Here is a 144,179-nt window from a genome sequence, read left to right on the forward strand (position 1 = left end):
TTGGTCTATTGGCCATGGCACGCTTAAATACTATGCAATCCTTAGCTTGATGACCATACCTCCCACATGCATTGCAGTTCCCATTGAATTTTACTCTAAAAGTAGGGCATTCACTGGTACTATGCGGTCCATAGCATACTGAGCACCATTGCTGCTCCCTTCTTGGATACATATGATTGTTTTGCGGAGCACGATTGTCTGTAAGACTCTCTTGAATAGCCTTCGTGAGATCTGCTAAAGTCATCTCAGATATCTTTGGCTCCTTAGCAATAGGCTTTAGGGTCACTGGCTGATGCCCCGATGCTTGTGAGCTAATAGATTTAGACTCAACAGACACTCTTTCTCCTTGAATCATTAAATTATCCTCCAATTGGATCGCATTGGTGGTGACTGCTTCCCAAGTGGTGATACCTCTAATGACTAGGCCATTGTAGATATCCTCATGTCATAACCCCCTAATGAATCTATCAAGCAATTGGTTATTGTTGAAGCGCTCATTTGGATTACAACGAGAATTCAAATGCTTCAAGCGACTTATAAAGTCTCTCACCGACTCTCCTTCCTCTCGTTGGGCTTTCTGGAGCTGAGAGGCTACACCCCAAAGTACTCCCTCTCGTATGTATTCTTTTAAGAACAGTCTCCTAAGAGTAGGGTAAATCGTTTTTTCTTCCACCCTTAGGGTTCTATACCAATCCCCAGCCTTTCCACTTAAGGTTAGGCTTAAAGCATTGCTTTTATGTAGGTCATTGTGTTCTCCTAGAGAATCGCATATTTGTTCAAACACTTCGATATGCTTTCTCACATCCCCGTCTCCACGAAATTTTTGTGTGAGCTTGGCTATTTGAACTGCCCTACTTCTAGGCTCTCTATCAGGCGTGTTACGCATATTCTCAGCAATAGATCGACCAATAGCTTGAGCAAATGTTGCCAAGTCAACTAAGTGAGCAGGGACCGTGGGTGAAGACGCTCGAGAGACTAAATGTGGATTAGGTATTGGCATTGGGCTTGGCGCATAGGAAGCCCTTGGGTTCCACGTTGGGTACGATGTTGTGCCATGTGGTGGTCCAAAGTTCATATGTGTGGCCCTAGGCATAGCAGACGTCGGATGTGACATGCTAATGCTAGCCGGTATAGTCCCATGGAAATAAGAACTTGGGTGTTGTGGTTGTGGGGCATAGGTAGTTGAAACAATGGGAGGGGTAGGGACTACATGAGTACGTGGACCCATAGGTGCATACGATTGGTACGCACTTGTAGGTACTATTGCAGGCATTGAGCTACCATGTAGCGGTGCTTTACTAACAAACGAGGTCCATGGTGTGTTTCTTGGCATGCCCATCATTGGGGTAGGCATGGTAGCCGTGGTGTCATCAAGGGAAAGATGAGCTAGACTTGGAAAAGTAAAGCTATCACTTGTGGGCTCAGATTGCATTGAGACCCCTGGCGAAACAACATATGGGGGATCGATGGGACTCATTGGGGGAGTCTCCATTTGTGATAGAGTGGGTTGTTTCCCTTTGCCCGTGTCTAAAAATTGCATAGGACCCATCGAAGGTATGTTTATTCCTCGATTTTGCATCTCGGACTGGATAATCCTATGGATGACATTGCAGATCATGTGTTGTTGTTCCTCTAGACTAGTAGCACTAGATGTGGATTGTACAACTTCTAACCAACCCACATGGTATGTGTAGCCCATGTATAGGTCGGTCAAAGTCTCCGTGTGTAGGTCATACTCCCAATTTTCATTGAGAAATACCCCGTCCAAACTTGGTGTACTAGAGGGTTGCCGTGAGGTGGATGCAATGTTGCTTCCCGTGTTTTGACTTTTAGTCACCGCTACCTTAGAGGCGACTTTGGAAGGTGGTAGCTCGGTAGGGCCCTCATTAAATGAGGTAGGTAGAATGTCCACGTGGACACTCTGAGGGAGTGTGGGGTCTACAGGAGATGTGAATGGTGATTCTACTTCCCCACCCCCTTCGTTTACTTCACTAGCCGTAGGTTCAGAGCGCGTAGCTCTACTAAAAGTTTCCATCAAACGGCTAAAAACACTAGTTCCAGGTTGCTGTGCCCAGCTAGGTACGGTTTCATTTGTTCCCCCGGGGCTTTGTGTAAGATGCTCTTCCATAATATCGTAGTCAGAGGAAGAGTCGCTAGCTACTATATTTGGGTCTTGGGTTGCACTACCTTGGGTCCCCGTCGAGGGCGTAGACCCTAGCGTCGAAGGATAGTGAGTACCCTCGTAAATCGAAGCACTAGCTAGTTGTTCGGACTCTAGCACACGACCCGAGCGTAGATACATGTGCTTTGGGTGCCCTACAAGTGTCTGCAAGTACCTTCAAAGGTTACTTGCTTTGTTTTGTGGGTGTTTTGCACCCCGTTTTCTACTTGATTTTTTCTTGTTTTTGATGTTTTTTTAATGTTTGATTTTTTTTTTTTGAAGTGTGTGATAGCTCAAAACGAGCGTATCACTTAAAGGGTCGCTGTGTGCTTTACAGCACAATTTTCGGGCATCTGACGTTTCGTTGGTCCTCAAAAATCAATTTTTAGCTACGTGTGAAGCTAAAATTCGTTTTTTTTTAAAAAAGGCGACTGAAGCCTAGGCCTGAGCGTGAGCTTGGGCTTGGGTCTGGGAGATATTCCCGATCCCGGTCCTACCTTTAAATTTTTTAAAAAAATTTTTTCTTTTAATTTTTTAATTTTTTAAAATTTTTTTAAAGGATAAGGCCGCCGCGGCCTGCGCGAGAGCACACACACACTCTCTCTACCTACTTCTAACTAATACACCTACTCTTACACACTAACACACTCTATTAACTCTCACTAATCTACTTCCTACTTACTGTACACAGAAAACTAACTACCTTAATACACAGAGAATAAACACAGAACCTTTGAAATCTCTATTAACAAAGAAAACTAACTACCTTAATACACAGAGAAATAACACAGAACCTTTGAAAACTCCATTAATAAAAAAAAAAACACAGTATAACACCAAATCCCTCTTCTCAACACACACACACTCCTTCCTTACCTTTCCTACAATAGAAATTGCACCATGGAGAAGCACAGAGTGCTACTCGAGCTTGGTGTATGGCATTCCCCGACAGCGGCGCCAAAAATGCGCGTGTATGTCGCACGTGTCAATGCAAGGAACTTGCCGATACACCGTGTGTGAGCCACAAATGGATCCAAGCACACAACAAGCCTAAACTAGTAAGCTCAAAGAAGGCGATGGTGTGTCACTCACCGCTCTACACTTGCTTCGTGGAGGATTCCTCGCCGCGAAGAAGAAGGAGACGCCGCTACGCCGTGCTCAACCGCTTCATCGCCGTCGTGCCTTCGTAATGCTCGATCGTACACACACTCCCTCTTTCTCCCTCTCTCACTCTCTCTCTCACACACACACACACAAGGAGATGAAGAAGAAGAAGATGGAGATGGAGCAAGAGCACTCTTCAATTGCACAAATGAGAGAATGAGTGAATTTTAGGTTTAGTTGACTTTTATATGAGCTCGCCCCATTCACACTTGGGCGCCCATGCTTAGCCAACTAATTCCTTGAATGTTCCAGTTAGAGTGCGCCTCTCATCGGCGATCACTCTTACCCTTTTCCTATTGGACCGACAAGCCCGGTACCTGACTCTACCAAATAAATAATACAATGTCCGCCGTAGGTTACAACGTCCGTCTCGTAGGTGATAGGGTGTCCGTGAGCCGTGAGGGTTAACACACACACACACACACACACACACACACACACACACACACACACACACACAGCTAGTACTCAAGATGGGTAATCCGAGTACCGGTTTGAAATGCATTGAATGAGGCAAGTAAGTCTCGAGCAAAGCTTTTGACCAATTGTCATTGAAGAGGCACAATCTGCTCTTGCACAAGCTATCTATTTTACAGGCGGTTCTATGTTGATGGTCACACAAGAGCCACGGAAGCATGCATGGAAAAAGATCGGTGAGTATGGTGTTGGTTTTAACCCTCCATAATATCATCAGATGCACACAACGTTCTTGGATAAGTGGTTTGTAGACACCCAAAAGGAAGTTAATAGATTGATCAATAAAATCAATTGATCAAATAGGATGCACTATAGTCAGTGATGGATGGGCAAATGTCCAACGTAGGCCGCTAATCAATGTGATGGTATTTAGTTCTTGAGGGGAGTGCTTCATTAAAGGAGTGGACTCGGTGAGATTAAGTTAAGGATCTATATAATTGATATAATAATCAAGATAATTCATCAAATAGGCATTTCAATATAGTACAAGTGATCATGGACAATGCAAAAAAGTACAAAGAATCCGATCATCTCTTGGAGGAGCGCTTTTCGGGCTTGCACACATTTGGTTGCAATGTACATAGCTTGAATCTTGTGTTGTAGGTGGTATAAAAAAGATGACATTGATTGGTTCAAAATCATTATAGACAAACCAAGAAGGTGGTGAAGTTTATTTTGAAGAGACAACGTGTTCTCGACATGTATCAGCAACGCATGTCCACAATGTTGAATCTACCATGTGAAACAAGATTTTGCATTAACATTTACACTTTGGACAGTCTGTTGCAAATTAGAATTGCTGTTTTAGAGACATTTGTTTGTGTTGGTTTCTATTAGTGGAAAGCTAAGCAACCAAAAAGAGTAAAAACAAAGATGAGGTCCTTGAAAGTGCTTATTGTGATGATAGACACTTTTGGTCTGACATTGATGACACATACTTGGTGATGAGGCCTGTGTGATGATATCTTTGCGACAGTTTGATCTTAAGTTACCCAATATAGGGAAGGTGTACATGCGCTCGTATAATTTTTAGGAGAATTTGAACTCTCCTTTAGATTCGGTGAGTTGTTTGATAAAAATTGCGAGTTGTTTGATAAACAACTCTTTAAATGCAAGTTGTTTGATTAATCCTTGGAAGGCACCCTTTAATAAATCTAAAAGGAATATCTTAACTAAGTATGTACATGCTCGGTGGGTCTATACACATAGTCCACTCCATCGTGTTGCTTTTTTGCTTGATTCAAAGTATTGGAACATGGAATGTGATGAATTGGATGAGGAGGTGATTGAAGACTTCTATGATGTGATCAATAATTTCTATAACAATTCAGATGATGAAGCCCAAGTTGTCTCTGACCTGACAAAGTATAGGTTAAAGGATGGCCTTTTTAGTTTTGAGTTTGTTCAAACCTTGCATTGAAACAGCCAACATGGAGATGGTGGCTCATGAACAGTGCTTCATTGCCTACATTACACAGATTGGTTGTTAGGGTGCTTGCACAATGTATTGCCAACTCAAGATCCGAGCGAAATTGGAGTACCTACAGCTATGTCCACTAGACCTTTCATAATCGGCTTTTGAGAAGCGATTGAGTAAAAATTTGGTATATTTATATTGCAATCATAGGCTCCTCAACAATATTCAATCAAAAAATTATGAAGAAGACAAACCATGGTGGATTGTGGATAACAATGAAAATGACCAAGAGCAAGGGGAAGAGGTGACAACCAAAGAACTAGAATTTTGGAAGCTTGGTGGATGCAGTTTGTTTGAATTGGATGTGAATCTTGAGGTGGATGATTGTCCTCCTACTCGACAAAGAAGGCTACTTCGGAGCAATGATTTAGAATAGATAGCATTGTCGGTTGATAACATATTGTGCGTATAGCATCTTTGCAAAGCATAGGGGAAAATCTGTGTGGTTTAGTGTACTCCTTGTGATACAAGGTATATAGCATCCGTGTGCATGCAAATTTTTGGTGCAATGCATTTGTCCAACTTTAATCTCCCCTTGCGGATAGAGAACTCAGACACAGCCAGTCATGCTTCCTTGACCATCTCTGTGGTGACATCTCTATTGATGTCTTTCCATTGCTTTCCATTGGCCGGTGCCCACTCACTAGTTTGCGCAGCAACTTTGGATTGGTTGTTTGGGCAAGTTGTATTTTCAAGTGCGCATAGGCGGTTGTATGCTTTTTTGGACTTCTCGCATTTATCCATACATGGCAGACACACATTTACAATTTCTTCAATGAGCAATAAAACCTTAAGTTTCAACAACAAAAACTGCAGTTCCATTTGCAAACCTCATATCTATAAATCAAATAAATTTTTACGACACTCCACATATTGTGTTGAATCACTTTGCATCATGGGCCATCACTATACAAAAAAGTTCCATTTGAGATTCTGGTATAGAAATTGATTTAAATTTTTGCAACAATAGACCACATATTGTGTTGAATCCCTTTGCACCATTCTATTTTGATATAAATTTGTACAACAAACCTAGGTATGTTGTTGGGTCTTAACACACACACACACACACACACACACACACACATAGAGGATGAAATTTAGAAGAATTGTACATAACAAAAGGAGTCGAGTGGCCTTTTATTCTAAACAAGCAAGGCTCTAGATTGTAACAGATCCACGACCTTCTTGCACTTCTCACATGCAACGCGTACTCCCAGAGGGAGCCATTATGCCCTCCACCACACAAATGGTGGTAGAGATGGTGTCTAATCTTATACAAAGACAAACTTCCATAGAAACAAGAGACAAAACCTTCTTTTCGATATTTTTTTTGTTAGTCCATTGGAGCAAGGTGGTATCGGGATACTGAGCCCAGTTATTCATGCTGAGGCCCTGTATGCCAAATTTGTGGTCAGGTTTGTGAAACAAGACCAAGCATTGGCTATTATGACTAAGGATATGATGGATGAGGTAAAGTTTTTCTCTAGAGACTCATGATAACTTCTAGCCCCTCGATGGTCCACTCCAAGGCTTGGTGGCATAATGGGTGAGCTAGTTTGTAATGTAACACAACAGATATTTCAAAAACTTTAGAACAAATTGGTCCCTTTGTCTCTCAAAATCTAGTGGCATATCATTAAACCCTTTTTGGAGAGATTTTGCCAAAAAGGTAAATAACAAAGGACTCCAACAACTGACCCATTTCTGAAACAATAGCAGTAAGAGATGAAAAGAGTTAGACCTTCTGGTTATCTAGTATCACCTCAATAACACTGAGAGACTATTGGTCAGTAGAGTTGTAAAAGGGATGGAAAACCTCTTGATGCATCTCTACGAATCCAAGTTTGAGTGAAAAGACTGTTGTTGGCCCAAGAGCAGCCATTTCTATAAACCGCAAACCAAGGGCATCTACCACACACTTAGGGTTGATTAGTTTTCTCTCATGGCTCTATACATAGCCAATTATTCCATCCTTTCCATGCTTATATAGCCATCCCTTTATTAGCACAAGTGATCATGTTTGCTCAATGACTAATGGTTGCCTTTCAATCTGCAATGAACCAAGGGTGAGCATTGGTATTACATGTTCGCTCCACCGTGGTAACATTTCAACATTGAACCTGTATGAGTTAGGTAGGTCATCGTCACTCCGTGAGGTGCTTCTTTGTGAGTCAATTGAGACAAATGTTTCACCATTTAATACATAGATCCCTTTTTGACTACTATGATGAAATCAAACTCAAGCAATATAATAAACCATCAAAAAATTCATTCTATATTGCATGGTTTATTCACTAAGTACAATAGTGCTTGATGATCCACAAAGAATACAAATTTGTTTTCCAAGAAGGTAATGTCTAAACTTTTTCACTGCATAGACCATTCCCAACCTTCTCTTTCCGTGGTTGTGTAATTTCTCTTCGCACTATTGAGTTGTCTGTTGGAGTAACAGATAGGAAAATCCGTATTGTTCTCTCCACGCTTGGGTAGGATGCATCGGATCGTATATGCCAATGCATCAACGTGGAAGTGAAATATATTTTTCCAATCAAGAGCTTTCAAAATTGGGGCTGAATTCAATCTCTACTTCAATTGTTGAAACGTTCTTTTGCATTCTTCAGTCCACTTGAACTTTGTAATGAGAGCATAGAGAGGTTTTGTAATGACTGCATACATATAGATAAACCTTCTACAGTAACCAAAATGGCCCATAAAGGCTTGTACCTCTCTAACTTTTGTGGGTATTGAAAGAGAAACAATGACTTGTATCTTCTCAAGATCTGTAGAAATACCTTATTTGAACACAATGTGCCCTAGAATCTTTCATTGTCTTATCATAAAGACACATTTCTTAGGTAGAGATGGTCATAGCCCCAATCTTGCACCATTTTGAGTTGAGGCATAAATGGTCGCCCCAAAATAATTTCAAAGTTGTTGCCTTTACCAAAATCTACTATGGCAAATGTATGCTCATATTAAATCCCACAATAGGATACAATTTTTTGTTCAAGCATACCCAAAGGCCTCTCTATAAACCCTCTTCTAGTTGCAATTTCATTTGTGTCTTTTTGAGAGTTAGTCTTCCCACTTCTCCTAGATTTCCTTTGTATCTATGTCTATTCTAGCCTCGCTATTGAGTACGGCCATTGTTTTCACTCCCTTATGCTCTAGTGGTAAGGTGGTGTTCCCCTCTTCACCTTCACAATAATCACCCACCTTGTTTACTGGCACAGGTTTTGCTTTTGGTTTCCCTAATTGAGTTGTATTCGTGTTTTCATTTATAGGAATATCTTGGGGAGGGATTTTCAGGCCCATCCTTTTCATTTTTTTGCCCTTTTGACCCCATAAATGCAGTCTAATCTTCAGAAGTTCTGAGAGAGTAATGGTGCATCTTATAGGAGAAGACATCAATTCATGGAGTCTTTTTGTGTCCATCACCATCTCAATGGAACTAGATTCCATTGAGATGGCATTACCTTAATCTCTGATTTCATCTTGTGTTCCCCTACAAAAGAAGGTAAAGTCTTTAATATTTCTTTTTTACTCTGCAAACAGTTCCGTCCCTGCATCCATGTATAATGATTGTATATCCCCACGATAAATCTCATGGTCCATGTTGACTTCTAGGATCAGTGCTGACTGTAAAGTAGCATTATCATCTTTATGGTTTCCGATTGTTTTCCACAGGTATTGTGGCCAGGGCTCCTCCAGTTCGGGAATGCATTGCATCTTTTTGTTTTCTTTATGTGCGCTCTCATCCTCCTTTTTAGGTATTGGCACACTTGTTTAGGAATATTCAATAGTTTTGGCTGCATTAGAGCTTGGGCTTCATCTATGAGCCATTTGCACATTTCCAATCTCTTTGTCTCGACTTTTGAATGCGGATACGTCAACCATCTTGCTCTAAGGTCTGGTTAAATTTCAATCTCACCTTGTAAGCTTGTAACATGGTGTCCAATGGCTCCTTTACCTTATCTACCAAGACTGAACTACCTAATGAAGTTTTTGACACATCCAATCCCTCAACTCTCCCTTTGTTCCCTTGTTTGCTTTAGCTCTCTCTCGAAGGTTGTCTTTTCCCTGAGCCTTTTTGCTTTCATCTTGTCTCTTTTTGCTTTCCATGATTTTCTTTGAGTCCTTATCGTTAAGCTCTCAAATTTGGAAGTTTTGGCTCGTTTTCTATTGGCATGTTTTTTGCTACTTCCTGAGCTCAAGCTCTAGTCACCATATTGACAGGAACTGTTGGCTCAGATTCAGATCCACTCGAACAAGGCAAAACTCTAATGACGTTCACAATTGCTTTTCCCTTGTTTTTTGGGTTCTTTAGATAGTGTTGGATTAAGTGATCTTTTCCACACCCCTCATAAAACCCAAATATCTTCATTCTCTCACCCTTGTGTGGACAGACTTGTGCCCAATGGTTACCTCCACATTCATAGCAAGGACCTTTTGATTAAGAGGATGGTGGTGTCCTCATTGGTTGTCATATCCTAGAAGGATATGCTCACGGTTTTTAGTTTTGGTTAGCTATGAACAAGAGCGTGTTTTCATCCATTGTGTAATGGTTTTTTGCTATTTGATCCACATATGAAGGCTCTTTAGCCTCTACACTTACCCAAACAGGAAAATCCTCATTGGTGTAGGTCACTCCTTCAGGCTCTCTCTCGTAAGTTTCACTAGCTCTTTGTAATAGGATATTGGTGGCAATATCTATTGACTTGTGCGTGGTTCTACTAGCTATGTATAATGAACAATGGCCTATTGTCTTGAGATAAAGGGGGTTGTTGGTCTAGCACGGACTGTGGCTTATCTCCCCTTTGTCTTGCATTATTGGGTCCTATTTGGTACCTTAGTGGTGGTGGCAAAGGCTGCACCCCTGGAGGTCCTTATGGCATTTCTCTCTCACGTAATTTTGGTTGTAAAAACACTCACTCATATTGTGATTGGTATATTTTTTCTCGTTGCACACCACTTCAATGCTCTTGGTGCATTTGCTGCCTGTGGTGGTTGTTGTCGTAGATTTAGATTTTGTCGGTAAACTTGATTCATTCTCTGGATCACTTCCTTGACCACTAGATCAACATCTTGTGTGATTGAAGTGGGAGCATTGCATTTTGTTGATGTCTCATTAGTAGTTGAAGAGGTACTTTTGGTTATTGTGTCTGTGTCTTCTGGTAGGTCTCACAAATGTCAACTTGATACTGTGCTTTTGTAGTGACCTGCTCAAATTTGGTGCATGCCTTCAAGTCCAATTATTTCTTGAGAGTCTCATTTTAGAAGCCCTCTATAAAAAGAACTCACAATCGTTCGTCTTCTTGTGGTAACTTTTACATGGGACATCTCTCGATATATTGCTTGAAGCAAAGTGAGGCTTCCTTCACCTTTTTGTTCTCTTTCTACTTAAAGGCATAGATTTAAGAAATTGTATTGTGCTTGATTTCTCTCTTGGAGAATTCCTCCATTGCTCGATATTTAGGAAATCTCTACTATTTAATGCCTAGAACCAAGTCAATGTTCTTCTTTCCAAGGTCAACCCAAATCCCTCATACTGTGTGTGGAAACCTGTGACTTGTTCAACTCTTAAGACTTCCTTAAAAAGTGAAACATGTGTGTATGGATCTCCTAACCCACTGTACTTTTGGGAAACACATTTTTGCACTTGAGATGGTTGCATCCTCCGTGTTTCAGCTACCATTCTCATCACTCTAGGCTATCCTAAAACAACATCTCTAGCTTCATATCCACCTTTAGGAAATCTGATGGGAGTTCTCTCTCAGTGGTTCTCTCATCGGCTCGTACATCTCTAGATTTATTTCATGTGTCTGAAACTCTTGTAGTATGGATAGTTTCTGGAGCATCATCACTATTGCGATGGTCATTGGAACCCTTAAATTCAAGGATCCCATCGGTCTAGGTATAAAAAGATGTGGTTGACTAAAAGAATCTTTTACTCTAGTTCTCACAAGACTTGCTCTTGCAGTTTTTGGCCTTGTCTCAGAGACAGTTGGTCTATAAGTGCTAGGAGTGACATAGTACTAGTGAAGAAGTTCTCCAAAGTACGTGTGTCTCTCCAGATCCTTGCAATCTATGGCAGAGTACCTTCGTCCATACTTTTCAAGCAATATCACTGGGGTATCTCTACCTTATTCATATGAGAAAACATACAAGCATTTTTGCTCTGATAACTCTCTAATGTGGGGCTCATTACACTTATAATAGATCATCTGCTCTCCATTATTGTACTTGTACAAACCCACATGTGTATTTTCAATGTTGACTCGAGTTTCCATATTCACTCGCCTAAGCTTGGAATTATGGATGTCCAGTTTTGACGGCTTGTCTTCATGATCGACATCAATCTTATCCTTGGTGCGTGTTAATCCCCATTTTTCCACAATATGAGGATTCTGCACAACTAAGTATATGGTTTCCTCATCATCAAAGTACCAATTTCCACTATAGTCCATAGGAACTATGTCCTTGAACTCACTTGGTCTCTCTACAAAATAGTGATCCATACCATCCTTGTAAGTTTTTGCAACTTGTTCGTTTTCAAATTGAAATTTCAGGTGCAATATGTAGATATAGGATCTCTTTGAAGAAGTATCAGAAATATTTTCCTCTGGAATGGGCTCTAAGGTCAGAAAAGGTCCTTGGTTGACACTCTCTTCAGTTGAAATGTGACTAAGACGATCTCTTATAGTAGGGCTTCTACTCTGATATAGTCTACCTCATCACAAATACGTCAAGAAATCACTATTGCAAAACCTTGACTTGTTACCTTATTTTATGCATCCAAATCCTCCGATTGAAATCACTTTGATTCTCACACACTAACTCTTGCAATCTGTATAAAAAGTACTCGGTGGCTATGAGTTTACAACAGCTCTGCTAGTCAAAAGCTGAAATAGATAAAATTTTATTGCATTTTTGGCTGAAATTCTTATTTTGCTTGTCAAGTCCACAAATCAACTCCAAATTCAATTTTGAAAAGACCGCTATGCTTCGTTTGACTAGTTCTAGCTGTGATACAAGTCTGAGCTCAATCTATATGACAATGGAACATGGATCACAATCCATGTACCTTTAAGTCAGAACTTGCCGAAACTTGGTACACAGCTTGCCCTTGGTCTATTCATCTTTGCTATATGATTTTTGTCTGATTTGGATCAGTTTTGGTCACCCAAAAGTCAAACCCTAGGTCTGTTTGACGCTTTCTGACCTTGAAATGCTTTTGCCCATTTTTGACCTACTTTTTGAACTTTTTTGGGTACTTTGCTTTTGGAAGTTTTGTTTGTAATGTTCTCTGCTACAAGCAGGTACTGTCTCTGTCCAAAAAATAAAAAAAGATATATGGATCGCGATCCATGTCTCTCCACCAAACAGGATGAAACTTTACAGTTTGCTTCTTATGGGTTTGGGTATCCTCTTTTGCATCAAATTTTTGAGTTTTGATCAGATTGTAAGCTTTGACCATCAAATTTCCCAATTTTCAGAGTTATGATTTCGTTTATCAAAATATGGTTTTCGAAAGTTGCCCTGAACTTCTTAACCCAATTAATGATTGCTACTACTTAGCCTACTCCTATGAGTTGAAATGAACTTAGGAACAAAAATTGACAAACAATGCAAATTTGAAGGTAAAATGGATGATAGAACAATACTTTAAAAGCATTGCGAAAAATGCTGAATGAAATGATTTTCGTATCTCACTCATGTTGGAAATAGGGTTGCAAAGAAAAGCACACAGCTTGGAGAAGACAAAGGAAGCTCAAGGAGCACAATAGAGAGTGTGTTACTTAGTGTGCAGTGGAAAGATAGATAGCCCTAGAGTGATGGGCGTATATACAATGCTCGGGGGGAAAAACCTCCTAAAGAGGGAAAAAATGCCCCGACGGTCCTAGTGTGTTCACACACATGACTACCACATGTATATGGTAACAAATCCCCCCCTGGAGTGATGCAGTGAACGAGAGCTGGCACTAAAGGGAAGTGCCATGCCCTGAGGACAGGATGAGTCCACAAAGGGGAGTAAGCCCAAAGCTTTGCGGAAAGCTTCAAGCTTCTCACGAGACAATGCCTTTGTGAAAAGATCTACAAGGTTGTCCTGTATTGGCACATAAGCCAAGCTGACCTATCCTGTTGAGAGCCTCTCCCTGACATAGTGGTAATGCAGCTCAATGTGCTTTCTGCTAGCATGAAAAACTGGGTTCCTCGCAACTGCCAATGCGCTCTCACTATCAGTGTAGATAGTGTTGGCAGTGTCCTATCCAACACCCAAATCATCCATAAGGCGTCTGAGCCATACACACTCAATCGTAGCTGTGAAGACTGCCTTGTACTCAGCCTCAGAACTCGAAGTGGCCACAATAGGTTGCTTCTTGCTCAACCATGATATCATGAACTGCCAAGAATGAAACAAAAACCACTTGTGGACACTCGCGTGTCGAAACAGCCAGCCCAATCCGAGTCCGAAAAAGCATGTAAATCTGGCGGCAATGATCCCCCCTTGGGATAAAACAAGCCAAGATGTAAAGTGCCACTAAGGTAGCGGAAAATCCTCTAGACAGCCTGCCAATGCTTAGACCCTGGGCTATGCATAAATCTGTTGACCTGTGAGACTGCAAACTGAATATCCGGCCTCGTGTTGCATACATAAATGAGGCAGCCAACAGCAGTTTGGTAAAGAGTGACATCAGCAAGATCCCCAGCATCATGTAGACTCAACTTCAAACCCGTTTCTATGGGAGTGGCAATAGGTTTGCAATCCTCAAGTCCAAATTTACATAGCAATGTCTCTATGTAACTTTTCTGACACAAGGCAATACCACCATTACACTGCTTAAACTGTATACCCAAGTAATGATGCAACAGCCCCAAATCTTTCATCTTGAAGGTAGCATTCAAATTAGCCTTAAATTCAGCAATATGTCTCTCATTTGGTCCAGTGATCAGCAAACCATCGACATAAAGAACCACTATGAGAAGTACATCATCCTCACGCTTTACATACAATGTGCTTTCTGTTGGACTGTTACGACCAAATGAGTGTTAGCTTTCTCATACCAAGCACGAGGAGATTGCTTCAACCCATACAAAACCTTCTTACATTTGCAAACTTTGTACTCTTGTCCTTTTATGACAAAACCGCGAGGCTGCGTTACATAAACTTCCTCAAATATGTCACCATTCAAGAAAGCAGTAACAATGTCTGATTGATGTACATCCCAACCAAAATGAGCTGCTAATGAACATAGAAAACGCACAGTAGTCACACGACAAGTGGGAGCAAAAGTCTCTTGATAATCTATGGCTTTTTGTTGTGCATAACCCTTTGCAACAAGTCGAGCCTTATGGCGATCGATCTCACCATCTGGCTTGCGTTTCAACTTGTAAACCCACTTCGTACCAATGGCCTTTTTGCCAGGAGGCAAATCACATAAAGTCCATGTGTGATTTTCTATAAGTGCATCATATTCTGATTGCACGACAGCCATCCAATTTTTTGAATTCCGTGCTTCATCAAAAGACAGAGGCTCCTCAACATCATGTAAGCTAGACAGAGCCAAAGCATAACAATTGGATGCATAAGATGCATAGCGAGAGCCTGAATGAGTACGACTAGACAAAGGTGCATCCAATTTACTGTCACGCAAAGTGTGCACTAGCCATTTTGGCATACCTCTAGCCTGCTCATTTTCAACCCTTTCCTCATCAAGTACACCATGTACATCTGCATCAGTAATAGGCTGATCTGTAACATTTTCAAACCCCCATAGGCTGTACATTTTCCTCATTGGAACTTACATTCGTATTTCCACCACTGAAAAGAGGCAACAAAGTGTCATAAATGTCCTGTGAGCTTACATTATTGTCTCTAGTACATGACAGCAAGGGCTGAACAGGATCTTCCACAAAGACTACATCCCGTGAAACCAGAACACGCTTTGTTTGTGGATGATATAACCTGTAACCTTTTCTTTCATCACTATAACCAACAAAAATACATTTGACAGCCTTATCCTTCAATTTTCTGCGCTGTGTTTGTGGCACCAAAGCATATGCCAAACAACCAAAAACACGTATGTGCTCAATAGAAGGCTTTTTATCATGCCATGCTTCATATGGAGTAATAGACTGTAAAGTTTTTGTAGGACTCCTGTTAAGTACATAAGTGGCACACATGATGGCCTCAAGCCAAAAAGAATGCGGCAAAGCTTGACTTTTGACCATACATCATGCCATTTCCGTCAGTGACCTGTTTTTCCTCTCAGCAACATCATTTTGCTGAGGTGTATAAGGCACTATACATTGGTGTTTTATCCCACGACTAGCTAGAAATGCATTAAATTCATGAGACATATACTCCCCCCCTCGATCGGAACAGAGGGTGCCCATAGTACATTTTGAGACATTTTCAGCCATAGCCAGAAATTGCTGAAGCACATAAAAACTTCGGACTTAGATTTAAGTGGAAATACTCATGCATTCCCGGAGTAATCATCAATAAAAGTCACGAAGTAAAGGTAATTGCCCAAGGATGGAGTTTGCATGGGTCCACAAACATCACTATGCACAAGCTGCAACATGCATGTGGCCCGAACTGAACCATCCTTTGGAAACTTCAAACGCTGCATCTTACCCAAAATATAGCCTTCACAAACATGTTTGACAGATGCTTCAAGAGGCGGCAAAGAAGCAACCATATCAGATTTCTGCAAACGCAACAAACTGACAAAATTCAGATGACCAAAACGTGCATGCCAAAGTTTTGCATCTGAAATAGCCCTTAATCTGCAACAACATTTGCAAAATTTTGTCCACACTTGTCATACAAAGCTAGCTTATACATCCCATGGCACAAAAGGCCAGATGCAACTATTTCATCACCAAAACTGAGATCATGAACTGTACATCTGTCATCCACAAATTTGACTACAAGTCCAAGTCTAGCAAGTGCGGATACAGACAAGAGATTCTTCTTGATCCCAGGTACATAAAGTGCATCAACAAGTGTGAAGGAATTTCCATTTGCAGGAGTAAGCACAATCTTTCCAACTTCCTGAACCGGATAAGAGGCATTGTTGGCACAAGTGACTGAATTCCCATGAGGGACAGACTCGAGAGAGGTAAACAATTCACGATGTGAGGTAATATGTTTTGTAGCACCACTGTCAAAATACCACACATGTGAATCTGCAGCACAACTAACAATCATGCATCATGGACAACAGGATTGTATGTGCATTTTGCGCTAAAAGCCCATTTTGCATCAACATCAACATCACAGTCTCCTTTCATAGAAGACTCAACAATGGCTGCATTTGTAGTGGAACCAGCATTTGCAGCGGAACCACCCTCTTTCTTCTTAGCGTCTTTGGCCTTCAACTTAGGACATTGTTGATCAAGTGATCATTAGCTTTATAATAATGGCAACGCATCTTCTTTTTGCCCTTATCACCAGAATTTCCAGACGAATTGCTGCCAGCCGCAGAAGCATTATGAACAGAATTTTTGCCACTCGCAGCAGAACCATAAGAAGTGGCTGCATTACTGTTACCACCCTTTCTTTGAGAAGCAATAAAAGCCTGTTCAACTACACGCTACCTAGTCCTGTTTTTTCTGGAAAGTGACTCTTGCAACAACAATGTGCATAATGTATCAAACTTGACAACTTCAGGATTTCCTTGGGTCATAAGTCTCCAAGTACTAGCAAAAGTCTGTTAGGAATCTGGTAAGGCATCAAGAACAGTCTCCACAAGGGAACTATCTGAAATGACTTCACCTGCAAAAATAAGCTGCTCATTGATATTCTTGACACTAGCAAGGAAAGTGTCCATATCATCTTCCTCATGCATAATCTTCGACTCTAGCTCTTTACGGAGCAAAGCAATTTTAGCCTCATTGCGGTTTGCATAAAGACCTGTTAGAATATCCCAAGCCTGTTTTGCAGATTTTGCTGAACGAATGTGAGGAACAATGGTGCTCTTCGTAGACAACGCAATCAATGCATGAGCCTGCGCATCCTTTACATCCCAACGATCTTGTTCTATCGTAGGCAAAACAACTATAATAGCAGCAATCCTTGCAGCAAGTCCTGCAACATCCTCAACATTGCCTGCATCCTCAGAACCAGGACATACATCAATGCCCTACCCAATATTCCAGACGCCCTTTGACACAAGAATGTGTTGCATCATATAAGCCCACATAGGGTAATTGTCCCCATCCAACCTGTCCTCAGCAGCAAACATCTTGAACACATCTGTGTTGTTGTTGTCAGCCATGGTAAATGCTATACCTGATGTGAAAACTGCCTAAAAATAGGAGAAACAGAGTGGGAACAACATGTGCTATATAGCACAAACCGTAGAAGACTATGAGGCACATGTTATGTAGAAAACGGCACTGACTGAAATTCTGCACAAAATGACGAAATAGCCTGTGCAGTACTACCTCTAGTGGAAACGGAGGCCGAAATGAGCCCGAATCAAAAATCTGAGTAGACTAAGCTCTTAGAGCTTACCCGAAATTTTTTTCGACTTGCGAACGCTTGCCAAATCTCTCTGAAATCGGAGAAAGTGAGCAGGCGTGTGCTGAGCAGCTGGCGACTAAGCCCGGGAGGATGCAACCTGCTCTGATACCAATTTTTGGAAATAGGGTTGCAGAGAAACGCACACAGCTTGGAGAAGGCGAAGGAACCTCAAGGAACACAATAGAGAGTGTGTTACTTAGTGTGCAATGGAAAGATAGATAGCCCTAGAGTGATGGGCGTATATACAATGCTGGGGGGGGGAAAAACCTCCTAAAGAGGGAAAAAATTCCCCGACGGTCCTAGTGTGTTCACACACATCACTACCACATGTATATGGTAACAACTACAACTTTCTATGCCTATTCAGAGTAGATCTAGCAAGTCTTCAACTTCTAGCCTCTACTGAGCATTAAACCCCGTGTCTAGCTGCTTGACTGCTAAGGTGTAACGGAATGAGTATCAAAATCTAAATACAAGAAGGCTACGAATACAACTAGGTCACTCACCATCTAAAGATCACTATCCCCAACAATGGCGCCAATGTTAATGGGTCATCGCAATTGGACGTCTTTAGCATAGCTATCTAGCACTAACAAAATGTCAATGCTCAGAAAAGCGACTCAGATGGGGCACATAGACTCTTTGAGGAGGTCAACCTCAAGAAGTGAACCTGCAAACTAAGCTATCATGAGCATAAGGAAATCTATCACTCTCTACGCAGTAAAATCGGCATATGTCTTGTGTCACCACTCTAGGTCATCACGCCATTTTGCCACTCGACTGAACTCGAAATGCAACGAAACTTTAAGAGGAGGTATAATAGGCTTAGGGTCATTATCCTACAAAGTCTGGTCACGATATGACAAGGTACCAAAATCATGATTCATCATTATCAAAATCCTGGAAACTGCAACATAACTATCCGGAAAGGTTTCCCTATGACCTAGGAACACTCTCCTAGGGTCAAAACATAAAAAGTAATCATTTTTGCACTCAAAATAGTAGATTAAGCTCATAGACATGTAGTCACAAACCATAGCAAAATTGAGAATGATTACGGTTAACTTAAAGAACAAGAGACAAGGAACACAATGCACTTTTTGGAATCAAAATCTGGTTACCAGAGCTTGAGAAAAATGGATTACAATGTGCTTTAGAGTAGTCGCACTTAGTTGTATGGTGCTAGCTCTTCAAAACTTTTAGATAATGATATAAGAGGTTGTATTCAAACTATGAAATTCAAACTTTATACTTGGGGCTCATTTGATTAGTGGCCGGCTTACAAGGCCACTCAGGACAAAAAGATTACAACTTACAGTTTACAATGATGCGGCTCAGTAATCATGACTCCTCTTTGTATATAAGGCTTTCTATTAAAAAAAAGTAGCGTGCTTACAAAATTTCATTGCTCTATGATAGTGTAGCCGACTAGGAGGGCATTCATTGTGGGTAAGCCTGCTAACACTATGCTTACCGTTACAATCTCTCACTATCATCTTCACTTAACAAGATTAAAATATGAGTAGTATCATTCTCATTCTAGTGATTCACAAGTCATGCCCACTTTCAAAAGGCACGTACATTTTAAGATGGAGGAAATCTTTTAGGTATGTGTATCTAGTAAGGCATTCCTATCTCTATCTTTTCCTTACCTACATAGGCGTATGCACTATGACACAAACCATCTCTTAAGATGTGACTTGTGGCTTGAATTGAATGGAATTAATATTGAAGTGGTTTGTTATTGAGCTATAAATCTAGTCACTAAAGCTAATGTGACTTGGCATAATCAACAAACAATCTTGCAAGTACTTTATTACTCAAAACTACTCAAATTTGTGTATATACCTTATGCCTTGTTAAGTCGATTGGTCACATGCAAACATATTTTCCGGTTTAGGCAATGTACAAATGCTCATCCAAGTGCAGATTCATTAGTTTAAGCAACATTTGCACATGTATGGCACCATAGGGGGCCATAGAGTCACTGTCTTCATAGATGATGGAGCTAGCCATAACTTCTTAAACTACTCATTAGTTAAGAAATTGTGATTGATCGAGATTGCGAGTGATTATGAGAATATTGTCCACTTGGCCAACGCTTATGATAAGACGGTATGGAATACCATAGTCTTGGGAGTTCCATTAGCCATGCAAGACTACGAGGCATTGCTTGACTTTCAGGTCATGCACGTGGCTAGAGCAGACGTACTCTTAAGCGGGGAATGTGAAGTTATTTTCATAACACGCTATAATTTGAGCACGATGGTAGGGTCATCACCCTACAGGGTGACCGTAGTGTCCCCTCTTACCCACTCATTTTACCCATGGAGCTTCACAGAGAAGTCTATAGAGGCCAGATAATAGAGGTATTTGCTTGTTACCCTTGTTTAATTTCTGTTGTCTTGTGAATGAAAGTAATAAAAATGTTTTTGTAGTTGAAACTGTAAGTAATGTTTGCATAGATAATCACAATTAAAAAATGGCCTCGGACGACAGGTATTGTTTGAGAACCATGTCTAGCATGCATGCAATTCTTAAACGAAAAAATAAAGGCAAAGGAGAACCTTAAGAAAAAGTACGTAGATGCTTTAAGGAATAGGATGTATTTCCTGGTGATTTATCGAATGGCTTGCCGCCATCGCCAGAGTAGACCTTGGCATCGATGTTGTGCCAAGTTCAAAACCTATACGTAAACCTGCTTTTAGATTAAGCCACTCCAAGGCATAGGAAGTGGAAAAGAAGTTAACCGAATACTTGAAAAAAGGCTTTATTATGCTTAGTTCTAGTCTGCGGTAAAGAAGAAGACGGATCTATATGGATGTGCATAGATTATAGGGCTCTTAATCAAATAATGATGAAGAAAAAGTATATGATGCTGCATATGGGTTAGTTGTTTTTTGGGTCAAATTATTTCTCAAAGATAGACTCGAGATTTAGTTATCATCAGGTCAGAATTGAACCAAAAGATGTTGCGAAGATGGTGTTTAGGACCCGTTTTGAAAATTTTGAGTTCTTGGTTATGCCATTTGGACTACCCAATGCACCAACAACATTTATGATGCTTATGGACAATATTTTACGTCCATACTTAGGAAAATTTGTAGCAGTTTTCCTAGATAATATACTAGCATAAAAAGAACACTTAAAATATTTACATGTAGTGTTCGAGTTATTGAGAAAACATTAAAAAAATTGCAAAGAAAAGAAAATGTGATTTCTTTGAGACCGAGATTCATTACTTTGGTCACATTATATTCACACGGGCAGAGTGGAGTGAGATCATCAAATAGTAAAAGTGAACAAAAGATACCTATGTTTAGACAAGCAAGAAGAATCTTACCAATGACATAATCACTTTTTCATATACCACAAGGCTATGCTAGCACTTAGTGATTGGAAAAAAATGTGTGTAATAAGATTCTCCACCTACTACTACCTTTTGACCTATCCACTTTGTAAAGTAATAAACCACTTTGGATAGTGACACCCACAAGTGTAAAGTGATACCCACTCATGTAAAGTGGCATCCACTAAGGTGTAAGCTTGCTCCTCAAGCCATTGTATCCCTTCTATGTAAGCAAGGCCTATCATCTCATGGTGGGCCTATCTCTAGTAAAGCTTTCTCCTTAGTTGCATCTTGTAACACTCTTTGTCTTCCTAAAATGATCCATTGCACACTTGTGGATTCACCTTCTTATCTGCTTATATCAATAGAAATGCATTCCTTCCGCTTGCATCTTATTTAGTGTGCGTATGTTGCTACACACACACACATATACGTATGTGTGTGTGTGTGTGTGTGTGTGTGTGTATCCCCGTCACTCACCCACTTATGTACTACCACACTTATTAGATAATCTAGTATCTTTTTAGTATGATCCCTTTTTCCTTTATATTTTCTATGGATAACTAGAGGACATGCACTCGTGCATTGATCTATGACATCGGCCAACTTAGGCCTCTAGAAGATGCCAATAAAATTTTTTGTCTTCTCTCTCTCTTACAAGAAGTACAAGTAGAGAGGGTGATACATGCACCTTCAGGGGTGGAGTAAGTTATAGCTCCACAACTTGATAGTGGTGAGAGATGAGACGACTTACATGATTACAAAAGATCTTTATGTAGTAGTGTGTGTTACTTTACACCACAATAATAGAAATATGCAAAGCTTGACGGGGGCCGACTATATCCTAAGAGGAAAAGGGGAGAGCATTGGGAGCCATGGTAACCTAGAATAATAGAATCGTTACAAGACTCATCATTGTCAATTTTGGGGTTATCTATAAAAAGGGCACTTTGCTTTTGTGATTGTCCTTTGTTTTTTTTTTTTTGGAATACAAAAGTGAGTGAATTTTTCTTTATACGTCATGCTCCATGTTTCTACACCTAAGCTCAGATCAACCCACCATAAAAAACCTTTTGTAGTATGTGTAAATCAAGGATGGTTTTACACAACAATTTCTCACACAAAAAATCCCATCTCAAGAATGTGATTGAAAAACACTTCTAGTTTGCATTTAAATCCACACGTAGAGAAAAGTGTGATCTTGCTTGCATAAGGAATTCATGGATCGATGAAAAAACATTACAAAATTTTGCAGTGGCACTAAAATGTATCATTTCATTTTGAATAGTCAACTATTAATAACTCATGACATACTCTTGAATAGTCACATCTTGAATAGTCAACTATTAATAACTCATGACATACTCAATCACAAAGAGCTTTAAGAGTAGAAAATACAATGAAATTCAATTGTATGAATGTCCTTTATGATGTGAATGTTTGCTAGTGACTTTCTTCAATGAAATTCATAACAAATTATAGCATGTGAATAATGATTCCTATTGTGAATTGATATGTTCTTTTAGATAGCATAATAGTGTGACAAGTCTATGGAAGTTGGCCAATGACATACGTTTTCGTTGAAGGTACTAAGTCATGAAGTATCAAGGGACTAAAGTTTCTTCTACACTATAAAACCAATCAACTTTGAAAAAACAATTACTCCATGACACCAAAGCATGGATCATTACAAGATTATCCCATCTCATTTGCACATGAGTCGTGCACCTCGAAGAATTTGACTGCAAGACGCAATCACATGCCCAACTTTTCTGACACTGGCTCACGTTTATGTGGAAGGGTATAGTCAATTTTGGTAGCACTATGACTAGACGCTTAGTAAGTTGTAATTAGCATATTTCCTTTGTTAAAAATGACAAATCAAGGTTGTGTGTATTGGTAGTGAACTCATTTTAGCTAATTGTGAACTTTATATTTTTTCTCACAACGTTGTGTGTAGCATAGCATGCAAGGGACCCCCCCCCCGAAATTAATAAAGGCAAAGCATAAATCTTACATCTTTAAGACTCACACAAAATCCTAAGAGCCACTTGTTGAATAGGTCAGCATCGATGTCATTATAAGTGCTCTCCTTGTAAGCTTATATAAAAGGACACTCTTAGGATTTTCTATAGAAGTTTTCTTTGCATTTGTTCTTCTATCTTTTGCCATTCTAATGTGCATATGTATATCACGAATGCAACAATCTATATCCATCATGATTTACTACAAATGGTATCAAAGCATAGCTGCTAGGTTACACTTCACCTCATCCAAACCTTTAACATTGGTACTTATCTCACTATGTTTGCATCTATTTCTCACTGATTTTCTTTAGAGTTCCTGCATTTCATCTCTAATTAAGAGTGAATAGATTCAAGAGTTGCATTCTCTAGCTTTAGTAAAAGCTCATAGCTTAAATCGCTTTAAGGATAGGATCTACAAAGTAGGTTGACTTTGTGGCCATCCTCACGTACTATAGGTAACCAATCTCATGTCAAGATTTAATTAATGAACTCATAACCATGTCTCTGTATTGCTTTGAAAATTTGGAAATTTCATTGCAAGCTATCAACTTTTATAAGATCTCCTACCTAGAAGTCTTCAACCAAAAAGAAAATCTTTGATGTAACAGAGCTTTTAACCAATTCACTCTACATTTGCCTGCTAAATTGCATGTAACAACTTACTTTGTGGTCACAGTTGTTGAGAACTTACTATTATAAAAAATTGATATCATTAATTGTGCATGATGATCAAACAAAATTTTAGTCTCTCTCCTTCTTCCATACCAATAGCAAAAAGAACATTCAATCCCTAATAGATAATAAACAAAATAATTAAAAGACAAAAACATCAAGAGCTAGATTCCATGAGGCTAACCTCCCCTTAGAATAGAATTCTATCAATCTCTTGAAACTTTTATAATCCTTAATAGTAAGAGGTCTTTAGAGAGGTGTGACAACTTATGGACGCTTGGTTCTCCATAATTTAGTATCCCTCGAGAGAAATGTAATATGATACATACATGAACATATTGTCACTAAGGTTTCTTAAAGTATTAAGGTGGTGGAAAATAAGCAATGAATCTTGTGCTATGTGGCTATTGCGGAGACAAGCATTGTGAGCATGAAATCCATCTTCTACCATGCCAAAAACAAATTGAGCTAGGGCTGTGGGTTGCAATAAACCTCAATGAGCTACTCTTTAGGCTACAAGCTCACACATTTTCCCTACTTCCTCAAAGGAGAACTAGATGGTGCTAGCTATTCTTCTTCCCTCTCAACTTGATTGGCTAATAGAAAAATTTATTTGATTGTATTAGAGTATACCCCAATGCTCATAGGTGTATACTTCTTTAAAAGGTTGGTTGCTTGATCTACTGTGTGATACTAAACGGGTTGGGTGCTTGAGGCATTGCATGATGTACTATGTTACTTTATGCATTGAGCTTGTTTTATTGTGATGAATGTTAAGAGTGGCGCTTGCACGCAAGATAGAATTCTTTCATTTGTACTCAAAGGTGCTCATTATGCCATCTCCTTTGACGCTCACTTTATTTTGCAGATCCAATGCACATAACTTGGAAGGAACAAAGAATATTCGACTTCGAAAGACCACGCAACATAAGAAAATCTTCTAGCCAAAACAAATCTCCTGCAAGTAGCTTAGGGAGGTGGCTCCAAGTAGCATTGATGAGGCTGACTAAAACCTAAAAAATCTTCAAGCCAAACCAAGGGAGGCACCTCATATTAGAGTGGTCTTACCAAGTGCATCTTACAGGGGATTTGTTCTTTGTCACTTTGGTTGCCCCTCTCTCTCTCTCTCTCTCTCTCTCACACACACACACACACACAAATAAACACACACACACACACACTCTTTGCTAGAGTGAAAGAAGCCAAATCCTAATATCTTTAATCCCTCGATATCCAAAAGAACACACCCACGCACTCGCACACACCTGCCTTGCTCCTTTCCCACTCATAAATATCCTACAATGAGGCTAGACAATAGGAAGATGTTTCTTGGATTAGTCCCACGAGCTACTATTATCACACACTCAAAAAGAATAGAAGCAAATAAATCCTCCACACACACATTCAGCCCCATACTTAAAGGAGGATGCCGTTTGTCATGAGAGAGACAAAGCAAGAAAAAAAGGAAGGGCGCCGGAGGGAGGGGGGGGGGGGGGGGGGGTGTTAATAATCCAACTATTTTAGGGCACAGGCCATTCACAATAATCGGCCTCGAAAAGAGTACAATCAAGGTTCACCCTTACATTGACAGAACCTTGGAAGTGTGCTTACCCCAAGCTATTCTGCGACTCGTGGAGCACATCGGTATTCAAAAAGGAAATTGCTGTATCTTCATTAAATAATTTAATAGAAATCTTATCGACATGCATCATGACAATATCTGAACTGCAACAACATGATTAAGTTTTCACTTCCACAAACACAAAGCATCCCAAAACTGAATCCTGTAGCATGGCATGACATTAGTGTGGATCCTTACTCTTGGTCCCATACAGCTAAGGCTGAACTCTCAGCAAGCTCTGCTGACAGACCATAATCATCCACCGGACTTCCACATAGGGTAGGCATTCCCATTTAAGTACATAAAACCAAAACAAGGTGATTTTGGGCAAGATTTTGCTATTCAATGCAAATCTGGCATCTGAAGATAACGTTGGATTCGTCTTTTAAAGGGGTTTTTCTTAAGATTGATACTAAAATTATGCGAGTCGGTATTTCAAATTTATGAAAAGTGATGTTAAAGACACACTTCTGTCCCCAAAGAAAGTCTCTAAGTTGGGATCTCAACCAATCACCTTTCCAGCTTTTGCATTTGTTACTGGAACAAGGTGTGTATAAAGATGGGCCACACTCTTGGCCATGGACAAAGACTTTGAAACTGCTGTTTCCAAAAAAGATGCAATTACAAAGGCTGGCCATCATTACAACACTGACCAACAGTACAAAGAGTCCACCTCAACTTCTGTTTCAATACAATATATAAAAAAGCATTGCCCGACTCATTAAAACATGACCAAAACATGAAGCCAAAGACCCAGACAGCAACGCCAACCAGATTTTTGAGGAGTCGTCTTCTACAAACTAATGGACCCACCATGAAAAGCAACTTGCCGTGAAGCTTCCTTTTTTCCTGCCACAGTAGCCTCTGTGCCCTTCCTATTGCGAGCATTGCATTTTGGAGGAGCACTAATATACTCACCAAGAAGAGCAACTTAGCGTGGGGCTTTCTTCTTTCCTGCCACAGTGATCTTCTTGCCCTTCCTTGTACGGGCATTGCATTTTGTATGCTGTCCTCTGCAGGGCAAGCTGGCAATGTGGCGCCTTCCTCTGTAGCACTGAATCTCCTTCAGCCGTCTGATGTCAGCAGCAACATCTCGGCGCTACAAAAAGAACAAAACAGATGCACATATAAGCTGATCTTGTGCCTTTCCTAGTCAGACTTTTGATCTTCAGATCTACATACAGGAAGAACCGCCCCCCAAAAAAGCATAAAAAAGGTGGTTCAAAATGGGTTGCAGCCACCAGTACCAATACAAGAAAGCCTAGCTAGAATTCATATAAACACTCAAGGCATGTGGCCACTTAACTACTTAGTAAATAAGAGAATAATGTGAACATTATAGCCAATTGAAGACCCTTCAAAGACTAAATGAGACAAGGATGGTCTACTTTGGGTTAATTTAGTTTTTTCATGATTAGCATCGATGATTCACAAACGTAGTTGGTACAAATGGTAGGTCAATCAGTACAAGCATGGGATGCAACGTAGATACTACACACCTTATGCAGCACTGCTGCACTGGAAATATAACCATCACAGGCCAACAAGTTGCAGATTTGAAACAAACATCGCACGGAGAGACCAGCATCCAAAACCACAGCTAACCAACAAAGTGGGAAAAAGGAGCACCAAAACGGGACACAATGGAGAACTGTAGGCGCTCTTCACACACACACACACACACACACACACACACACACACACAGAGAGAGAGAGAGAGAGAGAGAGAGAGAGAGAGAGAGAGAGAGAGAGAGAGAGAAATGAAATGAAATGAAATGTTATATTAACGTCTTCAAAAGGCCAAATTGACCTATGAGACCAGAAAGTTACAATGCGGTGTATCTGATACAAAGTCAGATTAACAAAATAAATTAATTAAATTAATCTAGGATAACAAAATATAAATACTGCGGAAACCTAAACTAAGCTGACAAGTGTGAAAGGTGAAAGGCGTGAAATGTGTGAACTAAGCAGTACAATGTGTATACAATATGGGAGGGAAGTGGAGATCCATCTTCATAGAGATCCATCTTCATCTGCACTCTGGATGACGAAAAAGTATGGCTCGAATCCTTTGTTGAAGCCTCCTTCGAAACTGTGTAGCTCCTCTTCTCCATCGGGGTCGTCTAGATCTCCCTAGCTCCAATGCTCGGTCTATGAGAATGCCAGTAGTGCGGGCAGACCTCTCCACTGTTGGCTGCTCCTCTGTTTGTTCTTCTGGGTGTACAATATCTAGTGTAAAGAAATCTGTGATCTGTCTCTGGGGTTGTCTCTCTTTAGCTCTCCTCAGTAAAGTTTCTCTATGCCTGTGTAACTCAAGTAGATATAGCCCAAGACATCTCTGGTCCTCATAACTCATGACCCTAGATAGAGGCCCAAAACCTTCTCTGAATAGACGATGAAAATGGCCTCGTACCTCATAGTACATTGTGAGAATGACATATGCAATGTACCTCTGTCTCTGGCTCTAGATGGCATAAGCGGCATATCCTGCTATCTGTTGGTGTCCCTCTGAATCTGCCAGTCTCAATCTCGAGCTGATGTGAGGACGTGAGTATCTGGCCAATGGCACAACGCAAACCATGAGAAAGATGCGTGTCCATATAGCTAGGTCGAATCACAAACCCATCCCCTGTGAGGTGGAGAAGATGTTCTCTGTAGAAAGCCATCTTTGTGCCCAACTCCTGTATCGGCTCTATCCATGTCCTCTGTCACGAGGACGTGGCAGTTATTAACCATGTCACAAGGATGTGGCTACTGCTAACCTTGGTTGTTGGTTTCTTTCCAATGGGGTTTATTTTATTTGTTTTGAGACCCTCTTTTTAAAGTAGCAAACAGTCGGACATTGTATGGCCAATGTGAACGGTAGATTCACCCGCAGACGGGAAGTGGTCGGCACTGGAATTCGTATGGTAAGAGGATAGAGCAAGATCATATAGGTCCCCCCGTCGCACTTAGCAAGTTGGTGGATACTAGGAGGTGAACTCAATTAAGGCGTAAAGTCAAGGTGGGACTACCAACAAAAAGTATCCGACAATTGGGCCACATTGCACTTTTGGATGCGGTCCCAATGAGGATAGATGGTCAGAAGACCTGTGGGAACCCAACGGAAGCATCTCCTAAAATTTAGGGAACTGCTATTTTGGGCCGGGAAATGTGTTCGTGTCATTACCTTCGGTATGACTAGGGGAACATTTTACAACTCTGCCACGAAGTCAACTGGGCAACCGGTCAGGATATTTTTAAGCAACGAACCCGAAACGGGCAAATGCTTGTAAATGCGCCAAGTGTCGAATTTTCATGCACTTTCCTCTTGCAGAAGAAGTGGCGCTGAATTTTATGCTGGGAGAGGCCTCATTTCAGTTTTTGTCACAGGTTAAGAGCTATGGAGTGCTTCCTTTCCCTCTTATGTACACTGCGGTGCCAGGAGTGATGCCCTGCACGCTACGCATTGCCCTTTCTCTCCCCTACGAGCAATATGTTATGCCCCACTAGTGGGCTTTTCATTTGACCAATGTACAGTTATGAGGGTTCATGCGCGATTGCCGAGGCAAGAGCCTCTTGCACAGGTACTGGATTAGCTAGCGGCTAATCCCCCGCAGGTACAGGTGAATTCGGAGAGGTTTCACGCCAGAAATCTCGTCCGATTCAAAGGGCAAGCAGCCCTACAGGTGCGGGAGCTCGAGGTCTTGCTACGGATGCGACCGGCACGCGAAACGGAGCCCAAAACAGGGAATTACAGCCTGCTGTGTATTTTTGCAGGTTTAGGGTTTCGGCCCTAAACGGACCCTAATACCCCCAGGAGGTTCGAGGACGCAAGGGGACAGCTGTGGAGGTGAACTGGCGCATTTTCGGGGCAGAAAACAGAGAAATCAGCGTGCTGCAGATTCTCGCCAGGTTTTGCAAAGTGTCCGTACGCGTCGGGAGAGTCACCTATTGCGTGGGAATATTGACTGTGAAGCGTCCTAGTATAGTTATGTTGTCGAAATCGGGCCAGAACAAGTGTTTCTTAGCCTAGATTGTGCGGGGCAGCTTGTGGGAGATCATAGGTTTTATTCCCTTTGATAAAGAATAAAGAAATACCGGAAGGGGCGCCAATTTTTGGGGCCTACAGGTTGTTGGTGTCTGCTCAAGGCATTCTAGCTTCTGAGCCGTGAGTTTATTCAAGTGTTAATTCCCGTCGCAGGGTCTCCTTTGCAAAGTGCTCTGTGTGTGTGCTTAAAGTAAAGAATTTTCGGGTGAAAGCCAGCGCCTACCGCCCTACGGGCCGGTTGCATGGTTCCATCGCCGGGATATCAATCACTTTTTCCTCAAAGAGTGAGCCTGGATTGTTTTGGGATAAAGACACAGAGTGCAGGAACACGGGGATTACACTATGGCCGACAAGGGGAAGGGAATTATGGAAGAGGGTTCCTCTTCAAAGGACAGGCAGGAGATCCCTATGGTTTTTGAGATTGGCGAGAGCTCACGGCCACGTCAGTCTGTACCTCCTGTCAACGTGAATGTCCCTCCAGTAGTACAGGGCTTTATGACAGGGCAACTTGAGGATGATGCGTTCAAGACTCAGTTAGTTGCCGCGGTGAATGTCTTTTTGCAGCTGGTGCAGAATCCGAGGTTTATGGAATTCTTGCAAGCGCCACCAGTGCAACAGCAAAATAGGCAACCTACGCCGCGTACAGAGCTTGTTGATGCTCAAGCCCAGGTACTTCATGTGACGCAAGAGGAAAGGGAACACTCGCATGTTGCGGAGTCGGGGGCTCCAAAGCAGGTTCCTCCCGTGCTTGAACAGGGGGCTAGAACGCCTATTCCACAGGTTATGCCAGTTCAGCCCACCACCTTTCAGAGCCAGCATGCTGTCTTGAATGGACAGGGAGCTGGATACCAGGCTATGCACTCACTTTTTCCACCACCCACGGTACATCCTGGGTATTTCGGGGGTGGATCAGTGTTCCAAAGTATGGCTGGTTATGCGTCTGGAAGTCAGCCGTACATGACAGGAACAGTGTTCGGGGGTATGCAAGGCATCATGCCAAACCCCATGTATGGTAATATCGGCATGCAGCAGGGTTTTCAGAGCAACCACGGCCTGTTTGGGGTGCCACAGGGTCATTTTGGCATGGCTGGTTTTTCTGGACAGCAGCCAGATATCGCACCTCTGACGCAAAATGTTAATGGCCAAGGCGTGCCGATCATGCCTACTACAGTGCCCATGTTGCTGACCATTCCGTATGACAACTTGGGGGCACTAGAGAAGCCGAAGGCTTACAAAGAAGGTGGTGCAACGGTAAAGTTCAGTACCTTCAGTGGTTTCGAGGACAAGACAAAGGCACTCACTTTCCTCCAGCAGTTTGATACAGCTTATGCGGGAGGGAATTTTACAGAGGCCTCGAAGGTCAGGAAAGCTGCCACTTTCTTAAAGGACAATGCGCTTACATGGTGGACAACATTGTTAATGCAAGGACAGGCACCCGCCACTTGGGTTTACTTCAAGCAAATGTTTGCATCTGCTTGGCTATCAAATGAATTTGAAGCCGATGTCCTGACAGATTGGCACCAGCTTACTGCAGCTTCGTGCAAGAGCTTGCTGGAGTACAATAGGAGGTTTTGTAAAGCGTTACTCTCAGTGACCTCCTACAGATTTGTGCCATTGACAGAGCAGATAGAGAAGTACTGTTGTGGGCTGCCTAAAGGGCTTTGCGATTATTGTACAAAGAACAGAGTGGCTACCCTTACTCAGCTTATGGAAGTTGCGAACACTGGTCTTGCCTTGTTGATAGGAGAGGACAATGGATTTCCGAGCAGTGACAAAGGAGGGCAGCAAAAGAAAACTTCAGCGAAGAAGCCCTTTGTGAAAACGGCTCCTGATGCGTCACAGGGGTCAGAAAAGGCCACCAAAGACAAGGATTCAGCCGAGACTTCTGAAGCGCAGACAAAGAAACAGAAAAGGAAGCCTTTTGTGCGCAAGTCGCTCGAGGAAAAGAAGGTCCTAATGGTTGAGAACAAATGCTTTATATGCGAGCAACCTGGTCACTTTTCTATCAATTGTCCACAAAGGAAAAGGCCAGCTGACTCAGAGGATAAAGAAGACCAAAAAGGCAAGAAGCTAAAACCCACGGCAGGTTTAGTGCCAGACATGGTGGGTGACAGGCCCAACACAGATGCCAGTGAGTTATGCAGGGCATGGGGTAAAGTTAGGGATCAGATGGCACTCATCTTCTTTGATCCAGGTGCCAAAGCCAACTTTATCTCACCAGAGTTAGCTATGAAGCTGGGCATCAGAGCTGAAGAGATGGGGTACACAGCACAGGCAGGGTTGGCATGTCCTGGCCACTCAGAGTGTGTTACTCCCATCTTTGGAAAATTGCGTCTGCATATTCAGTCGTATGTGGACACTGAAGAGTTTTACATCATGCCGCTGGAAGGTTGTGACTCCTTGTTGGGGATCCCGTGGATGTTCCGAGTGCATGGAGTCTTGGATGCCTACAACAAAAAGATCACTGTACAGCATAGGGGCAAAACTCACATCTTGGATGTAAAGCTTAAAGGAGAGTCAGTCCCTATTGTATCTGCTTCTGCTATCACTTCTGTAATAAAGAATCATCTTTCTGTGTACTTGATTTTTGCACGTGATGTCTCAAATAGTGATCAGTCAAATTTATTTGTGTTAGATAAAGAAAGGTCAGCATTTTTGCAAAAGTTTAGTGACTGTTTTTCTGATTCATTACCGTCGCAATTGCCCCCAGAGAGACCTGAGTACCATCGGATAGATGTGGTGCCAGGGTGTAGCCCACCAAATAGACCTCCCTACAAGGCTAGTGCGGCGCAACAGAAAGAGATTATGGGCCAGGTTGAGGAGTTATTAGAGAAGGGGCTGATTCAGCCTAGTTCTTCACCCTTTTGCTCCCCAGTGCTCCTAGTGCAGAAGAAGGATGGCTCATGGCGCATGTGTATTGATTACCGTGCGTTGAATAAGAATACCATCAAGAATAGGTTCCCTATTCCTAGAATTGATGATATTCTCGATCGTCTAGAGGGTGCTGCAATTTTCAGCAAGATAGACCTTAAGAGTGGGTACCATCAAATTCGTATAAGGCCAGAGGATGTGCACAAGACTGCGTTTAGAACAACATTTGGTCTTTATGAGTTTCTAGTGATGCCGTTTGGGCTAACAAATGCTCCTGCCACGTTCAACAGAATGATGGACCGGATTTTCCGCTCGCATCAACAGTTTGTTGGAACGTTCTTCGATAACATGATAGTGTATTCGAAGAATGAAGAGGAGCATAGGCGTCACTTGACCATTGTGTTCGAAGAGCTGCGCAGTCACAGGTTACTTGTCAATCCTAAGAAAAGTGAATTCTTCCTCGAAGAGATCCACTTTCTGGGTCACATAGTCTCAAAGGATGGTGTTAGAATGGATCCCGCAAAGGTCGAAGCTATCAAGACATGTCCAGACTTGAAGACTGTGCACGATGTCAAAAGCTTCTTGGGATTGTGTTCCTACTATAGAAGGTTTATCAGAAATTTTGCAGAGATAGCATCGCCTCTTCACGCATTGCAAAAGAAAGAAGTCACTTTCAGATGGACCCAAAAAGAGATTTCAGCTTTTAGTCTCTTAAAGGAAAAGTTGACTTCAAATCCAGTTATTGTTTTGCCAGATCTCAGGAAGTCATTTGTGATCCAGTGTGACGCGTGTGGCAGTAGCATCGGAGTAGTGCTAATGCAAGATGGACGGGTAGTAGCTTATGAAAGCCGAATTTTGCAAGGGCCAGAGAGGACTATGCAAGTCTATGAGAAAGAGCTCTTGGCCGTGATTCATGCGCTTTCTAGCTGGAAGCACTACCTCTTAGGTGCTGATTTTGTTGTCCAAACAGATCACCAGACCTTGCGATACTTCTTGACACAGTCAAAGTTATCCGAAAAGCATATGCGATGGGCAAACATTCTTTCCATGTTCCACTTCCAGATTATGCATGTGGAAGGCAAGAAGAATGTCGTGGCTGATGCGTTATCAAGAAAGCCACAAATTTCAGCTGTGTCAATTCCTTATCATCATGAGTTAGATGACATAAAGGAACACTATATTGCTGATGAAGATTTTGCAAGGATCTTTGAACAATTACAAGAGGGGCAACATCACGAGCACTACCTCCTCAGAGATGGTTTTATGATGATGCATGGCAGACTTTGTGTCACTAGGCCACTGCGACATAAGGTCATGGAAGAGAGTCATGTCCCACCGTATGCAGGGCATCGTGGCATTGATGCAACAGTTAAAGCGGTAGAGACGTTCTTCTATTGGCCTACCTTGAGGAGAGATGTGGATGCCTTTGTGTGAGCATGCATAGTTTGCCAAAAGGTCAAGTTTGACAGGCAAAAGGCACCAGGGTTGTTACAACCACTGCCGATTCCGGATAAGCCATGGGAAAGCATTGCTATGGACTTTATCTTTGATCTTCCAAGGACGCCAACAGGGAATGATGGTATATGGACCATTATCTGCAGGTTCAGCAAGCAGGCCCATTTTATCCCTGTCAGGAAGAAGATAAAATCTGATCAGATGGCACGCTTGTTCATGTACAATGTGTTTAAGTACCATGGTATGCCACAATCGATTATCAGTGATCGTGATCCTCGCATGACCAGTTTGTTCTGGAGAGGATTGTTTGAGAACGTAGGCACTACGCTCAAGTTTTCGTCTTCGTTTCATCCACAAACTGATGGACAGTCAAAAGAGGCAAATTCTACTGTCTTAGACCTGCTAAAATGTTATGTGTCAGATAATAAGGGCAAGTGGGAACAGTATCTGCCTATGCTTGAGTATGCGTACAATAATACGGTGCATTCGTCTACTGGCAAAGCACCTTTTGAGATTGTTGAAGGCGGCAAAAAGGTTCCTCCCATCTTGCATACAAAGGACAAGATCTTTGAGGCAGATCGATATGTTGAGAACATGGATGAGATGTATAAGAAGATTAAAGCTGCCTTGGAGAAGACTCAGGCAAAGCAGAAAAAGGCTGCTGATCGTCACCGTCGTGAATTGCTGTTATCACCTGGTGATTGGGTTCTTCTAAGGTTCGAAAAGGCAAGGTTAAAGAAGATGAAGGGCAAGGAACGGCTGTTTCCTAAGCTCAACATGCGTTACTATGGGCCTTTTCAAGTGCTTGACAAGATCAACGATGTGGCTTACAGGCTGACATTGCCTGATGCATGGAAGATTCATAATGCGTTTCACGTGAGTCTTCTAAGACCCTTCGTGGGTGATGTGCCGGAAGATATGCCAGTTGAGGATCAGCCAGAAGTTGAGGAACTTGATGAGATCTTGGTACCTAAGCAAGTTTTGGCACATAAAGACAAAAAAGTTTAAGGACAAGTTGCAAGACGCTATTTGGTGAAGTTCAAGAACTATCCGCCTATGGATGCAAAGTGGATGGAAGAGCATGAACTGTCAGAGTCACCAAATGTATTGCAGCTTTACCTTGAAGCCTTTGGGTTACAGCCTACTTATGCCCCAACCCAACGTGTGCAAAGGAGGGGTAATGATAGAGCTAGTACATCAAATGTACATATGAATTCGGTGCCATAGATGGAAATGGAAAAAGTATGAAGGCCTTATTAAGTCATTTGTATCTATGTATGCTACGACCTTTCTTGCGGATACATGCGATGATAAAAGAGTGTTGATAGCACAAGATCATCAATGGCGTCTATTTATGGTATGCAATCGAGGACGTTTGCGATTTCAAGAGGGGGGTATGTCACAAGGACGTGGCAGTTATTAACCATGTCACAAGGATGTGGATACTGCTAACCTTGGTTGTTGGTTTCTTTCCAATGGGGTTTATTTTATTTGTTTTGAGACCCTCTTTTTGAAGTAGCAAACGGTCGGACATTGTATGGCCAATGTGAACGGTAGATTCACCCGCAGACGGGAAGTGGTCGGCACTGGAATTCGTATGGTAAGAGGATAGAGCAAGATCATATAGGTCCCCCTGTCGCACTTAGCAAGTTGGTGGATACTAGGAGGTGAACTCAATTAAGGCGTAAAGTCAAGGTGGGACTACCAACAAAAAGTATCCGACAGTTGGGCCACATTGCACTTTTGGATGCGGTCCCAATGAGGATAGATGGTCAGAAGACCTGTGGGAGCCCAACGAAAGCATCTCCTAAAATTTAGGGAACTGCTATTTTGGGCCGTGAAATGTGTTCGCGTCATTACCTTCGGTATGACTAGGGGAACATTTTACAACTCTGCCGCGAAGTCAACTGGACAACCGGTCAGGATATTTTTAAGCGGCGAACCCGAAACGGGCAAATGCTTGTAAATGCGCCAAGTGTCGAATTTTCATGCACTTTCCTCTTGCAGAAGAAGTGGCGCTGAATTTTATGCTGGGAGAGGCCTCATTTCAGTTTTTGTCACAGGTTAAGAGCTATGGAGTGCTTCCTTTCCCTCTTATGTACAGTGCGGTGCCAGGAGTGATGCCCTGCACGCTACGCACTGCCCTTTCTCTCCCCTACGAGCAATATGTTATGCCCCACTAGTGGGCTTTTCATTTGACCAATGTACAGTTATGTGGGTTCATGCGCGATTGCCGAGGCAAGAGCCTCTTGCACAGGTACTGGATTAGCTAGCGGCTAATCCCCCGCAGGTACAGGTGAATTCGGAGAGGTTTCACGCCAGAAATCTTGTCCGATTCAAAGGGCAAGCAGCCCTACAGGTGCGGGAGCTCGAGGTCTTGCTACGGATGCGACTGGCACGCGAAACGGAGCCCAAAACAGGGAATTACAGCCTGCTGTGTATTTTTGCAGGCTTAGGGTTTTGGCCCTAAACGGACCCTAATACCCCCAGGAGGTTAGGGGACGCAAGGGGACCGCTGTACAGGTGAACTGGCACATTTTCGGGGCAGAAAACAGAGAAATCAGCGTGCTGCAGATTCTCGCCAGGTTTTGCAAAGTGTCCGTATGCGTCGGGAGAGTCACCTATTGCGTGGGAATACTGACTGTGAAGCGTCCTAGTATAGTTATGCTGCCGAAATCGGGCCAGAACAGGTGTTTCTTAGCCTAGATTGTGCGGGGCAGCTTGTGGGAGATCACAGGTTTTATTCCCTTTGATAAAGAATAAAGAAATACCAGAAGGGGCGCCAATTTTGGGGCCTACAGGTTGTTGGCTGCTCGAGGCATTCTAGCATGATGTATCCCCATTAAGAGCTAATTGTCTGGAGGACTCTAGAGCCACCCTGGCATATCTGTCTCTGGTAGTAACCCACAGACTGTGTACAAAGGAGACTGATCTAGTAAGCGCCTCAATCTCCATAGGGGGGGGCAGCTAATTCCGCTCGAATGATATCATGCGGTACGGAAGCCTTGGCTCTAATTAGCCGAGAGATCATAGATACCAGGGGCTTCTCCATACGCCTCCAACCATCCTGGCCTACAGAAGGTCCCCAAACCTGCACCCCATATAACATAGTAGAGGCAACCAAAGTATCAAAGAGCCATAACTTTGTCCTAGGTTCCTGGAACTGAACCTGCGAACACATCCTCTCCATTCCTCCCAGAGCCGCACCAGCTCTAGTTAGTCTAGTCTCTGCTGCTCTTCTCAAAGAAAATCTTGGCCCAGTAAAGACTACCCCCAGGTAAGTGTATGCACTGACCCATTGCGGCGTGGTGTTAAACACCATAACCTTGGTTTTACCTAGGTTTACACACAATCCACTATCCTCTGCAAAACTGCGTAGTGCATCCAAATGTCGTTGCATACCTTCTGGTGAGTCAGATATCAACACGATATCATCAGCATATAGCAACAATGGGATCCACGTCCCTGCCAGTTGGGCACCCCTGTCACCCTCTCTGTCAATGTAATCAGATACCTCATCAATATACATACCAAATAGAGTAGGAGACAATGGGCAGCCCTGTTTCACTTTAATAGTAGAGTGAACTAAATCAGATGCCCCTTCCGGAGTGCGTACCTGTCCCATCACTGATCTGTATAGAGCCATAATCCCCCAAATCACCTCTATGGGCACCCTCATCTGCTGTAGTCTGCGCATCAATCGAGCTCTTGGTACCATGTCAAATGCTTTGCGAAAATCCACAAAGCTACAATAGATCCGTCTCCCATGTGCTCTGCCCTCCTCAATGATGGCCCTGAGTGTCAGAATATGATCAAGAGTGGAGAAACCCCTCCTGAAGCCGGCCTGACCCTTTGCTCGTACCCCCTCGCCCTCTGCCCAATTACTCAAGTGTTGCTCCAGAATAGATGCATACAACAGTGCCAATGTGTGTCCAACCATGATAGTGCGGTAGTTCCCAGGCTCTGTAGGGTCACCCGCCTTGAAGATGGGCACAATATTAGACAACCTCCAAGTCTCAGGTAATCCCTCACACATGGCACGATTATACAACACTGCGAGAACCTCCATCAGCATATCCCTGGCATGTATAAAGTGCTCCACTACTAGACCGTCATGATCATATGCCTTCCCGGTCCTCATCCTGTCGATGGCCCTTTGTACCATCTTAGGTGTAAAGAAAGTGCTCGTAGCTGGGCAAGGCTTGGTAGGGTCTGGAAGGGGTTCCTGTCCAGGAACCGTATATAATGATGTCGCATATTGGCCCAACACATCAGGTGAAGTAACCACTGGGGGAGGGGAGTGCTCATGGAAGAGTCGCCATGCCTCTCCTGAGTCCCTACTCAAGAACATCTGATATAAGTCTCGCTCTATCTGAGCTAGGTAAGCTCGCTTCTTCCGTCGCACAAGGCATCGGAAAGCAATCCGAGACTGTCTGTAAGTGATGACTCCTAAAAGAAGATCCCTCTGAAGCTGGGCTCTTATCTCTCTGCATTCCTCATCATACCAACTATTCTGAAGCATGCTCCCAGAATGTCATCTCTTGCCCGGCTGAGTGTGTGGGTATGCCACTGATGCAACCCCATGCAGTGTCTCAGTCAGTAGAGTGGTGCACTCCTCCACTGAGAGGCCTGTACCATTTGTGCCAGTTGTGTCTTCCAATAGACGGTCCCAAATCTCCTCTATATAAACAAACTCAGTCTCTCGTGTAAATGTATAGCGGGTGTGTGACCTACCTCCTGATGTCTGGTTATACTATACTGAAATTTAACAGATAGTGTCAAGAGAGCATGATCTACTGCTATGCCCACTGGCCTAGCTCCCACTGTGAAATCCTGAATGCAGGGGACAAAGCTCGGTTGTGTCACAACATAATCCACTGTTCTGGCCCCATGTCTGTGTGGAAAGCATGTGAAACCGACTACTCCAGGAAATCGTTGTAAGCCATTAAGTATGGCTAATCCATGTGTAGTCGTCATTTCCATGAGGTATCTCCCATACTCCGTCTGCTCTCTGTCATCTGAGCATCTATCAAATTCCAACTCACCGACATCCAGCTCTCTAAGCATCTCATCTGAAGTGTCGTAGAAGACTGTCTGCGAGTTGCCCGTTCGGGCATTGAAGTCTCCTAGGAGAATGATATCACCATCCCTAGAAAACTCCCATATGTCATCATCTAGTATAGAGAAAGGCGACTGCCCTCTGGATGCAGCGTACACTAATGTACCGGGAGGAAAGCAACATATGGCAATATATAGGGATCGACTTGTGTCAGCTCTCAGTCTCACCCACATATATCTAGCATGATCATCTCTTCGTACAATATGCAATAATGGTTGTTATGCAGTAATGGTTGTAGTTCCTCTTTGAATAGCACTGCTACTCCTCCTGAACCTCTACTCCCATGTTCAGATCTCGCATTTGTCCTGTGAGTTGTCTCCCATCTGTATCCCTGTAACAGACTTGGACACTCCAAGTCAAGAATCAATCGCGACAGCACCAAATAACCACTTCAAAACAATTCACAAGTCACAATAGATCTGCATTGGCCCGGTAGAGTTCCGTGCCTAGAGATATTGGCCCCAAAGACCGGCGCCCCTTTCGGTATTTCTTTTTATATTAATCAGTTCAAAGTACAAGAGAGTGGCTAGGGTTTCACTCTCAGACTCTGCGTCCAGATGCTCTGAGAAGTGAGGCCCTCACCACTAATTTAAAGGTTATAAGGGATGCCTAAAAGTAGAGCCCCAAAAGCTTTTAAAAATAAAAAGCATCAGTTCTCTCTCTCTCTCTCTCTTAGAGAGTCTCTTTTTTTTTTTTTTAAAGCAAGTTCTCTCTCTTTCTCATGGCGTAGAGAAAAAGCAAGATTCGCATCGCTCGTCATTTATATTATATATATATTTTTTATTTTTTATTTTAAACAGACTTCACAATTTTCGGAAATTAGGGTTTTTGTCAAAAATTAGGGTTTGCAGAAATTTTAGGGTTTCTGGCAGAAATTAGGGTTTCTGTAGTCCGCCACGTCATCACTTTGTGACATACCCCCCTCTTGAAAGCATTGTAATCGACCGCGATTACGCCTGCAAAACCGACAAAAGCCATAAGCCGTCTTAGCAGACACTGTCTGTTAGTACCTACGTACTAGGAACACACATCTAGCACATGTACAAAATCGACGGTCACATCACACGATATCACAGGACATCACCAAACATCACATGACATTCAACATTCATTCGGATCTTAGACCATGATTTATCGGCAATGTAGCTAGCAATCACTTCTAGGTCCAATCCAGACCTCATCGATGTCCGATTGACTAACCCCTATTGCAACCATGTCTATTCGAGATCAATCAGACCAAAATGCTGCAGTCATTTCGGCTATCAGTTCCTGCACTCAAAAGAAGTCAAGAACAAATCAGTATCATTATCAGGAATTCCATTTCATGAATACTGTCAGCTCTCAATATCCCTGAAGCTCAAAGAGACATCAGTGACTTTAGTATCAAAATCGAGGCATCTGTTGACAAAGGAGCGGAGTAACTCCCCTCTTGTGCATCCCACTGCACCAGATCTTCGGCCAAGCTGAGTTTCTGGGTTCCATTTGGAGTAGACTATGCTAAACCAAAACATCGACGTAAAGTTTCACAATCCGAGGAGTATCTTATAGGTCCTCCTCCTCCATCCACTTCGCATCAAATGCAGGAAAGTTCTTGAACTAAACCAAGAACCGCCTTCGGACTTTACCTTTCTTCGTATCGCTATGTGCCAAAATCTGTTCAGGAACAAGGATCTCCTCGTTTTCTTCCACTTCGGGTTGCTCATCAGGCTCCCCATCATCAGGCACATCACCCTTAACAGGATTCAAGAGACTCACATGCAATGCATTATGAATCCTCCAAGTATCTGGCAGTTTCAATCAGAAGGAGACATCATTTATCTTGTCAGTGATCTGGAAAGGTCCGTAGTATCGCATACTAAGCTTTGGAAAAAGCCTCTCCTTTCCCTTTTTCTTTCGCAGGCGTGCCTTCTCAAAAGTAAGAGCACCCAATCATCCTCCTTCAATTTCAAGTCGCGACAATGGCGATCCGCTGCCTTTTTCTGTCGTTCTTGAGACTCCTGCAAAGTCTCGCGAACCTTGGCAAAAGCCGTATCCAAATCTTGCGAATATTCATTCGCTTCAAATATCTAATCTTTCATGCTCAGGAAGGATGGAACCTTCGCAACACTTTCAACAATCTCACATGGCGTCTTCCCCGTCGAAGAGTGTATCGTGTTATTGTAGGAAAATTCCACCAAAGGTAAGTTCTTTTCCCATTGAGTCTTCTGATCCGAGATACAAGACTTCAATAAATCTAAAACCATTGAATTGGCAATCTCAGATTGCCCGTCAGTGTGCAAGTGGAACGATGACGAGAACTGCAACCGCGTGCCAATGTTCTCCCAAATTGCCTTCCAAAACAAACTCATAAATCTGGGGTCTCTGTCGGAGACAATCGTCTCAGACGTGCCATGTAATCGGAAAATCATCGTGATCATTCTGTGTTCTTGGGAGATCAAAAATGAAATCCATTGCAATACTTTCCCACGGGTGGGTGAGTATGGGTAAAGGCTGTAACAAGCCCTGTTCCTTATGCCTGTCAAACTTGACCTTCTGGCATACCAAGCAACTGCGTACAAACTCTTCCACATCCTTTTTGAGTCTCGGCCCAAAGAAGTATCTCTCTACCCCCTTCATGGTGGTAGCAATGCCGCGGTGACCCGTAAAAGGTGGACAGTGGCATTCAGTCATAACCTTATCCCTCAACGGCTGTGTAACGCATAACATAGTCTTTTTCATCAAGTAGCCTTCCCGAAGGGAGTATCCAGCTACTGTCTCCCCATCCCGTATTCGTGTGAAAATATCTGCAAAATCTGTATCTGTGGCATATTGATCGACCATATCCTCGAAGCTCCTATGATGTATCACGGAAATAGCCAGAACCAACGGCTTCCGAGACAAAGCATCTGCCACCACATTCTTCTGTCCCTGCACATGGACAATCTGGAAGTGAAACTGTGACAAGATGTTCGCCCATTGCATCTGCTTTTCCGAAGTTGCTTCTGTGACAAGAAGTAGCGCAAACTCTGATGGTCTGTAAAGACAGTAAAATCCGCTCCGAGTAGGTAGTGCCGCCACTGAGCATGGATCACTGCCAAAAGCTCTTTCTCATATATCTGTGCCGTCATCTCCGGCCTAGAGAACAAACGGCTCTCGTAAGCTATGACATGGCCTTCTTGCATCAAGACCGCACCCAAACTACGACCACAAGCATCACAATATACTTCAAATGACTTCTGGAAGTCCGGCAAAGTCAAAATAGGTCCCCTAGTCAATTTCTCTTTCAATGTCCGACAGGCAATCACCTCTGTGGGTCCTCACGAAAAAGGTACTCCTTTCTGTGTCAAGGTAAGCAAAGGGGAAGCAACCTCTGCAAACTTTCTATGAACCGCTTGTAGTACGAACACAATCCCAAGAAGCTTCTAACTTCATGGACATTCCTCAAATCGGGCCAATCACGGATAGTCTCTATCTTGGCCGGGTCAATTTGCACTCCTACTGCTCTGCTGACACAATGTATCCCAAAAAGTGTATCTCTGGTAGGGAAAATTCACTTTTCTTTGCATTAATCACTAACGTGTGATCTCGTAATGCCTCAAAGACTTGAAGCAGATGATCTTTGTGTTCTGCCTCATTCTTGGAGAAAACAATGATGTCCTCAAAGAAAGTGCCAACAAATAGCTTGTACTCTCGAAAAATCCTGTCCATCATCCGGTTAAATGTCGCAGGAGCATTGGTTAAGCCAAAAGGCATCACCAAAAACTCAAATAACCCAAAAGTCGTCCGAAAAGCTGTCATGTAGACATCTCCTGGCGCTATCCTGATCTGATGATATCCACTCTTCAAGTCAATCCTGCTAAAGCACGAGGATCCCTGTAACCTGTCAAGTATATCATCGATCATAGGAATCGGAAATCTGTTCTTGATAGTGATTTTGTTGAGAGCGCTATAATCGATGCACATTCTCCAAGATCCGTCTTTCTTCAAAATCAACAACACTGGAGAGCAATACGGTGAAGTACTAGGCTGGACAAGACCCTTTTCCAAGAGGTCTTTCATTGGGTTCATAATCTTTTCATTCTGTACTCGGCTCACACGATAAGGTGGCCGATTCGGTGGCGTGCTTCCAGGTATCAGATCAATGGTTTGATCTTCAGGCCCTCTGAAAAGCAATAGGCATGAGTGTGGAGAAAAATCTTGGCGTTCTTTTGATAAGGTCAAAACATATTCAACCTTTATCCACCGTTCAGTTCTCTCCCAAAAGAATGAGTAAGAAACCGAAGTTCATCAAGTACAATCTCTAAGCCCTTCATTTATCAAAGTCGCTTTCTCGGCCCCGTAGTCAACCACGGCGTAGATCTTGTGGTACCAAGGGATCCTGAGTAGAACGTCACTCGCGTGCCTTGAACACCCCTATCATTGCAAACAAAGTTTGCCAATGCTCGGTGTAATGGCAACATCCCATCCGGGTGCCAATCGAACTACCTCTGCCTGTGGCGTCAGTCTGTCGGACGTAATTCCAAATCCAGCCGCCAATTCCAAGTGAACAGAAGTTGGCCTTGGCTCCTTCAAAAGAGCTTCCTGATCCTTCACTTTGCCCCAAAAGCGGCAAAGTTTGTACTTTCATTCATTAGATTCGGTGCAGGTCCCACGCCATGTGGTACCAGTTCTGCTTTTCTATCTGTCTTTTTTGCCACATTCCTCAGCTGCTCTCGAACTCTCAGACCTGTCGTCGTCTTTATCATTCTGTTCTTTCTGTGCCTTATTAGGGCACTTCGCGGAGATATGTCCCTGTTCCCCGCATCCAAAGCACTTCCCTTCTCTGATGAAGCGAGCTCTCTCCTCAGGAGTAAGCTTGGGTCGTGCATCATTTTTCTCTGGGTTGCTCTTTTTCTTTCTACCCAGAAGTTTGTTCGACTCGTTGTGTCATGGCCTCATCTGTGGGGTAGGTCAAACTGCCAAAGTGAATGGCAAAGCCCCGCTTCGCACGACTCATCAACTCCTGAATAGAAGCTCACTTCTGTTCCAAGCAGTGATCTCGGATCTCTGTAGGTAGACCCAAGGTAAACCGCTCAATCTGTTCTCTGAACGAGATCTTCTTGAATGAAGAGGCGGGTAGAAAAGAGCTCCAGAATCTTTCACAATAAGCATTGATTGTATCTTTCTTGGTCATCCGAAGATGGTTCCAAGCAGCTCGTACATCTCGTTCATATTCTTGCGTCAACCAAGAAGAAATAAAAAGCTTCTTAAATTTCAGCCATTTAACTGGCGCACTCTTGTTAAAAGAAGCGTGGACCACCAAGTACGAGCATTCTCCTTAAGGTAAGAGGTAGCTCTCCGAATCTTGGAGTGCTCTGAATAGCGTCCTCCCGCGAAAGCGATGTCAAACTGCTGTATAAAAGACAAAGCCTTCGAAGCATCTAAGTATCCTGAAAAGTATCAAACTTGATCGAGTGGCCACCTTCCTTAAACTCTCGGACTTTCTTGCTTTTATCTTCGAGAAAGTCATACTGGTTGGCTTTGTAAAAATTCTTCTTGTTCGCATAAAACTTTCCGTCATCGGAATCTGAGCTGTCTGTAGACAAGTCCTCAGTAGAACTGTGAGTCTCTGGGCGAGATGTAGCCTTCTTTGCCTTTTTCTTGCCCTTTCCGAAGCTTTGTTTCTTGCTTCGCTTTTTACCTTTTCTGTCTTCTTCGCTCGAATCCGAGGAGCTAGAAGAACTATCACAAGAAGAAGAAGAACTGGGTACTCCTTCAAATCGAACACGCTTCTTCTGTTTCTTTGCCTCGTCAAAAGTCGACCGACGACCCAAATAGCCTGGAAAGTCAGTGCTTTTCTTCTGCTTTTTGCCGTGCTTTTTGGCTTTCTTTTGCGCGTCAAAAAGCTGAGCAATGCGTGCATCAACAACGTTCTCCAGTTCCTTCTCCGTATATTTTCTTGGAGGCAGAAGGTTTCTTGAGAGAGGGTTTCGGGAGTGGTATTGTGGTTCTCTGCCACTCCATCTGTACCTCTTCCAAAGAGGTCTGGTTCATATATTTTGCCATCTTCGGGTCCTAGACAAAATTGAGCATCATCTTTGTTGCATCGCCGATCAACTGGCGACGCTCCATCTCTCGCCGCTCCGCCTAAGTAGGCCAAGGCGGGCCATACTCTCTGCCGGAATCTTCGTTGTGATCCCTGCCTACATCTCCAGATGCAGAGGGAGTCGACTGATCATTGCCTAAAGCCATAGGTGCCTCGGAAAACAAATTCGGGATCGGATTTCCCGTAGAAGAGAAATCGGCCATGCTCTGATACCACTGTAACAGACTTGGACAATCCAAGTCAAGAATCAATCGCGACAGCACCAAATAACCACTTCAAAACAATTCACAGATCACAATAGATTTGCATTGGCCCATCGGAGTTCCGTGCCTAGAGATATTGGCCCCAAAGACTGGCGCCCCTTTCGGTATTTCTTTTTATATTAATCACTTCAAATACAAGAGAGTGGCTAGGGTTTCACTCTCAGACTCTGCGTCCAGATGCTCTGAGAAGTTAGGCCCTCACCACTAATTTAAAGGTTACAAGGGATGCCCAAAAGCAGAGCCCCAAAAGCTTTTAAAAATAAAAAGCATCAGTTCTCTCTCTCTCTCTCTATCTTAGAGAGTCTCTTTTTTTTAAAAAAAGCAAGTTTCGCGTCGCTTGTCATTCAAAATTTTTAAAAAAATCAACCTCCGCGATTTTCGGAAATTAGGGTTTCTGGCAAAAATTAGGGTTTGCAGGAATTTTAGGGTTTCTGCTGTCCGCCACGTCATCACTTTGTGACAATCCCAACACATGTGGCATCACCTGTCCAGGGGCCTAATGAGTCTCTGAGAAGAATACAATATCCTTGTCTTTGAAACTGTCCTCAAATGCACCCACGTCCAACCTCATAGACCCGTTACAGTTCCAGGTAGCCATCTTCAATGTGGTCCCATAGGTCTCGCACCGTCATGCAGTGCGCCGCTCTAAAATCACCACCCGTCCATCTCTGTAGAAGGCTATCTTTCCCTTCTCCCTTGCCGCTGTCCGCCACGTCATCACTTTGTGACAATCCCAACACATGTGGCATCACCTGCCCAGGGGCCTAATGAGTCTCTGAGAAGAATACAATATCCTTGTCTTTGAAACTGTCCTCAAATGCACCCACGTCCAACCTCATAGATCCATTACAATTCCAGGTAGCCATCTTCAATGTGGTCCCATAGGTCTCGCACCGTCATGCAGTGCGCCGCTCTAAAATCACCACCCGTCCATCTCTGTAGAAGGCTATCTTTCCCTTCTCCCTTGCCGCTGTAATCTCTAGCATTACCTCTCTCATATGTGCGAGCTGTGAGAGAGTCAGATCATCACCGAGGAAAATACCTGTCTTTTTGAGAGTAGGTCTCTTCCTCAAGAAGTCCTTATCTTCCAACGAGGGGAAGCGTAGTATGAGAGCTCTCCCCTTTGAAGACTCTCCCGTGCCATCACTTTTCTTACCTACCCTCCATGCCTTTGTGTGCAAGGGCTTCTCCATCCCCATCATTGATGTAAGGCTTGTGACCTCTTTCTCCACATTGTTTATGTCATTGAGACCGGTCACTCTCACATGCAGTGCTCGCATCCGCCTTCTTTGTTCCTCTTCGAGGGTCATGTTGATAAGCGTCGGTGTACAAGGATTTTCTTGACCTTTCCCTTTCTTGGCGACCTCAATCCATTTTTCGGCCTCGTTCGCCTTTTTCTGTGTCCTTGTTATCATCTCCGCCCATGAAAATGTCTTTGCCACACTCAATTTCTCTTCCTCTGTGATCATCCTTGATTTCCTTGATTTCATCTATTACCGAGGGCTGAAATTCGCCCTCCTCTAACCCACTGCTTACTCTATCTGCAAGCTCTTGTTTAAGGGCTGAGACTTCATTTTTAAGTGTCTGTATCTCGCCGTTTGGGTTCTCCTGTTTGAGGGCTGAGACTTCTTCTTTGAGTGTCTGTATTTTTGCGTTAAGGCTCTCTTTCTCCTTCTTCCATTGTGCGCCTTCATTGCAGACCATCTAAAGGAGGTTGGCCTTCTCCTTCCATCATCCTTCCATCTCTGTTTTCCACTCCTTCATTTCCCTCTCCATCTGCGCCACCCGCTTGTTCGTGAGCATGAAGGTTGCCTTTGCTCGCGACTTGCAAGCAAGTAAAACATTGACGGCTTCCGTGTCCTGTGCAGGGTCCTTTGCATCTCCTGTACTTGCTGCATGGTGAAGAGCCAATCCTTCCTCGACCTCCTCTCCAGTATCTTCACCTGGAAACCTCACACTTGGTGTTGCTCGACTAATTTCATGATCAATGGTCAATCCTTCTGGAAATGGAAACCCAAGAGAATTTCCTAGCCTACTTAAGACCTTTGGATCATCCATATACCTCAATCCTGTAGTAGCAGGTCCCTCTCTTTCCATCTCCTCTACAATGGCCCTCAGACTTGGACTGCTTTGTACTTGTTCCCACTGTGCTTCTACCAGCTCTGTCTGGCCTGAAGTTCTCAGATTCTGCATGATAGTGTCGCTGAAACGAAACCGGAAGCTGCTCCCGGTAGCGATGTATCTATGATCATCGAATTTGTTTCAAATCAAAAACAAAATCAAAGTGTCGGAGTTGTGGCTCATCCACCTCATGTTGCAAGCGATTGGCTCAGAGGTCTCCTTTGCGCAGGATTTTGAAAATTCAAAATTCGGAAAATTCGGAAATCTGGAAAATACCTAGATTTTGAAATCTGCCGGGTGTATGTACCTGCGGGCTGAAGGGGGTGGGGGTGCTGTATGTACCTGCGGGCGTGCAAGTCACAGCAGCGCCTCACGCTGACTGAGTAGGTCGCGCTGCAGGGCTGAAGCACCTCACGCTGAAGCAGGTCGCCCCGCAGGTCCTCACGCTGGCAGAGCAGGTCGCGAGAGAGAGAGAGAGAGAGAGAGAGAGAGAGAGAGAGAGAGAGAGAGAGAGAGAGAGAGAGAGAGAGAGAGAGAGAGAGAGTGAACTCACGCTGGCTCCCAACGTGGGGGTAGAGCAGGTCGCGCTGCAGGGGCTGAAGCACAGAGTAGGTCCTCGTCTTCGCTGCAGGTGCTGAAGTCCTCACGCTGCAGGTGCTGAAGCTGGCACAGAGAGAGAGAGAGAGAGAGAGAGAGAGAGAGAGAGAGAGAGAGAGAGATCCCAAAAGACACCAAAAAGGTCTACATACACATACCCACAGATTGAAGCATACTCGTATGTTTCACTGTCCAGACGTATGCAAACGTTTGCTATTTTACATGCATGTTTGGGACAAACATACTTGACTTTTTTAAGAGGTCAAGGAACTCAATGACAAGGATATAGTCTGAAAAATTGTTATGTGTTGGTCTTCTGTGTGGAATTTTGAGGCTATGACTTGGTATGGGAGTTCTATGATATTCTTTGTACTTCCTTGTGAAATTTAGACCTGCACCTAAAGGGGCTCCTCTTAGGTTAGAATTAGGGCCACACATAATTTGGATTCTCTTTTTGAAACATACTTGTAACATACTTCCATACCCGTATGCGTATGTGTATGCTTCCCGTATGTTTCAATCTATGCATATACCTTGAAAGGCCTACGTTGAGCAGCACAAAAAGATACCCATAAACCCATCCCAGACATAAAAATACAGAAAAAAGCTGCCAAACAAAAACAATGGACAAGACTCGGGCCAAGGAGGTGTCCAGTCAGGCAGAGGGGACGGGTCACCTCGCATGTGGGCACAATCGTCCACGGACCTAACCCACACTCGAAGACCATGCTTGCTTTAAATGAGAACAGAAAAGCAAAAGCGGAAACATCAAAAAGGCCCAACTGGTTGATGTGACCCCAAAACGCAAACCAGATGGATGCTCATACAGCAGGTGAACGGCTACGACAATACTGATGTCCACAATAGTACAAGAAAACTTTCGTTGCCCATATGTGGCAAAATGGCTAGAGCAATCTGACAGAGATGATGAAGAATGGCTGACTGCGGCTACTCGTCCGTGGAAAGGCTCCTCCGGATGGGACCTGCAAAAATTGAGAAACAGGCCACCAAGGAACTATGGGAATAGTCAGTAGTTAAGTAGAACGCTTTGAGGGTGCCCTACCTTCATTATCTCTATGGCAATTGCAGCCCCAAGCAACCATTCTCTGGCCTTGCAGTTTAGCCCACAGAGGCAGCAGATTGCAGCCAGAGGGCGACCCACAACCCATTAGCATCTAGCATCAGTACCTAGCACCATTTTCACCGCATGGAACCAATTTCCCAACTGCGCGTGAACCACCTCTTAACAAGTGACTCTTCAAATTCCCAAATCATGGGGTTTATTGGCAGCTTGCTTGTACCAGCAGTACCAAGCGCATGGTGTACCAGCAATACCAGCGTTTTTGCATCAGCTCATTAGCGTTTTCAGCGTTTCAGCCTCCTCGTCGCTGTCAGCACCCCAACCCGCAACAGATCCTCAGCGGCCAGTTGACAGCCATCAGAAACCTCAGCGTTTTCAGTTTCCAGCCCTCGAAACAGCCAGCGTTTTTCAGTTTTCAGCCATCATCAGTATCGGGGATTGCAGATCAGCCCTTAGTGTCACAAATTGCTGACGTGTCAAGCCACTGAAAAACGGAGCAAACCTACAGATCTCGGCCGAGGGGCCTAAACCCTAAGAAGAAGCAACAGAAGAAGAAGAAATCCTATAACTTATGCGACCCCGTCCGATGGGGCTCAAGTGACATAAAGGCATCAAAATAAAGTTGGACCCTCACACACACAAAAGATAGCGTAACCAGCTGATGAGATGGCAAGGGAGTACAAAGTTCCGCAATTTGTGCAGGACTGCTGACATGGCAAACAATACGGAGTTCCGCAATTTGCGATGACATGACAGCGTGCACGGATTTCTGTAAAACGCGCTGGCAGCTTTTTAGGTGCGGCGCTTTTGGACCAGATGCTTTTGAATTTACTACTTTTCATGTAACTGCTTTTGAGGCCAAGGGCCTTTAAATATGTGCAGAGGGGTCATTCTCTGGCATGCTTCGGTGAGAAGGTGTAGAGCGCAAGTACCAGCATTGTACTAAGTTCAAGTAATATAAAGAAATACCAAAAAGGGCGCCAAGATTTGGGGCCAGTACTCTCTAGGGTAGAATTCCGCCACTCTGTGTCGTGTGTGCTCTCTTTCAGTTCACTTGTTATAGAAGTGCTAAAAGTCTGTTCAATCTGTTCTTTTCTATTGGCACGTGGTGCCCGTCTTGTGACAATGGTATCAGAGCATCATGCGTGTGCTTTCTGAAAGCAACCGGTCCTACAAAAGAGAAAACAGAGCAAACCGGCGCTTCCAAAGGCTACTGGAATTTTATTTGAAGAATCTTCGTGCTCCGATCTCGGACTTATTAGCAACTCCTACCCTTACTTCGTCGCACATTGGGCACGCTCCTGTCTTCACCGCTCTATCTTACAAGGCATAAGCCATAAAAGAACCCAAGACACGGCGTTCATGGATTCAACAGAATATTTGCGGTTTCTTCTCGACGAGCTTCGCGACATTCTTTCCGGCATCCTCAACGGAATCTTCCAATGCTTCAAAGTTTTCAACAATTTTTGAATTAGATGTTACCCCCTCTGATGCCCCAGGTGGTACCTCCTCCTCCAGCACCAGAAAGTACGACAGCTTTCAACCGGCAACCTTCCCAACCGTCCGTTCCGATCGGGGGAGTCTTCAGGAATATGGTGCAACCATCTGACCCTGATCCAGCGCAACCGCCTTTGCCACCGTCGTTGCCCACCACCACCACCGCGCTACAATGGTTGGAGCCCATATGCAAAGATTCCAAGGATGGCGGCACGACAGTCAAATTTTCCACTTTCTCCGGGGTGAAAGCTCAGAAGAAAGCATTGCAGTTCCTACAACAATTCGACAACATCTATGGCAAGCTTTCAAGACAGTATTTGTGCGCAGTTATATGATTCTATGTTTGAAGTTCGGATCTTGGCAGAATGGGGCAATTTCAAAATGCTTGCCACAGAGACCATGGATGACTATAACCAAAGGTTTCTCGACGTATACCTTCCGGTATCCTTCTTTAGGTTCGTTCTCTTGGAGGCCCAATGTGAGTGATACACCATTGGACTACCATCAACATTGCAGGAATATTGTCTCTCCAAGCAAGTCTGCACCATGCAAGAGCTTATGGACCATGCCGCTGTCGGCTACAAACTGATGAAGGGAAAGCTAGAGTTTACCACAGAAGAACCTCCGACCACAACTCTCGGCAACAACGAGAACAACTTCTCGGGAGTCTTGGACATAACTATTTGGTTGTCCCCAACACATTGACAGACCAACGCCGACGCCCCTGTCAATGGTCGACAAAAACCCAATACCATCTCCAGCCAAACGAGCTAAATTGGCCATTGAATTAGTACCTCGATCCTCACATCTATGGCATACGCCTTGAAAGTACAAATGAATTGTGTCGAGCATATGGCAAAGTCAACAGCTTGAAAGCACTAAATTTCTTTGACCCAAGAGCTACCGAAAACTTCATCGATCCAGAATTCTTGAAGCAGATGCACTTTGATTATGATGTAGAGGGTGGAGAAATTGAAGCTGAGCTAGCCACGGGGCAAGCTCAGAAATTGTGGTGCTCTTCCAGTGGCTATCCAAGATTATAATGCAAAAGCCGAAGTTGGGCAATTGCGACGTTCTCTTGGGCATGCCCTAGCACCACAAAAATGATGCGATTCTCCAGGTTCGGAACCGAACCATCACCATGATGCAGAAGGGCAAGCTAGTCGTCCTCAAAGTTCGATTGTCTTTTGAAAATTTGTTTGAAATTTGTTTGAAATGGATGATATCTGTTTTAAATCTATCTTGGTGCCAATTTAAATTGTTTGACTCTAGTTTTAATACTGGTTTCAATGATTGGTAATTTTTACTCCCGGGTGGAGTAGTGAGAAATAATGTTTGAGAATGCTTGTTCATACTCATGGCCCAGACCCTTGTGGTTATTTGCGGAGGGAGTATTGAATGATTAAAAAGTGTTGTTTTTACTCATGGTCCGGACCTGGATGGTTATTTACAGAGGGAGTATTAAGAAGTCTAAGCAGTGGTTTAGTCTCAGCACCTCCAAACGATGCCACTGCGGTTTGGGGGGCGTTTGGTTGTAAAAGGCCTCTATATCTCATGGCCCGGATCTTTTTAGGTGATTTGCGAGAGTGATGAGGGAGTCGTTGAACAACTCATGGCCCGGACCTAGATGATTATTTGTGTGGGGAGTGTTCATCGACAACTTTATGTTTCTATGTCTTGTAACATGCAAATGTGAGCATTTGTGTTGCATTGTGATGTGCCACCCACTGAATATTCCTTATTAGATGAGATACTTCTGGGAAGTCAACGACCCATGATATCAAGAGTTCCGATCTGGAATGAGACTCCTTATTGGATGAGATTCTTCTAGGAAGCCAACGACCCAAGAAATCAAGAGCTCAGATTTGGAATGAGAAACCGGATTGTCCCTTGGAATGACCCTTCGAAATTTTTGACCTAACTTGAGTTGTTTGCAGATATGTTGTAATCGCGGACGATTACTTTCTTTCGAGGAGGAGGGATGTCACAAAATGCTGACGTGTCAAGCCACTGAAGAACGGAGCCAACCTAGAATCCCGGCCGAGGGGCCTAAACCCTAAGAAGAAGAAGCAAAAGAAGAAGTTCTACCAACTTATGGGACCCAAGTGACATAAAGGCATTAAAATAAAGTTGGACCCTCACACACACAAAGATAGCGTAAGCAGCTGATGACGTGGCAAAGCAGTATGGATTTCCACAATCTACGCAGGATTGCTGACGTGTCAAACAGTACAGAATTCAGCAATTTGCGTTGACTGTGCAGACGTGGCAACCTGTACGAATCTCCGTAAAACGCCCTGGCAACTTTTTAGGTGCAGCGCTTTTGGACCAGATACTTTTGAGTTTATTGCTTTTCATGTACCAGTTTTTGAGGGCTCATTCTCTAGCACGCTTTTGTGAGAAGGTGCAGAGCGTGAGTACCTGCATTGTACTGAGTTCAAATAATATAAAGAAATACCGAAAGGGGTGCCGAGGTTTGGGGTCAGTACTCTCTAGAGTGAAATTCTGCCACTCCAAGTTGCGTGGCTCTCACTCTTTCAGTTCAGTTGTTATTGAAGTGCTAAAAGTTTGTTCAGTCTGTTCTTTTCTATTAGCATGTGGTGCCCGTCTTGTGACACTTAGCCTCGCCGCAGTCGCAATTCCCGGTCAGTAGCCATAGCGTTTCTAGATTTCAACCCATTAGCCTCGCAGTCTCAACATTTACCGCAAGCGTCGTCATCGTCGTCAAGCATCTCAGCATTTAGAACCATTGTACCAGACTTTGTGCAATCTAAAGGAAATACCTCTCTAGCAATAGAGAGAGGGGGGACCCTTGGAGGGAGGTTTAGGACCCCATCTCTCTCTCTCTCTCTCTCTCTCTCTCTCTCTCTCTCTCTCTCTCTCTCTCTCTCTCTCTCTCTCTCTCTCTCTCTCTCTCTCTCTCTCAGCACTCACTTAGAGTTTGCATTCTCTCTTGTTTTGCTCCATTGCACAATCTCTCATTAAGTTAAGGGGGGACTCTCTCTGTAAAAGGAACCTTCAGTACACACTGATCAGTCATCCTTAGCATACACCATCATTCACTTCTATTGCACATTACATTGATATCAGACCTCTTTGGCAATATTCGGTATCATCACTCAAGGAAAGAAGCACAAAGAACCACATAAATTTATTTTGCTTGTTGTGATCGCACATAACCCAAGACCACTTCGGCGTGTCGATCCCTAATCTATGTTTTTTAAGAGTGGCAGGTAACCCAAAAAAGAAGGGTTTGTCCTCTCACAAGACGGGCACCACGTGGCGATAGAAAAGAACAAACTGAACAAACTTTTAGCACTTCGATAACAACTGAATTGAGAGAGAGAGAGAGAGAGAGAGAGAGACGACACACGACACGGAGTGGCGGAATTCCACCTTAGAGAGTATTGGCCCCAAACCTTGGCGTCCCTTTCGGTATTTCTTTATATTGCATCAACTCAGTACAAGCCGGTACTCCAAACTCTCCACAAGAAGCATGCCAGAGAATGAGCCCTTAGCACATATTTAAAGGCCCTTGGCCTATGAAAAGCAGTTTACATAAAAAGCCTTCAAAAAGCTTCTGGTCCAAAAGCAATGCCAAAAAGCTGTCATCATAAATCACGGAATTCCGTACAACTGCCACGTCAGCAGTCAGTGCAAAACGCGGAAATCCTTACAACCTGCCACGTCATCATGCCAGCGCAATTTTCGAAAATCTTCCACGTCATCAGTTCATGCACAAGCCTTTGTGTGTAGGTCCTGCTTTGTTTTAATCCTTTATGTCACTTGGGGCCCCATCGAACGGGGTCCCCATGAGTGTGACATAAAAACGCATTTCATGCAGATGAAACCCCGAAACCCCGAAACCTATGAAACGCTTTGCCGAAACGCATGAAACGGACAGGCATTTTTTATGAAACGTTTAAAATTGGGGCTCTTTTTCCATTTTTTTGAGGTCTAGCTCCAGGTAACAGATGATTGTGGTCCCTAAAACTTATGGTTTGTGACATTGAATTAAGTTTAAACTTTGTTCAATAGAAGTACTTTGCTAAATGATTCAATGATGCATCAGTTATGATTCATGAAACTAGTGGCTGTGTTTTAACTTTCATCAATACTGAACATCTCTTTGATCGTGCTCGCTTGAAGTCGCTTCTAAGCAGTGAGCACGTCTCTCTCTCTCTCTCTCTCTCTCTCTCTCTCTCTCTCTCTCTCTCTCTCTCTCTCTCTCTCTCTCTTGTGGACATTAAAGTCTAGAGTCGTGTGTGCTACATTGTATACATATTTATCATATTTTATTAATATATAATTTAATGTCGTTTATGAAACCTGTTTCATGTTTTTGACGCTATGAAACGAAACGTTTCAAAACCTCGAAACCCCGAAACGAAGCAAAACCACAAAACGTTTCATGTCACACTGGTCCCCATTAGTTGGTAGGACTTCTTCTTCTGTTACTTGTTCTTCTTAGGATTTAGGCCCCTCGGCCGGCATCTGCAAGTTGGCTCCATTCTTCAGGGCTTTGACACGTCAGCAGTTTGTGACATCTCCCCTTCTTGAAAGAGAGTAATCGTCTGCGATTAGTACATATCTGCAAAACAACTCAAGTTAGCTCAAAAATTTCCGAGGGTCATTCCGAGGGACAATCAGTTTGCTCTTTTTGTTGGAGTTAGCTTCTCCTTTCGCTCTTTTGATCAAGGAGTTGGCTTCTCCTTTCGTCCAGATCGGAACTCTTGATATTCCGACGTAGTAAAATTAGCCATCACACCCAGACCGCACTGCTCTTTGACGGGTGTCTTGATGCACTAAAATTACATACCCAAGCAATCTCATCCAATTAGGAATATTCCGTGGTTGGCACATCACAATGCAACACAAATGCTCACATATGCATGTTACAAGACATAGAAACATAAAGCCGCCGATGAACACTCCTCCCGCATTACCTAACAAGGTCCGGGTCGGGAGATATTCAACGACTCCCTCATACTCCTCCCGCATAACCTAAAAAGGTCCGGGCCGGGAGATATAGAGGCCTTTTACAACCAAACGCCCCCCAGACCGTAGCCTGCCTCATTTGGAGGTGCTGAGAGTAACCACTGCTCAGACTTCTTAATACTCCTCCCGCTAACCATCCAGGTCCGGGCGGGGAGTCACAACAACAATATTCTCCCCGTAAATAACCACAAAGGTCCGAGCCATGAGTAAAAACAGCACTTTTCAATCATTCAATACTCCCCCCGCAAATAACCACAAGGGTCCGGGCCATGAGTATGACGAGCATTCTCAAACATCATTTCTCACTACTCCACCCGGGAGTAAAATCACCAATCATTGAAACCAGTATTACAACCAGAGTCAAACAATTCAAATCGGCACCAAGACAGGTTCAAAACAGATACCATCCATTTGAAACAAATTCCAAACAAGGTCACCAAAAAAGTTCTCAAACAGATTTCAAACTTAAAAAGCAATCTCGACGTCAATCGAGCTCAAAAAGTCAACTGACTCTCCATCCTGAAACCTGCACCAAAAAATTAGGGTTAGGTTCATTCCATAGGGTCATAGCCGAGCACAACTTGGTCCATCAGCTCTTGGACAAACAGTGTTTCTTTGGCGGCAATGGTAGTCTCAAGATAGCAATCGCACTAGACCTCCAAGGTCATCTGCTCGTGAAGAGGCATGTACTGGGAGATGTAGAGAAATTTCAAGTTATAATCTGCTAGGGTTTCCATGGCAAGCATTTTAGGATACTCCACTCTGCCAGAAGTTGCACTTCGAAGGAAGATGTCAGAAACCATATAACTTCGGGCAAAAATTTTCTTGAAAGCTTGCCAAGTCCTTGGAGTGTGCGGCTTGGTGGCTGTAGACCTCAACATCTGCATGGCACTGCCTTTGAGAAAAACAGTGACTTGAAACAAATATTGGATCCTTCTCTTGCAAGTGATCTTAATGGCTTATGCCCTGTAAGACAAGAGCGGTGAAGACGGGAGCACGCCCACCGATGCGCAATGTAGTAAGGGTGGGAGTGGCTAGTAAGTCCGGGTCGGAGCACGAAGCCAAAATTTCCAATGAACTTTGGAAGTGCGATCTTGCACTGTCTGCTCTTTGGTAGGACCGGTATGCTTTCAGAAAAGCACAGCTTAGCACACGCCTGATGCTTTGATACCATTGTCACAAGACGGGCACCACGTGCCGATAGAAAAGAACAGACTGAACAGACTTTTAGCACTTCAATAACAATTGAATTGAGAGAGAGAGACGACGCGCGACACGGAGTGGCGGAATTCCACCCCAGAGAGTATTGGCCCCAAACCTTGGCGCCCCTTTCGATATTTCTTTATATTGCATCAACTCAATACAAGCCAATACTCCAAACTCTGCACCTTCTCCACAGGAAGCATGCCAGAGAATGAGCCCTTAGCACATATTTAAATTTTAAAGGCCCTTGGCCTATAAAAGCAGTTTACATGAAAAGCCTTCAAAAAGCTTCTGATCCAAGAGCAATGCCAAAAAGCTGTCAGCATAAATCACGGAATTCCGTACAACTGCCACGTCAACAGTCAACGCAAAAAGCGGAAATCCGTACAGCCTGCCACGTCATCATGTCGCTGCAATTTTTGAAAATCTGCGACGTCATCAGTTCATGCGCAAGCCTTTGTGTGTAGGTCCTGCTTTGTTTTAATCCTTTATGTCACTTGGGGCCCCATCGGACGGGGTCCCCATAAGTTGGTAGGACTTCTTCTTCTGTTACTTGTTCTTCTTAGGGTTTAGGCCCCTCGGCCGGCATCTGCAAGTTGGCTCCATTCTTCAGGGCTTTGACACGTCAACAGTTTGTGACAGTCCAGACTCCAGCCTCCCCTCGTTCCTCTTTTCACTCATTGAGAGCAGACCTTGCACTTAGCGGCAGGCCAATTTTTGAGGCGGGAAAAAGCAACCTTGGTGTGAGCGCAAGGCCGCCAAGGGGTGCACCCGCAGGAAGGAGTTCACCTTGGGTAAGAGAAAAGCCTTCTACACAAATTGCAAGCCGTACCAAGTACCAAGAACCCCAAGTATCCAAGTATCCAAGTACCAAGAACCCCAAACACCCAAGTACCCGAAGAACCCTAGTACCCAAGTACTCAGTGCATGGTCATCACCAGAAGCGGAATGGATACTTTGCATCAAGGTGATGAGAGTGGAGTTGGAGGAGACGAAGTCTTTACACCAAGAGGATTGTTCCCCGATCCTCCCCCATCCCCATCTACGCCACGGATTGCACCAAGCCCTATGGAGACTTTGATCAAGTCGATGATGGAGATGAAGAGGCTCAGCGTGCCGCCATGGATAGGGACCATGAAGAACGAAGGGCAGCTATGGAACTTAAGCTTGGGTAAGCACGCGAAGCTCAACGCATAGCGCTGAAGAAAGAAGGGCAACTATGGAGCTCGAGCATGAGCAAGCACGCAAGGCTCTACGCATAGCGGCCGAAGAAAAGCGAGCGACTATGGGGTTGGAGCGAGAGGTGCAGTGTACTCTCCCCAAAGACCAAGCCACTCAAGGAGGCCGACGAGTTATCACGTAGCGTAGGTAGAGATGACGACTCCAACAATCCAGTCACTGAGAAGTTGACATTCAGTAAGTATGATGGTAAGATGGATGCTTCTGTGATTCATTCTTGGTTGCATCAATTTAATGCTTACTTCGCGACTAACAAGAAAACCAGCAACAGTAAAGTTTTGATTGATGCCATGTAACTAGCGGGTGATGCGATTGATTAGTATCAAGCTTGGTAGGAGTCACAGTTGGTTGTGCATCTTGAGCATGTTGCAGAGGACATACCTCTCTCTTTCAGTTGGGTCGACTTCCAAGACGAGCTCAAGGCTCGTTTTATGCCACCGCAGTACCTTGATTGGTTAAAGGAAGATTAGCGAGACCTTAAGCAAAATGGCACTCCTATTGTCTTTTTCCAACCGTATTTTGGCATTCAATTGCGTAAGTCGGATGAGGATCGCAAGGAGGCTTTCCTTTTCGGGTTGGACAAGTACATCAAGTTCGATGTGCAAGCTTCAACCCTATGGACTACAATGATACCGTCAGAATTGCTCTAGCACAAGAAGAAGCACAAAATAGGTAAGCCGAAGGAGAACAAGTCAAGTACCCCCCAGACCCAACCAAATGGTAAGAGTAATGGTAAAAACAACGGTAATTCTTCATCTTCTCAATCTTTCTCTACACCTAGAGCACAGAACTCTCATAGTGATAGTCAAGGAAAGGCTTAATGAAACAACTTGGGTACCCCAAGTCAGAAATCTGACACGACAGATGAGAGAATCACTTAAAACACTTCACAAACTTTATCACGGTTCCGTGCCCAGAGGTATTGGCCCCAAAATCTAGCGCCCCTTTCGGTATTTATTTTTATATTAATGCTTGAGTAAAGTACAAAGTTCGAGGGTCCCCTCTGCTCAGAGATCGTCAGCCAAACTCAGTGCAGGAGGCCCTCTCAACACATATTTAAAGGCCCATGGCCTCTCAAAAGCAAAACATGGAAAGCTTCAACTCAAAAGCATCTTGGCCCAGTAGTAGCGCTCCCAAAAGCTAGCAGCACATACCGCGGAAATCCGTACAACTGCCACGTCATCAATCAGTGCAAAACGCGGAGCGTCCGAACAGCAGCCACGTCAGCCCTTCAAGCATTTTCTCTTTTTTTTTTTACCACTTGTGTCCCCTAGGGCCCCATCAAATGAGACCTTATAAGTTGGAACAACTTATAACTTTAAATCTTGTTAATTTCTGGGCGGACATGCCATGTCATCATTTTGTGACATAACCCCCTCTTGAAAGAATTGTAATCGCCATTGATTACGCTTGCAAAAACAGACATAAGCAATAGACCAGTTTAGTAGACAATGACTCTAAGTACGGACGCACTAGATGACACAAATCCAACACTTGCACAAAGACGACAGTCACTGAACATCAAATCGCATGCGAATCAAATAACATAGAATCCACTAAGATCTAGGACCATGATCCCTGGCAACGTGTTTAGCAATCGCATCTGGATCCACACCGGACCTCATTGATGTCAGATTAACTAATTCTTATTGTGATCATGTCCATAGAATCTCAAGACCAAAATGTTGCAGTCATTTCGTCTTTCAATCCTGCACTCAAACACAATCACATGAGTCAGCACACAAAAATCAGATTCAATTTCTAGGAATTCCCATTTTAAAGTACTTCATTCATGAAGTCATAAAGGAGAATTGTCAGCACATTATTATCCTGAAATCCAAAGGAAAATCGGTGACTTTATTCCATCTCGATAATCTATGACAAAGGAGCGAAGTGACTCCCCTCTTGTGCAACCCTCTGAACAGCCAGCGTTTTTCAATTTTCAGCCATCGTCCGCATCGACGATTGCAGATCAGCCCTTAGCCACACCGCAATCGCAGTTCTCGGTCAACAGCCATAGAGTTTCCCAGTTTCAACCGATTAGCCTCGCAGTCTCAGCATTTACCACAAGCATCGTCATCGTCGTCGTCAAGCATCTCAACATTTAGAGCCATTGTACCAGACTTTGTGCAATCTAAAGCAAAGACCTCTCTAGCAATAGAGAGGGGGGGCCTTGGAGGGAGGTTTGGGACCCCATTTGGTCTCTCTCTCTCTCTCTCTCTCTCTCTCTCTCTCTCTCTCTCTCTCTCTCTCTCTCTCTCTCTCTCTCTCTCTCTCTCTCTCCACTTTCACTCAGAGTTTGCATTCTCTATTGTTTTGGTCCATTGCACAATCTCTCATTAAGTTAAGGGGGGTTCTCTCTTCCCTCGAGTAGAAAGAACCTTGAGTACACACTGATTACTCATCCTGAGCATACACCATCATTTACTTCAACTACACATTACATTGATATCAGAGCTCTTTGGCAATGTTCGATATCATCGCTCAAGGAAAGAAGCACAAAGAACCACAGAATTTTTTTTGCTTGTTGTGATCGCACGTAACCCAAGACCACTTGGGCATGTCGATCCCTAATTTGTTTTTAAAATTTGAAGAGTGGCAAGTAACCCATAAAAAAAGAGCTTGTCTAGCCTCCCCTCGTTTCTCTTTTCCACTCATTGAGAGCGGACCTTGCACTTAGCGGCAGGCCAATCGACGTGAGGTGAGAAAAAGCAACCTTGGTGTGAGCGCAAGGTCGCTAAGCGATGCACCCGCAGGAAGGAGTTCAACTTGGGTAAGAGAAAAGCCTACTTAAACGCAGATTGCAAGCCGTACCCAAGTATCCAAGTACCAAGAACCCCAAGTACGCAAGTATCCCAAGCACCCAAATACCCGAAGAACCCAAGTACTCAGTGTGCACGGTCATCACCAAAAGCGGAATGGATACTTTGCATGAAGGTGATGAGAGTGGAGTTGGAGGAGACGAAGTCTCTACACCGGGAGGATAGTTCCCCAATCCTCCTCCATCCCCATCTACGCCATGCATTGCACCAAGCCCTATGGAGAGTTTGGTCAAGCCGATGATGGAGATAATGCTACAACAAGAGGCTCAACGTGCCGACATGGATAGAGACCGTGAAGAACGAAGGGCAGCTATGAAGCTCGAGCATGAGCAAACACGCGAAGCTCAACGCATAGCGGCTGAAGAAAGAAGGGCAGCTATAGAGCTTTGCCCATGAGCAAGCACGCGAGGCTCAACGGATAGCGGCCGAAGAAAAGCGAGCGACTATGGGGTTGGAGCGAGAGGCACATTGGGACCAACACATGCAGGAGTTGATCCTACAAGTACTCTCCCCGAAGACCGAGCCACTCAAGGAGGCAGACGAGTCATCACGTAGCAAAGGTAGAGAGGACGACTCCAACAATCCAGTCATTGAGAAGTTGACGTTCAGTAAGTGCGATGGTAAGATGGATGCTTCTGTGATTCATTCTTGGTTGCATCAATTTAATACTTACTTTGCAACTAACAAGAAAACCAGCAACATATAAGTTTTGACTGCTGCCATGTACCTAGCGAGTGATGCCATTGATTGGTATCAAGCTTAGCAGGAGTCATAGTTGGTTGTGCATCTTGAGCATGCCGCAGATGGCGTACCCCTCTTATGTCAGTTGGGTCGACTTCCAAGACAAGCTCAAGGCTCGTTTTATGCCACCGTAGTACCTTGATCGGTTAAAGGAAGATTAGCGAGACCTTAAGCAAAATGGCACTCCTGTTATGTCGTTTTCTAATCGTATTTTGGCGTTCAATTGCGTAAGTCGGATGAGGATCGCAAGGAGGCTTTCCTTTTCAGGTTGGACAAGTACATCAAGTTCGATGTGCAAGTCTTCAACGCTACGGACTACAATCATACCGTCAGAATCGCTCTAGCACAAGAAGAAGCACAAAATAGGTAAGCCGAAGGAGAACAAGTCAAGTACCCCCCAGACCCAAGACCCAACTGAATGGTAAGAGTAATGGTAAAAACAACGGTAATTCTTCCTCTTCTCAATCTTTCTCTCCTTAGTCTCTACGCTTCCGCATTGTCAACTTTGACATCTCTCTCTCTCTCTCTCTCTCTCTCTCTCTCTCTCTCTCTCTCTCTCTCTCTCTCTCTCTCTCTCTCTCTCTCTCTCTCTCTCTCTCTCTCTCTCTCTCTCTCTCTCTCTCTCTCTCTCTCTCACACATAAAAAATTGTTTAGTCGCAGATGCCATGTGGCAAGGTCACCGTCTCCGGAAATTTCTCCATTTTACACAAATCCAACCACACTGTTTCTCGTTTCAAGGCCCTAATACGACCTTTCCTAGTGACTATGATTGTGTATACTTCATCTTGGTTTTCACTTCCTGTTATTCAACAAGGTTTATGAACTTCGTATGGAAGTGGCATTCGACAAGCATTCTATTTTGTGTCAATGTGGAACAACAACCTACCTGATTGCCTAAAGTTTGAAGGGTACAATGGAAACGTTCTCTGGTAGAATCTCCATACTCTTTCTTCATACATTGTCTCATATGATAGTGATGCTCTTTGTCGAATTTTTTGGTACCAATTAATTGATGGTGTCTCATGTTGAGAGTATTCAGGACCATAGCAATTCCTTCATCCGCGAGCAGGGGCACAAATCTAGGTGATCTTTAGACGGTATTGAGTAGATGGTGAGGTGGTTCGTGAAGAAAGATAATGAAGTATTCAGAAACATGATGCTTGAGAGTCTTTCTCATACAACCTCTAGGCCATGAAAAGGGCACAATAGTCGTCATCACACACAAGCTCTCCAAATACATGATATTATACAACCTACTACTATGGGCAAACTCTTGGCCACTAAAGCCAACACATTTTAGAACACATAAACCGACAAATCCATTGAGTACAGCCTCCTCATGAACATGATACACATGCGCTTTTGCACGCAACATTTACCCAAAAGAACAAGAGACACAAATGTCTTGTGTGTGGTCTCATTCCTTAAGCCACCAGTTTTCATAAATTGATGAATATGGTAAAACATAATTATGCACAGATAAATGGCAATCTACATAGAAAGTACACCATTGCTGAATAAAATAAAAAACAATCTTCAAACTACCTTTACCCGATGTATATTTATGACATATCTCAATAGCATGTCTTTTGTAAATGGTAAGCAATTACCGACATGAATTTGATAAAAGGTTTAAAATGATATATTTCGAGGTTAATGTCATCATGCGGGTAAAAGTTTTGTCCAACCAGTCCATTGCATTGAACTAAAAATGGTTTTGAGATCTTACCAAGTCGCCTTCAATTTTGTAGTCCTTGGGATTTTTGGTGATCTCTTCACGAATGGAAGTAAGTTCCTCCTCAGAAAGGTCCTTGGTAAGCTTGTTCTGCATTCCTATGGTGAGAAGGATCTGTCGTGCCTTTGTGCGACCAAGGCCATGCACATACTGCAAGGAGGCCTCGATCCTCTTTGAGTTGGGTATCTCAACCCCACCCACACGAGCACACCGAATGTTCAGGCCCACATGCACCTGAAGAAAATCTAGGGAAAATAAGAAGAAGAAGCACCCCATGCAAGAAAACTGGCCACAGCTGCACGCTGTCCAAAGCCCAGCAGAGAGCACAAGCATGCGCATGGAGAACAACGTTGCTTTCGACGTGCAGGTATGCAAAAGATACGAAATGAGCTTTGCAGAGTTAAAAGGAAGCAGAAGCTTTGGAAGAAAAAATCAAAGACTTCCGCGCCATGGTTGAAGCTGAAGAAATTACCTTTGGGGAGCTGCGAGCGCTGCGTGAGGGGATTGAAAGAGATGTCGAAGCGCCAAGAGAGGAGAGGGCGGGTGCCAAGGTAGAGGCTGCCATCGCCACACTGGCTTATCCTTTTGCGAGTAATATGCTAGCTGGTTAGAGAATTCGATCGCAGACAACCCCAACTACAACTTTTAAGATTTTCCTCCAAATTTTAAATAACGGAAAATTACCAAAATATGCCTGAAATGGAGGAAATTCTCAAAAGTACCCCTCAGTTTAAAAAATTGTCGGTATACCCTAGTACCTATTTTTTATGAATTTGCTTCAATTTTTGCATTGTTTATCCTTTTTGACAATAGAGATCTATCTTGGATTGTCTTAGATAAATATTTTCGCCATCGAGCTCAAAAATGGAGGCATGTATGTCTTCAAATAATGAGCAGTATAATCTCGATGTTGGAAATACGGTTGCAAGAGTGCATGCGAAGATTGAAAAAATGAAGGAAAAGCCCAAGAGCACACAACATAGGAGGTAGTATTGCTAAGTGTGCCAATACAAAGATAAGGCTTGCCCTAGAGTGATGGGCGTATATACAAGCCGGGGCAAAACACCTCTTAAAGAGGGAAAAAAGTGCATAGTGGTCCTAAGTGTGTTCACACACGTTACTACCATAATCAACTAACAAATCCCACCTAGGAGTGATGTGATGAACATGAGCTCGTACTCATGTATATGGAAATGGTGCCAGACCCTATGTGTGATCAATCCACAAAGGGGAGTAAGTCCAAACCTTCGTGAAACATCTCACAAGGCAAAGCCGTTGTGAAAATATCAACAAGATTGATCTGCGTAGGCACATAAGCCAAGTTGAGCTCTCTACCTGTCATAATGATAATGCACCTTGATGTGTTTTGTGCAAGCATAGAACACTAGGTTCCTTGCAATTGCCAACCCACTTTGGCTATCAGTGAAGATCATGGTGGAAGATTGCTATCCAACACCCAAGTCATGCAAAAGATATTTGAGCCAAACACCCTCAACATTAGTTGTGAAAGCCGCCGTGTACTCATCCTCACAAGTAGAAGTGCCCATTGTAGACTGCTTCTTGCTCAACCAAGATATGCATGAGCTATCGAGCATGAAACAAAACCATGTGTCATAGCAACTAGCCCAAACCAAGAGTGAAAAAGTATGTTAATATGGCGATAATGATCCCTCTCAGGATAAAACAACCCAAGAGGTATAGTGCCACTCAAGTAGCAAAAGATTCACTTAACTCCTTTCCAATGTATAGACCTTGGGCTATACCGAAATCTTCTCACTTGTGACACTACATACTGAAAATCTAGCTTTACAATGCATACATAAATGAGGTAACTAACATTGTACTAATAGAGTGTGACATCAAAGTAATCTCCAACATCATGAAGAATAATCTTTAGACCTATCTCCATGGGAGTACCAATAGGCTTGCAATCCTCAAGGCTAAATCTACACAATAGTGTCTCAATATACTTTGTTTGGCACAAAGAAATACCTCCTTCAGCCTGCTTGAATTGTAAGGGAAGACTTATCCAAAGAACAAAAATAGAGAAAGCAAGAGCATAGTATACTTACAGCCTACCCATTTCCATGAGGTGACTCAAGGGATTTCAATATAAAGCACATATAATCAGTGATTTTAAATAGCCTTTGCAATTACAACATACCTCTCATAATAAGGGCAAAAAGTGTGAGATGGTAGAATCAACCACCTCTACTTTTTGTTGGATACCTAACTTATAATCATGCATCAACAATTTGCAAAAGGATACAAATGTTAGTTATCAATGGTCAACAAGCTTTCTCATTGCAAGAACTTGGGCAAAAGGAAAAACCTTGAAGATGCCAGAACAATAGAGTCATTGACCTCTCCTTTCCAAGCTTTAAGAGTGCTAATACTCTCAACACTTAGGACCACATTGTCTTTCCTTTCTAAGAGGTCATTATCAAGAAAGAAGGCAGCCATCATGAAGCCTTTGCGGTTGAGATTTCTTAACAATGATGGGAGCTCTACTTCAATCTCCCTCAACTCATTGGTTTTCGGCTCCTCTCTATCAATGTTCAATCTCCTTCACTTTCTTCACCTCCTCCACATCCTCCTATATGACCTTTTGAATTACTACTTCAGGTTCTTTGGGTTTTCTTGATGAAGGTATGTTAAGGATATTGAAGGTTTTTCCATCTTGTAGTGGGATTGGTTCAAGAATTTTGCTAAACTTGTACCTCAGCCTCTTCAAGATAATCATGTCTTTGTCCATAAGGGTACTTTTATGAGAGTGGGCTACATACATGTATAAATTTTGAAATATCTCAAAAAAAATAAAATCGATATCCTCTTGCATGCAGTCCAAGGCACTCCTTGTCCACCTCATATGTACTTTGAATTGTTCTGCAACCTATCGGCAAAGTAAGATAGCCTAAAAAATGTCATAGTGAAAGCCTTCTGTGCTCTCCTGATTTCCCTCAATTATTTCACTCTTTGAGAAAATCTTCTCTTCCTTGGAAGAGGCTTCAGTGGGATCTTGGTATCAATTTATTTCTTAGGTGATTTTTTGCTACCTACATGCTTTTTTTGCTTGTTTTGAGCTCTCTTCTTGGTTTGCTTTTGATTCATCAAGGATCTCCTCCTTCTTAGCCTCCTCTTTTGTAACGTTTAATGGCCTACAAACTTGTGTGTAGCGGAAATTAGCATGAACATAGTGGGCATTTCATTAGAATAGATTCCTAATGAGAATTACAAGAGTGCTTGGGTGGAGAGAGCAACAAAAAGCATAACACCTAGTTAGATAGCATGAACAATACTTTCAAAAGAGAGAGAAATTAAGCTATTGACAACAGTTGAGGACCGGATTTTCATGGAGCCGGTCCCCCCTCCAAAAGGCTTTGTATTATGGTTTCTCCCATCAAGAGAGACATTGTACAATACAATTCTTTGTGTTCCTTCAAGACTAGCTAGTGCAATGAAGATGAAAGCTTCATGCACTAAGCAAAACACTTATCAAACACAACATCAATTATCCCCGGTCTCAGACCCAAGACCTCACACACCTTCGAAGATGGTGAGAGCTAGCAGGGTATGAGAGTAGATTGAGAGGAAGGAGGAGTAGTCTTACGAGAAAGATGTACATCTTCACTCATATTAGCATAGCTTAGCTTAGTAATTAGCATGGTAGAGGAGATGAGCATGCATTGAAGCTTGGCTCTTGGTTGGATTTGCATCACAAAGCCAAGAGTTGTTGGTGTAGGCTTCCCTTCTCACAAGCTTGGAATAGGTGATAAGCTTTCCATTAAAGCTTGAGAAGGAGAGAGAGTCTTCTTTACTTCACACAGAGATTGTGTGAGTGTGTGTGTGTGTGTGATAATGCCTTGCAAAAATCAGCCCCCTCTCTCTCTTGGTCGACCCCTCTTGCTATCTGCTCATGCTCTCTTCCCATTGGACCTCCCCAAGTCTAGCCAATGGTAATTCAACAGTATAAGTGATAGCCTTCTGACATGTGTCCCCCTTTCCCCTTTTGTGAGAGCTTTAGGTAATTTAATAATTCAACTAAACTCTCATTGGACCCCTTTGCCTCCTGGCCAATAGGAATCAGGCAAGCCATTAGGCTACTGAATGCTCATTGGACCCCTTGGGAGACTGTCCAATAGTCTTCTAGAGGACTTAATTCTCATTGGTTCTTTTATTAAGTGTTTTTAAATTAATTAAACTAGATTTACTCTAGTCTAATTCTCATTGGTCCACCTCCAAAGCCATCCAATAGGAATTGGGTACACCTTGTGGGCATCTGGCCTAGGGAGCTGACATGTGTCCCTCATTCCCTTTGTGTAAAGAGAGCTTGTGTGTGTGTGTGTGGCTTTCTCTCTCATCCCCTACAAGCTACGCTCGCCCCCTCCTATGTAGGGATTTGAAAAGACTTTTGGGACACACACAAAGCATCCAATTCCCCCCATGGTTGACCTTTGGACACAACCTTTGAATTTTGGAACCTTAGCATTTCGGAAGTCTTAATGGGCTGAACCTTAGGTCTTTTTAGCCCATTGTTGCACATGGCTCTTTTGCAGATGCCCCCCCCTTTGGATCCCTATTTTCCCTCCTTTGGATCCCTACTGTGGCCGGTCTTCTAGCTTAACCAATATTCTAGCTTTTTCTCCCATGGCACTTCCCCATATTAAATGATCAATTTAACATGAGAAAATCATTTAGGATAATTAGATATTGATTATTATGGCATTACCTCTCTCTGGCGCTTGAGAGCCTGAGGCTGCCGCAAGCATGTCTGCACATTAGTCCTATCAATCTTCCATAGTAGAGTGACAAGCTCTACTTGATGTTTGGGAGACGTCGTCTCCGCAAACTTTATCTAAGCATATATACTACTTCATTTTTGTGCACAATAAAGAAAAAGAGAGTCTTATAAGACAAAAACTTTGTTCATTTTTAACATTTTGTACATTTGCTTACTCTCGGGAAGCATTGTAAGCATTGACAAGGTTTAGGTTATCCTTTAATTGTATGCCTTGCATCAATCTAGCATCTTCAAAAGGATAATTCTTAAACTTGATAAGATATCGTCAGATAGTCTTACCGCCTCTTAGTACCTTGTCTTCATGTCGGAGAATGGACTCGGGCTGCAGCACCTCCTCTTGGTCCTCGATCTCTGGTGGGTCTTCAATAGTTGGTTCTTGAGGTGGCTCTCCTTTGTAAGGCTTTAATAGGCTCACATGGAAAGCATTGTGTATGAGCCAACGATTGGGCAACTTGAGTTGATAGGTCATCTCATTGATTGGCCTAAGAATCTGGAAGGGACCATAGTACCTTTTTGCTAGTTTAGCATAGTACTTTTGGTATCCCGTAGGATTCTTGCCTGTCGTGTGCCTTAATCGAGCCTTGGGAAATTTTAATAAGACCCAATCATTTTCTTTAAAGGCTTGGGCTCTTTTGTGCTTGTCAGCAGCAGCCTTTTGCCTTTGTTGTGAGATAGAGATAGCATCCTTAATCTTTTGAAAAGATTCTTGTAGGTCTCGGCTATACTCATCTACAGCGAAGATCTTCCCATGTACCTTAAGTAGCAAGGGACTTTTTGATCTTCCCTCAATTACCTCGAAAGGTGCTTTTCCCGTGGAAGTATGTACAGTGTTATTGTAAGCATACTCCACTAAGGGTAAGTACTTCTCCCAATTGAATCTTTGATCTACTTCCGTTACATAGGCTTTTAGTAGATCGAGAATTGTTAGGTTAGCTATTTCACTTTGGCCATCCGTTTGTGGATGATAGGCCGAAGAAAAGTTTAGCCTTGTCCCTAAATTCTCAAAGAGACCCTTCCAGAAATTACTGGTCATTCTAGGATCTCTATCCGACACTATGGACATTGGCAAGCCATGGTACTTGAAAAATTTTGTGAAAGAGAGGGTTGCCATTTGATGGGCTTTGATAGTCTTTTTGACAGGTATAAAATGAGCTTGTTTACTGAACGTGTCTACTATCGTCGATATTCCCGTATTCCCATGGATAGACTTAGGCAATCCAAAGATAAAATCCATGGATATGCTCTCCCATGGTGAATTAGGGATTGGCAAGGGTTGAAGCAATCCAAGTTGCTTCCCTCTATCAAATTTTGTCTTTTGGCATACCACACATTTAGAAACATACTCTTGTATGTTCACTTTCATGGTAGGCCAATAGAAATATGTTTCAATTCCCTTTACGGTAGACTGAATCCCTCTATGCCCCGCATAAGGTGGAGCATGAGATTCATCCATTACTTTCTCACGTAGGGAGTTAGTAACACGTAGTCTATTGCCATAGAGAAGATAACCATCTTGTAAAGTAAATGGTTCTTCTTTCTTCCCTAATGCAAGGGCTGAAATCATATCTCTAAAATCGGGATCAATAGCATACTCATCTATCATTGAAGATAGATCATTGTGAGTTGCTATGGAAACCGCATTCACTCTCGTCCGTCTTGAGAGTGCATCAGCTACTCGATTATGCTTGCCAGCAATGTGAGCAATATGAAAATGAAATTGCGAAAGGAAATTTGCCCACCTCATTTGTTTGTCAGAAAGCTTGGTCTGCATCATGAAGTACTTAAGACTTTGGTGATCCGTTCGCAAAATGAAAGGAGTCCCCAATAAATAGTGCTTCCATGAGTCTAAGGCATGTAGAACTACAAGGAGTTCCTTTTCATAAATGCCTAGAGCTTGCTCAACAGGGTAGAGCCTTCGACTTTCATAGCCTATGGTGTGCCCTTCTTGGAGCAAAATAGCTCCAAGGCAATCACCACAAGCATCACATTGGACCTCAAATGGTTTTGAGAGATCCGGTATTGTAAGCACAGGTTGAAAGATAAGCTTTTCGAAAGCATTGTTCTCCTTAGCAGACCATGTATACCTAACGCTTTTCTTTGTTAGGTCATGTAATGGTCCCGCAATTTGTGAGAACTTTTCTATGAAGCGTCTATAGTATGCACACATACCTATAAAGCTTCTTAGTTCATGAAGATTCTTTGGTTTAGGCCATCCTTTTATTACCTCTAACTTTGATGGATCCATTTGGATGCCATCTTGAAAGATAATGTGACCTAAATACTGAATCTCTTGCAAGAAAAATTCACTTTTCTTTTGATTAACATAAAGTTTATTCTCTCTCAAAACTTGAAATATTACATGGTGGTGTTGCTTGTGTTCGTCTAATGAATTAGAGTAGATGATAATATCATCAAAGAACACTCCAGTGAAGGTTCGATGAGGTCTGACAGCTACTCCATCAAGCGGTTGAATGTGGCTGGTGCATTGGTCAAGCCAAAAGGCATGACAATGTATTCGTAAAGACCAAATGTGGTGAGAAATGCGGTCTTTACAATGTCTTGATCAACTATCCTTATTTGATGATAGCCACTTTTTAGGTCAATCCTACTGAAGTAGGTCGGTCCTTGTAGCTTATCAAATAGGTCTTCTACCCGTGGAACGGGAAACCTATTTTTGATAGTGATCCTATTTTGTGCTCTATAGTCGACACACATACGATATGTGCCATCTTTCTTTTGCACTAATAGCACAGGTGAGCAAAATGGAGATGAGCTAGGCCTAACCATGCCCTTCTCAACCAACTCATGCACTTGCCACATAATCTCCTCTTGTTGAGCTTGAGAAACTCTATAAGGAGGTTTGTTAGGTGGTGAACTTCCTGGAAGAAGTTCAATTGCATGGTCATCATTACCTCGTTTAGGAGGTAGCTCACAAGGGATGTCGTCAATAAAGACATCTTGAAACCCCTTGAGAAAATTGGATAACTCTAATTCCTTTTGGTTGCTTTTATTTTCTTTTGCTAAAGCATTAGGTTCATTTTGAGAATCTTTAACAAAAATCATGTACATGGAAATAGAGCTCTTTATTGACTTGTTGAAAGCTGGTGTATGTACAATGTGAATAGTGTTACCCATTTCCTTAGCATCTATATACATGTCTTTTTCCCCAAACTTAAAGGAGATTCTCCTTTCAGGGAATTTAACATTGGCAGCCAGGCGATCAAACCATGGTGCCCCTAGGATTACATCCTCATGCTTGAGAGGAGAGATAAAGAAGTCCTCTTTGTCCACATAGCTTTGGACATGAAGCCTCAATTTCCCGATTAAGGGAGTGACTGAAGCTTCTTGCCCCTTGAAAGCACTATCTGTGGGTAGGACATCTCCCATCTCGTAGGCTTGTATGCCTAGCTTGGTGGCCAACTCTATAGATATAAAATTGTGAGTAGAACCAGGGTCAAAGAGAATAAAAGCATCATGTTCTCTTACCTTTCCCCAAGCATGGCATAGAGGAGATCCTTTGTGGTGAGTTTGGTGAGTCTCCTCCTCTTGGATTTCAACCAAGGTAGCTCTAGGAGGATCTTGGCGGTTGTTCTTTTGGGGACAAGCGCGGTACGCATGCCCTTGTTCACCGCACTTGAAACATCGGTTATCCTTGCGATAACGCTCAAGCTCTTCAGAAGAGAGTTTGTTTTTACCTTTGTAAACTCCCTTCTCTTTAGCTTTGTTGGAGTTGCCCTTAGGAGACTTTTGGACATTTTCCTTCCCCTTAGGCTCGTTGGAACCCTTGTTTTCCGTGGGCTTATTATTTCTTTTAGCCCCCGTTTGGAAATTGATTCAAGAGGCCACCATAGTATGGTGTATTACCGCCGATATGGTACGTGGCCTTTGGGAGTTGACATACTCCGCCATTTCTTCTGTTAAGCCCGCACAAAATTGTTGCTTTTGCTCTCCAAAATCCAACCTTTTGAAGACATTGGCTTTGAGTTGTAGGTCCCAAAATTTGTCTACATATTTGTGGATTGATTCATACGGAGAGAGCTTTAAGCTTCACCATTCAGTGAGTACTTTGTCTTTGGCATCGGTGGCCAAAAACTGCTTCATAATGGAAGCTCTTAAAGCTTTCCATGTTCGTGGAGCTTCACCGTTGGCTCGTAGGCTAGACCACCATTGCCTGGCGGACTTTTGAAAGTGCATAGCTACATGGCGTAGCTTAGAGGACTCCGTGAAGCCCTCATCTCCAAACGCCGCATCAAACTGTTGGATAAAGGCCAAGACTTTGTCCGTAGCACCAAAGGTGCCATCATAGGTAAGGAAAGCAATGCTCTTCCCTCCCTCTTTGAACTTCTTCAGCTTGGACGACCTCTTCCATGCGGCATAGGATTTCCCACGGCCTCTTCTTTTTGATGGTTCAAAGGTTGCACCATCACTTTCTTCAGAAGGTGAAGAATTTGAGGAAGGTGGAGAAGAGGGTGACCTCTTTCTCGCCTTTTTCTTGTCTTGATCTTCGTCGTCTTCACCATCACTTTCATAAGAGGAAGAGGATGAAGAAGATGGAGAAGAGGGTGCCTCTTTCTCGCCTTTTTCTTCTTTTGCTTTTTATCATCCCTCTTTGAATTATGGTGTGGAGAAGGGTGCGATGGTCTTCTCCGCTTTGGTGGTGATGGAGAGCGTTTGGCCCGCCGTCTTTGTGGAGCCATCTCCGCCGAGGTGGCGGGAGACTCACTTCTTTCTCGTTCCTTCGGTGGAGGCTCTTGAGTTCTCCTTTGGAAAGGAGATGCATCATCAAGAAGTAAATTCTTGAGCCCTTCGTATGGATTCTCTTCTTCTTCCCGAATCGGAAAGAGACCTCTTTTGGAAGTCTCACAAGGAGGCTTCCTAGGTGTTCTCTCGTCATGGTGGTGAGCTTGGAGAATCCCATGAGCACGGAGCTACTGTTGCACTTCACTTTGGAGAGATGGATTGCCCATGGCTTGTTGAAGCCTAGAAACAAGATAGTTAACAAGCATCGGAGCATCATTAGTAGCTTGCTCATTAGCAAAATCAAAGTTATCAACATTAATTTCACTCTCTTTACTATTGTCAGCCATTCTAACAACTTCTAGGTGTAAACTTTTTAGGTGTACTTTGGCAATTCAAGCCCTAGTTGCTACTCCTCTTTACCCCTTTAGAAAAAGCACTCAAGCTAATGTACCCGTGGCTTGAATACCATTAATTGCAAGGAATAGAAGAGAGGGTCGTTCAACACCAAAACAGCACCGGCTCCTGTCAAGCTTCTAATAGCTCAATAGTGGTTAAGCCGTAGGCAAGCCCCGTAGGACTCCACTATTAAGACCATAGCTCTCGACGGTGATGCCCCGTTAGCTGCACGAAGGCAGGCACACTGCAAGGCTGAAAAATCCCTGTTCTACTTATTCACAGGAAATTAATAATACCAACCATTTATAGCTAGCTTGAGGACCTCCCTTCTTGAGCAAGAAAAGAGAAACCTTGTGCTCTGATACCAATGTAACATTTAATGGCCTAAAAACTTGTGTGTAGCGGAAATTAGCATGAACATAGTGGGCATTTCATTAGAATAGATTCCTAATGAGAATTACAAGAGTGCTTGGGTGGAGAGAGCAACAAAAAGAATAACACCTAGTTAGATAGCATGAACAATACTTTCAAAAGAGAGAGAAATTAAGCTATTGACAACAGTTGAGGACCGGATTTTCATAGAGCCGGTCCCCCCTCCAAAAGGCTTTGTATTATGGTTTCTCCCGTCAAGAGAGACATTGTACAATACAATTCTTTGTGTTCCTTCAAGACTAGCTAGTGCAATGAAGATGAAAGCTTCATGCACTAAGCAAAACACTTATCAAACACAACATCAATTATCCCCGGTCTCAGACCCAAGACCTCACACACCTTCGAAGATGGTGAGAGCTAGCAGGGTATGAGAGTAGATTGAGAGGAAGAAGGAGTAGTCTTACGAGAAAGATGTACATCTTCTCACATAATCACTCATATTAGCATAGCTTAGCTTAGTAATTAGCATGGTAGAGGAGATGAGCATGCATTGAAGCTTGGCTCTTGGTTGGATTTTCATCACAAAGCCAAGAGTTGTTGGTGTAGGCCTCCCTTCTCACAAGCTTGGAATAGGTGATAAGCTTTCCATTAAAGCTTGAGAAGGAGAGAGAGTCTTCTTTACTTCACACATGAGATTGTGTGAGTGTGTGTGTGTGTGATAATGCCTTGCAAAAATCAGCCCCATCTCTCTCTTGGTCGACCCCTCTTGCTATTTGCTCATGCTCTCTTCCCATTGGACCTCCCCAGGCCTAGGTAATTAAGCAGTATAAGTGATAGCCTTCAGACATGTGTCCCCCTTTCCCCTTTTGTGAGAGCTTTAGGTAATTTAATAATTCAACTAAACTCTCATTGGACCCCTTTGCCTCCTGGCCAATAGGAATCAAGCAAGCCATTGGGCTGCTGAATGCTCATTGGACCCCTTGGGAGACTGTCCAATAGTCTTCTAGAGGACTTAATTCTCATTGGTTCTTTTTATTAAGTGTTCTTAAATTAATTAAACTAGATTTACTCTAGCCTAATTCTCATTGATCCACCTCCAAAGCCATCCAATAGGAATTGGGTACACCTTGTGGGCATCTGGCCTAGGGAGCTGACATGTGTCCCTCATTCCCTTTGTGTAAAGGGAGATTGTCTGTGTGTGTGTGTGGCTTTCTCTCTCATCCCCTACAAGCTAGGCTCGCCCCCTTCTATGTAGGGATTTGAAAAGACTTTTGGGACACACACAAAGAATCCAATTCCCCCCATGGTTGACCTTTGGACACAACCTTTGAATTTTGGAACCTTAGCATTTTGGAAGTCTTAATGGGCTGAACCTTAGGGTCTTTTTAGCCCATTGTTGCACATGGCTCTTTTGCAGATGGCCCCCCCTTTGGATCCCTATTTTCCCTCCTTTGGATCCCTACTGTGGCCGGTCTGCTAGCTTAACCAATATTCTAGCTTTTTCTCCCCTCTCACTTCCCCATATTAAATGATTAGTTTAACATGAGAAAATCATTTAGGAGAAATAGATATTGATTATTATGACATCTTTGGAGACCTTCTTAGTAATTTGCTTTATCCTTCCCAATAATTAATTTCAATCCCTACATCATCAACCAAAGTATAAGTGTAATAATAGAAGTGCGAATGGATGTCATCCTTGCACAAAAATAGAGGAAGCGGCAGCCCATCCATCAAAGCATAATTTGTGTACGGACGACACACTAAAGAAAAATTGTGTTTGCTAATAGGTGTCGCTCTTATGCAAATATAGAGTAAGTGAAAGCCCATCCATCAAAGCATAGTTCATGTAAGAATCAAACCTTTTAAAAAATTGATTTGCTAATGGGTGTAACAATTGCGCAAAAATAGAGTATGCGAAAGCCCATCCTTACTTTATTTTTGCGCAAGGACAACACCCTAAAAAAGTTTGTGCTGCTAATGGGTGTCGCCCTTGCGCAAAAATAGATTAAATGAAAACCCATCCGTCAAAGCATAAATTGTGTAGGAACAAGACCCTCAAAAGAATTTGTGTTTGCTAATAGGTATCACTCTTATGTGAAACATATCAAGTGGAAGGCTATCCGCATAGACTAAACTTGTGTACAGAGGACACCATATGAAAACAATTGATTGCAAAGAGGAAGTGCGTATACCAACCTTGCTTTGAGAACTTTGCATAGGAGTTGTTTAAGATTATACCAACTCTTCATTAGGAAAGAAATGGACTCAAATTTGGGCCTTGTAAAATATTCTTAGTCAACAAACTATTCAAAAAAGGGAGATTGTGGATACCTTCCCTTTGTGTTGCTCATAACTATACCATGTAACATATCATTGGAAAGATCTTAATTAGAGGATTCAAACACACCAAAGTAACTTTGACAAATTTGAAGTTTACATGCAAAATCTATTAGCTTTCCACTTGAAAGTAACCTTAAAAGGTCCGTTACAAAAGCCTTGCTCCCATTAGTCAAAGCTTGACAAATTTGGAGTTTACATGCAAAATCTATGAGCTTTCCACCAAAAAGTAACCTTAAAAGGTTTGTTACAAAAGCCTTGCTCCCATTGGTCTGTATGGAATATTCCATAGAACATCTAAAGGTTTAAAAGACCCAAAAGTGAGTCCAAAATTTTCCTAATGTGAAGATGGTATTGGGTGGATTATAATCATCACATGAGAAAACCCGATTCAAATAATGAAATTATAACTCTAATGAAAACAAAGCTCCGTTACAAAAGCCTTGCTCCCATTAGTCAAAGCTTGACAAATTTGGAGTTTACATGAAAAATATATGAGATTTCCATTAAAAAGTAACCTTAAAAGGTTTGTTACAAAAGCCTTGCTCCCATTAGTCTATATGGAATATTCCATAGAACATCTAAAGGTTTAAAAGACCCAAAAGTGAGTCCAAAATTTTCCTAATGTGGAGATGATATTGGGTGGATTATAATCATCACATAATAAAACCCAATTCAAATAATGAAATTATAACTCTAATGAAAACAAAGCTAAATAATTGAAAGAGGCTAGCTTGGATGAGTGAGAAGGGATGAAGGGCGCACATATGAAAAATAGTAAAATGAGAGAACAAACAAGTTCAGGGGCATCCTTCCATTTATGTAGGTGTGCAAAAATAGGGCCTTAACATGTTTCGAATGGACACAAATTTTGAGGCCAAAAATAGCCATTGTGTATGGATTTTGTTTGTCCTGATTTTTGAAGCACTTGATTGAGGGGCTATATAAAGCCCAAAGCTCCTCTAAGCATTATTTTTATGTAATCTACATACTTTTCTCCCAATTATTGAGCTATGCTATATAATCAAGATGATGCTAAGAGGACATTAATGTGTGTATTATTTTTTAGCTTGCTTTAAAAGAGTGTCTTGAATTATCCTTACATGAATTCATCATGTACGTATGGGCACTAAATTCGTGCAAAAAGGGCACTCTTCTTTGAGTGATGGAAGATTGTTTGAATCTCCTCCAACTTCAAGGGTGTTCTCCCTACATGATTTTAGTGTTCATGGATGGGCATTCGTGCATCTTAAATTTTCAAGGAGGACATCCTTCTTCAAATTGATGAAAATTTGCTTGAATCTCTGACCTTAAGGATTTCCTCCTTATGCAATTCTAGTGTTCACAAATGCCCATCCGCACATGCTAAATTTGCGTAATGCGGACATCCTTTTTTAGATTGATGAAAGGTTGTTTGAATTTCCCTTAACCTCAAGGGTGTCCTCCTTACACGGTTTTATTGTTAACGGACAACCCTCCTTTTATAGTAATATTGCATAAGGAAGACACCTTTCACAAGATAGTTTTTGTAGTGACTTAGCTATGGAGGATGGTGTGATGACTATGGTGGAGGGCTGGAAGGGGTATTATACCAACTTAAGTAGTGAGTTTTTGTCGAGAGTTAACTATGGAGGATGGTGTGATGATTACGGTGGAGGGGTGGAAGGGGTATTATACCAATTTAAACTTTCTCCTTTTTCAAGAAAGCCTTCATTCAAGAGAATCTTGGAAGGTATGAACATTGAGGGGGTTGAAGAGACAGGTAATGAATCAATCATCAAAGTTTGCATGTGTCAGGGAAATCTTCAATGCTCCCTTCCAACGGAGAGCTTCCTTGAAGGGTTCAATAATGATCTTTTGGACCTTTAAAAGGTGTACATTGACCTTGCAAAAAAGCACAAGGTTGGAAACTATATACATCTTCTAGACATATTCAAGGTAGGGACTTTAACAAAGAGCACAGGGTCCAAGAAATCAAGATTAAAGACCAGATTAGGTATTTTGGTAAAAATCTCACATTATGGGAATCTCCAAATCGACTAAATTAATGTAATTTGGGAATTTTCCACTTAAAGTGGGAAAAATTGAGGTGTTTGCTTAGTAAATAAAGTGAAAATCTCGTAGGATTGTGGTGTTGATAAACACCAAAAGTCAAGAGGATGTACAACACATGGATTTGAATAAAAACTACAAATTACATAAAAAAAAGGAAGATACAAAAAAGATTTTGTTTACAAAATTGACTAGTATAGTCACAATAGAAGCTCCACATAATTCTACTCCACATTTGATACCATATCTAAACTTTGATCCAAGTGTGGTTGATGTGCACGAGTGAGGCCTTCTTTGCCTTTTAGAGTATGCCTTTTTGGAATCTTTATTCTAGAAAATGGTACTTCTTTGTTGGGTCTCCAGGACCAAACAATTGCATCTACAGTTTCCCACACTTGTGGGTCCTTATAGTTGACAGCCCAATAACCCTTCCAACAATTACTGTAAGCTTGAGTATATGTCATTCCACTTTTTCTTGCGCAAGGTGCCCAATATTGAATCAAGAGTTTTTTGTAGTTTGGTGATATAGGCTCATTATCAATGTCAGATAAAGCCATTGCAAGCCACACTGGATAGATTTCTGTGTCACTCGGAACAAGCATAAGAAAGTCACCTTGGTGCACATCAGACATAGGGTCAAACTCTTCCCTTGGCCTATCTCGTTGAGGCCCACAAAAATGATCATTCAACTCTTCAAGGCCTAGGAATCTTTCTGCTCCTTGTTGCAAATTCATTGTAGTGCTTTGTAGGTGAGAATATTCTTGAGTTTTTGGCCAAAACATTTCATACAAGACTCCCTCTGATATGATTGCTTTTCCAATCTCTTCAATTACCTTACTCCAATAATCTATCACGGGTCTATAATATCGCGGAATACTTGAACCATCCCTAAATTTTTCCAAAATTTTATATAGTTCTTTAGCCCCAAAATGACTTCTTCGTGGGCCTTGACATACTTCGCCATTGGTACTAGAGGTGGATCTCCATGTGGTAACATTGGCTTGCCTTTTGTGTCTATTTTCCAAAGGCAAATACTTCCACTCCAACTTGATACACCTACATGTGCCTTATATTGCATCATTGGTGTCTCATCCTGCATAAAGAACCCGAACTGAAGCGGTTTGGAATGTCCAACAAGTATGTCTTGTCCATCACAAAGATAGCCATCACAATATTGCTTGAAATTGGGGATCTTTGTGAGAAAAAATGGAGCTGGAGATGATGATGAGCTGTTTCGTAATGTATCCATCAAATGTGGCAAAGTATAGGTTTGTGTAACTCTCAACTTCTCTGAAAACCTACTAAACATGGCGTCTATGTCCTCATGTGTATGCCCAACCATTAAAAATCCTAGCTGGATGGTTTTGAAAACACCCTTGCAACAAGCATTGACAAATAGGCAAATAAGTATCGATTTTTGTTTTCCCCTGCACAATTATCCAATTGTAGCAACAAGTTCTCTTGCAACCTGCGAAATGTTGACCTCAATTCCTCTTTTGCAATTTTTGATGGCTGCAGAATGGGCTCTTTTCCATCACTCAAGTTATGGTAGTCCAAAGCATCCCTTGAGTTCAAAGCATGTAGTAGTGAAATATTGCTCATTGGAAGTCCATTTGTTACTAGATCACCAAGAGAATGCTTATCTATCCTCTCTAGGTTATGTAAACAATTAGCAATTGAGCCAATTGTAAGATATGGATCAGCTGGCCACAAACCATTCAAGACAAAGTGTCCGTAATGACCTTCTCCATGTCCATGAGTGATCATGCCAATCAATGCCACCTGAAGATTATATCCTGAATCCACACCCTTAGGAACAATGCGTAATCTAGGAATGGAAGTCTTCTTTTGATCCATCTTATCATGAATTATGCATACATATTTTTGTGGTTGAGTTTCTGAATATGTGCGCCATGCATAATATAGGCTTCTGCAACTCTTTTGTTGTGCCATGTGAACTTCTCTCTCCCTCAAGAGAAGAGCTCTCTCTTCAAGAGAAGGTTCAGCTTCTAACCTTGCCTTGATTGAGCTACAAATATTGCACTTAGAGAACTCACTCGTCTTTGTTAAAGTGACATGTGGGTACTCTTTGTTCCAAATTCTACCAAAAGAAGATTGGGATAGCTTCTTCTCATAGCGCATTTGGTCAAGTGTCGTGTTGATTTCACATAAAATATCCACTTGTTTGTATGTTGATGGAATCACCAATTGAGTCTCTCTTGAGCCATCTAGCAGTGTTATACTTCTATGTGGCATCTTCTCAGAGTTGTTTTCCACAAACTCATTTAGTAGTGCTCTTGCTAAACTAGTATGTTGAAGTCCCCTTCTCAGTACATGTGTTCCCATGTACATATTGGCGCACACCATTTTCAAAGTTCTCCTTGTATCGATAAAATGATGTCTTTGGTATTCCATGCAGCTCATACCATGCTCTACAACAAACAATAGAGCCATTTAGCCTAAATTGGTATCGTGACTTCTCATCTTTCCAATAGCATATAGAAAGAACATCATAAACATAATTAGTGCGTGATTTTTGAGACTCTCCCCAAAATTGTTGTCGTAACCTTGTCACCATATCACGATCTGCAAACTGACAACATTTTTGTGCACAACAATCAATGCATGAGACCCTTTGAATTGATTTGTTTGAAAGGTAAAAAGTGGAAGTTGGTGCTGCTTATGATTTTTGAGTTTTGTTCATGAAAGTGTATCGTCTCTTCCTTGACAACTGGACAACATTACTCCCATCAAGTTTTTTTCCAACGTTGTCATCATTGGATAAATCCTCATATGTAGCATGCATGCCATCAACAGGAACAGAGCGTTGTAATGGGATCCCATTCAAGATTGTTGTCTGCTTGATGGGCCACTTTAGCAAAGTGATGCTACCCACTTCAACCACATCATCAATGCTTGCATTTGCTCTTTCAATACCCACACCCACACAATCATGACCAAGTTCCTGAAAGTTGACATAATCATGTGGAAATACATATAAGATGGTCCCTTCATTCATGGTTTGCATCATTGTGTCATCTTTTAAAAGGACCCTCTGATTTCTCCAAGACTCTCGAATCACTGCTTCAAATTCTGGGCTTGTCATAGGTATTGCATCTGTAACTAGAGGATCAGAATGATCCTGTTCTTCATTACCATTGTAGCTTTCGTGTGGATCAATTAAGTTCCCATTCAATATAGAAGATCGCAAAAGAAGCTTTGACCATCGAACAACACTCCATAATGAGCCTTGGAGAGATGGATTATCCATTCTAGGAAAAGGTAGGACCACATCCTTCAAGCATTCCTCCACTAGTATGGAGACATTTCCTTGCCCTATCTTTGTACCACCACAAGTGGAATCTGGATCTGTTCTACACACAACACCAATACCAACAATTTCATTGTCAAGTATCATATGTACTTTCTCCCCAGATTCGAAGTCCATCCTGTAAGTGAAAAAAATTACATTGTTAAATCCATAGTCATAGAAAGATACTCTTCAAACAAAAAATCATGCTACAACATGAAAAAGGTTTGCATAGGTTGGACAATTGGTGAACCTTGAGACCAAATCCTCCTTGCTATATTAATGGAAGCAAGGTTGGAAATATGGTGGATCTTGAAACCAAAGCCTCCTTGCTATATTAGAGCATAGGTTGGACCTAGTTGTAATACCCACTGCCACCTACCAACCACTATGGGACTATGCTTTCAAATGTCCAAGTATCCCTTGAGTCTTGCAAGGTTGAACACGTGGTGGATCTTGAAACTAAAATCCCCTTTCTATATCAGGGCATAGCTTGGACAAGTGGTGGACCTAGTTATAATGCCCAATATCCAAGGTGAAATGCCTTAGGACCTTGCTACCTTGCTTGCCTATATTTACGTAGCCCCTCCTTTCTTCAATGGAAGCAAGGTTAGACAAGTGGTGGACCTTGAAACCAAAGCCTCTTTGCTATATTAGAGCATAGGTTGGACCTAGTTGTAATACCCACTGCCACCTATCAGCTACTATAGGACTATGCTTTCCAATGTCCAAGTATCCCTTGAGTCTTGCAAGGTTGAACACGTGGTGGATTCTTGAAACCAAAATCCCCTTTCTATATCAGAGCATAGCTTGGACAAGTGGTGGACCTAGTTATAATGCCCCTCCTTTCTTTAATGGAAGCAAGGTTGGAAAAGTGGTGAATCTTGAAACCCAAACCCTTTGGCTATATTAGAGGATAGCTTGGACAAGTGGTGGGCTTAGTTGTAGTATCCAATGTCCAAGGTCCAAGGTGAACTATGTAAAGACCTTACTTCCAAAAACAAAATCGTACAAGTGGTTCTCCTTGAAACCAAAACCTCCTTAGTGTATTAGAACATAGTTTGGACAAGTGGTGGACCTAGTTGTAATGGTGAATGTCCAAAGCAAACTATTATAGGACCTTGCTTCCCAAATCAAGTTTGGACAAGTGGTGGATCTTGAAACCAAAACCCCCTTGCTCTATTAGAGCATAGCTTAGACAAGTGGTGGACCTAGTTGTCAATGTGAACTGCTACATGACCTTGCTATTAAATGTCTAAGTAGAGCTAGCTTCTTTAATGGAATCAAGGTTGGGAAAGTGGTGCATCTTGAAACCAAAAGCCTTTTATTGTATTAGAGCATAGCTTGGACAAGTGAGGGACCTAGTTTTAATGTGTGATGTCCAAAGGAAAGTATTGCAAGACCTTGCTTTCCAATATTTGAATTGGTCAAGTGGTTAAAACTAAGTATAAAACTTTGACCGTTTTCTTCCCGAATTGCCAAAAAGCTAGTTTTAGACACCCCTAAATGAAAATGGTTTAGGGTGGCTTTAAACAACGTTTTTTCAAAGACTTGAACTAAAGGGTTGCCGAAGAGTAATGAAAATTTCTTATGGCTTGAAGTGCCTGAGTATGTGAAAACAAGCCTAGGTTTTCCACGAGGCAAAATGTGACAAAAAAGAACTGTTGTCTCTTATGACATAATAAGAACATTGGAAACTTAGGATTGACCATGTGGCCTAAACTTTGGTAAGTGAAGTGGTGGCCAAGTTTCTTGGCACAATGTGCACTTGGTCCTATATGTGTTGACCACTTGGCTAAATCTAGGACCATAAGGCCAAACCTTTGGCACCTTAAATATAGTATGGGACATAATCTAGAAGTGCTTTAGTAAATTAGTAGTATAGTTATTATGTTAAATATTTATATTATACTTAAGTATATGCTAAATATAATTTATGTTCAAAATTTCACTAATGAAGAATGTTCCCATTTAGCACTCAAGATGTGGGGTCTTAGGGCAATGCCACAATGGGGTGCATCCGACGAGGCAGTGCTTCCACGTGAGGTTTGGGGGTAGCGCTCTTGATGGGGATGTGGAATATAGCGCTCTCGATGGTGGGGCTTGGGAGGCTGATTTTGGGATATTGTTCTCGCCGGGGTCCTGGGGGTAGGGGTAGCGCCCATAGATTTTTTTTAAAAAAAGTGAATTCCTAGTATAGAGTTACGCATGTTTTGCATATTTTCAACCATGATTTCTTTAATTTTGGCCATGTGAATTGGTTAATGTTTTATACTGCTTTTGTTTTTTTAATCCTATGATAAAACGTGGACTTGTAGCTTACGTGGCATTCTAATAAACTCTATCAAGATTAGGCACAGAGAGAGCGCATGAGCAACGCACACAAAGAAAGCAAACGAGCAGCAAACACAGAGAAAGCGCACGCGGATCGCACACAGTTGGAGTATACGCGCGCATAGAGGAGCAAACCCAACATCGTACACAACGCACATGTGGAGCGCACAGGATTGACAGTTCACGCACAAGATAAAGAAACAGCATCGTATGCAACGCTTTCCAGAAGGGCAGCATCGGGTATAGCTTCTTCTCAGGAGACATTGCACACCTCACGAATAGAGGAAAAACAAGTATTTCTCTCTCTCACACTCTCTGTCTTTCTCCATATAGAGAAGATGGTTCTCTGTAACTCTTTCTTGCACACACACACTCTCGTCAAAAGACAGAGATGCATAGTTTAAAAGTATTCCCACACACATACACATATTCCCACACATCGTCTTCCTCTCTTCCACATACATAACCACAGTGAAATCTGTTATCTTGTTGTCTCTCTCTTGAAATGCATGCACATATTCCCACACATCGTCTTCCTATCTTCCACATACATAAACACAGTGAAATCTATTATCTTTCTCTCTCTCTCTCTCTCTCTCTCTCTCTCTCTCTCCTCTCTCTAGAAAACAGGTATTTCTCTCTCTCTCTCTCTCTCTATCTATCTATCTATCTCTGTATCTTGTTGTCTCTCTCTTGAAAATACATGCTCATGTATGTGTGCGTCTGTGTTATCTATGTGTATGTATGTATATTTGTGTTGTTTCATTGTAATACTCATACATAATGTAGATACACAATTACACTTAATTACAATATGCACACATAGTATACATACATACATACATAAATATCACAGATAACTAACACATTGTAATACTAGTAAACTTGAATGGAAGACTTACTTGCGAGATCTGTTAAAGTCGATTCTTGTAGCGAGTTCTGGATCTATGTTGAGCTAATTTTCCTCTAATCCATTTGTAGATATGATTGTAACTTCTGTTTCTCAACAAAAGTAGTGTTGTTTAGTGATACACCTAATGGACATAAATGACTGAAACTAAGACATGTTGACCAAAAATACGTGTATTTCTTTGGATGAATATATACACTAGTTGGTGACCCTTACCACAAGTGGTGGACCTTGAGACCAGTGGACTCTAAGGACCTCCAAACAATACCTTGTACACTCAATCCTTCTTGGTATCTAAGTTGGACAAGTGCTGGACCTTGTTCAAATTCTCTAACCACTCTCTCTAACATGGTGACATAATTTAGGTGTGATAAATTGATGTCTATGCAAACTAATATTAGTTTAGGCTTGTTAATTTGAATTTGTTTGAATTTATGTATAATATAATGATTTGAGGTTTGTGAATTTGAATTTAGGAGGGATAATCACATCTTTTTGTGGTAAACTTGAATTAAAAATCAATTTCGCATGGAATATTTTAAATTTAAGCGATAAAATTTGAATTTAATCAAAAAATTTGAATTTTAAAATTTGGGCGGGATATTTTAAATTTAGGCGATAAGATTTTGAATTCTAAATTTAGGCAGGAAGGTTTTGAATTTATAGCACGATCTCCCTTATATAAGACAGTATAGGTTGGCCAAGTGGTGGACCTTAAAGCTAGAGCATCCATGCTACTGGACATGATAGGTACGGAATCTAGTTGAATATTGTATGCATACTATATATGCAATAGATCTAGCTTGGACAAGTGGTGGACCTTGGAACAAAACCCCATGTAAAACATATCATGCGCATTCCAAGTGGTGAGAAAGAATACCATTTAAGATATACATTATAGGTTGGACAAGTGGTGGACCTTAACACCCAAATCTTCTTACTATAATGACATAGAGTGGAAAAGTGGTGAATCGTGAGACCAAATCACTCATGCTACTAGGGATAATAGGTTGGACAAGTGGTGGACCTTAACACCCAAATCTTCTTACTATAATGACATAGAGTGGAAAAGTGGTGAATATTGAGACCAAACCACTCATGCTACTAGGGATAATAGGCTGGACAAGTGGTGGACCTTGATTTTAAACCCACAATGTACAAAATATTGTGGGTTTAAGGTATTTCAATGGAGCCTAGTATTTTGGAGACATGGTGGAGCCTATCTTGGAGAAATGGTGCAGCATCCTTCTCTCTATGTTTAAATAGAGTTAGCTTGGACAGACTTTGGAACCAAACCCCCATGTAAAACATATCATGGTCATTCCAAGTGGTCTTTAAGATATAGCTTTCTAGGTTGGACAATTGGTAGACCTTAACACCCAGATCTTCTTACTATAATGACATAGAGTGGAAAACTGGTGAATCTTGAGACCAAACCACTCATGCTACTAGGGATAATAGGTTGGACAAGTGGTGGACCTTGAATTTAAACCCCACATGTACAAAATATCATTGGTTTAAGGTATTTCAATGGATCCTAGCATCTTGAAGACATGGTGTAGCTTGCTTCTCTTCATGTTTCAATGGAGCCTATCTTGGAAAAATGGTGGAGCATCCTTCTCTCCATGTTTCAATGGAGCCTAGCTTGGACAAGTGGTGGACCTTTGCTTCTCTCTATGTTTCAATAGAGTTAGCTTGGACAAGTGGTGGACTTTGGAACCAAACCCCCATGTAAAACATATCATGGTCATTCCAAGTGGTGAGAAAGAATACCCTTTTAAGATATAGCCTTATAGGTTGGACAAGTGGTGGACCTTAACACCCAGATCTTCTTAATATAATGACATAGAGTGGAAAAGTGGTGAATCTTGAGACCAAACCACTCATCCTACTAAGGATAATAAGTTGGAAAAGTGGTGGACCTTGAATTTAAACTCCACATGTACAAAATATCATGCGTTTAAGGTATTTCAATGGATCCTAGAATCTTGGAGACATGGTGGAGCTTCCTTCTCTCCATGTTTCAATGGAGCCTAGCTTGGACAAGTGGTGGACCTTTTCTTCTTTCTATGTTTCAATAGAGTTAGCTTGGACAAGTGGTGGACCTTGGAACCAAACCCCCATGTAAAACCTATCATGGTCACTCCAAGTGGTGAGAAAGAATACCCTTTAAGATATAGCCTTATAGGTTGGACAAGTGGTGGACCTTAACACCTAGATCTTCTTAACATAATGACATAGAGTGGAAAAGTGGTGAATCTTGAGATCAAACCACTCATGCTACTAGCGATAATAGGTTGGACAAGTGGTGGACCTTGAATGTAAACCCCCCATGTACAAAATATCGTGGATTTAAGGTATTTCAATGGAGCCTAGCATCTTGGAGACATGGTGCAGCTTGCTTCTCTTCATGTTTCAATGGAGCCTATCTTTGACAAATGGTGGAGCGTCCTTCTTTCCATGTTTCAATGGAGCCTAGCTTGGACAAGTGGTGGACCTTTGCTTCTCTCTATGTTTCAATAGAGTTAGCTTGGACAACTGGTAGACCTTGGAACCAAACCCCCATGTAAAATCTATCATGGTCATTCCAAGTGGTGAGAAAGAATACTCTTTAAGATATAGCCTTATAAGTTGGACAAGTGGTGGACCTTAACACCCAGATCTTTTTAATATAATGACATAGAGTGGAAAAGTGGTGAATCTTGAGACCAAACCACTCATGCTACTAGGGATAATAGGTTGGACAAGTGGTGGACCTTGAATGTAAACCCCCCATGTACAAAATATCGTGGGTTTAAGGTATTTCAATGGAGCCTAGCATCTTGGAGACATGGTGGAGCTTGCTTCTCTTCATGTTTCAATGGAGCCTATCTTGGACAAATTGTGGAGCATCCTTCTCTCCATGTTTCAATGGAGCCTAGCTTGGACATGTGGTGGACCTTTGCTTCTCTCTATGTTTCAATAGAGCTAGCTTGGACAAGTGGTGGACCTTGGAACCAAACCCCTATGTAAAACCTATCATGTGCATTCCAAGTGGTGGGAAAGAATACCATTTAAGATATAACCTTATTGGTTGGACAAGTGGTGGACCTTAACACCCAGATCTTCTTAATATAATGGCATAGAGTGGAAAAGTGGTGAATCTTGAGACCAAACTACTAATGCTACTAGGGATAATAGGTTGGACAAATGGTGGACCTTGAATGTAAACCCCCCATGTACAAAATATCGTGGCTTTAAGGTATTTCAATGGAGCTTAGCATCTTGGATACATGGTGCAGCTTGCTTCTCTTCATGTTTCAATGGAGCCTATCTTGGACAAATGGTGGAGCATCCTTCTCTCCATGTTTCAATGGAGCCTAGCTTGGACAAGTGGTGGACCTTTGCTTCTCTTTATGTTTCAATAGAGTTAGCTTGGACAAGTGGTGGACCTTGGAACCAAACCCCCATGTAAAACCTATCATGGTCATTCCAAGTGGTGACAAAGAATACCCTTTAAGATATAGCCTTATAGGTTGGACAAGTGTTGGACCTTAACACCCAGATCTTCTTAATATAATGACATAGAGTGGAAAAGTGGTGAATCTTGAGACCAAACCACTCATGCTACTAGGGATGATAGGTTGGACAAGTGGTGGACCTTGAATGTAAACCCCCCATGTACAAAATATCTTGGGTTTAAGGTATTTCAATGGAGCCTAGCATCTTGGAGACATGGTGGAGCTTGCTTCTCTTCATGTTTCAATGGAGCCTATCTTGGACAAATTGTGAAGCATCCTTCTCTCCATGTTTCAGTGGAGCCTAACTTGGACAAGTGGTGGACCTTGGAACCAAGCCCCTATGTAAAACCTATCATGTGCATTCTAAGTGGTGGGAAAGAATACTATTTAAGATATAGCCTTATAAGTTGGACAAGTGGTGGACCTTAACACCCAAATCTTCTAAATATAATGACATAGAGTGGAAAAGTGGTGAATCTTGAGACCAAACCACTCATGCTTAAAATATCACTATGTATACTTGCTTAGATCTAGCTTGAACAAGTGGTGGACCTTGTATTCACACAAACTTAATCCGTTAAAAAAAGGTATATGTTAAAATAACACTTAGTTTTTTTTTGTTTCAGGAAAGATGGCTCCAAAAACACAGGTTGCAAGGGTTGCTATCTCATTTGACTATACTTGGAATGATCTTAGGAAATGGTATTTCGACATACATGGTATAGAGGGTGCACAATTTCATAAGGTGCATCTATTTATTGCCAAAAAGGAGAATGACAGCTTGTTTGAAGACGTTGGACAAGTTGTGGAAGCATCTGTCTCTATAGTTGATAGTCATCCGGAGGTGGAATGCATTGACATTCTAGTTCCAATGAATCTAGAATTTCAACTATCTCCAGGAGCATATGCATTGGACACATGTCTAGAAACAAAGAAGAGACAATGTTTTCTCGAGGATGGAAGTTTGCAGAATCAAATCCAAATATCACAGCAGATCAACTTCAAAGCTCCATCATTGCCACACTACAACGAAAAAAGGTGAAAGCTTCACGACCACCATCCACAAACAAGCAAGCAAAAGTGCAGAAAGTAGCAGCTAAGCGAACTAGTTCCATTTTGGATGTAGACAAGGCATCTTTGGCATCTGCATCAACAGAGGGTTCAATGTCAAAGATGAGAATTGTGGATCCAGATGTTTTAAAAGCTGAGACCATGAAAGGACAAGAAAAAGATACAGGTGGAATGAATAAGTACATAAACTATTTTCCTTTCCAATATAGGGAATTTGATATCCCTATTCAAAATTGTTGGCTTGCTACTGGTCATTATAATGCACGTATTATGGATAAAAAACACGCTAAAAAGTGTGTTATTTGGATTTTCACGGAGTACGACCAAGCCTGCAGCATGTGCATATTTGATGCCTGTTCGAAATGCAAAGTCAAAGAAGGGGACTCCTTTGGCAGTAGAAGAGGTAGAAGAGAAAAAAAGTAAAGATTATCATTATTGGACTCTTGATGGGCAGCATTCAATCTATGCTGCAAAAGTTTTGCTTCACAATGAAAGAGTGATTGGCGTGTATAAATTTAGAAAGGCTCGCATTGTTGTGAATGCTCCTCCATTTGTTGCAACTGCTATATCTGCCATTGCAAATGAGGAGGCTCGGGCATTGTATGTCAAGCAACCTTACAGCCAAATATTGAGACATTTACGGAGTCAATGGATTCTCTTAGGACGACCACCAAAGGCAGCAAGTGGCATTGCAGAGGGACATGCATCTCGTGCCGGATGGGATGTAGTTATTTTCTTTGTCTTTCTGATAGTCTTTAATTAACAAATCTTGCCAATAGTTTAATTATTTCTCTATTCTTTTTAGGCTTTTCTTCGATTGGCAAGAATGAGTGCAGCAGCAAGTTGGATTGCAAAACAGGCACACATGGTCATGTACTCTGATCCCATTTATGACTGTTGGATAAAAATTATTGAAAGGCTAGAAGAGGAGAATAAGAAACCACCCCCAACAACTGTATTTAGATACCTTTGTGGCCTTGAGGAATCAGAGGTAAAGACTATTCAAGAAGAGATTACAGATGAGAAGATTTTACTGTCCAAAGAGTGCAAAGGATGGTGATGCAATTGACATGTATGATCGAATCAAGCAGTTGAAGCAAGACAAATTGATTCAAGATGCACTTCTTGAAGGCTTCAACAATTTGAATGAGTCTTTACCATGTAAAGCCTGGGAGAAGGTGGTCAAAATGTATAATATCAATGATGTTGTTTATAAAACACTTTTAATGCTAGGCGAGGAATGGCTCAGATCTAGTTTGAAGCGTGGAACAAAGAAAATGGCTTTTCCAAATGGAGCAATAAAATACATGCAATGGGAAATTCACCTTCAAAAGGAGAAAATTGAGCCTAGAGATTTTCCATGGTCAATCTATGTGGTGAGCCTACAAATGGAAGGCAATCTCTACTTGATGCGCCACTTCAATAATAAAGTGCCTATTGGCATTTGTGTTTTAGATATCACAAAACACATTGGAGGCACAGTTTGAAGTGGAGTGAGGAGACATTTAACAATGCTTTGGATGGGATCTTGGCTATTGCTGGAGGGTCAACACATCCTGTATTTGTCTTTCTTGCATTTGTGGATTTCACTAACTTCACAAAATTACAATGTGCCTTTCACGCCATGGGAGATAATCTGAGCTATCATTGTTGTGGTGCATTGCATCACTTTCCATCAGCTCCTTGCAAAGGAGCAATTCAATTCCTAACAGTTATTGCCTTCTTGGGACAAGGCAATGTATTTGAAGACCTGAGAAGAAGATGAGAGGAACATCCCATGCCAATTGATTGTTCTCTTCTTCAAGTAGTAGATAAAGATATGTCAGATTTGCAATATTTGGAGGCCAAAAAAAGAGCTTTGGTCAAGCACTACATTTGTATTGTTTTGAAGACCGCAAGCTTGTTGATGTTTTTGGTGATGGCTCTTTGGTTGCACAAGAAGGAATACAATAGAAAAAAGAAGTTATATGCTTAGTTGACAGTGTGGAGGAGGCAAAAAACGTGGAGACCAGGCTGCTAGACTTTGTTAAGTCTCATGAAGATATAGAAAAATGGGATGGATTTCAACAATCCACTTTCCAATTAGATGACACTGTGCCTATTACAAAGGAGTGCTCTCCACGAAGAGAAGAAGAAGAACAACAACAACATCCTCTGTCAATGGAAATGGAGACACGTATGTTTTGAGCTTCTTGTGCATGTTAGTGTTTCTTGTCTGATTTGATACTCTTAATGTCAGATTTTTCTTTATATAGTATTGATTGAGTTTGTAATTTTTATCTCAAGCATTCAAGATTTGAATGTAAATAGTAAATTACTTGAGTTTTTGAATGGTGGATCTTTAGACTAAAACTATAACATTTAATACTCACAAAGACTTAATTACTTAAGAGCTTGAACTCAATAAGTTTTGGACCTTTTATCAATACCCCCTTGATATGCTACATTAGATCCTAGCATGGTTAAATGGTGATGCTTCATAAATTAAACCTAGCTTAGACAGGTGCTGGAGCCTAAATTTAAACTAACCTTGCTAGAAGGGAGCTTATGTTTGGACTTTGAGAACTAGCATAAGTAATCAATTAGAGCATAGATTAGACATGTGGTGGTGGCCTTAAAGACCAAAATCTTAATGAGCTTGGAAAGGTATTTAAGTACTGCAATTTACTTAGTTTTAATACTCACTAAAGGCAAAGCTTGACAAAAGGTGCACCTTACATGGATCCTAATTTCAAGAGGTGTGTTAGACCTTCAAACCAAGGTCATATAGCTTGGACATGTGGTGGACCTTGCATGGAGACTAGTTTAGACAAGTGTGGTACACCTTGTAACCAACATCCATTTGTTACATTAGCTTGGACAAGTGGTGGACCTTGCTTTTATGTTTCAATGGAGCATATTTTGGACAGGTGGTAGACCTTGTTTCTCTCCATGCTTCAATGGAGAGAAACATTAGCTTGGACAAGTGGTGGACCTTGCTTTTATGTTTCAAAGGAGCATATTTTGGACAAGTGGTAGACATTGTTTCTCTCCATGCTTCAATGGAACCCACCTTAGACAAGTGAAGTACCTTGAAACCAAACCCCCATAATACAACATATTAAATAGGTTGGAAAATTGGTGGGATATGAAACCATCCATGATAGAGCATAGGATAGGTGAAAACATAGTGTTCCTTATATCAATTATCCATGCATAACTTGGACAAGTGGTGGACCTTGCTTCTCTCTATGTTTCAATGGATCCTATCTTGGACTAGAGATATATCTTACTTATTTCCATGCTTCAATGGATTCTAGCTTGGATAAGGAGTGGACCTTCAAACAAAACTCCACAACATAGCATATATTAACAATTCATGAGTTTTATAGAGATTTTCTTGCCTATTTTGGAGAGTTGGTAGACCTTTCTTCTCCATGCTTCAATGGATCTGAGGTTGGACAAGCGGAGCTGGAGAAGTGGTCAACCTTAAAATGAAACCTCCCATGCTACAACCCATCATAGATCGTATATGTAGTGGACCTTGCAACTCTTTTATGTGCCTAGCTTAGAGAAGCATTGCACCCTTGATTATCTCCATACATGAAGGCAAGGTTGGACAAGTGGTGGACCTTCAAACCAAAATCTCTATGCATTAATAGGCAAGTGGTGGAGCTTGTTTTCTCCATGTTCCAATGGAGCCTAGCTTAGACAAACAATGGAGATTGCTTCTCTCCATGTTTCAATGGATCGTAGCTTGGAAAAGTGGTGAAGATTTGCTTCTCTCCATGTTCCAATGGACCATAGCTTAGACAAGTGGTGGACCTTGAAAAACACCCCCCGTATACAATATATTATGGGGTTTTCATGTTTCAATGGCACCTAGCTTGGACAAATGGTAGAGCTTGCTTCTCTTCATGTTTCAATGGATCCTATCTTAGCCAAGTGGTGGACCTTGAAAATGGACCCCCCCCCCCCATGTACAATGTATCATGGGTTTTGAAAGCACTGGGAGAAAATAATAGCTTTGATAAGTGGTGGACCTTGCTTCTCTCCATGCTTCAATGGAGCCGAGGTTGGACACATGTTGGAGAGAAGATGGTGGCCCATGAAATAAGACCATGCATGCTATAATCAATCATATGTTGTGCACATGGTGGACCTTGCAATTGGTTTATATGCCTAACTTGGACAAGTGGAGGACCCTTGATTACCTCCAGATATCAACAACAAGCCAAGTTTGGACAAGTGTAGTACCACCAAACCAGAATCTCTATGCTACAATAGAGTATAGGTAGGACACGTGGTGAACCTTGATATCAAACCATCCATGCTACTAGAGATGATAGGTTTCACATGTGGTGGAACCTTGTATCAATGTTCTATGTGTAGTTTTTGACTAGTGATAGACCTTGAAACTAATCCCTCTAGGCTACAAGAAAAAAGAGATGGATGAGGCGGCTAGACTACTTTTGTTGCATCAACGCATCCCATGTTACCACATATATTGCAAGGTTCTTGGATAAGTGTTGGACCTTGTGTCAATGCTCAATGTCTAGCTTGGACAAGTGGTGGACCTTGGTTCTCTCTATGCTTCAAATGGACAATAGATTGGAGACACAGTGGCCTTTTTTTCTCAAGGATTTTATTTTTTGGAAACCTTGGAGGCACCATGTAAGAGTCACTCTAAGTCTTCCATACAATGGACCTATTGGACTATAAAATAATGATATCTTTCTTTGATCTTGTCATTATTTTATGCATAATATTTTCTTCTTTTTGCAGACACAAAGGAGTTAAGTGATATAAAAACTAGATGTATTTCACACTATGATTGGCATGAAGATCCTTTTGGGACACCAAATTTTCCTATTCCCAAAGATGTAATTTTCCATATTAACGGTGTGGATTTTGAAGTGTGACTTTCATGTATTCAAGGAGCTGGTTATGGGCTATTTGTGCATACTACCCTGGAAAGTGGTGTGACTATTCTAAACTATGGAGGACATAAGTATAGATTTCAAGACTGAAAAAAGATATGCAAAATATTTCCAAGAGCTTCTAAATATTCTCTTCTAGAGGATCCAACATAGAAGAAGAGGAAGATCAATCATACATTATTGGTTGTGTAGAAGAAGAAAACGTGTTGGTCTATATAAATAGCACAATACAAATGTTTGTCCCAATGTACGCTTTACATTTGATCCAAATTTTCCACCTTGGCATAAATGCACCTCTTCACACATCAAGTTAGAAGAATATGGCCATGTATGCATTGAGACTATTTGTCAAGTTGAAGCAAGAGAAGAGTTGTTTACTGACTATGACTTTACTTGACATTGTAAAGTATTGTACATGGATGGAAATCTCGAGTACATGCATCATTTTCATTTTTCATGGATGAAATCTCAAGTGAATGTAACATTTGATTATTGTTTAGTTTATGCTCAACGAGAATCTAGAGTGCTCTTATGCTTTGTGTGTTGTCTAACTTATTTGATTACCTTGGCCATAGAATCTTGATTCTACTCTAGATTTTTGATAAATCTTACCAAAATTTAATCAATGTCTAGGTTGGACAAGTGGTGGGGCTTCAAACATTACTGTCTTAAACAAGTGGATTTATCTTACTTGAATGAATGGCGGCCTTTGAATCCAAATCTAAGTCAAATCTCTAATTGTTTGCTTGTAGTTTAGGTTGGACATTTGGTGGACCTTGTATCCATGTTTCCTCAATAAGTTGTGGCTTTTAGTTTCCACTTTAAGTACTCATCTTTAATAAAGTGTAGGATGGAAAATGTTGATTTAGTAGATTGTATTTTAGACAAGTGGTGTTTTGTGTACGAATGCTGAAAATGGTTGCAAGGATTCTAACAACGACTTTACCTTAAATAAATTTCTTACTAGGAGTTCTACATATAAATATGGTGAATAAAATTCTAGTGGTTTTGAGATACCATTTGTGTGTGTGTTTTCTTAGATTCACAAACTGGGATGGATAATGCTCCTATGGTTCAGTCAACAACTATAGAATCCATAGATTCTATGGTTTCTAAAGTGCCCAAGATGGATGATACTTCTATACTAGAGTCTAGTGTCGTGCAACTTGAGCAAGCTTGCAATAATGAGAACCAAGAAATCGATGCTTCAAAAATGTAACATACATCAAAAGAGACTGAAAATCTCACTCACGAGCTATTGCCAATTGCTACTACTTCATGTAGTGTAGATGTTGAGAAATCCATGCTTACAGTTATATTGGATTTAAATGGTTTATTGTTGAAACGTTCCCCTCAACCATCCTCACACCACAACTCAGTGCAAATGGATTCAAAAAGATATATTATACTCAGGCGAGGTTGCATCCAATTCTTGAAGACTATTTTACAGAGGTTTAATGTTGCAATTTGGTCGACAGCTACTAGGAATAATGTGTATCAAATCCTTGCAGCACTAAACAACTTAGCTGAGGATACATTGCCTTTCTTTGCAATTTGGTCGCAAGATGTTTGCTACACCGCTCAAACTCAAAAATTGTTTAGACCCGACAATCCAAACGTTGAGGCAATGTTCAAGCCTCTAGCCAAAATTGCCATGGGGTTTGAATGTGATCCACAAAGAACAGTGCTTATTGATGACTCTCCTTACAAGGGATGTATTTCACCAGCAAACAATTGCATTTTTTCGCGACAATTTGATGCTGAGAAGATGGTTGACAATATGCTCTTGAAGGAGCTACTGCCATACTTGTTTCAACTTGATGAGAGAAGGGATGTGCGTGATTTAATTGCTTCTAATCGTTATGGACAACCTATAGTGACAAATGATAGTGAATACTAACAAATCATGGAGTATTGGAAGCAGAAAAATGATGTTTGGTCAGCTAAGGTGTTCTTTACAAGAAGAATACCACCTGCAAAAGGTGACAGAGATGAAACTATCATTGAAGACGCAAGTGACACAAGCCACTGCAATGAAATGAGAAGATCCCAAATACAAGAGATATTGGCAAAGGAGCGTACACCCATTGAAAGCATGAAGGCATCACAATTGACCACTTTAGCTAGGCAATGGGTTGTAACACAAAAGGTGTTTTGAAGGCAGCCACAACAAAGGCTTATATAAATAAGGTGAAAGCTGAAAACAATCTTCTAAGGCTGGATAGAAAACAACCCTAAGGTACTAGTGACATGTCATATATTCTTAATACACATGCTTGAACACTCATGTGCATGGTATCTAACAAATCTTTCTTTTTATTCCTTCCTGTAGGATCTTACAAAGGATATTACTAGATGGAGCTCAATCAATAAGGATTTTGATATTTTTGCTCAAAATAATGAAGCAGTCACCTACATTTATTGTTTATCAATTTCTTGAGAGATTTTCTTCTAATTTGTAATCATCAAATGAAATGAAAAGTATCCTTCTTATTAAGATTGCTGATATTTTTCTTGTTCAAAAATTTCAATTGTGATTTATAGTTTTGTTAGCATTAGATTGTGCTTTTTTAGTTTGAAAAAAACTATCAAAGATCCAAGTCTTTTTGGCTTTACTTAAGTTATTAATTGTGAAAGATCCAAGTCTTTTTGCTTTACTTAAGTTATTGATTGTCTATGTAATAGTCCTAAAAACAATATCGGATGGCTTTCTTGCTCCCATGTCTCACATTGGTCTTTAGGTAAGACAAGTGGTGACCTTGAAAGTATGGTCTCATATCTCGATCAAGTGAAGAGACATGAAGCTTAAATATCACTACTTTGTATCTAGTGTTAAACTCCATCGAGGCAAAGATACTAGAGTGACAAATTGCTAAGGTAAAACTTATAGTGCCTCATTTTTCTAGGATTCTACCCCATCAAGGAAGTTAGAATCTAGCACAAACCAATTAAGACTCTTTTGGAGCCTAGAAAGGACAATTCGTGGAACTTAAGAAACTTATTATTGAGTTAGAGTCTATTTTAGATAAGCAAAAGATCTTTAAACCAGCACTTGACTTTCTTACTATTCAATATTCAAAGTCCCTTGAGGCTAACACATTACATACCTACTTGTAACCTAACGAATGAGTAAGTATATAGATCTAAGCAAGTATATATAATGAGTCTTCAAACTAATAAACCAAGGGAAGAGAGTAGCAAGGTCCACTACTTGTCCAAGCTCAGCTCTAGACAACATAGAAAGATGTTAGTTCTACTGATTGTCTAATTATAGGCATGGAGAAATGATAGAAGGTTGACCACTTGTCAAACCTATCATCTCTAGTAAGATGGGAGGTTTGGCCTTAAGATTCACCATGTAACCAACCTATACGTCATTGTATTATGAAGAGTAGAAAAGCAAAGCTCCACCACTTGTCCAAGCTAGTTCTAAAATCCACATGGAGATAAGCAAGCTCCACCATTTGTCGAAGCTCTCTTCCATTAAAACATGAAAAAACTCAGCTATGTTGTACAGGGGGACTTTTTTCCAAGGTCCACCACTTGTCCAAGCTAGGATCTATTAAAACATGGAAATAAATAAACAAAGCTCCACCACTCATCCAACCTTTAGAGTTGCAAAGTGTATGGGTTGTCTAAACTAGGTATGGAAAAATAATTGAAGGTCCACCACTTGAAACATGGAGAGAAGCAAGCTCCACCATGTCTCCAATATGCTAGAATCCAATGAAACACCCTAAACCCTTGATATTTTGTACATAGGGGATGTACATTCAAGGTCCACCACTCGTCCAACCTAGTATCCCTAGTATCTTGATAGGTTTGGTCTCAAGATTCACCACTTGTCCACTCTATCTCATTGTATTAAAAAGGATTGGGTGTTAAGGTCCACCACTTGTCCAACCTATAAGGTTATATCTTAAATGGTAATTTTTTCTCACAACTTGAACTACCCATGATATGTTTTACATGGGGGTTTTGTTTCAATGTCCACCACTTGTCCAAGCTAACTCTATTGAAACATAGAGAGAAGCAAAGGTCCACCACTTGTCCAAGCTAGGCTATATTGAAACATGGAGAGAAGGATGCTCCACCATTTCTCCAAGATAGGCTTCATTGAAAAATGGAGAGAAGCAAGCTCCACCATGTCTCCAAGCTAGGATCCATTTAAATACCCTAAACCCATTATATTTTGTACATGGGGGGTTTTATTTCAAGGCCCACCACTTGTCTAACCTATTATCCCTAGTAACACGAGTGGTTTGGTCTCAAGATTCACCACTTGTAAACTCTATGTCATTATATTTAAAAAAACTATGTGTTAAGGTCCACCACTTGTCCAACCTATAAGGTTATATCTTAAATGGTATCCTTTCTCACCACTTGAAATGCCCATGATATGTTTTACATGGGGGTTTCATTCCAAGGCCCACCACTTGTCCAAGCTAACTCTATTCAAACATAGAGAGAAGCAAAAGTCCACCACTTGTCAAAGCTAGGCTCCGTTGAAACATGGAGAGAAGTAACCTACATCATTTTTCCAAGATAAGTGCCATTCAAACATGGAGATAATCAAGATCTACCATGTTTCCAAGATGCTAGGCTCCATTGAAACACCCTAAAACCATGATATTTTGTACATGGGGTGTTTACATTCAACGTCCACCACTTATCTAACCTATTATACCTAGTAGCATGAGTGGGTTGGTCTTAAGATTCACCACTTATCCACTCTATGTCATTATATTAAGAAGAACTGGGTGTTAAGGTCCACCACTTGTCCAACCTATAAGGTTATATCTTAAATGGTATCCTTCACCACTTGTCAAGGTCCACCACCACTTTTCCAACCTATAAGGTTATATCTTGAATGATATTTTTTCTCATCATTTGTAATGCCCATGCTATGTTTTACAAAGGGGTTTTGTTCCAAGCTCCACCATTTGTCCAAGCTAACTCTATTGAAACATAGAGAGAAGCAAAGGTCCACCACTTGTCCAAGATAGGCTCCATTGAAACATGGAGAGAAGGATGCTCCACCATTTCTCCAAGATAGGTTCCATTGAAACATTGAGAGAAGCAATCTCCACCATGTCTCCAAGCTAGGCTCCATTGAAATACCCTAAATCCATAATATTTTGTACATGAGGGGTTTACATTCAAGGTCCACCACTTGTCCAACCTATTATCCCTAGTAGCATGAGTAGTTTGGTCTCAAGGTTCACCACTTGTACATTCTATGTCATTATATTAAGAAGAACTATGTGTTAAGGTACACCACTTGTCCAACCTATAAGGTTATATCTTAAATGGTATCCTTTCTCACCACTTGAAATGCCCATGATATGTTTTACATGGGGGTTTCATTCCAAGGTCCACCACTTGTCCAAGCTAACTCTATTCAAACATAGAGAGAAAGAAAGGTCCACCACTTGTCCAAGCTAGGCTCCATTGAAACATGAAGAGAAGGAACCTCCACTGTTTCTCCTAAATAGGCTCCATTGAAACATGGAGAGAAGTAAGCTCCACCATGTCTCCAAGATGACAGGCTCCATTGAAATACCCAATACCTATGATATTTTGTACATGGGGGGTTTACATTCAAGGTCCACCACTTGTCCAACCTATCATCCCTAGTAGTTTTGGTCTCATGATTCACCACTTGGCCACTCTATGCCATTATATTAAGAGGAATTGGGTGTTAAGGTCCACCACTTGTCCAACCTATAAGGTTATATCTTGAATGGTAATTTTTCTTACCACTTGTAATGCCCATGACATGATTTACATGGGGGTTTTGTTCCAAGGTCCACCACTTGTCCAAGCTAACTCTATTGAAACATAGAGAGAAACAAAGGTCCACCACTTTTCCAAGCTAAGCTCCATTGAAACATGGACCTTAATACCAAATTATTCCTAGTAGCATGAGTGATATTTTGTACATGGGGGGTTTACATTCAAGGTCCACCACTTGTCCAACCTATTTTCCCTAGTAGGTTTGGTCCCAAGATTCACCACTTGTCCACTCTATGTCATTATATTAAGAATAATTGGGTGTTAAGGTCCACCACTTGTCCAACTTATAAGGTTATATATTGAATGGTATTTTTTCTCACCACTTGTAATGCCCATGATATGTTTTACATGGGGGTTTTGTTTCAAGGTCCATTACTTTTCCAAGCTAACTCTATTCAAACATAGATAGAAACAAAGGTCCACCACTTGTCCAAGCTAGGCTCCATTGAAACATGGAGAGAATGATGCTCCACTATTTATCCAAGATAGGCTCCATTGAAACATGGAGAGAAGCAAGATTCACCATGTTTCCAAGCTAGGCTCCATTGAAACACTCTAGGGGGTTTTATTTCAAGGCCCACCACTTGTTTAACCTATTATCCCTAGTAGCATGAGTGGTTTGGTTTCAAGATTCACCACTTGTACACTCTATGCCATTATATTAAGAAGAACAATGTGTTAAGGTCCACCACTTGTCCAACCTATAAGGTTATATCTTAAATGGTATCCTTTCTCGCCACTTGAAATGTCCAACCTATAAGGTTATATCTTAAATGGTATCCTTTCTCGCCACTTGAAATGTCCATGTACATGGGAGTTTCATTCCAAGATCCACCACTTGTCCAAGCTAACCATATTCAAACATAGAGAGAAACAAAGGTCCACGACTTGTCCAAGCTAGGCTCCATTGAAACATGGAGAGAAGGAACCTCCACCATTTCTCCTAGATAGAAGCTCCATTAAAACATGGAGAGAAGTAAGTTCCACCATGTCTCCAAGATGCTAGGCTCCATTGAAATACCCAAAACCCATGATATTTTGTACATGGGGGATTTACATTCAAGGTCCACCACTTGTCCAACCTATTATCCCTAGTAGGTTTGGTCTCACGATTCACCACTTTTCCACTCTATGTCATTATATTAAGAGGAATTGGGTGTTGAGGTCCACCACTTGTCCAACCTATAAGGTTATAACTTGAATGGTATTTTTTCTCACCACTTGTAATGCCCATGACATGCTTTACATGGGGGTTTTGTTCCAAGGTTCACCACTTGTCCAAGCTAATTTTATTGAAACATAGAGAGAATTCCTAGTAGCATGAGTGATATTTTGTACATGGGGGGTTTGCATTCAAGGTCCACCACTTGTCCAACCTACTTTTCCTAGTAGGTTTGCTCGCAAGATTCACCACTTGTCCACTCTATGTCATTATATTAAGAATAATTGGGTGTTAAGGTCCACCACTTGTCCAACCTATAAGGTTATATATTGAATGGTATTTTTCTCACCACTTGTAATGTCCATGATATGTTTTACATGGGGGTTGTGTTCCAGGGTCCACTACTTGTCCAAGCTAACTCTATTCAAACATAGAGAAAAACAAAGGTCCACCACTTGTCCAAGCTAGGCTCCATTGAAACATGGAGAGAATGATGATCCACCATTTATCCAAGATAGGCTCCATTGAAACATGGAGAGAAGTAAGCTCCACCATGTCTCCAAGATGCTAGGCTCCATTGAAATACCCAAAACCCATGATGTTTTGTACATGGGGGGTTTACATTCAAGGTCCACCACTTGTCCAACCTATTATCCCTAGTAGCATGAGTGGTTTGGTCTCAGGATTCACCACTTGTCCACTCTATATCATTATATTAAGAAAAATTGGGTTTCCATATCTAAATGAATCTTTGCTTGGATAAGTGGTAGACCTTGAGACCTAAATACCCATTCTACACTAGAACATTGGTTAAGCCTTATGCACTTCAAGCATACCTTTAACAACAAGTAGTAGTTATTAGTTGACTTAAGTCTAGTTGAACTCCATGGTATTGAGACTAAGAGAGAGTGTAGCATAAAAAAGGGTCATGCTTTTAATTTGACTTTCTTTCTATTAATGAGTAGATCATAGATGGATTTTGGTATCTAATACAACCTTAGGATAGACAATGTAAAACTCATGTCTATTGTTGTGTTTGCATTAATTGTTCTTGTTCTTTAATTTCAGAATCATTACAGAAAAATGGATTGGCTATATGCTGGCATAAATTGAAGAAAACTATTGAATTACCCATCCAACCTCATCCAAGACCTTGTCCAAGGAATCAACCACCTCCTTATCACCTACCACTTGCTTTCAAGGACATCAAAAGAGTACTTATCTTGGATCTAGAGGGGTTACTTCTCAAGACAATTGAAATGAAACATGGAGATTATATGCCAGCTTGGGCTCTTGTGGAGGATGAAGATGAAGTTTATCATGTGGTGCGACCAGACGCACAAAGGTTTTTGGATTTTTGTGTTGAATACTTTGAGCTATGGATATGGAGTTGCTATAACTTAACAAGGGTGCAACGCATCACACAAAAATGTTTTCCTGAGCAGTATACCAAGTTCAAGGTGTCTATGAGTAACAGAAATTGCCAAAATCCAAATATCATGTTAGGATTTACAAGGGTTTATCACAAAAAATTGAGTGATATTTGGATGCAAACAATACCTTAATTTTTTATGACACTCCATATAGGGTGATGTGGAACATGCCAGGGACATATCTTATATTTCCAAAGATGTGGAGGCAAACTTCTGAGCAACTTCAAAACTTCTTGCAGAGAATAATTCCACAGTTGGTAGGATCGTTGTATGCAAGAGATAAGAGAGTCTATACATACAACACAATTGTAAATCAGTACAATGATTCTGAGACAAATTATGTCCTTGGTGTGTACTTGTCAACACGAAAGCATTGAATAAATATGGCCATAAGATGCTTTCTTTATTCTAGTGTGTATCTTTCAACATTTGTATAATTTGATATAGTCTTAAAAAAAAAAAAAACAAAGGTATGTCAATTTTATGAACACTTAAATGGAGTGCACCCTACTCTAAGGGGATTTCAATGTACTATTGGAGTGCATCCTATTGTAAGGGGACTCTGATGTATTGCTAGAGTGCATCCAATTTTTTGGGGACTCAGTTTTTATTTGATTGGGGCCTATGTTGGATCATATAGTAAAATAAATTCATTTTTTGTCAATTCATCTCGAGGTTGCATTTATTTGTAACTAGGAGAGAATTGATGTTTGATGTCAAAATAAAACTTGTAACTGTGGATTAGGGAATTCATGGACTTTAAATATGTGAGAGGGATCTTTTTCTTGGGCACAAATGTTTGCTTCAAGAATTTTATCATTACATCCTTTATGTAAAAGAGTTTTAGAACCTAAAAGACTTTGAAAAGAAAACTATGGAATCTAAGTGCATGTATTCTTGAATGGCTTGAAAGTTGATGTATGCATGCATGTCGCCTTGACGAAGGTTTAGATCTAGCAAGATGCAAAGCTAGAATTCTTGGACGTTACCTTTGTCAATTTGGTATGAAATAACATATTTAACTTTCTTTTCTTATGGATGGAAAATATATTATTATGTGCATTTGGAACCTAATTGCTTGTCCTTCAAACCAAGATTCCTATGTTATTTTTTCATATACTTTTTTGTAATGGATTAAGATTGTGGATACAAGGTCCACCACTTGCTCAAGCTAGATCTAAGAAAGTATATATAATGAGTCTTCAAACTAGTAAACCAAGGGAAGAGAGAAGCAAGGTCCATCAACTCATCTCTAGACAACATAGAGAGATGCTAGGTCTACTAATTGTCTAATATAGGCATGGAGAAATGCTAGAAGGTTGATCCACTTGTCCAACCTATCATCTCTAGTAAAATGGGAGGTTTGGCCTTAATATTCACCATGTAACCAGCCTATACTTCATTGTATTATGAAGAGTAGAAAAGCAAAGCTTCACCACTTGTCTAAGGTAGTTCCAAAATCAACATGGAGAGAAGCAAGCTTCACCATTTGTCCAAAATAGTTTCCATTAAAACATGGAAAACCTCATATATGTTGTACATGGAAGATTTTTTCCAAGGTCCACTACTTGTCCAAGCTAGGATCCATTAAAACATGGATAGAAACAAGGCTCCACCACTCGTCCAACCTTTAGAGCTGCAAAGTGTACCGGTTGTCTAAACTAGGCATGGGAAAATAATAGAAGGTCCACCACTTATCCAATATATTATCTCTAATAGCATGGGAGGTTTGGTCTCAAGATTTAGGAATTGGCTGACCTATATTTCATTGTATTATGATGAATTTGGTTTTAAGGTCAACTACTTATCCAAGCTATAAGTTTATATCTGAATGGTATTCCTTCCCATCACTTAGAAAACCAATGATATGTTGTACATGGGGGGGTTTGTTACAAGGTCCACCACTTGTCCAAGCTAGTTTCATTAAAACATGGATGAAGGCAAGCTCCACCATTTGTTAAAGCTAGACTCTATTAAAATCTAGAAAATCCATGCTATGTTGTACATGGGGTTTCTGTTTTAAGGTCCAAAACTTGTCCAAGCTAACCTCCATTGAAACATGGAGAGGAGAAACACTCACCACTTGTCCAAGCTAGGAAAATTGATAGTAGTTGGTTTAGTTTGAAGATCCACCACGTGTCTAAGCTAACTCTATTGAAACATAGAGAGAAGAAAAGGTCCACCAATTGTCCAAGCTAGGCTCCATTCAAACATGGACAGAAGCAAGCTCCACCATTTCTCCAAGATAGGCTCCATTGAAACATGGAGAGAATCAAAGGTCCACCATTTCTCCAAGCTAGGCTCCAGTTGTCCAACCTATAAGGTTATATCTTAAATGGTAATCTTTCTAATCACTTGGAATACCCATGATATGTTTTACATGGGGGTTTTGTTCCAAGGTCACCACTTGTCCAAGCTAACTCTATTGAAACATAGAGAGAAGCAAAGGTCCACCACTTGTCCAAGCTAGTCTCCATTGAAACAAGGAGAGAAGCAAGCTCCATCATTTCTCCGAGATAGGCTAGCTTGGATAAGTGCACCTTGAAACCAACCTTCCTATGAGGCTATAGAGCATATGCTACATATTTTATGTATGCCCCATGCCTCAAATTAAGAAGTTCTAGATTAGAAGTGGACCTTCCTTGAATGTCACATACAATAAAGTAAGGAAACATAGCCAAGTGGATTGTATTCCTCAATGGATCCTTGCTTTCACAAGTTGTGAACCTTGAGTCACTTTTACATTAACTTGGACAAGTGGTGGACCTAGAAACCAAGCTCTCCATGTTGAGATAAGTTGTAGGTAGGACAATAGAACATAGACAACGATAATGGATGCAATGTACTAGTCTCCTAATAATCCAATTGATTGAAACCATGGAATTTTAGTTGTTTTCATTGTGTATTGTATGTGCATAAAGTGGAATGAGACCTTAAGAAAACTCAAATTTTTGACAAAATCTCGATATTTTGTACATGATATATTGAAAGTTGTCAACCCTGGGAATTGGGATTTTTCCACTTTACATAATATGGTCTTATTACTCCTAAATGAATGGAAGATGGTATATAACTCTTGTCATGGCTAGAAAACACGATTGTAATCTTGTGATTAAAGACATTGTATTCTTGTAGTTGTTGATCTGCTTCCAAGAGAGTCCAAGATTTTGCAAATAACAACAATTGAAAAGGACATAGAGGTTGAAGTACACCTAAGGATTTTAGTGAAGAAAATCCAAAGCAAAGGGATTTTGGATGTGGCAATGTTCATGTGGTAAGAATATCACAAAGATAGAGGAGTCTATTCACATTCAAGAGGATCAACTTGATCCCTTGCTATGTACATCAACTTTACTTACCTACATATAAACAATAAGTAGTATGTATTACTCCACAACATACAAACTCTCTTCGATGTAAGAGAGGACTACTACCTTGCTATTCTTGCAAAGTAGGTAGAGCATGATAAAGTCTTTGTGGACTACAACACACTATGTCCATTTGCAGTACTTGATAAACGCTGAGAAATTTATTGATGATTCTACTATTAGAAAGCATGTACTTGATGTTATCCAAATGTATGAATAGGAATGACCTCCCACAGAGGAAGAGTTTCATCAAATATAGAAAAGATTGTAGAGAAGGTAAAGATCATTGACCTCTTTGAAGATGATAAAAACCCTAAGATAAGCCAATAATTTTGGAAGCACTATGTTTAGGCCAATGAATCTTTGATTGCATATAGCAATTTTTTGTTCTTCACAAAAATTGACATTGTGGACACTAACGAATTTTTGGGGAGAGGAAAGCAATCAAGGTCTTTGGATCTGAAGAGGGACTAGAGTGTGGGACCTTACATTGGGAAGCTCAACAATGAGACAACTGCTATCTACCATTGGAAGCTCTTCCATTCACCCACTCTCTCTATGCTTGCACTACTATCTTTGTTAACGGTGGTAGGCTCACATCAATAAGCTCACAAGTATAAAAAATCATATTTCTTGAAAGGCAGGAAGAGATTAGAGTATTTGGACTTTCTCCAAGATTTATGGGATCCAAGAGTGCATATTATGGTAGGCTAGTGTCCTTGCCTCTACTAGCGACATAGGCAAGCAATTGCAGGGTTACAAGAAGCAAAAGTACTTGAAGTGGAGGGGAAAGATTAAAAGGAGGATGTTGGCCCAAGCAACCAAAATTGATGCTTGTAATATTTCCCATTTGTTTCCTTGCTTCACTAGTGGCAAGCCATTGTAAAAACCTTTCACTTCTAGATGACATATTGTATACATCTTTCCTTTTTTGCTTACTCCTTTAAATAATTGTATCAATATCTAGATTGTCTAACATTTTTTGGCTTATTGTAATTTTATCATATGCCACACTTATATGTAGAATCATTGAAATACTTCAAGCAATCTACTAGAGTTTTGAGATCCTCCTCCATGTCTAGCGTGCTTGAAAACTTGTTTCTTGCTTGGTGAAGGTTTTTTATAAATGTGGGAATTTAAACTTGTTGCTTACATTTTTAAAAGTCAAAAGTATTTTCTCTCTCTCTCTCTCTATTGTTTTTTACAGGGCCAAAAAATGACCTCAAGGGAGAATATGTGAAAGCTCTTCAGGGAGGATATAGCCAAAAGAGAACTTGTTTAAGTGAAGTGTGTACATGAAGATATTTGAAGGAGATGATATGCAGCAAAATGATGATGATGAGAGAGAGAGAGAGAGAGAGAGAGAGAGAGAGAGAGAGAGAGAGAGAGAGAGAGAGAGAGAGAGAGAGAGAGAGAGAGAGGATTCTACTTAATGTTATAACCTTGATTTGGTGTCGTAAAACTCTTTGATTTAAGTAGCACTCATGTGGTCAACCCATTGCATGATTGTCCATCTTGACACCTTGTGCATGCACCTTGGCATCTACTTATTTCATATAGCTTCTCTTGGGTGGGTCATTATGCAATCCAACCAATGTATGGCTTCATACTCAATGCCATTTTTATGTCTGTAAAATAAGGAATGGAGTTCCACTAATATTATATATTGAGTTGCATGCCAAGTAAGGTAGTTGCATTAATTCACAATAGGAGAACATCGGAGCTTGACTTGCAATAAACTATGGAGAAGGTTGCTTTGCCTCACTTGCGATGTGATGACCAAGGTGAAAAACCTAATTTGTACATGATACCTATGAACAAAGAATTGAGCTCACATCTTCTCAAATATAAAATCAAGCGAAGAGCACGTTAGTGAGCTAGATTTTAGTTACCTTATGGCTCATGCTATCAAGGCAAGTCTCCATATTGTCAAAGAGCAACAAGGTCTCACTCGTCTCACCTATGACCACCTTTATTGGGATTTCAACAAATGACAACCAAACATGCCTAGCTACATGCAAAAATCATGCAAACATCAACTTCTAGCATAGTGCCACCCACTTGCAAGATGCAAACAGTGGTTATTGTAGCCAAAGAGAAACCTTTGCTCAGCCTTCACTCAAAATTGTCAAGTGCTTCCTTGCCTAGACATATCCTACAAAAAGTGCACTCTAAGATATCACATCCCATAATTATCTCGCCATAAATATCTTGCTGAGTCTAAATCTATAGTTCGAGCTTCACTTGATCCTTAAAAATCTCTCCTCTTGTTGCTGCTTGCTCCAACATAGCAATCAAAGGGTGGGTGCAGGCGGCAAACCAAAGCGGCGCTAAGGGGCACCCTTGTCGAATGGACCTCTTGACATCAAAACAATCAACTATTCGTGAATTTGAAGAGAAATTTTGAGGAGGTCCCTTCCCCAAGAGTACTTAACAGCCTAACATATTCGTGGGCCAAACCCCAAGGTCTGTAGCATTTCTTGCACAAATGACAAAGTAATCCTATCATACACCTTATCAAGGTCCAATTTTAGTAAGATACAATCCTGTTCCACACCAACCACGACTGCCAAGATGTTGTCATAAATTGATCTACCTTTAATAAATCCATGTTGGTGGGGAGAGATAACATCTGCTAATATCGGGGTCATTCTTTCAGGAATGAGTTTAGCCAACACCTTGTACACCACTTTCATCATTATGATAGGTCTCCAATGCATCATTTGAGAGCATGCTAATTCTTGGGGATGAGCTTAATTAATCCTTTATTCACACTTGATTCAAGCGTCCCTTTAGTAAAGGCATTGTTGATGAAATGCAAGAAAGACAAGCCCATAATTTCTCAAAACTCTGTTACCATATACATGTAGTAGTGATGTGAGTGGCACACTTAGGACTATCAAGGCATTTTTCCCTCACTATGAGGTTTTTTCCCCTATGCATTCTATATACACCCATCACTCTAGGGCTATCGTATCTTTCCATTGCACACTAGAAATATACACTCTTTGTTGTGTGCCTTGAGCTTCGTTTATCTTTTCCAAGCTGTGTGTGTTTCTTTGCAACCCTAATTGTAAAAATTTGTATCAGAGCAGGTTGCATCCTCTCGGGCTTAGTTGCCAGCAGCTCCAGCACACGCTGTCAGGAGTTTTTTGGAGCAAGGGATTGCACTTATGTACATACACATGCATGGTGCATCGAATAAAGGATTACCCAATTTCCATAGCCAGGTGGTTACGTGGGCCCCACATGTGTACAGGTAGGACAACATGTACATAGTGCGGCGATTTTCACTATTATCAATACTAGTGTGTTTTTTCTACAATAAGGAGGAGTTGGTAGCGCGTAAAACTTCTCAAGGAAGCTATCCGTGGGCCGACGACGTGAGGTCAACAGGTGCGTCAGATGGCATCTAGTGGCGTCAGGAGGGCGAACGAGGTCAATATTTGCACGCGGATGAGGACGGACACAACGTGGGTGTTTTCTGGTGAGAGTTATGCAGAAAGGTCATCATTAGGACCACTTTTTGGGGTCACTTCACGTGGTGGCGAGATGCATTATTGGAAAAACGCTGAGTGCCAGGTGTGCGAATGATGCAAAAAGGTGACAACTATGCACTGCGAGGTCAGTTTTTGGCCTGTTCGGGGTCCGTTTGAGGTCATCTAAAAGGCCAAGGGTGCCCAAGTAAAAAAAGCGAAGTGTGGGAATTGAAGAAACTGAGAGAAGACCAGAAAAAACGTGGAGAAGAGAGGAGGAACAGCCGCAGGTGTGTTTTTTGGGTTTTTGGAGCCTGTTTTGGCCGTAAACTGCTCATCCGAGGTCGGATTTGAGCACTTTGACATTGTAGACTGGGGTTTTGGGCCGTTCCGGACGCGATGGCGCTGTCCATTTTGCCAAATTCCTCGCTCTTTTTCTGCTGTTTTTGCTGTGTAAGTTTCTCCTATGATCGAAGCTTCTGCTCTAGTTTGTGATTGTATCTGGCTTATTTTACCCATATTGTGTGAGCTATTTGCCCCATTGGTGTTGGCCCAAGCTCATTTGTATCTAAATATCAGAAATTATCCCCTTTTGAGCTGATTTTTTTGGGTGTGTGTGTGTGTGTATCTCTCTGTGTGGAGTGGGTAAACGGATCGTCTCTCTCCTCTCACTCCATAGGTGTGTTCCCTGTCTCGGGCAGGTGTGTTGTCTAAGACGAGTGGTTCCCCATAGTGTGTGTGTGTGTGTATCTTCCCAAGAGTGTGTGTCGGGTCGTTATAGAGGCTTTGTGTGTGTTTTTATCCCGCTACCATTCTTTTGGTGCCCCCACGGAGGATCTTCTTCGAGTACCTTCTGCTTCGAGCTTCGAGCTTCGAGATTCGGGATTACAGGTTACAGGTTGCAGATTACAGGTTACAGGTTACAGGTTACAGGGATAGGTACAGGTACAGGTGATTCACACAGGTACAGGTAGCTGGAGTACAGTGATATACTAGCAGTGATGTCACTTGCAGTTGTTGTGGGAATGCATCACTTGGCGCCTATTTGAGCGCATTGTCTGTTGGATTGTACGTTACTTGTGGAAACTGCCATTGTACGCATTTGGGGAGCCATACTTGGTTGTATTTGGCAGTCCCAGCCATTTCTGAGACTTGGTCTGGAAGATAGTCATTTCTGAGACTTGACTATATGCGATTTGCATTAGCCTTCCTGTCAAGGTCGATAGCGTGAGGTTTTTATTGAGCTGGGGGATTCTCAAATGTGGAGATCCTTTCGGTGATACAGGTAGCTGGAGCACCCTTTTTGTGACCTCGCCATAGGCTATGTACTAGTGAGTCCTACTTGATGCTCGGGTTCTATTGTTGACAGTTTATGCATACATAGACAGTCTATATTTTGGGTTCCTACTGCTCTACTTCTGGGGAAACTCTGTCGAAATTTTCCCAAGTTATGATGGCTGGTTTTTTGGTATTTTGAGCCATTTATGCTGTTATGCTGCTGAAATTTTGGCAAAATCAGAGGTTGAGTCAGGTGTGCCTTCTTGGGAGCTTCATGGTTGGCTTTAATGCATGATCAAAATGGCCCTCAGTTCACTCCTTTTCATTTAACTCAAAGAATTCAGATTAATGTTCATGTGTCCAGGAAGATCTTTTTCCAGCAGCGCATAGTCTTTATGTTTGGGCCAAGAAGATTGAGAGAGATCCTGGAATGTCCTTTGCCTGTTGTCATTCCGATGATTAACTATGAAAACTCATTTGATGTGCATGTGTTTGTCCTTATCTAAAGTTGAGCTCCATTGAAGTTTCTGGGGATTGGGTAGTGAAAAGTTTTGGGTTCTTGCACGTGTGTTCGAAGGGGTTCTCAAAGCATCATAATTTGGGTAGCCATGGCTTTCTCTTATCCCGAGTTTCATGGAAGAAGTGATGAAGATGTGGAAGAATTTTTGGAAAAGATGGAGGTTGCCTGCATTAGCAACCAGATTCATGACCCTACGCAAATGTTACGCCTTCTCCAAATTTGTTTGAAGAGTGATGCACGAGTTTGGTCTAAAGCATTTGAAGAGGAGTTGCGTGTGGCTGATCCACCTGTAAGGTTGAGTTGGGACAATCTACGACATGGGTTGGAAGTGGAGTTTGTGAAGATAGAAGATGCTGACAAAGTGTGGCAAGAAGTACAGGCTTTGGTACAAAAGGAAGGTGAGCCAGTAGATGCGTACATACGTAAGTTTTCATTGGCATGGGAGCGAATGTGCAAGGCCTTAGCACCACAGGTACCCCCGCCTGACATGATGAAGAAGGACAGGTTCTTAGCTGGTCTTTGGGAGAATATACGTTGGAGAGTGGAGCTAAAGAAGCCTAGGACATATGAAGATGCACTAGAGGTAGCAAGGAACAAAGAGTGGAAGCTGAGGAAAATGAGCCAGTTAGGGGTGGAGTCTTTGCCAATGAGGTCTGAATTTCAGTCTATAGAGTCTTTACAAGGGCGCATGTCAGGGGTTCATCATGAACCAGTAGTTCCTGTTACTACTCAGGTTATGCCAGCAGTGGTCACTACAGCAGTGCAAGATGATGGGCTAAGGTAAGACATGAGGCAAATGGTAGATTTGATGAAGAATCTCAGCCTAAACATGCTAGGTCAAGTGGGAAATAATCGAGGTCGAGGGAGGTTTGCAAATCAGCCAGGAGGTGAAGAAAGGCCTAGGAATGGTGTTGGACAAAGTAATGGTAGGTTTTGGAGGGAGACGCCCACATGTTATAATTGTGGAGAGTTGGGTCACATCAGCCCGCAATGTGATAAGACACCAAGGATGGGGGGAGACATGTATCCATTGCCAAGACACGTGCTAACTAGGTCAAATGATTATGGCATCGAAATTAAGGGAGACGAAGGAACCAGTGGACTGACCCAGGAGGAAAAGGGAAAGACAAAAGTGCTAAGTGTAGTCACCTTGGAGAAGGCATCAAAGCTAGAGGATACATTAGTGATGCCTATTGGGAAGAGGACCACAGAGGATAAGGAAGGAAGAAGTGCCCCAGGTCCTAGTAAGAAGAAAGGAAAGAGCCATGAAGGTGAGGATGTCAAGGCCAAGAGGAAAAGGAGAGCTCGTCGAAAGTTTCATGTTTCAGATTTTCCACTAGGGGATGGGCAATTAAGCTATAACTTGAGGGAGGATCTGATGAGCAGGAAGGTAGATGTTACTTTTGGGCAGCTTATAGAGATGGTGCCTAAGCTAAAGCGACAGTGGAAGAGGATGGTTAACCCAATGGAGAAAGAGCCAGAGAGAGGTTCAGTAAAGGTGTTGGCAATGGATGAGCTACCAAACATTTGTCCAATAGTAGATGTGTGGCATAAAAGGAAAAATTTGGGACAAGGTTATGTGGATGGCGGAGCCCAAATATGCGTCATAACACACTCATGCGTTGAGAAGATGGGTCTCACAGTGGCTGGGATGTCAGGTTTTCGGATCAGATTGGCAAACCATCAAAAAATAAAATGCTTAGGTGTTGTAAAGAGCTTAGAAGTGGAGGCATATGATGCAAAGGCAGTGGTTGATTTTCATGTGATGCCAGCAGTGTTGGGAGCATATCCTATTATACTGGGCAGACCATGGTTACGTGCAGTGGGAGCTGTTCAAGATTGGCGACATGGTACGATTAGCCTCTATGGAAAGACAGGTACCAAGAAGCTTTATAATATGGACACAAGGAAACGATTAGAGGAGCTTTATGAAGATGAGGATGAGTCTAGTGATGAAGACTCTTCCACGGTGACAGATGAGGACAGTGATAGCACTACCGGCAGTGATGAGGATGCTGATGTTGCATTTCTTTTGATGGACAAAGAAATCCAGGAGATTGGTTTAGTTGCATTTGCGAATGAGGTTGAAGATGAAAGTGAAGGGCCTTATGAAGTGATTGAAGGGCTGATGCAAACCAAGATTGAGTTGTCAAAGAAGCAGGAATTGATGACATAAATGATCAGTGGAGACCTCTCAGCTATGGAGAAGGATATATATTTGCACATGCTGGCTAGTTTTCCTGATTTGTTCATTACTTCATATGAAGAGATCAGAGGGTTCAAGGGCAAAGAGATGCATATAGAGCTGAAAGAAGGTGCTAAGCCAGTGCGGCAAAGGCTAAGAAGGATGGGTCAAGAGCAAATGGAAGCCTTGCGGGTAGAGGTGGACAAGTTATTGAAGGCAGGGTTTATAGTTCCAGTGGAGACCACAGAATGGGTGAGTCCAGTTGTAGTTAGTCCAAAGAAGGATGGGAAGTGGAGAATTTGTGTGGATTTTAAACCCTTAAACACAGCCACTAAGAAGAACTCATATCCTCTTCCATTCATCGATCAGATCTTGGATTCAGTGGCAGGTTATGAGAGGTACAGTGTGTGTGATGGTTTTTCAGGCTATTTTCAATTGAAGATTTCTCTTAAAGACCGCACAAAGACCACTTTTATTACGCCATGGGGCTGCTATTGCTACACAGTATTGCCATTTGGGTTGTCAAATGGACCTTCCTTCTATCAAGAGAGAGCAAATTGGGTGTTGGAACCATTCATTGGTAGTTTTGTTAAAGCTTTTATGGATGACTTATGTGTCTATAGCAGTAGGGTTGAACACCATGAGAAGCTGCAGATGGTATTGGCTCGATATGATGAATGTGGAGGACAACTAAATCCAAAGAAATGTCATCTAGCACAGCCAAGGGTGAAGTTATTGGGCCATATGGTGTCAGAAAATGGCATTGAGGCTGATCCAGATAAGGTGAAGTCTATTATTCTTCTTCCATCACCTATGAGTACGAAGCAATTGGCAACCTTTATACACAAAGTGAAGTACATGGCGCGGTTTATTCCATTGTCTTCGCAGATTCTTTATCCATTACAGCAAGTGGCAAAGCATGATCCATTGCAATGGGATGACAAGTGTGAAGAAGTGTTTCAAGAGGTGAAAGAGGTGTTAGGGGGGTTGTCAGCCATGCAGGCTCCTGATTGGGAGAAAGTTTTTTATGTAAATCCATCAGTAGGGGATGATGCCATTGGAGCCATGCTATTGCAAAAGGGGAAGGGCAGCCATTATATGAGGCCAGTGTATTGTGCAAGCCGAGTGAAGTTGGTAGCGGAGAGAAAGTTATCGGAAGTAGAGCTAGTGATGGCCAGTGTAATATTTGCTTGTCGACGATTTCGTCATTACTTGCGACCACGGCCTTTTGTTTTCTTGACGAGTTATGCCTTTTTGCCACAGTTAATTAATGGTATTAACATGTCAAATGTGGTGAAGAAATGGGTAATTAAGCTGCAAGAGTTTGAGTTCTCTTTTCTAGTGGAAGATAGTACAAGGGCTACCCTAGCTGATTTGTTGACCTACAAGGAGAATCCCCTTATTGTTAAGGAAGAGGTGGTGAGAAAGGTAGTTGAAGAAGTGCCACAGATCAGCAATGCACATGTGTTGTTCTTTGATGGTTCATACAGAAAGAGTCATGATGCAGCTTCAGGGGGTATAGCACTTTATGATCCAGAGGGGAAGCTAGTATGCAAGAGAGGGTTCAAATTGGATGCGCATAGTATCAATGAGGCTGAATATGCTACATTGGAAGCCGGATTACACATTTGTTTGAAGCATGGGGTTCGAAGGTTGAGCATAAAAGGTGATGCCTTGTTAGTGGTGAAGCAAGTGCTGGGTGTGTGGAAGAGCAAGAACACCTCATTGAAGGAAATGTGCTTCAGAATTAAAGGCCTGTTAGAAAAGTTCGAAGAATGGAGCATCAGACACATTGAACGTGCTCTAAATGGAGAGGCCCATGAAGCAGCTCAAGGCATGATTGGGGAGCTATTCGTGTTGAGGACCAATTTACCTCTTTATCATGGCCGGGAAAGTTTGGCTCAAGAAGAGGAGTTTTTGCTAACAGGAATCATTCCAAAGGAGATTCAGAAGTCTAAGAAGTATGGCTTTGTGCGTAGAGCATAGAGGTACAAATTGATTGGTGATGTCTTATACATGAAAGGGGCTGATCTCGTGTTGAGACGTGTACCTTGGCGGGAGGAGCTTTACAGAGTGTTGGAAGAGAATCATGAAGGCGCATATGGTGGCCATTTTGCTCTAAAGATCACCTTGCATAAGATTTTGCAAGAGGGGTATGTATGGCCTAGTTTGCACAAGGATGTTCACCATTGGTGTAGGTCTTGCAATAGGTGTCAAGCATTTGGGAAGAGAGTGTTGAAGCCAGAGCTACGAAAAACCATTATGGCGTTTGATGTGTTTGAAAAGTGGGGGATTGATGCAATAGGCCCGTTACCTATCACAAGCAGGGGCAAAAGCTATATCTTGACGGCAGTGGACTATCTCTCTAGATGGGCAGAGGCTATAGCAGTAAAACAGATCACTGCAAAGGATGTGGCAAAATTTGTGTATGATGAAATATGTTGCAAGTTTGGGGTGCCATTAGAGCTACTTTCAGATAAGGGGTCAGGATTTAGAGCTAAACTGCTAGACTTCTTATGCACAAAGATGAAGATTAGGCACCAGCATACCACTCCTTATTACCCGCAGTGTAATGGCTTAAATGAAAGATTCAATGGTGAGTTGGTACAAATTCTTTCTAAAGTGACAGAGCACCAAGGAAAGAATTGGGATTTGGAATTGCCTAGTGCATTATGGGCTTACCGTACTTCGGTGAAGACAGATACAGGGTTTACTCCATTTTATTTGGTGTATGGAAAGGAAGCACTATTGCCTGTGGAGGTAGAGTTGCCTGCGGTCAAGATGTTAGAGAAGTTGCTTGGGTCGCCTAGTGATGCATTCAAAGAGAGGCTCTTGCAGTTACAAGAGGTCCAGTTGGATAGGATGAGCCCATTGGAGCATTATGGGCAGATGCAGGATAAGGCTTTGGCAAAGATAAATGAAAAGGTTAAAAGTAAGGGTATCAAGAAACATGACTTGGTTTTGTGCTACAATAGTAAGCTGGAAAACACCTTCCAAAAGAAGTTTCAAATTAAGTGGGAAGGCCCTTTCAAGGTAGTGGATTGTTTTCCAAATGGCACATATCAGCTGGCTAACCTGGATGGTGTTCTACATAAGTCAAGGGTAAATGGGTTGCGTCTTAAATTGTATCATGTTAGATTGATGATGGTGGAGCAAGATGAGCTGTCTGTGGATCAAGCAGTGTTGGTGAGGGATGAGGAGACCTGTGATGCGGCGAGTCTCATATCTCTCTTTGCTGCTGCTGATCATGAATGATCTAGCAGGCTAGGGGATGGGCAAATTATGTCAGGAGTTTTTTGGAGCAAGGGATTGCACTTATGTACATACACATGCATGGTGCATCGAATAAAGGATTACCCAATTTCCATAGCCAGGTGGTTACGTGGGGCCCACATGTGTACAGGTAGGACAACATGTACATAGTGCAACGATTTTCACTATTATCAATACTAGTGTGTTTTTTCTACAATAAGGAGGAGTTGGTAGCGCGTAAAAATTCTCGAGGAAGCTATCCGCGGGCCGACGACGTGAGGTCAGCAAGTGCGTCAGATGGCATCTAGTGGCGTCAGGAGGGCGAACGAGGTCAATATTTGCACGCGGATGAGGACGGACACAACGTGGGTGTTTTCTGGTGAGAGTTATGCAGAAAGGTCATCATTAGGACCACTTTTTGGGGCCACTTCACGTGGTGGCGAGATGCATTATTGGAAAAACGCTGAGTGCCAGGTGTGCGAATGATGCAAAAAGGTGACAACTATGGACTGCGAGGTCAGTTTTTGGCCTGTTCGGGGTCCGTTTGAGGTCATATAAAAGGCCAAGGGTACCCAAGTAAAAAAGCAAAGTGTGGGAACTGAAGAAACTGAGAGAAGACTAGAAAAAACGTGGAGAAGAGAGGAGGAACAGCCGCAGGTGTGTTTTTTGGGTTTTTGGAGCCTGTTTTGGCCGTAAACTGCTCATCCGAGGTCGGATTTGAGCACTTTGACATTGTAGACTGGGGTTTTGGGCCGTTCCGGACGCGATGGCGCTGTCCATTTTGCCAAATTCCTCACTCTTTTTCTGCTGTTTTTGCTGTGTAAGTTTCTCCTATGATCGAAGCTTCTGCTCTAGTTTGTGATTGTATCTGGCTTATTTTACCCATATTGTGTGAGCTATTTGCCCCATTGGTGTTGGCCCAAGCTCATTTGTATCTAAATATCAGAAATTATCCCCTTTTGAGTTGAGTTTTTTGGGTGTGTGTGTGTGTGTATCTCTCTGTGTGGAGTGGGTAAACGGATTGTCTCTCTCCTCTCACTCCATAGGTGTGTTCCCTGTCTCGGCCAGGTGTGTTGTCTAAGCCGAGTGGTGCCCCATAGTGTGTGTGTGTATCTTCCCAAGAGTGTGTGTCGGGTCGTTATAGAGGCTCTGTGTGTGTTTTCATCCCGCTACCAACGCCTGCTCCCTTTCTCCAATTTTTGTGAGCTTTAGCGAGTGTCCACATGTCGACAAATATTTTGGGAGAGCTAGTGGAGATAGGTTTGCTCAGATTTTTGATATGGACTCATTTTGGACTTCGTTTCCACTACAGACAATATTGCACATGCTATTTTTTCATTTTGTGCAAAATGGTGTCACTGTCGTTTACTGCATAACAGGTCCTTACAATCTTCTATGATTTGTGCTATACAACACGTGTTGTTCTCGGTTTGTTTCTCCTCTTTTTGAGCAGTTTTCACATCAGGTGCGGCATTTACCATGGTTGAAAACAACACAGATGTGTTCAAGATGTTTGCTGTGCTGAGGATAAATTGGATGGGGACAATTACCCTATGTGGGCTTATATGATGCAACATGTCCTTGTGTCAAAGGGTGTCTAGAATATTGTGCAAGGCATTGGTGTATGTCCTGGTTCTGAAGATGTAGGCGATGTTGAGGATGTTGCAGGTTTTGGTGACAGGATTGTTGCTGGCAGAGTTGTTTTGCCTACGGTTGAGCAAGCTCGTTGGGATGTAAAAGATGCGGAGGCTCATGCATGCATTGATTGTGTTGTTTGTGAAGGGCACTATTACTCCTCACATTCATTCAACAAAATCTAGAAAACAGGCTTAGGATATTATGGCTGGTCTATATGCAAGTTGCAATGAGGCAAAAATTGCATTGTTGCGTAAAGAGCTGGAGTCGAAGAATATGCATGAAGAAGATGATATGGACACTTTCCCTACTGGTGTCAAGGATATCAATGAGCAATTTATAAATGACAGTTCCCTTGTGTTGATTGTCCTTAATGCTTTGTCAGATTCTTACTAGACTTTTGCTAGTACGTGGAGACTTATGACCCAAGGAAATCTAGAAGTTGTCAAGTTTGATGCATTATGCACATTGATGTTGCAAGAGTCTCTTTCTTAAAAAAACAAGACTATACAGCCTGCAGTTGAACATGCTTTTATTGCTGCTCAAAGAAAAGGTGGTAACAACAATGTAGTCACTTCTCTGGTTCTTCTACGAGTGGTAAATCACCTGTTCCTAATGCTTCTGCTGGTAACAATTTGTCTAGGAATTCTGGTGACAATGGCAAAAAGAAGGTGCGTTGTCATTATTGCAAAGCTAATGATCACTTGATCAAACAATTTCCAAAATTGAAGCAAAAAGAGGCTAAGAAGAAAGAGAGTGGTTCCACTACAAATGCAGCTATTGTTGAGTCTTTTGTGAAAGGAGATTGATGTTGATGTTGATGCAGAATGGACTTTTAGTGCAAAATGCACTTATGATCATTCTGTCCATGATGCATGTTTGTCAGTTGCTACAGATGCTCATGTGTGGTACTTTGACCGTCTCATCGTGACTTTTACCTCTCTCGAGGATGTCCCTCATGGGAATTCAATCACTTGTGCCAACAGTGCCTCTTCTTCGGTCAAGAAGGTTGGAAAGATGATGCTAACTGCTACAAATGGTAGTTCTTTCACACTTGTTGATGCACCATATGTACTTGGGATCAAGAAAAATCTTTTGTCTGTATCTGCACTTGCTAGACTTGGTCTTGTTGTGGAATTTGTGGAGATGTACAGTTTATGATCTCAGTTTTGGTGATGAGATTGTTGCATCAGGCATTTTATGTTGTGGGATGTATAAGCTCACTTTGTATGACAAGTGTGGGCAGAATTTTGCAAATGATGTTGTAGATTCAAAGACTATTTCAAATGCAAAACTTTGGCATGCACGTTTTGGGCATCTGAATTTTGCCAGTTTGTTGTGTTTGCAGAAATCTGATATGGTTGTTTCTTTGCCGCCTCTTGAAGCACCTGTCAAACATGTTTGTGATGGTTGTATTTTGGGTAAGATGCAGTGTTCAAAGTTTCCAAAGGATGGTTTACTTAGGGCCACATGCAGGTTGCAGCTTGTGTGTAGTGATGTTTGTGCACCCATGCAAACTCTGTCCTAGGGCAATTACCTTTACTTCGCGACTTTCATTGATGATTACTCCAGGCATGCATGGGTGTATCCGCTTAAAGCAAAGTCCGAAGTGTGTATGTGCTTCAAATAATTTTTGGCTATGGCTGAAAATGTCTCAAAATGTACTATGGGCACCTTCTGTTCTGATCGAGGGGGGGAGTATATGTCTCATGAATTTAATGCATTTTTTGCTAGTAGCGGGATAAAACACCAATGTACAGTGCCTTATACACCTCAACAAAATGGTGTTGCTGAGAGGAAAAATAGGTCACTTATGGAAATGGCACATGTATGGTCAAAAGTCAAGCTTTGCCGCATTTGTTTTTGCTTGAGGCCATCATGTATGCCCCTTATGTACTTAATAGGTGTCCTACGAAAGCTTTGCAGTCTATAACTCCATACGAAGTATGGCATGATAGAAAGCCTTCTATTGAGCAGATGAGTTATTTTGGCTCTTTGGCATATGCTTTGGTGCCACAAACGTATCGCAAAAGATTGGATGATAAGGCTGTCAAATGTATTTTTGTTGGTTATAGTGCTGAAAGCAAAGGTTACACGTTATATCATCCACAAACAAAGCATATCTTGGTCTCACGGGATTTTGTGTGTGCGCTTCTACCGCATGTGTGGGAGGCTGGGGACTTGCTCAACACTGTGTGTGTGCCACAAATGGTTGCAAGCACACAACCAGACTATCCTAGTAAGCTCAAAGGGGGCAATGGTGTGTCACTTACTGCTCCATGCTTGTCATCGTCAAGGATTCCGTGCCACAAAGAAGAGGAAGCCACCGCCGTGCTCAACTTCCTTGCCACCGTCTATGACGCTGTAATGCTCTCTCACTCTCTCTCTCTCTCTCTCTCTCTCTCTCTCTCTCTCTCACACACACACACACACACACACACACACACACACACACACAGACACTCTCTCTCTCTCCTGAGCACACGATGGAGAAGAAGGTAGAGATAGAGCAAGAGCACTTCTTTAGCATGCACCTCAAGAATGAGGATTTTGGGTCAACATGGACCTTTTATATGGATCTTAACCATTCACACATAGGCCCCCACAGTGGCCGTTCATAGCAAAAATATTGTAAAAATGAGATAAGTGGTGCGCCTCTCATCGATGATCACCTACGCACCTATAGGACCGACAAGCCCGATCCATGACTCAAATAAAGTGATAAGCATCCGTCAAAGGTGATAGGGTTTCCATAAGTGGTTAACATGTCCCCCTTCCTGATGTAGATTCCATCCTCAGAAGCTAGTGAGATGAAGCCCGTTTATCGATGTGAAAGAGCATCTGAGATTGAATGTATTAGCTTTCTTCAAACACTACACAATCAACCAAAAATGGCACATTAATTGCATTCTCATAGAACATATAAAATTAAAAGGCATATGCAGTGAATAGGCACATCTATTAATTGGTAATAGAAATCAAACAATTTTTCAGGAATAAACACTAAACCATAATATAATCAAACGCATAAGCACTTGTAAAGCTCAAAAAATAAACAAGTCTAGGGTCACTAATTTAACGATCGAGAGGCACTAGGGGTCAACTATTAATACCATGGGCAAGCTTCTCAAATTCTCTCTAATCAATTAAGTTGTTTAATCATGAGAGCAAGTATTTCATGTCCGAGGGCTGGCTAGAGGCTATACCTAGAAGACCTTCTAGTTAAGCTACGATAAAAGGAATTGCATATAAAATCATCACCTGAATTACTCCCTTTGTTTGACCCCCCAAAGTATTTTCCACATTGATTCAATTTTTGACGTGTGTGCTTATTTTGTATACCTTGGGCTTTTTGCTTCTCAAGAAAAAGCGCCCACATTGGGAACCTCTAGGGCTTTAGTATCATAGGAAATACATGTGAGTGAAGTACCAAATCAAGGTGGGATTTCCCTTTCAGTTTAAGATTTTACATTTTTTGGCACTTTTGTTTTGTTTTGTTTGTTTTTTTATTGCCTTTCAATTTTCTAACTTTGGGGGTCATATTGACACTGTTACCCTCCCTAAGCTCATCACAATAGTAAACTCGTTTTATAATACTTAACCTAAAGGTCAAGAGGGATTAAGCCCACTAGAAAGCACTAGTACATTGCACACAATGCTTCATAATGTCGGATGAAGAACCTAAAGGAACCATTGACAATTAGGAATGCATTTTCCATGGTATCAAGAGAAGATCTCTAATGTCTATCTTGGTCAAACTAGCTTAGTCAAACTTCTTGATTCATAAACCTAAACAAGGGACTATGACATAAAATTATATTGAATCTAATGTTTAATAATAAGCAAATGTACTGAATATTGTGCTACCTATCACAATTAAAGCAAACAAACATGGGTGCTAAAAAAAACAAGAGTCAATAATAATGGACAATAAACATCTGTTCATGTTGATGATCATGCTCGATTCAAAGAGTGAACTAGACAAAGATTGCATGAAGTTCAAAATCCCAACTACTGCAATGCATTCCTCTACACACTAGAAAACACAAGGAATACCTCTAGGAGGCACATCAGTGGGAAGAGGCGCCAAGATTTATTGAACACAATCAAAACAACATAAATAACCCTAACATAAGTATTTGCACCCCCCCTAGAGGATCAAGGGAACATGTACAGAAGTTAAAGCTCTAGAGGGTTGGGCTATAGGTACAGATGGTTCAACCTATTGGATATGCAATGTTTTCGATTGTATTTTCTCAGGAGGTGATATCTCAGGGACTATCGCTTGAGTGGTAGGGCTAAGAGTTGGTTTGTGTGTTGTGACACTCTCAGTCCCCCAATCGACAATGAATTTGGTCGTTAACATCCACTTGTATCCTAGGTTTATATTGCCTTCCATAGTTCCAGCAGGCATGACCAAAAAGTCTTGAGGTACGACCCCGTTGTCATAACTGTTAGAAACGTGGCAGGTTCCAAAAACAGTAGTGTTTTTCTTGTTGATACCATTGACTTCGATGGTACTCTCAAATAATGATGGCTTTCCTAATTTACACCACACTCCATATAATAGCAGATTATATTTAGCACACATGTCCAATAAGGCGTCATATGCACTTTTTTATAGGTGCTATTTAACTCAATAGGGTATCGTAGAGGTGTATCAGAGTCCAACCAATCATCTTCTATTTCAACTTGAAATACATGTGTAACTTCAAGGTTGGCCTCTCGTTGGCGTCTAATACGTTGTTATCGCTCCTTAGCTTTAGCTTGAGTTTCTATCTTTTTCAATTCTACTTGAGCCTTGGCTGCCTTTTTTTTATGGATGGCACGTAGCTCCTCTTGGCTTAAAGGATCATAGTATCTTTTAAATTTACTCCCATTGAGGAATCCAATGGTTTCAACTCCATCAAGAGTTTCCACCCGAATGGTACGTTGTGGGGTGATTTTGCATACTCTATATCGTCCTTTTCCCGCATATTATTTTTCTTCTCATTACGCACTCCATACATAAGGACTTTATCCCCAACCTTGATATCCGTGTTCTTTAAATGACGGTCAAACCATTTCTTTCTCTTCACTTTCTCCACAAGTGCATTTTGCACAGCCCATTGTCTTTCTTCCCCTAACCTCTCAAGGATATATAAACGCTCAACTAAAGGATTGCCATCCCGACCTTCTTGTGAAGATACCCACACACTAAGAATTACAAACTCCCATGGCATATCTGCTTCTTGGCCATATACCATCTTGAATGTTGTACAATTAATATCCACTTTGTAAGCAGTACGACAAGCCCATAGAGTTGATGTCAGCTTCAAATGCCACTCTGTGCAATGAGATTTCATAGTTTTGGTCAAGATAGAAATTAAAGTCTTGTTAGTGCTCTCAGCTTGGCCATTTGCTTGTGGATAATAAGGTGTAGACTTATGGTAAGGTATCATGAAGTTTGTCGTGAGTTTCTTTATCACTCACAATCTCAAGGGGACAACCAAATTGTGTAATAATGTTCTGAAAGAGAAACTTAGCAGTTGACTTTGCATTAGCCTTGCGTGTTGCCTTGGCTTCTGCCCACTTTGTCACATGATCAGTTGGCAACAATAATATATCGAGACTGAGTGTTACAAGCTACCGGACTAATTTGGCCTACAAAGTCTAAACCCTATTTTTCAAATGGTTGAGTCACTTTAATAGGATGTAAGGGAATCTTATCCTTTCATTGTGTGATCTTGTAACTTTGGCATTCATCACATCCATTTTCAAAAAGTGATGCATCCTTGAATAAGGTAGGCCACCAATAGCCTGATTGCAACACCTTTCTAGCAGTTAGTTCCCTTGAAAAATGTCCTTCGGCTATACCATGTTGGCTTCTTTTGCAATATGTATATATACTCATCCTCACGAGTACAACGTCTAAGAATATTGTCCTTCCCTAGCTTGTAAAGAGTTTTTGGAGTTAGAGGATAAGGTTTACATTCCTTTAATATCTTTTTAGCTTTATCCTTACGAAGCTCTTTGGGTGGAAAACCATTAACTAAAAAGTTCACAATCTTCTCACTCCATTCATGCATGGTCTCAACTAGGAATAGGAATAATCAGGCAATTCGTTACATCGATTCTAGTAGGGACTTCACCATTGGGTATGTGAGATAAATGATCCGGCATTACATGTCTTTTATTGGGTTTCACCACAACATTAAAATCAAACTCAAGAAGAATTAATAACCATCGTGTAGTTCTTCCCGTGGAACAAGGCTTATTTACTAGACACAACTTCCCGCTCTATAGTGGTGTAGTTCCTCTCATCATCATTCAATTGAAGACCTACAAAGCTAATGGGGTAGTCCAATTTATGTTCTCCTGGTTGAGCTAGAACACACCCAATAGCAAAGTTTGATGCATCAATATGCACATGGAAAATTACATTCCAATATGGCACTTGTAGGATGGGAGCACTTGTCAAGTCATTTTTTAAAAACTCATAAGCATGGTCACACTCTGCGGTCAAGTGAAACTCAATAAGAAGCTTCTACAATGGGCGAGCTATCTCGGTTTAAAATAAATTTCCGGTAATAACCAACATGGCCTATGAACCTTTGAATTCCTTTATAGTTTGTAGGTGGTGGCAAATTAGAAATGGCTTTAATTTTGCTCTTTATCTGTGGAAATCCCATTTTTGGATGCTATATGCCCTAAAATGACTCCATATTTAAATTGGCATTTGAAAGGGTTTAATGAGATGCGATACAATCTGCACTTTTCAAACACTTTTTCATAAACATGATAAATGTTCTTTCCAAGAAGATTAAACACAAAGATCATCTAAGAAAGCACCACATGGGTTGTGGACTGCACCACATGTGTATTGCACCATGAAAGGTGGAACACCTTTCATATCATGATATATCCAAGCAAATGTATCCTTGAATTCCTTGAGAAGCTCCTTAAGTACATATTCCTCAGTCTCTGTCAGATCTTGGGCAATGAAAACAGGTTTGGACTCCTAAGTGGGTCTGCTAACTCTATTTCCTTAACTATTGTGACCATCATAGAATCCATTACTTCCATCGATAGGTGTTCTTTGGGCCTTTGTACAGACAACCTTATGCTCCTTCGTGGTATAGGATTAGAAATGATCAGGTGCAGGGTGTAAATCTGTGGGGTCTTTCTATTTTGTGGACTGTGATTTCTCTTCGGCTTCTTTTTGTTGTAGAGCTAGCTCTCAATTTTGTCGTCTCCTTATAGTACGGTTCATCTTTGGCTTCTCTGTAGCTTCTAGCTGTACGATGTCAATGGGTTGTGGACTGCACCACATGACGCTTTGAAGGTATTCACCCCAATTATCTATGAACTTTTAATGAGCATCACATGCCCCCACATAATTAAGCCATTTGTGGTAGATTTCTTTCTATTTATCCTAGCACGCACATTTGCTCGATATCTTTGCCTCTTTTTTATTTCTTACTCCTCTTTTCTAATTTTTTATTATGTCCAATCTCCAGTGAAGAGTCACTAGATGAATTGCTATTCGTGACTTCTCCTCTCGCGGATAGATTGTCATCTAGGGTGCCACTGTGCCTTGAATGGTTTGTCCCCACATTTGCACCAAGATTTAACTTAGATTCTTCATCCTCAGAGTCAATTTCAATTGATGATTCTGACTCCGAATCATGTGGGCTATAGTATTTTGAGACACTACTGGTTCCAATGTCAGTCAAACCTTCATTTGGTAGGTCATCTGAAGCTATATGCATTGCTCATATCATATTTAAAGGCATGAGTTGTGGAATTTCTCTTCCTCAGGTGTTACCCAGGTCGTCCCCCTATTCCCCCAAGTGTCTATGGTTGCTGCTAGGTGGACCCAATCTACAGTGTCAAGACTCAATCATCCCAGGTAGAACATCCATATAAGGGATATCTTCCCCAACATCAGTGTGTTTTTACACGTGTAACAATACTGCAATGGGGCTGTTTTTTAGAACAGTCATGCACCATTTTTGCTTCCGTCATAAAAGGACTTCCTAAGATTGTCTCAGATGACATAGTGTGCTTGGAAAAATCTATAACAATGAAGAAATGCCTTATTTTGTGTCCAAAGAACTTGATATTGAGATCTTCTAGCATCCCAATAGGTTTAACAATAGTCACATCGACCATCTTTACCACTATGTTTGTAGTCCCAAGGTGAGGTCTCCCCATAGATTCCCAATAATTTTTAGTTACAGTGCTAACCCCAGCGCCACCATCAAGGATTCCCTTCATAGTTAATCCCTTGGTCGTGATTGGTATGGTCACATAGGATTCATTGGCTTCAAAGTATTGTCCCAACTTGTTAACATGTATTTCAACAACATAGTTCTCATCTAGGTTGGGTTGTGGATATAAGTGTTTGTCCTATATTGACACCTCCCTAGCTCCATCCATTTGTGCAATTTGTGGTAGCCCGACTTTCAGTTCTTTTGAAGCCATGAAATCCATCAATTTAGCAATATTTAACGACACTTTTTGGGCTTCAGTCCCTTGACAAGGAGAAGATGGGATCTCCATTTCTTCAATCGGTTCAGCTAATCCCTCTCTAAACATTCTGTCCAACAAGAAGGGAGTACCCCCACTTCCCAATGACTTAAAGTCACTTTCTTCTTGGATGACACTAAGTGGTCTATGGTCTTTGTGAGGTGGATTTCGCATAGGGAACACTATGTCTATAATATGGATCTGCCTAGGTGCATGGACTTTGACAAGATCGATGCGCTTGCCAGCCAATGCATCTCGAATGACATGGTATTTGACCTTATGTGTTTCACCTTTGAGTGTAACAACGGATTCTTTTGCCAAAGCAATGGCACTTTGACTATCACAATGCAATATTGGAACCTTGTGAATGCCCAAATTTCCCACTAGACGAGCTAACCATATGGCTTCCTTGCTTGCGTCAGATGTAGCAACATATTCTATCTCAGTGGTAGATGAAGACATGCAGTCATGGAGACACGATCTCCAAGAGATAGCTGCTCCTGCAAACATGAACACATAGCCAGTGGATCTTCTACGATCCATGCAACCTGCATAATCTGCATCCGTGTAACGTACAATAGATGCATCACTGTTTCCAAAGCGTAAACACTTGCTAGTTGTACCCTTCAAGTATCTGAGGATTTTCTTCACTGCTTCCCAATGCTTCTTGCCAGGGTTTCCCTTGTACCTACTAACCACTCCCACTGCATGTGCAATGTCTTGTCTTGTGGCTACCATAGCATACATTAAACAACCAACTGCTGAAGAATATGGCACTTTCACCATTTCCTCTTTCTCAGCAACACATTTGGGAGAATCATCCTTGCTAAGTTGGAGTATGCTTGCATTGGGGTACTCAGTGACTTTCCCCCCTGCATACTAAAATGTTGCAAGACTTTGTGGATTCACTTTTCTTGAGATAATTCAAGAATTCCATGTTGCCTGTCTCTCTTGATTTGCATACCAAGAAAGTGATTGGCATTTCCCAAATCTTTCATGGAAAACTGAGTGCTTAGCATCTTTTTCAACTGATTGATCTCATCAATTGATTTGCCTATGGTAAGCATATCATCTACATACAAGATCAAGATGATTAAAGAACCATCATCAACCTCTTTGTGTATAAACAATGATCCTCTTGACTTCTTATGTAACCCTGAGACTGCATGAATTTGTCGAATTTTTGATACCACTAGCTTGAACCTTGCTTGAGGCCATAGAGTGCCTTTTTAAGTCTACAAACCAATTTTGCACTCGTTGGATTTTGTGTTTCACATATGAAACCCTCTGATTGTTTCATGTAGGCATCTTTATCTAGATCTCCGTGAAGAAATGTTGTGTTCACGTCCATTTGGACAAGTACCATGTCCTATATAGCAACCAAGCCAAGCACAATGTGAAGTGTATTCATCTTGACTAGTGGAGAGAAAATCTCATCAAAATCCACACCTTTTGCTACTTGAAACCCTTGGCAACTAGACTAGCCTTGTACCTAGGCTCAGGATCTTTCGTTGTATACTTCTTCTTGTATACCCACTTGCAAGGTAAAGCATTTTTGCCTTTTGGTAATTCAACCAAATCCCATGTCTCATTAGCCACAATCGAATAGTATTGTGATTGCATAGCCTGCTCCCATTTAATGCTATTGTCCATTTGTATAGCTTGTTTGTAGGAGGTTGGCTCTCCACTGTCAGTGACCAAAATGTGGTGTTTACCCGGCTCAAACCGCTCAGGTGCACGTGATACTCTTACAGAGTGCCTTAGTGCCTGACTGTTGGTGGACTCTGCTCTTTCTGGAGCAATAGTAGTCTCTTGCACCTGAGGAGTAGGTGTAACACTATTGAAATCAGTTGGTTCGGAGGATACACCCTCAAAACGAACGCGTATGTACTCAACTTTTTCAATGGGCTTCTTGTGCATTTTTTATTCATTGAAAATCACGTGTGAGCTACGAATGACTTTGTTGGATTCTGAGTGCCAGAGATGATAGCCCTTCTCTCCATTTGCACCATAGCCAATGAAAATGCATTTGTGTGACCTGTGATCTAACTTGCGACGAAGTTCTTTGGGCACATGTGCATATGCCTCACATCCAAATACACATAAATGCTCTTAGCTTGGTGTTTTCCCAGTCCATAATTCCTCTGGAATTTGAAATTCAAAGGAGAACTAGGTGACCTATTGATGATGTGCACTGCTGTCAGAACAGCTTCCCCCCAAAACTCTAAAGTAAACTTCGCCATAGAAATCATACAGATAACTCGCTCTGGAATCGTGCGATTCATTCTTTCAGCTATCCCATTTTGTGTTGGTGTGTATGGAGCAGGAAATTTCCAACAAATGCCTCTTCGATTGCAAAAATCCTTGAACTCTATGGAGACATATTCTCCACCATTGTCCGTGCGAAAAGCTTTGAGTTTTTTTCTTGATTGTTTCTCAACCATGGTGAGGAATTTTTGGAACGTAGAAAAGACCTCTTCCTTATGATTAAGGAGATACACCCACACCTTTCTGGTAGAATCATCTATGAACGTGAGAAAGTAGTTTTCCCCCCCTAGATTTTTATGTGACATTGGACCACACAAATCACTGTGCATTAAGTCTAGGGATTCGCTTAGTTTCTTGTTCAATGACGAAGATGTCAACCTAGTCTATTTGTCGTATAGACAATGCTCACAATGGAAAGTCCGTGTAATCTAACATAGGTAAGTAGCCAAAACGCTGAAGTGTTTTCATTCCCTTTTGGCTAATATGCCCTAGCCGGCTATGCCACAACTCGGCAATATAGATAGAGTGTTCGTCGACACTCAAAACAAACATAGAGTACAAGGATCCATTTTTACGACCTTTCATCATGATAAGGTTGTTCTTGCAGATCATCCAAGAACTATTATAAAAAATTGTAGTGTAGCCAAGATCATCCAATTGCCCTATAGAAAGCAAGCTCTTTGTAAGCTTGGACACATGTCTGGCATTCTGCAAAACAAAAGTAGTGCCATTATACATCTAAAGTTTCACATCGCCAATGCCAATAATGTCAAGCTCGTAGGAATCACCAAGCTTGACTATGCCATGCGTGGATGCATAAGAGAAAAAACACTCTCTATGCGGTGTGACATGAAAACTTGCACCAGAATCAAGAATCCAATTATGTGCATAACCCTCATTCTGTGCAACCAAAGCATCTAGAGTGAGATCTAAAGTGAAAATAAGAACATCTAAGGGATCTATTGTGACCTCTACAAGAATGTTTGTTAGCATAATGATCATCACTGGAGGAGGAGCATCCTCTACTGCAGTGGTAGGTATGAGAGACTCAACCACATTGAGCTCCTCAATCTTTACCGTACTTTTGCCTTTGCCAGAATTATTCTTTTGCATGTTTTTTTTATCTCTTAGGAAACTGCAACAATCCTTTTTGTAATGACCCTTCTTGTGGCAATAGTAACACTCGACATTTCTGGTATTGCGGTCTCTACTTGAGTTCCTTTGTCTGCTAGGAGTACAAGGATTTCTCTCTTTACTTTTGCTTTTTTATTTGTTCCTGTCACAACCTCTTGACTTTGTTGAACTGCCAGCCATATATGCATCTTCCATGACTAGCACCGTCAAGAGATTTACGTCAAATTTCTTCAGTGAGCAACGCATCTGTGACAACATTGAACACTAACTTGCCATTCGGAGCCAAATTGCTAATAGTTGTGCAAAAAATGTCCCTTGAACTGGGTAGACAACATAGCAAGAATATACATTTGAGTTCATTGTCAAACTCCTTAAAGCCCTAAGATGTCAACTAACTGAACAAGGAGTTGAACTCAGATAAGTGATCAAAAAATGTGCTACCTTCTTTCATGTTGAGCTTCATAAGCATTTTCATGAGAAAAACTTTGTTGGATGCACTTTTTCTCTCCCATGCTGAACATAAGCTATTCCTTTGTTGTTGTCTTCCCTATGATAGTGAAGAACACTGACTCGGGTAGATGTAGACATATCATAGCCATGGCTCTCGTATCCAAAAGCTCCCACTGAGCTTGCTTATAGTTATCATCCTTTGCACGCTCTTTCAAGCGCTCTTTCCACATGGTGAAGTTGCTGCCATCGAACTTGCAAAGGAAATACTCCTCCTTTTCTGAAGAAGAAGCCATCACTGACAAGAGGGTTTGAGCGGTGACAAACTATGGCGAGAAGCTACAAATTTTTTGGCAAAGTCTGCTTTTTATGAGGAGTCAAAACTCAACTCAAAATACGGATAAATGTGCCAACTACACTAACTGGGCATCAAAAGCATAAAACCACTACTGTGTGACCGCCAACTCAGTGTCAAAAGCACAAAAAAACCGTCCAGATACATATCCTATGGTGAGGGTACCGTAAATGGGAAACTCGAGCTACCTGTATCACCGAAGGTTTCTCAACATTTGAGCACACCCCAGCTCAAAGAAAACCTCATGCTATTGATGCTCCAAAGGCTAATGTAGACACAAATGGACTAGCCAAAGTCTCAGAAAGGACTCTTTCGGTCCGAGTCTCAGAAACGACCAGGAAAAACTACTAAAATAGCAAAAAATGGCTCCACATGTAGTAAAGTGGGCATTGTTTGCAACTCAACATACATGAGTAAACCGCGCTCAAACAGGCGTCAGGAACTACTGCATGCAGTAAAAGTGATCTCTGCAGGGATATTTTCTCTCAAAAGAGCTCAGTAGCACTAGGTGTGTTCACAGCAAAATGCATCTGTCTGCAGAGAATCTGTTGTCGAAATGACTACCAAATCGCATGTGAAAGCGTTATGTTTGGTAATTTGGAGAATCTGTGTGTGAATAGACTAAAAAACCTCCTGTAACATGTAACCTACATGTCGGTGTCACTATGTGTCGATTTCTATCGCTGGGTAGAAATACGCTAATAGAATAGCCACGAAAGGTGTCGTAGCCAAAAATCGTGCCGTACAGCACGATCGGTGAACTTGGTGCCGATGCCGGGTGTCACTCCTCTATGGTAAAGGCACCTCACCTGTATGCAAGGCAAGTACAGTTGTCGATCACGGGAAAATGTTGTCCGCATGAAACCGGTGTCCGGGCGGATATCTAGGAATCCGTCTCAATGTGTAAGAATGTCGAGCCGCTGTGCTAGAAATGGTTTCGTAAATCTATGTGCCGATGCGGAGCATAAATCGCTGATGTCGGGGAGTGGGAGCTCTCTCTCTCTGCCTAAGAGTGATGACGATGTTGATGTCGATATCGTCTTACGCCGCCAGACGAAAGTGGCTAGCCGAGTAGCCGCAGATGCCTACGCTTGAAGTCGGTGTGGAGGAACTTTATTGAGGCCGAGGTTGATATCAATGCCGAAAAATAAGGTGCACACACTATTTGTGTGTCGAAATCGAAAACCGAGAGCAAATAGACTCGATGTCAGAAAACCAAGAGTAAGCTGGCTCGGTGCCGAGAAATTAATTCAATGTTGATGTCGGAGCCGGATGTCCATACACTCAACTGCTGTTTTGCTCTCTCTCTCTCTCTCTCACTTGCTCTCTTTCTCAAGCTCTCACTCTTTCTGTCGCTCTCTCGGTCTCTCCTATACACACACACACACACACACACACGACTGAGAGGCCTTTCTCTCTTTATCCTGTGTACACACACACACACTGAGAGTGTAAGCTCTCTTTCCCTCTTGCTCTATCAGGCTCTCTTGGGCATTTGTTTGTGAGAGCAATGTGTGAGAGTAAACGACCCCCTGTGGGAGCAAGCCCTTGCACACAAAAAGGTGTGTAAGGCTTAATGTTAAAGAAAAATCTCACTACTGAAAACTTGCCTGTCGAAATTGTCGATACAGGGGAGAGCGAGCGCGTCAGGGAGTGAGGGTGTATGGTGTAACCCCTGTTTGAGTTTGACTGCTGCTTCTAAGCCCGATTTCCCCCTCCAATTCAAGCTCCAATTGCCCGATTGTGCTTTGATGCAGAAAGCTCACCAATTGCCTTGCTTCTTGCTTGTTTTCTTTTCTGCTGTGGTGCTCGTCAATCACCCTCTGTGTGTGTGTGTGTGTGTGTTGTATAACCAACAAAAGCTCGGTTTGCCTTGCTTGCACACGGGCCTACTTGAATTCCCCCCAAGCTCTCTCTCTCTCTCTCTCTCTCTCTCTCTCTCTCTCCTTTTCGGCATCTGTGACAGTCCTCAAGCTTCGGCCAACACATTGCATAATCACAGAAAGTGCATATACCAAGCCTTCTACTCTGCTGCTTATGGTGCTCTCTACAACTGCTCCTCGATTTCCCCCCAGCATAGTGCCTGCCGCTCGTTGATTTCCCCCTTCAGTGCTACAGAGTTACCAAAAAGATTTTCTTGATTGCTTTAATCAGCTCCTGAGGTTTTCCTTGCAAATTCCCAATGGCCTTGCTTTATTTGGTGTCGAGCTCCTCAGATTTTGTTGTTGCTGTCCGACTTTGTGTTCGATGACTTGCTCTGCTTTAATTTGCTCTTTAACCTCCTTGGTCCTTGATTCTCTGCAACCCAAGGACACAGTTTGCGAGCCTTGCCTTAAGACTTCAAGGCCTGCACATTCCCATCTCGAAGCCTCAACAGGTCCCGAATTTTCCTTTCCTGTTTAGAGTTGTTGCACACACATATGTAGTTGGGATCAAGGATCGAGTCGCTTATGCTCTGATACCAATTGATGCGACGAAATGTGCGTGTGCGGAGTGTGCAAGAGAGGGAAGGAGAAGGGGGAAGGGGATGAAGCACAACACAGTAGTTTAGTGGAGAGGAAAGTGAGAGAGTGGTCAACTCTCTCACTTTCTCTCCCTATATTGATTACGGGAAAAAAAAAGATAAGTAAGGGTGGTTTCCCACGGCCACCTGGCCTACATCCTAACATTGCGGTCCTAGCATTGGAGGTGGTAATGGTGTTGTTTGAACAACATTTTGGGCCCTACGGACCATGTGTTGTGATGGTTGTCAAGAGGTGGGGTCGGCATCAATGCAAGCACTCGAGGTGTGTCTGTCCATGCTAAGGTTAGTCTATTGACCATCACGCGTTTAAATACTATGGAATCCTTGGCTTGATGACCATACCTCCCACATGCATTGCAATTCCCATTAAATTTTACTCTAAACGTAGGGCATTCACTGGTACTATATGTGGACCAAAGGAAATTGAGCACCATTGTTGCTTCCTTTTGGGATACATATAATTGTCGTATGGAGCACAATTGTCTCTTAGACTTTATTGAATGACCTTGGTGAGATTTGCTAAAGTCATCTCAAATATCTTTGGCTCTTTAGCAATAGGCTTTATGGTCATTGGCTCATGTCCCGATGCTTGCAAGCTAGCAGATTTAGTCTCAACAGACACTCTTTCTCCTTGAATCATTAAATTGTCCTCCAATTGGACCGCATTGGTGGTGACTGCTTCCCAAGTGGTGAATGTCATAGTCCCCTTATGAATCTATCGAGAAATTGATTATTATTGAAGCACTCATTTGGATTACAACAACAATCCAAAAGCTTTAAGTGACTAATAAAGTCTCTCATGGACTCTCCTTCCTCCCGTCGGATTTGAGAGGCTACACCCCAAAGCACTCCCTCTCGTATGTATTCTTTCCAGAACAGTCTCCTAAGAGTAGAATAATTTTTTTTCTCTTCCACCCTTAGAGTCCTATACCCACTCAAGGTCAAGCTTAAACCATTACTCTTATGCAGCTCATTGTGTTCTCCTAGGGAATCGCATATTTGTTCAAATACTTTGATATGCTTTCTCACATCCTCGTCTCCACTAAGTTTTTATATGAGCTTGGCTATTTGTAATGCCTTACTTCTAAGCTCTCTATCAGGCATGTACACATATTTTCAGTAATAGATCGACTAGTAGCTTGAGCAAATATTGCCAAGTCACCCAAGTGAGCACGTATAGTGGGGATAAGCGCTCTTGGGGCTGCATGTGGAATGTGGGTTGGCACTGAGTTAGGCATACAGGTGATCCTCGGATCCGAAGCTGGGTGCGATGTTGTGCCATGTGGTGGCCCAAAGTTCATATGTGTGGCCCTCGGCATAGCAGACGTGGGATGTGACATGCTAATGCTAGCTGGTATGGTCTCATTGTAATAAGGGCTTGGATGTTGTGGTCATGGAGCATAAGTTGTTGAAATAATGGGAGGGGTAGGAGCTACATGACCACGAGGGCCCATAGGTGCATATGATTGATACACACTTGTAGGTACTATTGTAGGCATTGAGCCACCATGTAGCGGTGCTTTACTAATAAATGAGGTCCATGGCGTGTTTTTTGTCATATCCATCAATGGGGTACGCATGGTAGCCGTGGTTTCATCAATAGAAAGATGAGCTAAACTTGGAAAGGTAAAGATATCGTTTGTGGGCTCATATTATACTAAGACCCCTAGCAAAATAACATATGGAGGATCCATTGAGCTTACTGAGGGAGTCTCCATTTGTGATAAATTTGGTTGCTTAGCCTTCTATGTATCCAAGAATCTCATGAGACCCGCTGAAGGCATGTGGATCCCTCTGTTCTACCTCTCCAACTCAATAAACCTATGGATGCCATCACAAACTCTTTGTTGTTGCTCCTCTATGCTAGTAGCACCCGATGTGGATTGTAGGACATCTAACCAACCCACGTGATAGGTGTGACATGTGTATAGGTTGGTTAAAGTCTCCATTTGTAGTTCATACTCCCAATTTTCATTTAGAAAGGCTCCATCTAGGATTGAGGTGCTAGGGGTGTCCATTGAACTAGATGCAATGTGACCCTCTATGGTTTGACCCTTAGTGGTTGTTAATTCAGTAGCACTCGATTGCTCGACTAGCATGGATGTTGACATAGGAGCCTTTGCATTTAGCTCTCTCTGTTGCTCTGTTTTGCGTAAGATTTTGATTTCCTTTTCCCTAGCTACAATGATATATTGCTCAACCTCTTGCACTTCACCAAGGCTTCTACCATCAGGTAATATAACCTCGCACGGGAATAACTCTGAAATGTTAGGGAGTGCAATGAATGGAGTATTCACATGCAAAATCTCCTGGAGCATGGGGTCTACATTCATCATGAATGGTGAATTTACTTCCCCACCTTCTTCATTTACATCACTAGCTCCATGTTCGGAGCGAGTGGCTCTACTATAAGTCTCTTTCAAGCGGCTAGGTACGCTCGGTCCGAACCGTAGGCCCATGGCTTGCATGTTTTGGGTTGAACTATCGATATTGGGCATCGAGTAACCTTCCATGATGTTGTAGTTAGAGGAAGGGTCACTACATGCAATATGTGGATCATGAGTGGTACTACCTTGGGTTCCCACTGAGGGCCTAGAGCCTAATGTGGAGGAATAATGGGTGCCCGCATAAACAAAGATACTTTCTATAAAACTAGAGCGTAGGTGCATGTGACCTCAAGACGCTCGAAGTGTTGGTGAGTGCTCATTAAGTCTGTTCACCTAGTTTTTTTTGGGTGTTTTGCAACCCAAATTTACTTTTAATTTTTTGTTTTTTTGTCCTTTTTTTTTAACCAAGCCACGAAATATGGCGTGTGATAGCTCAAAACGAGCATCTTAGGTATAGGGACATGGTGTGCTTTACAGCCCCCAATTCAGTTACTTAAGACCCTCGAAATCGTAAAAATTGTCTTTTTCTAGTCGAGAAGAAGGCTAAAATTAGGAAGTCCAAGGGTGTAAGTGTGAAGGGAAGGGTGGAGGACTTGAAGGACTTGTCCCACATGCCCTCCCTTCTTCTTGAGGAGGTAGTCTATATATATATATATATATATATATATATATATATATATGGTAGTGTCTATACTATATCATAAAACTGAGGACTGAGGCATGGGCTTGGGCTTGGGGAATGATCCCGATCTCGATCCCTTCCTTTTAATATGAGCTTTTTCTTTTTTCCTTTTCTTTTTTATTTCAAAAATTTTGACTTTTTTTTAATTGTTTCTTTAAGAAATTTCAAAAAAACTTGTTGTGGATAAGGTTATGCTGCGTGGACGTTGAGCTCACACGCACGGAGCCTGCCTAACACGCACAACTTCACCTTGCAGCTCTGTCAAAACTAGCTACACTGCACATTGCAACACTAATTAACACGCCTAGCAGAACTAATTAACATTGTACATTGCAACACTAAAAGAACTGACAACCTGCTCAACACTGTCCACTTCAAAAAACTTGCACATTATAGAGCTACTGGCACTAATAGACATGGTCAAACCTGCACATTGTATAGCTTAAACAGATCTAATAAAACCTGCACAAAGCTGCACCTTGCAGCACTAACAAATATAATCAAAACTCAAAAAAAACCAAAAGAGATAGAAATGAATGGCTTCACAAGGCAGCACTAAGTGCTCCTCGTGCTTGGTGTTGGGGAATCCCCGGCAAACGGCTCCACAAATGTGCACTTCTATTGCACATGTCAGAGACTGGGGACTTGCCGAACACTATGTGCGAGCCACGAATGGTTGCAAGCACACAACCAAAGTATCCTAGTAAGCTCAAAGGGGGCAACGGTGTGTCACTCACCGCTCTATGCTTGCCGTCGTGAAGGATTCCATGCAACGAAGAAGAGGGAGCCGCCGTCGCGCTCAACCGCCTTGCCACTGCCATTGATGCCGCCGCAATGCTCTCTCTCTCTCTCTCTCTCTCTCTCTCTCTCTCTCTCTCTCTCTCTCTCTCTCTCGCTCTCTCTCTCTCTCTCTCAAGCACACACACACACACACTTGTGAGCATACGATGGAGAAGAAGGTACAGGTAGAGCAAGAGAACTTCTTTAGCATGGACCTCAAGAATGAGGATTTTACGTCAAAATGGACCTTTGATATGAATTTGACCCATTCACACATGGGTACCACAGTGGCCGGTCATAGCAAAAATAATGTAAGAATGAGATAAGTGGTGCACCTCTCATCGGTGATCACTTACGCACCTATAGGACCGACAAGCCCGGTCCATGACTCAAATAAAGTGGTAAGGTGTCCGTCAAAGTGGATAGAGTGTTTGTAAGTGGTTAACATTGTGTTTGTTGAAGATTTTGTTCAGCCCTTGCTGTCATGTACTAGAAACAGTAATGTAAGCTCACATAACATTTATGACACCTCGGTGCCTCTTTTCACTGGTGGAAGTTCAAATGTAAATTTGAATGAGCCAAATGTACAGCCTATGGGGGTTTTAAAAAAATTTATTGATCAACTATTATTGATGCAGATGTACATGATGTACTCGATGAGGAAACGGTTGAGAATGAGCAAGCTAGAGATATGCCTAAATGGCTGGTGCATACTTTGCATGATAGTAAGTTGGATGCACCTTTGTCAATTCGTACTTGTTCAGGCTCTCGCCATGCATCTTATGCATAAGATTGTTATGCCTTGGTTGTGTCTAGCTTATGTGATGTTGAGGAATCTTTGCCTTTTGATGAAGCACAAAATTTAAGAAATTGGATGACTACCATGTAATGCAAATATGATGCACTTATAGAAAATGACACGTGGACTTTATGTGATTTGCCTCCTGGCAAAAATGCCATTAGTACAAAGTGGGTTTACAAGTTGAAACACAAGCCAGATGGTGAGATTGATCGCTATAAGGCTAGATTTGTTGCAAAGGGTTATGCACAACAAAAAGGCATAGATTATGAAAAGACTTTTGCTCCCACTTGTTGTATGACTACTGTGCATTTTCTATGTGCATTGACAATCATTTTGGTTGGGACGTACATAAGTCAGACATTGTTACTGCTTTCTTGAATGGTGACATATTTGAGGAAGTTTATATAATGCAGCCTCGCGGTTTTGTCATTAAAGGGCAAGAACATAAAGTGTGCAGATGTAAAAAACTTTGTATGGGTTGAATCAATCTCCTCGTGCTTGGTATGAGAAGGCTGATGCTCATTTGGTCAAACGAGGCTTTCATTACCAGTCCAATAGAAAGCACATTATACGTAAAGCGTGAGGGTGATATACTTCTCATTGTCGTTCTCTATGTAAATGATTTGTTGATCACTGGTCCCAATGAGGCACATATTGCTGAATTTAAAGCTAATTTGAATGCAACTTTCAAGATGAAAGATTTGGGGTTGTTGCATCATTACTTGGGTATATTGTTTAAGGAGTGTGATGGTGGTATTGTCTTGTGTCAGACAAGTTACATGCAAACATTGTTATGTAAGTTTGGACTTGAGGATTGCAAACCTATTTCGAGTCCCATGAAAATAGCATTGAAATTGAGTCTTCATAATGCTGGTGATCCTGCTGATGTCACTCTTTACCAAACTGCTATTGGATGCTTTATTTATGTATGCAACACAAGGCCGAATATTTAGTTTGCAGTCTCACAGGTCAGCAGATTTATGCATAGCCCAGTGTCTAAGCATTGGCATGCTGTCAAGAGGATTTTTTGCTACTTGAGTGGCACTTTATATCTTGGCTTGTTTTATCCCAAGGGCTGAGTACAAGATAGTCTTCACAGCTACGACTGAGTGTGTATGTCTTAGATGCCTTATGGGGCTGATTTGGGTGTTGGATAGGACACTACCAACAATATCTACACTAACAGTCAGAGCACATTGGCAGTTGCGAGGAGCCCAGTTTTTCATGCTCGCACAAAGCACATTGAGGTGCATTACCACTATCTCTGGGAGAGGCTCTCAGCAAGAGAGATCAACTTGGCTTATGTGCCAACACGGGACAACCTTGCAGATCCTTTCACAAAGGCATTGTCTCGTGAGAAGTTTGATGCTTTTTGCAAAGCTTTGGGCTTACTCCCTTTCTTGGACTGATCATGTTTTCACAAGGCATGGCACTTTCCTATACTCTATGTGCCATCTCTTGTCACATCACTCCCAGGGGGGATTTGATACAATACACATGTGGTAGTGATGTGAGTGAACACACTTAGGACCGTCGGGGTATTTTTTCCCTCACTAGGAGGTTTTTTCCCTTGTGCATTGTATATACATCCATCACTCTGGGGCTATCTTATCTTTCCATTGCACACTAAGTAATTTGTTCTCTATTGTGTGCCTTGAGCTTCCTTTGTCTTCTCCAAGTTGTGTGTGTTTCCCTGCAACCCTAATTCCAACAAACTCTTGACAAAACTCAATCATGATCCCATCCCATCCTGACGAGTTTTCTTTGCCCAGCTTTTTGAGTGTCGTCCCCAACACTCATCCAGGGTAAAGGGCTTTCTAAGTAGTTCGCTTGGTCTAAGTCTAATAAAGCAGGGATGGCTGTGAAAATATTTTCCCTGGCTTCATTGATTATGGGAGAGGGATAATCTTCCTTTCCAATGATTTGGATGAGATGATCTAGCATCACTTTGCACATCTGATCAAGGTTGTTGATTTGCACTCCTTGATTGTTGATCAAGGAAGAGATGGTAGCTTGATGTTGTCATACCGTGGCTGATGCATGTACATAAAAGCAATCATGTACATATTTTGATACATGTTGAAGCGGCTACTGCGGTCGCTATCGTGTACATACCTATCTGAGGAATTGTGACCCTGGATGTGGTGCCTTTCCATGATTTCCCACTTGATAAGATGCCTATTTTGGTTTTATGATGTACATATTCCAAGTGTTTCATGGTGGCACACTCATTTCGCCTGTAAAGACTAATGCAGACAAAAACTGCAATAAATAGCAACTAACAGGCGTCATAGAATTGCATGGAATATTGATAAAAAATGATGCATATCTATGATTTTTATGCTTATTCGAGTGATATCACAAATTTATGGATTTTTCTAACTCCGTTTGAGATTTTTCTCATTAAAAATGGCCTTTTTTGGGTCAAAAATGGGCCAAAAGTGGCTAGTTTCAATTCAGAGTGGAAAAATGGCCTAAAATTTGACACATCAGCTCAAAATGCCATGGGGAAGAGAGAGAAGACTGCTTTTTAGTGGAACAACCTGCAATTTTTCACTATTGTGCAATTGCTTCCATGATTGCTCAATCTATTTGTAGGGCAGTCCCACCTCTTTGCAATCTTGTATCTGAGCATGTGCGGGAGTGAATTAGGGTTTCCCCTTATCAAAATGGTGTGTGGCCTTCAATATAGAAGCTCTTAAATTTTTGAAAAATCGGAAAATAGCCGTCGTGAAGGTGGAAGCTCGTGTATTCCTTTCAAATGTTTGAAGTTACAACTATGTAATTGGGGGCGAGGCTACATGTTTCCATGAAAGAGGTTTGGGTTTTGAATGAAAGTTGTGCTTCTATGAGAGTTAAAGTTTCATGTTTGAAAGTTTAGTGTTCTTAATTGCTCTTTTTAAGTAAAATTGGATGTGAATTGGGGATCCTTTCATCACGAACTCGTCTACGAAAACAAGCAATTTCCAAGCACGATAGGGGAGAGGGTTTGTGACTGTCTTGTCACGAACACTCTTAGCTTTTCAGTCATCTTTAGAAAGAGAGTTGGTGATTTTCCATAAAAGCTTTTTCTTAAAGTGTTTGTGACTCTCATCATGAACTCTCACAGCCATAGGTTTTGCACCTTCCCAGCAACCGCATACATTCCGACAATGTTTTCTTAGCTTGATTGTTATGAGTAGTGTGTTTTTGTTGGCCTCCTCAATCTTAGTGCTCCTCTCCTTGGCTTGAAGCCTAAGGAGATTAATCTTGTCTAATTCCCTTTCAAGCATGATCTTCGACCATTCCTTGTGATCTTGGTTAAAGGCCTTGCCTTGCATTTTCTTTTGGCCTAGCTCCTCAAATCTGGATTTGCAGGTTGAAATTATATGGTTGTTAGCCTTTTTGAGTGTAGGTCCAACTCTCTTGATTGTAGTTTGGATTTTTCTACAAAATCTTTTCCATGAGTTAGACCTTTCCTTGATGATGTCCTGGATTAGCTCGTCTGTAGCTCGAGACACCATAGCCCTAAAGTGAGCATTTTTTAATTTTGTAGGGTAGCGATAAGTAATTTCTTGGCACCCTACAAACTGAAGAAATTCTTCTAAAGAAAAAACCAAGGTTCCTAGGAGAGGAAAATGATCTAAGAGACTCTCATTCACGAGGACTTGCATAAGCAATAAAGAAGGCACCTACTTGCCATTGTGAGAGAAGTAGAGCCTATCTAGTCTAGAGGCAGACTAGGAGGACTGGAGACTATGGAAAGTGAACTCCGCATCATCCTTCTAGGCGCTAGTCTTCCAAGACTCAAACAAAGCCCATTTATCCTCCACGGAAACACATTTCTTACGCTCACCCCCAACAAGAATGTTGCAAGGGCCATGTCTATCTTGTCTTGAACAAACCATATTAAAGTCGCCCATCAAGCAAAACTCCCCTTCTATTTGCATTTGTGAGAGGTCATTCCATAACATCATTCTTCCTTTGGAATCTTTAGAAGAATAAATGCTAACAATAGTGAGCAAGTTGTTTTGTACCTTAATAGACACTACAAGAGCGCCCGGTCGGGTGCTGAAAAACAACTTTTTGCTCTAGATTCCTGTGAACTACTGTCATTACTCCACTAAAACCATCAGGATCAGTGCCATACAAGAACAAAAGTTCCCCAAGCATTTACTTTCTCGAAATTGAGGCATCAAGGTGGTGTTCCTGTAGACATCAACATTTAATATCTTTCTCCTCATCCTGCCTTACCAAAGCTCTTCCTGCTTCTCTTTTCTCCTTCACATTTGAGGACGTTGTTTGTAGTGTGGGGTTGTTAACCCTCGTGGCTCACGGACACCCTATCGCCTACGACGGACACCGTAACCGTATTATTTATTTAAGTAGAGTCAGGCACCGGGCTTGTCGGTCCAATAGGGAAAGGTAGAGTGATCGCCGATGAGAGGCGCACTCTAACACGAACATGCTAGGGTTAGTTGGCTAAGCATGGGCGCCCAAGTGTGAATGGGGTGAGCTCACATAAAAGCCAATTAAACCTAAAATTGAGTCATTCTCTCATTGTGCAATAGAAGCTGCTCTTGCTTCATCTCCACCTTCTCCTTCACCATCTCCTCGTGTGTGTGTGTGTGTGTGTGCGTGTGTGTGTGTGTGTGAGAGAGAGAGAGAGAGAGAGAGAGAGAGAGAGAGAGAGAGAGAGAGAGTGTGTGTGCGATCGAGCGTTGTGGCGGCACGACGGCGGCGAAGCGGTTGAACGCGGCACGACTGCAGCTTCTTCTTCATCGCGGGGAGGAATCCACCACGAAGGCGAGCGTAGAGCGGTGAGTGACACACCCTTTGCTCTCTTGAGCTTGCTAGTTTAGGTTTGTTGTGTGCTTGGAGCCATTTGTGGCTCGCACACGGTGTATTGGCAAGTCCCTTGCTTCGACAGTGCGGCAGGGAGCGCACATTTTTGGCGCCGCTGCCGGGGAAATGCCCTACACTAAGCTCGGTTAAGCACTTTACGCTTTCTTGTGGTGCAATTTCTATCATAGGAAAGGCAGGGAATGAGTGTGTGTAGTTGTGTGGAGATTTCTGTTTTTTGCGTTTTCTACGTTGCACTGCACAGTTAGCATTTTTTGCGTTTCTGCGTTTTCTGCATTTTCTGGTTTGCACTGCACAGTTTTGTCAAGTTTCAATTTTTGCATTTTCTGTGTTTTCTGGTTTGTGCACAGTTAGACGCACAGTTAGTTAATTAAGTAGGCTAGTAATTAGGTGAGACAGAAAGTAGGTAGGTGAGGTCGACGCGTACCAAAACGCGTACCAAAAAAAAAAAAAATAATAAGTTATTAAAACGGACGGGTTGGTTTGTGAGTGAGGGGGAGGTTAAATTTTCGAAAATAAAAAATGTGAGTTATTAAAACGGACGGGTTGGTTTGTATAAAAGTTAGATCGGGATCGTTTGCCCAAGCCCAAGCCCAAGCCCAGGCCCAGGCCTCAGTCCTCAGTCTTATGATATATACTAGACTCACTCTTATATATATACCCTACCCGCTCAAGAGGGAATGAGAGCATGTGGGACAAGTCCTCCACTCTCCTCCCTTCTCTTCCCACTTGCACCCTTAGACTTGCTATTTGGAGCCTAGTTCCCCAGCTAGGAAAAGACTGTTTCGGGCTTTTCTGGAGCAAAATAGAACCAAACGGTGGGCTGTAAAGCACAGCGCGTCCCTCCTAGCGATACGCTCGTTTCGAGCTATCACACGGCCCATTCCATGACACGCTCTAAAAAATCTAGCAAAAAAACAAACAAAAAAACACGCAAAAAACTAGTCACAAGGCCTCCTAGAGCAGCTTTTTAACACCTTAGGGTATCAAAAGCACATGCACTTACGCTCTGGGCGGGTGCTAGAACATGAGCATATTGAGGGTGCCTCTGTTCATACGGACACCCATTACCCATCCACGATAGCCTCTAGACCCTCAGTGGGGACACAAGGTAGCACCACCCAAGACCCTAAAATAGCCGCTAGTGATTCCTCCTCCGACTCGGAAATCATGGAAGCATACCCTACCCAAAACACTGAGAGAGAAGGCCATGCACCTCCCGAAGCTCCACAGCCTAGTACTAGTATGTTTAGCCATTTCATGGAAACATT

At 41.9% G+C, this 144,179-nt stretch overlaps 1 protein-coding gene, 1 long non-coding RNA gene and 1 pseudogene across 2 annotated transcripts; 1 reads left to right on the forward strand and 2 right to left on the reverse strand.

The window, feature by feature from the left end:
• LOC147422294 (uncharacterized) overlaps positions 1 to 1,618 on the reverse strand; it is a 2,140-nt pseudogene extending 522 nt beyond the window's left edge.
• A 21,428-nt stretch (positions 1,619 to 23,046) lies between these two features.
• LOC147422295 (uncharacterized) lies at positions 23,047 to 25,017 on the forward strand. The gene is made up of 2 exons (XR_015186830.1): positions 23,047 to 23,456; positions 24,734 to 25,017. It is a non-coding gene; the product is annotated as an uncharacterized LOC147422295 (long non-coding RNA).
• A 1,173-nt stretch (positions 25,018 to 26,190) lies between these two features.
• Positions 26,191 to 63,957, reverse strand: LOC147422296 (uncharacterized). Its single transcript, XM_086503713.1, has 3 exons — positions 63,799 to 63,957; positions 63,321 to 63,560; positions 26,191 to 26,585 (listed from the first exon to the last, which is right to left on the reverse strand). The coding sequence occupies exons 1-3, from the start codon at positions 63,889 to 63,891 to the stop codon at positions 26,418 to 26,420; spliced, it is 501 nt and encodes a 166-aa protein (XP_086359839.1). The 5' UTR covers positions 63,892 to 63,957; the 3' UTR covers positions 26,191 to 26,417.
• Positions 63,958 to 144,179: the final 80,222 nt, after the last annotated feature.

The sequence above is a fragment of the Adiantum capillus-veneris genome, chromosome 27 (assembly GCF_014529385.1).
Source record: "Adiantum capillus-veneris isolate H3 chromosome 27, ASM1452938v2, whole genome shotgun sequence".
NCBI lineage: Eukaryota > Viridiplantae > Streptophyta > Polypodiopsida > Polypodiales > Pteridaceae > Adiantum > Adiantum capillus-veneris.

Excerpts from the sequence above, each read along its gene's own strand:
- LOC147422296 (XM_086503713.1), bottom strand. The coding sequence starts at position 63,891 with ATGGCAGCCTCTACCTTGGCACCCGCCCTCTCCTCTCTTGGCGCTTCG. Across the intron at positions 63,561-63,798 it reads GCGCTCGCAGCTCCCCAAAG|GTGCATGTGGGCCTGAACAT; the intron begins GTAATTTCTTCA and ends GATTTTCTTCAG. Across the intron at positions 26,586-63,320 it reads ACAAAATTGAAGGCGACTTG|CGCCGAGATGTTGCTGCTGA; the intron begins GTAAGATCTCAA and ends TTCTTTTTGTAG.